The sequence below is a fragment of the Anabrus simplex genome, chromosome 7, assembly GCF_040414725.1.
Source record: "Anabrus simplex isolate iqAnaSimp1 chromosome 7, ASM4041472v1, whole genome shotgun sequence".
In the NCBI taxonomy this organism is placed as follows: domain Eukaryota; kingdom Metazoa; phylum Arthropoda; class Insecta; order Orthoptera; family Tettigoniidae; genus Anabrus; species Anabrus simplex.
In genome coordinates this window covers 60,604,479-60,748,657 of record NC_090271.1, presented here as the reverse complement: position 1 = coordinate 60,748,657, position 144,179 = coordinate 60,604,479, and the positions used below count along the sequence as shown (strand labels likewise).

At 40.5% G+C, this 144,179-nt stretch overlaps 2 protein-coding genes across 2 annotated transcripts in view; both read right to left on the bottom strand.

The window, feature by feature from the left end:
• Positions 1 to 28,118: 28,118 nt before the first annotated feature.
• LOC136876907 (facilitated trehalose transporter Tret1) lies at positions 28,119 to 103,782 on the bottom strand. The gene is made up of 6 exons (XM_067150661.2): positions 103,712 to 103,782; positions 73,469 to 73,827; positions 57,405 to 57,671; positions 45,611 to 45,919; positions 34,064 to 34,175; positions 28,119 to 30,792 (listed from the first exon to the last, which is right to left on the bottom strand). The coding sequence occupies exons 1-6, from the start codon at positions 103,758 to 103,760 to the stop codon at positions 30,524 to 30,526; spliced, it is 1,365 nt and encodes a 454-aa protein (XP_067006762.2). The 5' UTR covers positions 103,761 to 103,782; the 3' UTR covers positions 28,119 to 30,523.
• Positions 103,783 to 137,361: 33,579 nt separating this feature from the next.
• The window catches only part of LOC136877693 (facilitated trehalose transporter Tret1), a 57,062-nt gene continuing 50,244 nt past the window's right edge, over positions 137,362 to 144,179 (bottom strand). Inside the window, exon 6 of the mRNA XM_067151905.2 lies at positions 137,362 to 140,630. Coding sequence (XP_067008006.2) covers positions 140,362 to 140,630 — 269 coding nt within the window. The 3' untranslated portion in view covers positions 137,362 to 140,361. The remainder of the gene's footprint in view (positions 140,631 to 144,179) is intronic.

Here is a 144,179-nt window from a genome sequence, read left to right as displayed (position 1 = left end):
TCCCTGCCAGAAAATAAACCTACTGGTCCAGATTGCCTCAGCTCCTTCTTCCTCAACGATATCCCTACAAATCTTGCACATCCTATTACTGTTATATTTAACCGTTGCTTCTTAGCTGGCTACTTTTCTGACTCGTAGAAATCGCTAACATCATTCCTGTGCTTAGAAGTGGAAAGAGGGATGATATAAGAAACTACCGCCCGATTTTTATATTCCCCACCCTGTCACTCATCTGTGAAAAGATCGTCCACCAGTGTCTCCTTTCTTTAACCATTCCTTATATATCACCCCAACAGCATGTTTTTTTCTTGGCAGCTTCTGCCTAACTAATAAAACTGTTCTTCTTCATCGCGTTCGGTGTCGGTTCTCAGCTGGACATATGCTATATTGATATTGCCAAGGCTTTCGTTACTGTAGACTATGCACTTCTTTCCTATTCACTTTCAAGACGCTTCAACATCCATGGTTGCTTCCTAACTCTCCCACAGAGCATCCTAAGGACCAGAACTCAGCGCGTGGTTCTTGACCGATTCAGTTCGACTCCTATTATGGTACATTTTGGTGTCCCACAGGGAAGAGTCCCTGGTTCAATTACTGTACTTTTGTCCTATTTATTGACGATCTCTTTGATACTATTTCGTCATATTTTGTGAAATACTATTTACAGATGTTTCTAAAGTATTCAAACAAATCGATTCTTTAGCAGACGTAACCTCCTTACAGGGTGGGGCTTAATTCCATCTGTGAATGGTGCTCTACATGGCGTCTTAAGTCTAATCCTCCCAAGTGTACATCTTTCTCGATCACGCTTCGCAAATCCCCCATTCCTAGTAAATACTCCCTCCCGAGCTAGCCGTTCTCAACACAATAAAAACGACTTAGGAGTGCTGTTTGACAGTAAATAGTTATTTGTGCTTCAAATACAAAAGACCACCTCTCACGCGATGTCAATCCTCGATTTGCTGTATAGATTACCTGACATCACCGATATCCATGCCCTCAGAGCCTACTATGCATCTTGCATCCTACCGATTATTCAATTCACGTCTCTCATTTGGCCTACCTCTTCACCTACTATTCATAGCCACATTGAATGCGTACTGTCATTCTTCTGTGCCATTTTTCAGAGAAATTTGAACAGCAATCGGATACTAGAAATCTTAAACCTTCACCCGACTTCAGGTGACATAATTTCCTACATAACGCAGTTAACGATTTATTTCGTTACATATGTGTCATATCAGTATTTATAATACTGTGCCTTACTGTAAGATTTTTAGTTCTGTTGTCAACCTTTAAATTTTCTCATTATTCGTATTTGCCATTATTTTTATTGCTGGTCCCGCGGTGTAGGGATAGCGTGGCTGCCTCTCACTCAGGGGCCCCGGGTTCGATTCCCGGTCAGGTCAGGGATCTTTACCTGCATCTGAGGGCTGTTTCGATGTCCATTCAGCCTACGTGCTTACAATTGAGGAGCTATCTAACGGTGAGATAGCGGCCCTGGTCTAGAAAACCAAGAATAACGGCCGAGAGGATCCGTCGTGCTGACCACACGGCACTTCGTAATCTGTAAGACTTTGGGTTTGTTAATTGTTGTTTCCCTACATTTACTATCTTAGTTTTCAATTTCCGCTACTCCATTTTAAATATTTCACTGCGGAACTGTGTAATTCGGCATGTCGCTGTTTCGGTTTCCCAAATAAATAAATAAATAAATAAATAAATAAATAAATAAATAAATAAATAAATAAATAAATAAATAAATAAATAAATAAATAAATAAATAAATAAATAAATAAATAAATAAATAAATAAATAATCAACGATTATTTTCAAGACTAAGATGATGACAGTAAGGAAGTTGACATCTTTTGCAATGGCTAATTTTTCTATGAAACAGATGACGTCCATTGAAGACATATTCCGCTACACTCATTTTAAAATAAAAATCTAATTGAATCGGTTATTTGAAAAAGCACACATGTATACTACTACTAGTTTTTAGAAAAGTGGAAAAACTGCCTACAGCTTCTATTGTTTGTAATTTGTGTCTGGTTTTTATACCAATTATCAGATCTTTTGCAAAAAATCCGATCATTTTTGAAAAAAGTTGGTATAAAAAGGAGTAATATGGTAACTGAAAATTACTGGACATGTGTGATTTCTCAAATAAATAAGCTCTAGCTAGCAAAGGCATAACAAAATGAGGTTGTTTAATGCTTACCAACATTTAAGCACACTACGTATCACACTTTAATTATGTAATTAAGTTTCATCTTTAAATTTCACTTCATACAACAACATTAGAGTAAAAATTCAGAATATTTTCCAACATTTTCCCTCTTAACAGTATCACTTATTACAGACATCCTCTTAGTTAACTGTAACGCCAAGAGAATATCTAGTCATGCCCGTTATTCAAGTTCTTCAGATGTGTCCTGCCTATTAAGAGTAGGCCAGGAGAAAATGTTCAAGGTCCCAGTAAAACCCTTATAATGAGATGGACATGAATGCTTTCTCTCTGAAAGATGGGAATATAATTTTAACATATAAGCATTAAACCTATATTTTCCGAAAATGGATATATTTGGTTTCTCAAATAACCGTTTCAATTGTGAGTTTTTATTTATTATATTATATTAAGGTGACCAGACACTGCCAGAAATCCTATATGCTGGAGGTTTCGTGTATCTTAACTGTGTTTACAAGTATCTGGAAAACCTCAAATAAGTCCAACATTTCTTGTTTAGTCTTCTGAGATCGAAATTTGAGTCCGGTTAATTCCTTTAATCGAGGTTTCTTTACTATAATTATAGTAGTAATATAGCAATCACTGTGTCGCATTTCGATTATATTTCTAATAAGTTACAGAATACATCGCGAAAAATGATGTAATCGGAAACACTACACTGCCCTCCGTCGAATTTACACTTTAAGGTATTCATTTACGTTTCATTAAAAAATTCATAATTTTAAACCAAAACCTTCAAAATTTTGTTAGTAGTTAACAGGAAGGTAAATGAAGACCGTTATGCTATAAGATTGCCCAATTTATAATTTAAGGGCTGTCCAAGAATTTTTTGTTAACAAAAATGGCACTTTTTTGAGACTACCTAGCAACTAGAAGAATGCATTTATTTTAATAATAATTCTTTCGCCAAACTATTATCATTAGTGTTTTTGATGTCCCCTACTAAATTTATTAGTTTATCACGATTACACAAAAATTATAACTAATTCTTTCAAAAATGCAAAATTTCAAAAGTAATTTTTCATTTCTTCGTACTCAGTTTTTGAACGGGGATATATTTTTTTCAGTTCTAGTACAAGACATTCGTAAATTAATTATCTTAAATTTGAGACCTTTTTGGGGTATATATCTGAATTAGAACTGGACTTATTGTTGTTTGAACCTGAAAAGAAAACATAATTTTTAGTTTTGAGTAAGTTTGAAGTTTTGTATTATGATTAGACCTCTTTCTTTTTACCTGAAAGTATTAGAATTCTCTCGCTGCATAGATGGGACCTTTCTCTTCAAGTTTCTTGTCCTCTTTTAGCTTTCTTCTTCATCTTCTGGGGAGAAATGTTGCAGTGCCAGGAATATTAAAGAAGCTCACCTCCAATTTAAATCTTCTAGATATTTTAACATGGTATGGTTGCCCTTATCCTTAAGACATCAAGTTTATAAGGTCTGACACTGTTGTTACCCGGTTCAATTTCCGTTGACGGCAGAAATGTTCATTATCAGAAAGCTGGCCAGCAGAGTAGGAGAGGTTATGGTATGCAATTTCTGATCACTAGATTGCGTGCCAAAAGTCTGCGCTCAATTCCAAACCTCTTTGTAGTGTTCATATAGAGTGAGGGTGTACAATATGACATACTGATGGTGTTTTGTCCGTCCGATGGATACGTTAAGCCTTGAGCAGGTCCCTTGCCTCTATTCGACAGTTCTGGATTAGCTCCACCACTTTATGAATTGTATTTACTTTATCCTCTCCCTTTTCCTCCGGAACTCCATATATAAATAAGCATTTCTTTCTTCGAACTTGACTACAGGACTTACTTCTATTTTCAGCTTCGATACTTCCTCTTCCAAATTTCTTATTTTCTCTCTTAGATACACAATTGTCTGTTTTTTCCTGTAACCATATTTTTTTTTGCTAGGGGCTTTACGTCGCTCCGACACAGATAGGTCTTATGGTGACGATGGGATAGGAAAGGTCTAGGAGTTGGAAGGAAGCGGCCGTGGCCTTAATTAAGGTACAGCCCCAGCATTTGCCTGGTGTGAAAATGGGAAACCACGGAAAACCATCTTCAGGGCTGTCGATAGTGGGATTCGAACCTACTATCTCCCGGATGCAAGCTCACAGCCGCGCGCCTCAACGCGCACGGCCAACTCGCCCGGTTTTCTTCATATTATCGAACTCCTTCGTTTGCTCCTGAATCATATTTTTAATTTGCTCAAACGGGCAGACTTCTTCTACCACCTCTTTTACTACCTTTCTAATTACTTCCACGCCTTCCCAAATCATGCTTCCACTGGAGGTCGGCCCGGGGTTTACTTCCACTCCACCGATAACTTGTAATGCATAATCACCATTGCCACTAACATCATCTCCCCCTTCCTTCCCAATTCCATTTTACTTCCACCATTTTTTGCTTCTTCTTTCTCCTTTCTCTCCTGCCATCTTCCAGTCGCTACCCGATATTGTTCCACCCCAATCATCTTCCTCGCCACTCTTCACTCCCCTCCTACACTCCCCTCTCGCACTACCGGTACACACAACACAGCACGACCGTTCTCGTCGCTTGCTCAGTCTAGACTCTTATTCGACAGTATTAGGCTGTATGCCGATACCAGGTTTCAACTCCTGGCACACTCCAGGCACTAAAAACAATACACTAAATAAATTAAAGTACAATAAAAAGACACATTAAATCAGTGTTGTGAGTTAAGAGAATTGAGCGTGGTGGATTCGACGTACGTAATACCACGGAGAATAAAAGTGGATGAAATTCATTCTCTTAGTCATCTTCGAAGTAGGTTGCTTTTTCCTTGTCCTAGCCCTAATTAAATATAAGTGCACACAACAAAGTTTCCAATAGACCGAACATGCACGGTGACCCATCTAGGAGTGGATAGGTGGTAGAAGTATAACGGTAACATATGGATCAAGTTTCTTGGCATTATCAAAGTCGTGGTTTCATGTGAGGAAGCAAAGTAAAGGCTATTTCGAGAGACGTCAGTAGTTTCATACGGTTTGCCTCTGTTACGCACTATAAACACTACAGACTACCGTGTCTAGTAATCAGTAACGGCGCCTGAAAGCAAACAGGGTAAGCTGAGCTTTCCCAAAAGTGTTCTGATGAAATAATACCAAGTATGTTATTTGAATTTAGCATATCTAGATCAAAACCGCATTAGCATGAACTCGCTTAAGACGACCACCCGGTTAGCATGAGCAAATATTCGTTCCCGGCAGGGATACATTATTTCTTATCCACTTCGGTTGGCCCGAATTACGAAATGGTTTTTGACATAATTATGTCTTATGGCTAGGGGTCATAGAACATTTGTTTAACGTGACGCGACAAAATGTGGATCGGAAGTGTAACCATAGCAACCGTGCAGGCTATGTCCTATGACTGTCGGTCATCTGAAATTAGTAGCCATTGATGGATGGCCATGACCGGGAGATATATTTATAATCATTTGATATTCGTAAAGGGAAAAGTGTTTTCTTTGTTGGTCCCTTGAGCTATTTCTGTCGTTTAAGGCGAATCCTGTTCGTGACAAGTAAAACTTCACTACATTCCTCGGAAAGCAAGCATGCCAGGGTAATGCAGGCAACAACGAAACACCTACCTCCATTGCCAGCGAAGAAACATCCGGGTATGTTCGGTGATGTTGTTCCCACTGGCTAAAAAATACTGTACTCCAGCGCGCGATCAAGCACAAAGGGACTCAAAGATATTGTTCATATCTCAGCAGTGCTGTTCTAAATAGTAAGTCAGCTCAATTTCGCCAATCGCAAATGACACTACCTAAATACAGTTTTGCGCGTGCGTGAGAAGTTTTCATTCCCCGCCCGAAGGGTGGGGCGGGCCCCCTAGAGAGTTACGCTCTCTCTCGGGCCAAGAGAGGCGAAGATAACTGAGTGATGCGATAAATGAAGAAGGTGGTTAAGCAATTTGACAGGTTGAATGAGGGGGAATATGGGGTCTCTTGACTGCAGTGATAGGAAGAAGGGAGGGTTTACTGGGGAGTGAAGTTTTAGAGCAGTGTACCAGGATGCAAATGGAGGGTTAGGAGGTGCAGCGACGTTGTGATGTTGAGGATGGTCGATGTGAAGGATCGTAGGATTTCAAGCATCGATGGTGGGTAGGGGATGTAACTAGGTGGGGGGAGGGGCGGACTGACGAATTGGCGAGGTTGAAAAGAAGTGGCTGGCCGGGTGCGCCGGTGAGAATTGTTGTTGGGATGGCGAACAAGTTGGGTTGGGGAGATGGAAGGCTCCACTTTATGGCGATGGTTGTAAATGTAAACTCCGTTGCTAATTAGGTGTTCGGCATCTTCGGCGCTCGGGACGTGTATACGCACCATATACGAGTAGGTTGGGCCGGATGCGTTGTTAATTCGGAAGACGCGACGAACTGGGACGCCTTCAGCTTGGAGGTGACGGAGAATGGAGCGTTCTGAGAGGGCAGGATCCACACCGCGGACCACACAGCTGGACATGGTGTGAAGAGTTGAAAAAGGCTGTGTCAGTGATGGTGGTGCGGAGGCTGCTGGTTCATCGGCAGGTGGAGATGACGAAGGCGGTGCTGCGTTTGTAGACCCTGATCATTCAGCTGGTAGGTATTGATGAGGGGGTTGTTCAGGAATGGGGGAGAGATGGAGGGAAGAGCTCATGAGTAAGGAAGGATGGTGGGTGATAACAGTTGTGATTAGAACATAGGAAGAAAGATGGGTGGATGTTGTGGTGGCCGTTGTAACGGCGGTGGTGGTGGTGGCGGTGGCGCTGATGGGGGAGGGAAGAAAGGGAACAATAATGGTTGTTGGGATGGCTGTGGTGGTGGTGTGGTTGCTGCGTCATCAACATACGGAAGAATTGGTTTCACGCGGTGGTGCTGGCGGTTGAGGTAGACTTCGTTGGCGAGAATGCGTTGAAGGTGGCCTGGCCTGTAGAGTTGAACAAAGACACGACGTGTGGGAACGTTGTCTTGCAGTATTCTGGAGACGCTGTCAGTTGCGATGCCTTTCCGTTGGAGTTGTGTTAGGATGACGTGGTCTTGGAGAGAAGGATCAACGTCAAGGATCACACAGCTATCCATGGTGTTGGGGAGGCTAATTTTCAACGAGGTGTCAGCCTATGTGCTTTGCTGAGTCGGCGAGGTAGCAGAAGTAGAGATATTTAGCCACCCGGCCGAGAAAAAAACCAAGAAGAGTTTTGCAGAGAATAATTCAGTCTGTCTTGGACATGTCGATGAAAGACCAATGCAGTTTTTAATCCTCGCGTATTTCTGTAGCGAGCGTTCATTTTTAGTTAAGTATCGTATTGCGTACTAATAATTTTGTTACTGTTAATACTACATAGTGCCGGCCCCGTGGTGTAGGGGTAGCGTGCCTGCCTCTTACCCGGAGGCCCCGGGTTCGATTCTCGGCCAGGTCAGAGATTTTTACCTGGACCTGAGGGCTGGCTCGAGGTCCCCTCAGCCTACGTGATTAAAACTGAGGAGCAATCTTGACGGTGAGATAGCGGCCCCGGTCTAGGAAGCCAAGAATAACGGATTGAGAGGATTCGTCGTGCTGACCACACGACACCTTGTAATCTGCAGGCCTTTGGGGTGAGCAGCGGTCGCTTGGCAGGCCAAGGCCCTTCAAGGGCTGTAGTGCCGTGGGGTTTGGTTTGGTTTTAATACTACATGGAAGAGTAAAACAATGCAATGCTGTCTCTGTAATTTTTTGGTTTCTCATAGTGAGGCACCTTGGGATGATAACACGAATTTACATTTAATGATTTCAATATTATCCATAACAGTAAACTATCAGTCCCTTTTAACACGAACTATTTTTCGTTTCCTTCGTACTCGTGTTAACGAGGTTTTACTGTACTAGTGAAATGTCTGAGCAGTGTCTCTGTATAAAGCGAACCTCTACTGAATAGCAAACAGTGTTTAAAAAGAATAAGCGGCAGAGTAAGCAGATAGTACTTACTCTTCTCTTTTCTCACAATGAGGGCGAGTGGCGAACGGGTCACTTCGCCAAGAAAATAGGTGTGGTTGCATCTTTTTAATCGCTTAATTCTTCCTGAGCCTTATGTGACTCACGCGCCTTTACATACTTTCATTGCTGGCCTCTGACGGTAACTTGCCAGGTTCGATCCTTAGTTGGGCATAACGAATCAATAATAATAATAATAATAATAATAATAATAATAATAATAATAATAATAATAATAATAATAATGTTATTGGTTTTTACCTCCCACTACATACTTTTACGGTTTTTCGGAGACGCCGACATGCCGGAATTTAGTCCCGCATGAGTTCTTTGCAGTGCCAGTAAATCTACCGACACCAGGCTGACGTATTTCTAGGAATGCGTACTTTCGTGGCTAAACAATCGCACGATTATAAATCGGAAGTGCGCTCTTATCCTAAGGGTAGCTTTCCCTAGTACTACAACCTGTGACAATAAAGTTCGGTGAATATATATTTGCTATTTGCTTTACGTCGCACAGACACAGATAGGTCTTATGGCGACGATGGGATAGGAAAGGCCTAGGAATTGGAAGGAAGTGGCCGTGGCCTTAATTATGATACAGCCCCGGCATTTGCCTGGTGTGAAAACGGAAAACCCCGGAAAACCATCTTCAGGGCTGCCGACAGTGGGGCTCGAACCCACTATCTCCCGATTACTGGATACTGGCCGCACTTAAGCGACTGCAGCTATCGAGTTCGGTAGTTCGGTAAATAGTCCTGTACTATCAACATAGATGAACAATGCTCGACAGTGATCTTACTGTCCTTCGAAATAGTCCCCTCCCATAACTATGCACTGCTTAGATCGGCGATACATGTCCTGGAAACTTTGCAAGAAGGCTTCCTTTGGGATGGTGTTCAAAAGCCTCGTCCTGCTTCATTGCATGTCAGGAAAATCTTCAAATCTCTTTCCTTTCAAAGCGAGTTCGAGTCGTGGGAATAGGAAAAGTCTGGAGGATTGAGATCTGGCGAGTATGGGGGATTTTCAAGTTGCACCAATCCCTTTTTTGCCATGAATTTTTTGACGATATTGGCTTTGTGTGGCCGAGCGTTGTCACATGGATTCACGGTTAATCTGCAGTTCATCCGCTATCATGCTCACAGTTAATCGCTGATCGTTCATGATTAATGTCCTCACCTTCTCAATGTTTTCGTCGCTGACGGCGGTCGCCGGTCTTCCGCTACGAGGGTTGTCAGAAACACTTTCCCGGCCTCCTCGAAAACGGGTGAACCACTCGTACGCACACTTCAAGGACAGTGCTTGATCTTCATAAACACGTACCAGCATCGCATGCGTTTCTTTCGGTGTCTTGCCAAGCTTAAAACAAAACTGTACATTGATCTTTTGGTCGTTCATGTTCCTGTTCGCAGTTCAGAACCAACGCAATAAACACGCACTGCGTCAAACAGGTCTTACACGGCACACACACGATGCTCAACTGAACAATGTTGGGAGCAGGTGGTCAAAATTTGCTGCTACGCAGGTGCAGCGTTGCGTGTCGACAAATGTTGCCGGATCGACCGTTCTGACTTCATTCACCAAACTTTATTGTCACAGGTAATATATTCGTAGTTCTCTAGAGTGAAGAATAGTGCGTTTTATGGCTATAGCATAAACGATGTTAACATGATGTTAGGTTGTTGTATCCTCAGTCTGCGATGTTTAGCCACAAAAAAAGAAACCAAATATATTACTATATCCGAGTTGTCTATATATATTTACACAAGTAGAAAATACGTAACCGTAGGTAATCTGACTGGGCAGCATTCGCGGATATGTTGCGCCTGCGGCCGTTGACCTTGTGGTTAGAATTAACTTTGCACCCCATTTCACGGAATGTGAGCATTACGACCGTACCGAACTACCTACTCGGTGATTAGTCCATCCCCTCTTCCAGTTTTATTCTTTAACCTGTTAACCAAATCATTAAAAACGTTCTACATTCATTTTCAGTGTTGGAAAGTAGGAAGTGCAGAGTTATGGAAATCATCGAAATCATAATTATTCTTATTCTTGATTGGTCACGTCCCAACTAAGGAGCGCGATTGAACTTATTAGCTCGATTTTGGTCTTTCTTCTTCTCTTCCCAATATCTCTTCATCCTCTCGCTGTGTTCCTTTTTACGTTGTTCAGTCCATATTGTATTTATTATATTATATTATTTATTGGAGAACATTACAGGCTTTCGACCCAAATACTTGTTCCCGTTAAAAAGAGGAAAAGTTTAAAAATATGAACTAAATCTACCATGTGGACGCAAAATAAAAATAAACTAAGTCTATAATGTGGACGCTCACATGGGTGGATAACCGGGCCACAAGCAAACGCCACCCTTAAAACATAAAAATAAACTAAATCTACTACAGTATGTGGAAGCTCACATGGGCTAGAAACCTATCCACATGTGAGCGCCACCCTTACTGACCGGCCATGCCATCCTCCCCCCCCCCCGCCCTGGGTGAGAAAAAAGTAGTCGACCTGTCTGGAACGACACGTCCGGCCCTCTACACAGTTGACAAAGCTATATCCTCACCATTCCGTTTGATTACTGGCCACCCGCGTGCTGGTATCCAGCACCCCAGGTGCCCGGTCTCCCTCTCTCCCTCTCGACCACCATCTATTCACCTTTGTCAACAACCTTTGGGATAGGCTCGCCCTATCCCTCCCTCTTGTGTCATTCCCTCCATCCCCCTTCCCAAAAATAAAAAATAAGAAAATAAATAAAAAATAAAAATATTATACTCTATTTAGTCGGGTGGGCTTTACAGAAAATGTGTGGTTGTGAATTAAGGTTCTGAATTTTATTCTATATTGAATGGTTTATTCATTTATGTCAGTTTCATTTAGGTCTTCGCTGATTTCTTTTAGCCAGTTATTGTGATTTTTCATTAATAAGCCTAAGATTAAAATTTTCTTTGTGAGCCTATTATTATCCATTCTATATAAACGACCATAAAATTGTAATCACCGTTTCCTGATTGTATTTGTGATTTTTTTTGTAAGTTGATAGATTTCATGTGATTTCTTTTTCATCCAATTTCCATTTTTCATTTTGGTCCTAAGATTTTCCTCAGGATTTTTCTTTCCTGTTTTCCGACCATCTTTATCAGAGATTTGCCACCAATTATAACCGTTTTAGATGCACAAAGTGCTTCTGTTTTAACTACCGTGTTATCATGTCGTAATTTTTGCCTTTCTTGATATACCGGGGTAGTTCTTTTATTGTATCTGTTCCAAGTAATTTTGTATTATTATTATTATTATTATTATTATTATTATTATTATTATTATTATTATTATTATTATTATTTCGTGAAATGGAGCCTCCATGGCTCAGGCGGCAGCGTGCCGGTCTCTCACGGCTGGATACCGTGGTTCAAATCCCGGTCACTCCATGTGAGTTTTGTGCTAGACAAAGCGGAGGCGGGACAGGTTTTTCTCCGAGTACTCCGGTTTTTCCTGTCATCTTTCATTCCAACAACACTCTCCATTAAAATTGCTTTTCATCTGTCAGCTATTTATCATTGCCCCAGAGGAGTGTGACAGGCTTCGGCAGCCGGCACATTTCCTATCCTCGCCGCTAGATGGGGGTTTCATCCATTCCATCCATGACCCGGTCACTGACTGGATAACGTGTTGTAGGTTTTCATTATTTCGTGAAATGTTTTTTTTTTCCGCTCAATTTATCCAAAGAAAATTCCCACGCTTCGCCACTGCTAATAACAAAATTAATCTCATAATCACCATCATGATTTCGGTGGAGAATTGCGAAAGCGATACGCGAGCCCGTGTTACGAGTAGTCTGTCTGAATGAAGTGAGCAGTTGTCAGTGACCAGTGAACTCCTTATCTCACCGTGTCACTGCCAGGGTCACTGATATCGCACTATCTCCTTTTTTTAACGACTTGATGGAGACGACCGGCGCCCCAGATATTCTCACGAATCCGGAGACCGTGTCTGACATTTGTAGTTAAAAGACCTACGTTTGGAATAAAATACTCCTCACTTAAGAGTTATATTTTACAGTGTCATAGTAATATTAAGACTTCCTTTTCTTTTTTTGGTATCTGCTTTACGTCGCACCGACACAGACAGGTCTTATGGCGACGATGGGATAGGAAAGGCCTACGAGTGGGAAGGAAGCGGCCGTGGCCTCAATTAAGGTACAGCCCCAGCATTTGTCTGGTGTGAAAATGGGAAACCACGGAAAACCATCTTCAGGGCTGCCGACAGTGGGGCTCGAACCCACTATCTCCCGATTACTGGATACTGGCCGCACTTAAGCGACTGCAGCTATCGAGCTCGGTAAGACTTCCTAACGCTTCCTAGTGGTTACAGTGCACTATATCTCAGTAGCGGCGATTGGGAGTTAGAAATGTGTGGAGGGAGAGCACAAAATTTATAGACAGCGAAAGTACCCAGGTTTAAAGGCTATAGTATAGGAGGGGAAGTGGGAGGAAATAAAAATGGAAAAATATAGCTACGAGGTGGTAATTTTTTTAATGCTCTCTGAGCGAATTTCGAACTTTCACCAAAGGTACAATCATTAAAAATATATAATTAAATTAAAGTTCGGCGCGATTATACAATTAAAATGTAATTTAGAATTTGACTACACATTACATAGAACTGCACAGACACATTTACTGAGTGAGACTGCCAGACTGACGAATGCGCGCGGCAAGAGGGTGAATCATACCAGTGTCCATGACCTTGGCAAAAAATACACCCCTGTTACCCTTCGTTGCACGTACTACACGCTACTGCGCTGTATGAATCGGCTAGCAGCAACGAACGACATTTTATGAGCTTTTCCGGTAAGTATTTGTCTTAATAATTAACACTCCGGTGTTCACGCGAAGAAAAGCTACGTCAGTGGTCCCGCGGATCACCATTGTGATCCGTACTTTCTTTGTGATATAAGGCTACTCTATGCTGTTTGTTCAATGAAGATGATTATGCATTGTGAAGGGAACTTTATTTTCTGTACAATATAATTATGAATGCATTTATAACAAATACCTGAAAAATTACCAGACATTGTGATTTGTCTCACTCCCTCCACAATGTTTTTGAGGTACGTCACTGTCTCGTTCATTCAGCCATAGATTTATATTCTCAGAGGCATCCATTTTGTACTTATACTCCAATAATTAATATAAACTCATAAAACGGAGTAGATATATGCACATCAGCACCCTTAAGTAATAAGGGATCACTTAAAATATGTATTCACTTATATGAGTTTACATTTCATAGATTGCACTTGAAGATCACACTCATTGATACATAAAGTATTCACTGGAGATGTGGCAATGCTGTATCTTATGCCCATGCTTCGTGGATCGTGTAGTTATGGCTACCGAATAGCGGAATGATCAATTCGTTTTGTTTATCAAAGGACATCGAGCGACCGCGCGCGACATTTTTGAGGTTAAAAGATCGTCTATATTTTATTTCGTTATCAGAATGGATAACAAAACAGCGAGCTGTGACGACACCTGCAAGAACTTTTGTCGAACTACAGTACATGCACATAATATAGAACAAGCAGACCGACGCAGTTTATTATCAGAATATGGTCCGCCTCGTTAGCTGAATGGTCAGCGTACTGGTCTTCGGTTCAGAGGGTCCCGGGTTCGATTCCAGGCCGGGTCGGGGATTTTAACCTTCATTGGTTAATTCCAATGGCCCGGGGGCTGGGTGTTTGTGCTGTCCCCAACATCCCTGCAACTCACACACCACACATAACACTATCCTCCACCACAATAACACGCATTTACCTACACATGGCAGATGCCGCCCACCCTCATCGGAGGGTCTGCCTTACAAGGGCTGCACTCGGCTAGAAATATCCACACGAAATTAAATTATCAGAATATGATTGACGTGTGAAAAACTTGTTGTGGACAATGCAAACTACGAAAATGCCCAGAGTCTAATTTTCTTCTTAATATAATATGTTTATGGTTATCCAGCTACTCGAACCTATACAAATATTCATCCAAATGTAAAATATCTAACCTTACCCTACAACGCTTTTAATGATTTGACAAATATATCTGTAGCCGTTACGTTGTAATAGGCCTAATTACTTCCCCAATAAAATGAAAATAGTATGGTATTTGATGTGCGATACCATAATTTCAGAAACTTCTGATATAATTCGGCAAATGATTGGTTGACTAACCTGATATATTTAGCACAAATCAACCTTAAAATAAATGGTGGTAGTGCAACATGTTCATTTTTCTTAAAATTCAGTACCGGTATAGTTCTTTACTATTCCATAGGCCTACAGTCTTTATAACTTATCAACTTGTAACACGTTTCCAATTAATTAAGCGAAATACCGGTAATGATGTTGGTGTTGAGTTATTTGCTCAAGTTCCTGCTGCTAATTCTTGGGTTACCAGAAGAGATGGTTTAACTTGTTCGGAATGGAGGGAGATGTTGAAGATGACCGCGATGGTTGCACCAGTACGTACTCTGCCGGGACGTTCTACCAGCACAGTCCACAGCAGACACTGCAGTGAGTATGAAACCTTACCACATGTGCTGGGGAGTTGCCCTCAAGGAGAACTGCTTAGGATCAAACGCCATAACATGATCAGAAAGCTGATTGCTAATGCTCTTCGTCTCAAAAATCTAGAAGTGTACGAAGAAGTCCACTGCCTCGCCGAAGGAGGCAGCACTCGCAGGATTGATATTTTAGCGATTGACAGACGGAGGAACGAAGCAGAAATTATTGATCCTACGGTACGCTTTGAATCTTCAGCCTCTCAGCCGACTGACGTAGACAATGAGAAAAAGGATATCTATAATCCAACCATTCCTTTCTTTCTTGAGTCGTATAACCTTAATAAAATTACGGTGACTGGACTTTTCTTTGGCGCGAGGGGAACAATTCCCAAATCTTTCGTCACATGGCGACAAAAATATAAACTAGCGAGAAGCCTACAAGATGAGATAGTCGTCTCACTCATCAAATACTCCGTTTCGATTCTTCGTCACCATTTATATGGAGTTCATGCCATTTAACATGGTTAATTGTAACCTATCATTTTTTAAAACATTAATCTTTTTATCTTCCCTCAAAATTGTTATTGTGTATTATTCTGTGTCTTATGGCAAATCTAGGGTGTCCTGGATAAGACTAAATAAATAAATAAATAAATAATAATGATAATAATCTGAAATTAAGAGGTGGCATAAAATCTCAAAACAATATCTTCATTAATGGTGAGACAGTGAGTCCTCTAGAGGTTATGTTCACTCTCTCAATCAAAGGAATAAGAATATTCATAACTCTCACTTTACTAAAACGAAACCTTCTTTAAATTGTTGGTCACATTACATTTCGACAGGATTTTCCATCTCCACTGTGTGCACGGAAAGCATTCTGTGAATGAAATGCAACATATTCAAGCAAAATCATTATCCTCCATCTTGCTGCAACATAAGGGAGTCACTTAAGTGCGTGTGGGAGGTCCACTTATAGCAATAAGAGGGACACTTAAGTAGGTAATATGAAATGAAACCTGGCTTATAAGGGGCGCTTATGTAAAAGTGCTGTCTATGAATTCAGTCCTTAGACACCGTAATGAAACAAACAAATTCAAAATAAGTCACGCTATTGGTAGCACGGATCACAGTTGTGATCCACAAGAATAAATTGCTTTATAACGCAACAACTGAGTTATCAGAGAGGGGATGGGGCGCGAGGAAGGTACACAGATGCTCAAGGTCAACAGTCATGCAAAAAAAAAAAAAAAAAAAAAAAAAAAAAAAAAAAAAAAAAAAACATGAGCGAAAATACTAAACGGCTGGATCACTATTGTGATCCGCGCGACCACTGGAGTGTTAACCCGCGAGTGGTCGCTAGCCGAAATGTAACGTGAGTGGTCGCGCGTGAGACTTTCTCTCACATTAGAATAAATATGACATTTTTCACATTTTTGTGGGGCATAAGGCTGAAATTTACTACTGAAATGAAACGCAAGTTATACCTTAGGCCTATATATTTTAGATAAATGAAATGAAATGGCGTATGTCTTTTAGTGGCAGGAGTGTCCGAGGACAAGTTCGGCTCGCCAGATGCAGGTCTTTCGATTTGACTCCCGTAGGTGACCTGCGCGTCGTGATGAGGATGAAATGATGATGAAGACGACACATACACCCAGCCCCCGCGCCAGCGAAATTAACCAATTATGGTTAAAATTCCCAACCCTGAACGGAATCGAACCTGGGACCCCTGTGACCAAAGGCCAGCACGCTAACGATTTAGCCACGGAGCAGGACATATTTTAGATAAAAAATGATTAGCCGTTTATTAAAACAACAAATCTTATAAATAAAGTTGTAGGGGGTCCGCTGTCTGTAATTTCGTTTGTTTTGCCAATTTTTCAGATATTTATCCGTTTTAGGTCAACTCAAGACCGAATCGGTGGTTTTTACTTTTCGTGTCTGTTTGTCTGTTTGTTTGTTTGTTCCATCATCACGGCAAAAAGGCTGGATGGATATCAACCAAACTTCATATTTGGAGTATATTCACCCCGAGGAAGGTTTCTATATACATTTCATTTTAAAATCTTTGATTATACGGGGGGTTTGTAGGAAAACCAGAACGGTTGTCCTCCATTTTCTCTTATACTATTGATTTCCTGCAAACTCCGTGGACCGTATGTGAAACGTCTCTTCATTATAAACAACTTTCGTTATGTTCATAATTTACCTTACTATTCAAATGACGGAGAAATTTACTATTTTCTGCGGGTATCATGGTCTCCGTGTGTGACCGACAGACTGACAACGAACCTACAGGTTACCATGGCAACGTCTCTGCTTGCTAGCATGGAAGTAACGTATTGCCATTTTCCTCATCATACCTTTAAATTCATGGTTGTTCCTTGGGTAGAAGGCAAGAGAGGGCGTCAATCGGCCATTCTGCGGGATATTGGCGGAATATCGTTGGAGATTATAACCGTCCTCGAATAGCTTAAGTAATAACACCATTAGTCATCTTATCTGTTGACCTAAGAATGCCTGCGCCTAAATTTCTCCTGTGTTACCTCTTTCTTATATCCATAACGCACACCAGCATAATTTATTGAGGGGCATTTGATTTTCCAATACATTCACTTGGTATTTACATATTTGTCGTCATCCGGCTGTCCTCAGTTTAAATCCATTTTCTATTAGTTTCAACTTTCTTTACTGAATTATTTTCTTCCTTAATTACACCGTATGTATGCGAGTGCTAATCCCGAAAGCTTGACACTCTTTCCTTTGAGAAAATATTCTAAGCTATGCAAATGTATAACTGTCGGCCCCGGAAAATATCGAAATATGGATGCAATTTTAACGACGGTGCAGACCTTCGTTTCGGGATAATTGGTGGCTAATCTGTAAGTCTTATCACAAATCAGAAAGCACAATCGCCTTTCATTTTGGAGAGATCTACAACCTTGGTCCTATGACTTTTTATCGTATTTCTATACGTTAAATAGAGCTGTATTTCTCGATTTCAAGTTAATTTTGTACTTTCACACGTATATGTTAACGTTAATTTGGCACACTTATAGGAGGGATAGAATCATGACATTCGGCACGCACATTGGCATGACCAGTGGCAATGTGATAGCCAAATTTTATGATTCAGTCTGTCACATGAGTATCACAAATATAAAGTAGTATGCGAAAACTGCACAAAATTTCACACCCAATGATTCTAACTCAATCTAACCCATAAATATAGGAGATACGAGAAGATGTCATGGGACCAACCATGTAGAACACTGAAAGAGGCGTCTGATGGTGAGGTCCGTTTGCAGATATGTCGCACAGTTTAAAAGCAGTAACTCTCGAAATAAAGGTCTGCACTTCTAGAGTGTGTCTGTACATTGACTATTTTGGCGACATTTCTGTACAGTTATCCGTTTCAGGTGTAATAATGACCATCTGCATATTTTTAGCTTTGGTGTCTTTTTTTCTGTTTGTCTGTTTGTCTATAACTTGGAAACTACTGGATATATTTCCACCAAAATTCATATTTAAAACCCACCTGTCCTTGGGTAGGTTTCAGGGCAAATATTGTTTCTAAATCCATGAAATGACTGGGGGGTTTATACGAAACCGAAACCGTGATTTTGCACTCCCACATAATGTACACAACCAAACTTAATAGAAATATACCTGCCTTAATGGAAATTAATTTTTAAACCTTTTTTCTCATGTGCATCATTTCGGTGAGAGGATTTATAAGGGAGATATAATTAACCGAACTTAACTTAAGAACGGGCGCGTGTTGAGCGTATTTCTTACAACTTGAAAACTATTGAAGATATTTGAACCAAACTTTATATTTAGCATCCACCTTTCCAAAGGTGGATTTTAAAGGTCAATAACATTTCCTGTTCCTGGAATGGGATGGCGGTTTATATGGAACCGAAATGGTGAATTTACTCTTCCACAATATATACAGTACATGACCAACCTGACTGGAAATCGAACAAATTTGTTGGAAATCCATTTCTAAAATTTTTTATGTGTATTTTTTTCACAGAAAGGTGAATGGTCGGTTTTTCAGGGTAAGTCCAGCAGACATAGACCAAAAGGTCTTGTACGTGGAGCAGATTCCTTATCTATCTATATAAGTAAATTCCTAACGACTGTGTGCCTGTACATTGGCTATTTTGGCGAAATGTTCGCACAGCTACACGTTGAAGGGGTAATAATGACCATCTGCATATTTTTTGGTTTAGTTTCTTGAAAGTCCTAATTTTTACACTCCTCACCGAAAACCCCAATTGCGGCATAATCTGCCAGTCGAAGAAGGATATTGACATTTGGCAAAATTATATGTTTTATCCTGTAACGGACAGAACATTTCCAAGAGCTTTAAATTTTACACTTTTTCCCCCGAAGAATATCGAAATATGCAGGCAATTTTAATGATGGTGCAGATCTTCGCGAAGTCCTCTCACATAAGGGAAGGCACAATCTCCGTTCAATTTGGAATGATCTACAACCTTGCCCTTACGACTTTTTGTTGTATCTGTATCCCTTTTACGTTTGATTTTTGTCTATTTCTCGATGTTAAGTAAATTTTGACTTTTCACATGCATAATTCATACTTTCAATCTTATAAGAAAGATAGAATCATCAAACCCTACACGAAAATTGGCCCATCCAATTGCCATATGTGAGCCAAATGCTATGTTTGTAGCTGTCAAATAATTATCTGAAAAGTAATGCATTGTGAGATAATCTTACAAAAATTATACCCTATTCAACGATTCTAACTCATTCTGACCCATGAATAGATCAGATATCATACGACCAGCCATTTATGCCGCTAAATCTGACGTCTTATGGTACAATCCTTTGTCGATATGACGTACCGTTTTGCAGCAGTCAATCTGTAAATGAAGGTCTGCAATATTTTAAGCATGCATATACTTTCGTATGTCGATCTATATACATTCACTGATGTCGTCTTGTAGCGATCGAGAAAGGGTGTGTATGCTATTGTAATCAGTACTCCCCACACCGACTTTGACTGGAAGTTGGAATGGGGTACTTCTCCAACACCTATGTAACTGGCATTATTAAGGGAGGCCTACCATTGTAGTGAATAATTCACTTCTCGATTTGACTTGCAGAAGACAAGGGAGCATGCATTGTTGTTTAAAAGTCCCCTACCCGATTGTGTTTGGCTGTAGGCAAGGGTACCCGCCCTTATAAAGAAATGTATCCATCTAAAATATGACTGGTATTAGGCATAGTGGCCTGCTATTTTGATGGAAACTCCCCAACTTGGTGTGACTGGTAGTAAGCTGGCTGGCTGTAGGAAAACGGGCCTGTCATTTTAATTATAACTGCACAACTCAATTTCGATTGGTAGTAGGGAAGTTGCCAAATATTCTAATGAAAACTGTAATCTGTCTGGAAGTAGGAAAGGGGGCCTGCCATTGTAACGAAAACTCCCAAATAGATTGTGACCGCGCAGTAGGCGATGGAGCCTGCAATTATAATGAAAACTTCCCAACTCGATTGTGAATGGCAGTAGGCAAGTGTGCCTGCCGTTATCATCACAAATTTGTAACAAGCACTTTACATTGGAAACACCGTATTGGGAACCTCCCTATGCTGTTTCTCGGATAACGCTAAGAGACATGCCATTTTTAAACAATCTTATTTACTGTATGTACAATATTTACTTCGATATTCGAATACAATGTAGAATACCGTAGCGAAGCACGGGTACATTTGCTAGTTACTACTTAAAATAACATATGCAATGTACATAAAAATAACTTCCGTCCTGAAGTTGTAAAAAAATAAAATCTCACACATGAATTATATCTAGTAATATTTACGTACAAAGCAAGTTTCTGAATATAATAACATTTTCAAAGACAAGAAGTGCTCATAATACAAATACTAACACGTACAACAGGAGTAAGTTTCCCGCTCCACTTCAACATAACACCAACGTCACTGGTCGTGCGATGAGAGAAACTCGCACGCAGCGCTCACGGACACATAGGAACCTTTGTTCTGAGTAGGGGAGGTGGCGCCTACCCTTTAAATGTGAATCGCTCTACTCACGACAGTTATAAAGTCAGCTAGAAGAGGGAACAGTCACCTCCCTTTCATCACTTTGAAGTAATATCACAATAAAAAATAATGTGAGAGAAAATCTCTCTACTCCATACTTTCTTTAATTATTATTATTATTATTATTATTATTATTATTATTATTATTATTATTATTATTATTATTATTATTATGCTTTTACGGCCGCATTGGACCACTGTAGTCTATTTCTGTCCGGTCTTTTATGATGTTTTATGTTTTTTCTTTCCTGTTCTTCCAGTATTTCTTCATTCTCTCTGATCTTCGTTGTCGTTCTTCTTCTGAAAATATCCTTTTAGTTGTTTCTCTTTAAACACATTTTGGTGTTTGTTTAGTCCTCATCCCGAAGGCTGGTTGGATCCTCAACAGTTCCGCTGTCGTAGATGGCCTAGGCATCACTGAAGAGGCGTACTAGGGAAATGAGGAGTGAGGTAGTTTCCCGTTGCTTTCCTCACCGAGCCAGAAGTTGCTATTACATATCAGTCTGCCAAGCCCACTGAAATGCATGTGGTTTCGCATTTTCACACCAGGCAAATGCTGGAGCTATACCTTAATTAAGGCTCCAGTGACTGTATATGTACAGTCCAGTCCAGCCGCCATGTTTTAGCCAAGTCCTCAATCAGCTGATAGATGATAGAGTGTGATATTATTATTTCAATAAAGAATAGACTAGTTCATTGTTTTAAAATGTTATTTATTTTGCTTATACTGTGTGTATACTGGCCTATCAGTATTTTTTTATATTCAGAGTCTGACTAGCTGACGTAAGACTTCAACATTTAGATTTATACATGGTATAGACCTACAAATCACAATTATTTAAGAGGTTAGAAAATCTGTGTTTGTAGCTAGGCCTCTGGTAACATTTATGTTAGAATATATGTGGCATAAAATAGTTTAGTTACTGTCTTGATTAATGTATGTGATGAGTGTAAAGTTATCCTAGATTTAAATTTAAAAATAATAACATTACCATATTACAGGTTCCATGGTTTTACATACCGGAATTTACAACGCAGTATACAAACTATACATGGAAGTGTACTTTTTTGTGTATGACTTATCAGTATATATATAATCTTAACACACACAGAAGATTAGAAAATAATATGATTCGTTAACCGATGGGTAGACAAAATTGTATTACCTAGCTCATTATTTATGTTAACATAATATACTGTACCATTCTACTCGTGGTATTAATATAAATAATAACGAAAACCTGTTACTCTTTGGGGTGAAAACAGGCAACTGCCATTGTCCCGGGGTAGTCGTGTATAGTGCTCTGTTAATGAAGGCTACGGTTTGATCCCCGCAATGAGCAATTAAATATTGGTATCACTATACAGTATAGTTTCAGGAAATACTAATTGTTGCTCGGTGAAAACAAGAAGTTATCTTCGTCCAGGAGTACTTATATTTAGGACTCGGTTATCGACTACCCGCAGTTCGATTCCCGTGATGTGCGCCTAATTCCGTGCTCCGGTTCGGTAGATACCCGCTGTATTTTTGAACATTCTATTTCCTACTATCGGTTTTGCTATTACGTTGTTATTACTGTTATCATTACCTTCTTCTTTTTCTACCGTTCTTCCAACATCTGTGGGGTTGTGGATGCGAACTACGTCACACATGTGAGTTTGGCTATGTTTAACGGCCGGATGCCCTTCCTGACACCAATCCTATATGGATGGATGTAATCACTATTTTGCGTGTTCTTGTGGTTTTTTTCAGTGTGGTGTGTTGTCTAAATATGAAGAAAGTGTTTGGACAAACACAAGCATCCATTCCCCAAGCCCGAGCTATTAAAATGCCCCACCCGGCCGGGAATCGAACCTGGGACCCTCTGGATCGAAAGCTGCGTCTACACTATGCGCAATTTCCTCGCGAAATAATTTCGCAAGGGAATTGCGCCTAGTGTAGACGCTTAATCATCTCGCAGTAATTGCGGAGTGAGGGCCCTCGGTACGTGTCGGAGGTCAGTCGGATTTCGTCCGCGCATCAAAGGGTTTCGCTCATCGAATTTCTCTCTGTGTAAACGTGGTCCTCGTAGTTGCGCGCAGGATGAATAAAGAAAAGTGCTTGCAGCTCATCGAGCTCTACCAAAAAAGAGATTTTATGTGGAATCCGAAAAACAAAAACTATTTCAATCGCAATAAAAGAGAAGATACGTGGATGGAAATTAGTTCTCAACTAAACTTTCCTATCTCTACAGTGAAAGCGAAGACCGAAGCGCTACTGGGATCATATCGAAGTGAAAGATCGAAAGAAAATAAGAGCAGAGTCACTAGATCAGGTAAGCCATTACTATTGGTTTATAATGCAAAAATGTGCCATTTCATTACTTTTTGAACCTACCGGTACCTATTTTGAAGAATTCTTGGGCCTTTGTGAAGGACTTCCACTAGCGGTCAGACAACACCACATTCAGAAGGCACAAGCCCCGAACATTTATATGGGCTATTGTGCTTGTGGCTAATTTTACTTGGTTTGTGATTTATTTTTCTTCCATTATTTTACATTTTTACCCATTTTTTGTAGTGATCCACAACAATTAAGAAATATATCAAACAATATTTTTTAAATGGGTTTGGTTTGGATACGAAATGTATTTATAAATTGAGTTAATATTGTGTGATTTTTAATTATTAGAAGTCCTATTTGACTGTTTTAAATACATATATAATACCGAGTCGATTTACTGTTTTAAATGCGATTAAATATTATCCTTACCTTCAATCAATGCATCACAAACTTCTGGGACGATTTTTGATATCGTGCACTTCGATATATTAAATAAATACTGCAAACTTGTGTACGAATCACCAGTTGCTATGAAACGCAGTGTGACAGCTAACCTTTCTCTCACAGTTACTGCTTCTCTGAATGTTGTGTCTTGTTTTTCAAGTTTTTGACTGCTCAGTGAAACGAGTTGTTCAAAATCTTGGGTACTCATACGGACAAAGTTCTTAATTGTATCATCAATGGGTTCCTGTACCATTTCTCTCATAAGGCTGTTTCCATATTGGCTTCTTCTTGTTTGCTCCACCATCGTCAAGGGCGCCGATTTTTCTTCTCCCCTTTCTTGATCAAAAATGACATTGATATGATGGAAAACGCGGCTGCAGCGGCTGGAGGGGCAAAACAAGTTTCCATGTTGGCTGCAAAACAAGAACAGAAGCGTTCAGGCTTGCCGAAGGCGGCTCGCCCCACTCGCGCTATTTTTCGCTCTGAATTGCGCTCTGTTTTGGGTAGTGCGAAATTTCACTCGAAGCGAGTAAGATTCACCCGAGCGACTTTCACGAGGGAGTTTCGCTAGTGTAAACGGAGCTGAAGGGCAGTACGCTGACCATTCAGCCACGGAGTCTAACTATTATTGTTATCATTATAATGTATGGGAAAACTCACCTCGATATTAGGCGACACTTATAGCCACGTCCTTTAAGAGGTGAACTACCATAAAAGTTTGAATTCAAGAATAAATCAATCGTGGTATCTCATACGGTAGCAGCCTCCGTGGCTCAGGCGGCAGCGCGCCGGACTCTCACCGCTCGGTTCCGTGGCTCAAATCCTTGTCACTCCATTGAGATTTTTGCTGGACAAAGCGGAGGTGGGACAGGGTACGCCGGTTTTCCCTGTCATATTTCATTCCAGCAAAACTCTGCAATGTCATTTCGTTTCATTTGTCATTCATTAACCATTGCCCCAGAGGAGTGCGACAGGCTTCGGCAGCCGGCATAATAATTCCTATCCTCGTCGCTAGATAGGGACTTCATTCTTTCCATGCCTGACCCGGTCGAACGACTGGAAACAAGGTGTGGATTTTCATTACATTTCATCTCATATGGTGAATATGAATATGAATGAGCCATACGGTAAATGACCGGGAGTGACCTTTCCTGTAACTTTTGTTATGTACAGGTTTTAGATAAAACATACATTTTCTGGGATATTTATAAATTTGTGAAAAATAATATCATCGTAAAAATCTCTGTTATTTTTCCTTACACGGTAAAATCGCATGAAACGTAAACAATCGGAAATTATATTCTAAACAACTTTCCTATGTACAGGTTTTCGATACGGAGAATATTAACAGAGAAATCTGACATTTACTGCGTTGGCCTCCACAAAATTACTAACCCATTTTGTTACTATTGTTACCATTATAATGCATGAGAAAACTCTATTCGCTGCTGGGAGCATCGTGTAACGCGCTACTTTCAGAGCTGAAAACAAGGAATTGTCCAATTTTATTTTAAAACCCTTTCCGGATCTTTTTCTGCATCCATAAGCACAACATCCTTGCGTAATTTTTTCAAAATTCAGACCTCAGAAGTACGTAAATTCATACACATTTCGAAACTAATAATACTCAGTAATCCATCGTCTTTAATAAAAGCATATTTTTGGTAGTACTAAAATTAAAACAGGTAGCGTGTACTTCGCTGAAATTTTCATAAAGGGTGGTCTTAGGTGTGCGGAATACATACGTTTAAATCAGCTGACGGAACATTTAGCTGAAAGATGCGGGCGCCAATCAGAGTGAAGCACTCGTTGGTCACTGTAATTACGGCCAGGGCAGCTTCCTTCCCACTCCTAGCCCTTTCCTATCCCATCGTCACCACAAGGCCTTATTGTCGTTGCGAAGTAAAGCAACTTGTAAAAAATTCTCTTGGATACCATGCCTACTGACATCGCCTTAGTCTTGGAAAGGCTACTTTTCATATCATACTCTCTGCACCTATTTTCAAGTTCCAGGTGTTAGACTGCAGGCTTTCCTCACAATCTGCCATTAAGACGATGATGTCCTTATAGGCCAAACTGCTTACTAAGTTTTCACCTAACTGAATTCCCCCCTGCCACTTTATACCTTTCAGTAGATGATGCATGTAAACTATGAACAACAAAGTAGAATATTACAGCCTTGTCCAACCACTGTAAGTACCTTGAACCTGAACAGACACTAAGAACACGACGAAGATCTAGTGCGGTGGATTTGGTCAAAACTAGCAACGACTGCCAGGAACTGGACCCGGGCCTCTTACAGATAACATACATACAAGAGACGCAAAGAAATAAAAATGTAACAGGAACAGGGGCAAGAACATAAATTTATTATGAAGAGAAAATCAAAAAAAGTTTGCATAGGCGTAGCAAAGGGGCCAAAATCAAATAGATTATATTAATCATACCTGGCCCATAATCAAAATACACAAGATTCACAGTTTATCGCACCTTCACACTCGCTTACCTTGATAAAAGACATGATGAAAAGTTAGTACAAGGGCTTGGCATCTACCATTATTAAACGAAGAACATAAATTTAGGTGGGTGCAAAGTATTTCTTTTATGCACATCAGGTCTAAACAACCATACGTTTGGGGAGTAAAAGCACCTTATCATATCATTCTCCCTTTCAATTTATAAGGTAAGACATAAAGCTCTCAACAATCCAAATCCATGTCCCCCGAGAATACAAGATCATTAAGAAAAAGAGCTTAAAACATAACAAGAGGGAAGGGTGCACCGAGGTCATAAAATAAAGCGAAGAGAAAAGAGAGAAGGGGAGGTTATCATGGTTTCACGCCAAACAACTAAGATAAAATGAAACGGCTTCCCGCAAAGAATAAAACATATTAAACTAGAAAATAGGTAAAGAAATCCAATGACGGCAATGTGAAAAGAAAAATAAATAAGTAAACTAGACACAAAAGGTATCACGGATCCAAAAGTCAGAGCCACCCACGCTCACACAGAGACCAATAGAGGTTAGGTCTCCGAATAAAGGGACGTATAAGAACTTCAATGCACAGCACATAACAAAATAAACAACCGCTCCCGGGCTCAGACAATACAAATCAGAAAATGGTCCATCATAAAGAAACGGAGTGTCTCCAACACCAAAACACACAGAAACAGGCCAATCGCGTTGTTAGCTTGTATTCATACCACGCCTTTGTAGTGGACATGAAATATACAGAACACGCGATAAAATAGTACAACCTGAGCTGAAGCGGTATGTTAATGAAGCGACATGAGTGAAAGGTCTCAGCCGGTACACAACAAACAATCTCATACACACACGCGCGAATCCGTGTCACCTTCTGTTCTCAAAACAAATGCGGATCGGCAAATGAAAATATCGAAAGAAGCGTGTAAAAGTAAACACAAATAAATTAGAAACACATGTAATGAGGGAAACCTTTCTAATCCAATCATGGTGAGCACAGAACGAAGCAATAATAAAACCAAGAGAATATCAAAGAAAAATAAATACCTCAATTACATAAGCAATTAACATTTTGAAAGGCCAAGATATATACAAAGACATCTTGAATCTGTTAAAATATCTTTTATATGCCACAAAGGCGACTTGGAAATCCAATCCTTCCATTTTCTCAAGTCAAAACTCCCCACATACCCAACCAGAAGATAACCCAACAAGACGGGGCAGAAAAGAAATGCTTTGACCTATGCTAACGTATGAGATGCCATATACCTTAATAAGGAGAGATTACGTAGTGGTAACAACACATGATAGGGAAGAGTAACAGTTCATAGATGCAAGAGTTCGCTAGGAACGTGAAGACTTCAGAACAGGCAAACGTACCATAAAATGATATGGTGCGGTTGAAACCAAGAAGTCATTCTACCACCAGTTCTCACTACAGCTCAGTTGTCAACATACAGTAAATACCTTTACATTTTCACCTTCATGGCCTGTACATAACTGATTGATACTGTTGTCGTCTTCAAACGTCCGCACATACGGTTCGAACACCGGTCAATATAAGTTAAATTTTCGAAACGTGAAAATCACTTACCTGTTGCTCGGATATCTTGAAGATGTTCTAAAGCTTATGGTTACAGATTCTCTACTCACATACAAATAGGAAATTCCTTTTTCTTAATCTTCATGTTAATTCTTTATAAATATGAAACAAGATCCTATGGAGTATAGATATGAACGTTACGGAAGAAAAATATTGCTTGGCTTCTTTCTGTTCCAACAATGACTTCAAGAGAACTTCATTGCCTTGTAATTCACTGGAAATGAAATTAATATTATTATCTTTATGAGTTTATGTATAAATAACTACTTGTTCTAAACAGATCTAAAATACAAGAGGAACACCAGTCTGCACCCTGCTATTCTTACCCATTTAAGTCCAACATTTCTTTCTGTTTTGTACTTAGTTGTTTCCCGATCATATTTATTTTATTGTCACATACTACAGAGCTCGCGCTCTAATTATAACAGGTGGTACAAAAATAATTGGATAAACTCTACAATAATCATCAAACAAACAAGGGAATGGTGCTGAATATACTGTAATTATACAATAACAAATAAAATGTTGACAAGAAGCAAAAATATTATATGTACTATAATATAAATATAAGCGTTGCATTTTAAGATACAAACTGTAAAGTAATGCATCAATACAATAAAATATTTTACAAATTAAGTTTACTCATGTAGTATTAAAATGTAAGCAATCAGAAGTAAAAATTTCTGTACATACCAGGTTATGAAAATCAATTTTACTTCCTCGAAGGACGAATGTGTTGAGTGTCTGGGACATTGTAATAATCTGAGAATTTTTATAAGCAGTTGTATTCAATCTTGGTAGAATGGTAGCCGAATTTGTGTATTTGACCTCTGGGCATTTTTTATTTTAAAGAAAGGAGTTCAGTATTATCAAACAAGGCGCTTATGGATTTATATAGAAAAGCTGTTGCAATATTTCTCTACTTTTACACAAATATTTACATACAGATTATATAAAGATTTAAATCCGTTAAGACGTATTCTATAAGAAACTATTTCATGATATAAAGAACGACTGATACTCTTTTTCAGTGAATACCTCTTAGTATAGTACATCATTTTGAATTCTCTCACTTTCATCAATAAGAGCTGACGTGATGGGAGTATTCAAGTAATAAAAGTTGGAGATAATGCATGCGTGGACCGTAATTCCTTCTTCACAACTGTTGCCAGTTGGAATTCTTGAGCTCTTTTGGAGATAAAGCCGTGCACTTATCATTGCTGGGAGAAACGTTGCAATAAATGACATTGTGTTGTATGATTTTGATAGGATTCAGCAGCCTTCGCCCTTCGTTTGTAAGTCCAGCATAATAGAGGCTTGTTTTAGTTGGTAAGGTATAAGTTGTGAGTACGAACTAGAGGTTAATTTTGAGTCTTGATTTGAAGAATCACAGCGACTCCCTTTTTCGAGATGTCTTTTAGTGCATATGGTGAAAATTTCGGGGAACCTTCAAGGAAGTACGAATATTTCGATTCGTGGACTCGTACTAATATTGCTACGACATTGTACTTTATTCTATTGTAAACACTATCTGATTTTCGTATTTTTGTTTCGGGTACTTTTATAATAAATTGTGTATATAAACCAGACCTAAACCCCATGGCGCTACAGCTCCGAAGAACCATGGCCTACCAAGCGACCGCTGCTCAGCCCGAAGGCCTGCGGTGTCTTGCGGTCAGCACGACGAATCCTCTCGGCCGTTATTCTTAGCGGGGCCGCTATCTCACCGTCAGATATTTCCTCAACGTAGGCTGAGTGGACCATGAACTAGTCCTGAGATCTAGGTAAAAATCCCTCGTCTGGCTAAGAATCGAACCCGGGGCCTCCAGGTAAGAGGCAGGCCTGATACCCCTACACCGCGGGGCCGGCAATGCGTGTATACAGCATACAGTAAATTAGGAACAACTGAATATTCTTCCTTTCATTTATTGATTTATTTCCTTCATTTCGGTCATGAATTTTACTTAAACATCTTTGAATGAAGGTTGGTGGTGTGCGTCAGCGTTTTCTACAAATGTATTTTCTCTCTTTTTTGGGGATACTCATTGTAATTTTAGTTTATTCGATTTCTGAGTTTTCGGCACATATTCTTTGGTTTTCATATATCCTATATTCTTTTTACGTGCTTCGTGAATCTATCTCTTCTTTTGCCGATGCTTTCCAATTTTCAAATGCTTGAGCCTCTTATCTTCTAATTAGGGTTAAGACATAACGGTTATCTGGATATAATTTCTCTTAAAACGATAATCAAAACTACCACCAACCCTTCCATATGTGGATCCTTAACGACACCTCATAAGCTATGTACATCATTTTCCAGTGCAGTATTGTTATTGTGAAAAAGTCACTGGTTCGATTCACTGGAAACTTCTAGTTGAGATGACTTCATTTGTAACATTATTCTATATTTTGCAGTTCTCGTTATGAAATTGTAGGCTACAATATTTGACAGCCCTTTTACGTCTTTAAGAACGAAAATCCATGTGTAACTATTAGAATACTGTAAGAACTAATCTCTCCCAAGACCATAGGGGTTGTAGCTTGGTGAGGAAAGCATCCTGTTCGAGTAAACACAAGAGAGACTTAAAAAGGTATATAGAGACTAGAAATAATTACCAATCTCTTCTTTCTTGGAGAAAGTATGGAAAACAGGTGGGTATCCACATGGAGTGTAGCTGCATCTCGTGTCAAGCCACTGAACTACGATTCGCCAATTCTTTGACCGGACGCTTGAGAACATGGGTCCATTTACATTTATCATTTCTGACTTTCAAAAGTCTCTCATCGGTTTAGGATATCCTGAATTTCTTGTAGACTCTTGCTTTTGGTCTCTGGCAACCAGAAGAATACGAAGAGCCCTGCCATGATACAGAATACACCGAACATCCAGAAAGTGTACGACATTCCAATAACATCCGCCAGGTTGGAGAAGAATTTAGTAATGACGAATGCAAGGAGCCAGCAGAAGGATGCTGTTAACGAGGTAGCGATTGCCTTGATGTTGGAGGGGAACAGTTCGCCCATCACGGCCCAAGGTAGTGCACCAAATCCTAGAACAGTTAGATTATCTTGTGTTGAAATGGTAGCACATAACAACAATGTGTGAGATACAATCAGAATGTAATCTTCACACTGGCAGAGAATAGGTATTTTGTCACTATACAGAGAGCTGCGATTTAATTGAGAACTAAGACACTGCGACAGTTGAAAAGTGTTAAGAAGAGGTCATTTCGAATTGAACATTTAACTTTCACACGCGCATTGTACTTGAAATCAGACTTACAGATTATTAGGCCGTGTCAGGTTCATTTGGTAGAATAGAATACTCCCATCCCCTGGTTCCGTATCAGATGAAACTGGGGAGAGCATTCATTTATTGCAATGCATTTTTGTACATGAATTTGGTTTTCTTGTCTATAATTAGTTTGTCTATTACTACACTATTTTAAAAATAATCATATTAATTAATAATAAACTAAATATACGACAATAATAATGATATTAATAATAGTAACAATTACAAAGTCCGACTCACTGGCTGAATGGTCAGCATTGAGGATTTCGGTTCAGAGGGTCCCGGGTTCGATTCCTGGCTGGGTCGGGATTTCAATCTCTTGTGATTAATTCTCCTGGCTTGGGACTGTGTGTTTGTGCTTGTCCTAACACTTTCATCTTCATATTCAGACAACGCACTACACTACCAACCACCACAGAAACGCGCAATAGTGATTACATCCCTCCATATAGGGTTAGCGTCAGGAAGGACATCCCACCGTAAAACAGGGCCAAATCCACATGCACGACATAGGTTGCATCTGCGATCCCACAGATGTGGGAAAAGTGGTAGAAGAAGCAGAGGAATAAGACGTAATAATAATAATAATAATAATAATAATAATAATAATAATAATAATAATAATAATAATAATAATAATAATAGTTACAAAACTGCAAGTGAAGTTCCAAAAGAGTTGACGAAAGTGGGAAATTACATAACGGAAAATTTCCGGTATAATAGGCAGCTCATTAAATGCTCATTAAGAACCCCTGCATGGTTTACAAAACAATTTTAATACGATGATAATATTAATAACAAGAACAATAATATTAAAAGGAGCACTAAGAACAAAACACCTAAAAGTAAACTGCAGCGTGTCATTGACCTAGACTGGGTGAGGAGCATTGCATGACGGAAGGTTAACGGACTGGCTAGCCAGTTGGACTCACGCCAACCACAGAGTACCAGTATTACAACAACCTGCATTCTATGCTAGAGTGGAGAGAAGTGAGGGCTTCATTAAGATAAGTTCCAAATTTCAAGTTTCTAACTATTTAAACAGAAATAAACACAATCGTTCATACATTTCTAAATAATCTGAGTATGATTTGACATAATCTGATGATGCCATTTCAAGAGCGACACATGTCATTCTGTTTTAATTAAGCTGTTTCTTTTCAGGTAATTTATATATTTATTAATTCAAAATTAGTTTCGGCGGACTGAATAACACTATGGTTATAAAATATTTCTACATTAAACATAATAATTAAGCCTAATAAATGTTTACACTCATTGTCCAAATGATCACATTGTTGTCCTAGATGTTAAACCTGTGAACAGTATACTTTGTGGGCCACTAAAGAAAGATTTGACGAAAAGACTTGCTAAGTGTTATATTTGCAGCATAGCGCTGTATGGCGCAGAGACTTGGACATTGCGAAAGGAAGATGAGAGAAGATTGGAGGCACTAGGGATGTGGGTATGGAGAAGAATAGAAGAAGTGAAATGAGAACGAAGTATGCTGCAAATCATTAGAAGGAGAAAGATGAACGGGATCGAACATTGTTTGAGGTGGGATTGTTTACTGAAAGAAGGAATAGGAGGAATGGTGGAAGGCAAACGAGAAAGAGGAAGGAAAAACAAATATCATGTGTTGGACGATATCAAAGGAAATAAATTTGCGGACATGAAAAACTTGGCGCATGACAGGCAAAAGTGGATGAGGTTCATCCCATGACAAGACCTGCAATAAGGCAGAATTCCTGGATGATAATGATGATTGAACAGTGTTCTAAGACAGCATGTATCCAAATTAGTGCTTACTTAATTTTCTCTTATTTTCGAGCACGCTCTTTGCAGTTGAGATGGCCGTAGTACCAGACCTACAGCTCTGATATCTGCCAAAGAAACAAGACCGAGGCCGCTGCAACTCAATCGGGAGAGCATCCGACACAAAATCGGAATTTTTCAGTTCGGTTCTTACCAGTGTTCGACTGCCTATTTTAGTTCAATACTTGAAACGTCTTCAGCATGTATTATATGTATTCGACACGGCCTAATAAAAATCAAAGTCCTTTTCGAGGAAGAAGTTTCCTTTTTTACAATACTTGGAATTGCACCAAAATCTAGGCCAAGCCAAAATTTTCTACAGTTAGGATCCAGTGTTCTGAAGGAGACCAGCTGCTTTGGAACCTGTGAACAGCTCATAAAAATACAAAAAGTGGTTAATTTCGCGTTGAAAGGAAGACAGTTACACCACCCCTTCCTAGAAACTAGGATGAAACTTAGAACAGTAAGATAACAGTGCAATTTCAAGAACATTATTATCACTTCTGCTAAAGGAGGATTATTCCTCCGTTGATCGAAGCGTGGAACAGAAACTGAAAATCACAGTGATTAAGTGTTTTGCTGTTATATCCCAAGGCAGGTTTCCCAGTTTACGTCAGAAATTCTTTCTACCATTCTTCTTCGACCACTATGCTGCTGTTTCTTGCTTCGATGCTCTCTTCTACAGAGTCCCTCCATCTCATTTGAGTATGTTGCCTAGCTCCATATCCAGAAATCGTTTGCTCAAAGCCTTTCTTTGGAATCGTCTCGTTCTGCATGCTCATCGATGTGTCCAGACCGCCTTTGTTGTCTCTTCTTCCTTGTAGTTTAAGAACACCTAATATGTTTCAGCCTCCTCAATACTTATTATATCTTGTTTGATGTTTCCATGTACACTCCTTAGACATTTTCCTGATAGAATACTGATCCTATATATTGTTATTTTCTTATTAAATCCCACAACGTGTCAGATGTGATGCGATAAATACGGAACCGCAGCTGAGTCTGGTATTGGAACCCTACCCCTCAATTTGATTCTTCATATTCCATATTCCAGTTTCAGTTTCTCTTTTGAAGTCTGCGGAATCGTTCATTTTCATGTCCTTCAGGACCTTTTATCTTATTAATCCAGAAACTCAACCTTCAGGCTTGCGACCACTATTAAGGCCTGGAAGAGTTAAATAAAAAAAGTAAACAATATATTTAGGACTTACCAAAAGAGAAGGCGATGACGTAGAGCATTAAGGAGAGAACGGGCAAGAAATCGATATCCTTGACCGAGGCCTTGTCCTGTTCGTACATGAAGAAGTAGGTCCCTAGGATGATCTGTTAATGAAGAAACACAGGACGAGGTATTTTTAGAACCACTCTTATCCTACAGATCGAGCATGACAGTGGATTGTTAACATTTAGACAGAGCAATAATAATAATAATAATAATAATAATAATAATAATAATAATAATAATAATAATAATAATAATAATAATAATAATAATAATAATGTAGGTTTAAGGTTGCCAAATACAAAAATTAAAAAACTGAGATTTAAATTTGAAATAAATGTATTCATGTGAAGAACTTCTTCTTTATCTCGTTACCCTCCAGGGTTCGTTTTTCCCTCGGACTCTGCGGGGGATCCCACCTCTACCGCCTCATGGGCAGTATACTGGAGCTTCAGACTCTGGATCAGGAGATACAACTGGGGAGGATGGCTAGTATCTCGCCTAGGCGGCCTCATCTACTATGTTGAACAGGGTCCTTGCGGGGAATGGGAGACTGGAAGGATAGACAAGGAAGAGGGAAGGAAGCGGCCGTGGCCTTAAGTTAACTACCATCCCGGCATTTACCTGGAGGTGAAGTGGGAAGCCACGGAAGAACACTTCCAGGATGGCTAAGGTGGGAATCGAACCCGCCTCTACTCAATTGACCTCCCGAGGCTGAGTGGACCCCGTTCCAGCCCTCGTACCACTTTTAAAATCATATGAAGATACACGAGTATAAATCATGAACCTGTCTGATATTTCTTTTCAACAAATAATTCAAATTTAAATACAGAATTATATTGAAAAAATACCACTTATATCATAGGTGGGCAGTGGGAGAGCCCAGCTCCTTGAGCTAACGCCATGAGCGCGGAAAGAGGCGAGAGCAGCTGACTTCTAATAGTTCGTGCTGAAAATACTAGATGGTGCAAGCATAGCCATACTGGCCGAGTATAATTATGTTTAAGCAATACACTCTTACAGTTCGTTCATCGTACATTGTTTATGCTGTTTTCCTAAACAGGCTTTTATATTGGCCTCCAGCATTTCCATGACTACAGATAGTAATCCAAGGAGTATTTAGTCATCATATGTCAAAATAATTAATTTCGTTTCCTGTACTAACCTAATGAAATTAATATACTTGAGTATTTACTTAGCACATGGCATTTGTATACACAAAATAACTTATTTTGTTTACTGACCATAATCTAATGCACTGAATAAAACGATACATTTGACACAATTAAACTGTTCAATGGTTAAATCTGTTTTGACACGCGTCCCTTCACTAGCTGTAGCTGAGAACCGTGCAAGCAGCTGCTAGGCCAGAGCCTCCCAGATTGCATGCACCAGTGTATTGCACGGCGCAAGGTGCAAAAGACGATTTGGCTAGGTCGACCAGAATGCATATCCCCACTCCTCGATTTTGAGCAATAGCGCTGTCTCTCTCTTTCCCTATGCTTGTCTGGCTCGCTCCGCCTGTTTCCTCCTCCATCACTTGCTCTGCACCGCCTCACTATCCGAGTATTGTTGAGCCGAGCTTAGCCGAGATCAGCCGAATCGCCGCGAGACAAAACGCTGGTCCGAACAGAGCCGAGTCGGACCGATGCACCTCTGCGCCTCGGTTTGCACGTGTGAGATTTTGGGCGTTTGAAACGTCCTGTGCTAAGCTGTACCGTCTGTCAGAGTGCATACTCGCTCCTGAGCCGGGGTGTTGTTCGTTGAGCCGAATTGTGCTCGTCTTTGACTTACAGTGTTGTAGAATTTGGTTACACCTGGAATCCGTACTATCCTCGGAATCCTGGGGACGGTTCTTGGCATTTTTGACAAAATCACTGTATGACATGTCGAAATTAACGACTACCAAAAGTTCAACTCTGATTACTTCAAGTTCAATTCTGTTAGAAATCATTGCAGCGCAGGGCGTCGTGGTATTTTCCGGATATGAATGCGTCAATGGAGGGGTCTGCCTCGAATGTAAGGTATGCCTATTGTTTTACGAGCCGTTCTGTTTAGGAATCAGCCGGAGAACCTCAGGATTTGACCATTTATGATTGACGTCACAGAGCACTTTGACGGTGGACCCTGTCTTAATATACAGGGTGAAGCGTAATTCGCGCACTCGGGCGTCGCAGCGCGACTCCTCACATGCCAGCAATAAAAAAATGTCTCTTACAAAATTTCGTCTTGCGAGTATATCCGGCAGAAAAACGACGTTGAAGAGTAGCAATCTGGCAACGCTGTAACCACATGTAGGGTAACTACCTCTGTCAGCAGATGTTAGTCGTACTGAACGGTTGGTGCAGTGGATAGAGTTTTGGGATAGCTTGCAGGAGGTCGAGTGGTCGATCCTGGGTTGAGGCGTATGTTTTTTATTTCGTAAATGTAGTCCAGGTGGTATGGTATCTGGCATCTTAATCGTCAACAGCGATTGCAGCGGGTCCTCTAGAAACCATTTGCACTTACATAATCATCATCATCATCATCTGTTTACCCTCCAGGTTCGGCTCTTCCCTCGGACTGAGCGAGGGATCCCACCTCTACCGCCTCAAGGGCAGTGTCCTGGAGCTTCAGACTCTTGGTCGGGGGATACAACTGGGGAGTATGACCAGTACCTCGCCCAGGCGGCCTCACCTGCTATAGTGAACAGGGGCCTAGTAGGGGGATGGGAAGATTGGAAGGGATAGGCAAGGATGAGGGAAGGAAGCGGCCGTGGCCTTAAGATAGGTACCATCCCGGCATTTGCCTGGAGGTGAAGTGGGAAACCACGGAAAACCACTTCGAGGATGGCTGAGGTGGGAATCGAACCCGCCTCTACTCAGTTGACCTCCCGAGGCTGAGTGGACCCCGTTCCAGCCCTCGTACCACTTTTCAAATTTCGTGGCAGAGCCGGGAATCGAACCCGGACCTCCGGGGGTGGCAGCTAATCACGCTAACCACTACACCACAGAGGCGGCTGCACTTACATAATACGATCCTAGAAATGGACGAACAATAGTTTTTATTGGTCAGCTTTGAAAGGCGCCCTTTCCACGTCGTGGGTGTGAATTTAATATGGACAATATTAGTGCTAATGTGCTACATCTGCGCGAGCATATTACATGTAGTATGGTGGCATCTCCGAAAACCTTAAAAAAGGTAGTTCGTGGGACGTGAAACAAATAACATTATTATTATACATTTAGTATGTAAATGACAAGGTAGACGTTGTGTTACTATACTGTGCTATCATCTTTAGCATATCGAAAGTGATATTGTTTGTGTAGTTATTCTGTCCTATGACTGGTCATTTGTTTCAGTTGCCTATTTCTTATTAGTCTAACCTGGTATTTGTTGTTTCAGCGTTACAAAGTGTTGTAAATGTAGGATACATGTAACCTCAGAAACGGTGTCTTACTGTATTACAGTAGGTAATGTCAGATGGAAATTAGCAAATAAAAATGCGCCTCAACCCAGCATCGAACCATCGATCTCCTGCATGCCAACCAAAAACTCTACCCACTGCACCAAGTGTACAGCACGGCCAGAACGCGCTGACAGCGGTAGTTACCCTACATATGCTTACAGTGTTGCCAGATTGCTACTCTTCAACGTCCGTTTTCTACCGAATATACTCGCAGGACGAAATTTTGTAAGAGACATTTTTTTATTGCTGGCATGTGAGGAGTCGCGCTGCGACGCCCGAGTGCGCGAATTACGCTTCACCCTGTATATAAAATTCATCTCATGTCTGCAAAGATGTTGTCATAACCGGGGATTCGGCATTCGGTCAAAGCTTGTAACCAGAAACCGGGCAATTGCCCTAAAACAGGAATATCTGATTCAGAGCCGGTCAGTGGACACCCTCGGCAGTGTTACGTGTATTGACATTTCCTTATCAGCGATGCTCTCCATTGATGGGATTAACAGTAAGAATCCAGTAAATTATGAAAAGGCCAAGAACAGGAAGAAGAAGATTCTTGTTACGGGAATAAACTGTCCTACATGGGATAGCTCTTTAAAGTTTCACTGCTGTAGAAACTCACTATCATCTTAGAACTGGACTGGCGACAGGACCCACCTTCATGCTCTGGGCACAGGCGTGTGGCAAAACGGGCGGGAAAGCCACCAGTGGCCATTTTTGACGACGCTAATTCAGGGAACAGTATTTTAGCTACCACGTATTTGTTCTCTCAAGGGTTGCCATCCCTCCTGCATGCCGAGTGTCGGTAAACGACAGCGTGGTCAACAGTCACATCGTTCCCGTACGCCCGAAGAACACCCATCAACTTTGATGAATGATATACAGCTTGAAAAACCGACTGAAAAATAACAATAAATCTTATCCCATTAGAGTAAGAGTTGAAAATACTCCCCCTCAACCTGTAGACAAGCGTTGTAGCATGTGATGATGTTCGGGCTCATTCTCTGCGATTCAGCCTCATAAATGTTCAAAATTTCGATGTGTATTTGCTTTTAAAAATCTCCATTAATTCAGAAGTCATGGAACGCACCGAACCGATCAATTACTGCTGTATAAGAAGCATTCATGCTTTACGCTCTACGGGAGCTTATCGCAGACTAGTTGAGACCATGACATCACTGCGAGAGCTATATATGGCAGACTGCTATCGCATCATCCACTCGTCCAGACTCGGCACAGGCAACTCGACTGAGGCTTGCTCTGTACTTCAAGGCCATTATGAGGATCTGAACTGAGATGTAATGTCTCGGCACTCCACACATTACAGATGGAGACTGGGCGGAGCGTGGTTTTTTCTGCTCCCTCGAAGAGAGTTCTGATGCAGAGCGATGCTCTTTTGTTGTTAGTTCACGGGAGTGCCGATAGGAGAGTCTTTAGGTGCTACCAACTGTTACAAAATTATTGCCGGGAAAAGACAGGTTAGTTTAACAATAGCTGTGTGTAGAGGCTATGAGTAGAAAATCAGTAATTTTACTCGTTTTGAGAATAATTTGAAGGATATTTTGAACCCTTACGGGCGGTACATGCCGCGGCCATAGAGAAAAACCTCTCGAAGAGACATTGGATTAGATGTGCGAAGATGAAATGAAATGTCGTATGGCTTTTGTTTTAGTGCCGGGATATCCCAGGACGGGTTCGGCTCGCCAGGTGCAAGTCTTTCTAATTGACTCCCGTAGGCGACCTGCGCGTCGTGGTGAGGATGAAATGATGGTGAAGACAACACATACATCCAGCCCCCGTGCCGTAAGAATTAACCAATTAAGGTTAAAATACCCGACCCGGAATCGAACCCGGGACCCTCTGAACCGAAGGCCAGTACGCTGACCGTTCAGCCAACGAGTCGGACTGTGCGAAGATAATTTATAGCCATTAAAAAGCGTTTACTTGTGTTTTCATTCTGCGCGGGTTGGCAACGGAAGCTGTGAATTTTGAATTCTGCGAATGCCCTCATGTCGGCCAATGGTACTGTTAGTAGCTGGTCGGCTAATGGACAATGGGGGGTGAGATATTTCATTAGGCTGTAAACGTACTTTGGGGCGAGTTCTGGAACCCTGGCAGTAATAATGAGCACATCTCTTTTCTACAAGCATTTTAAGGTGAACTTACGTGTTATATGTCGGAGTGTATTCACTATATTTCTACCTTAGTCTTATAAACATACAGAGTGGAACGAATCCTTTGATCAAAACTTGAGGTATGAATTCCTGACATAGAAGAATAAAGGAGACCGAACGAGTTGGACGTGCGGTAAGGATCGTGAGGTAGTGAGTTCGAACCCCACCGTCAGTAGCCCTGAAGATCATTCCCGTTGTTTCTCCGTTTTCACACCAAGCAAATGCTGGGACTGTACCTTAATTAATGCCACAGCAGACTGAAGAACCTAGCAGTTAAACACATAATAAAAAACAGAGCGAAGGCTCCTAACGACTCTTAGATGAATGAAATATGATTGCAGCCGATTGGCCAATTGGTACTGTACATTTGCATTTAGTACATTAATACAGGGAAATTCTTTATACAGCAGTTGGTGATATTAGTTTATTATATTTAGGACTCTTTACTGTACGCAGTCACTGTTTTGGTTATTTTCCTGCATACCTCTATGTGGTACCGCTCACACCTTTGACCACATAGCGTGCACTCGCAGTCTTCTTTTACTTCGTGGTAGTGCGCCGTCGCACAGAGTTTGTTACTACATATCGTAGCTCCTGGTTTGTGCCCGTCCATATCCTCTCCATCATGGCGTCAGTTGTGTAGAATTCTGGCCATATTTCTTCGCATTTCTTTCTTCTTTCTTCAAGAATCTGCATGTATTGGCGTATGGTTGGTAGTGAGTGTTTATATCTCAGGTCCTCGATGTAATACGTTTCCTTTGCTAGTACGTATGCCAGTCTTGACTGTGTGTTCACTGGGAAACATAAAGCTCTCTTCAGTTATCTTGCTTTGACTTTCTCCATGGTTCTTAGATCTGCTGATGATAGATTTTCCCAGATTATTTCAATCCCATATGGGACGACTCTTAGATGAGACATCCTGTATGTAACAAATGTAAGAAGTATCTCGGATATCATTCCAGCAATTAAGACGTGTTCGAGTTCACTACCTATACTGGAAACCGATAGTTCAGCAATTCACATATGTTTTTCTGGACTCATATTCGGCCTATTAGTACCGTATTTACGCGAATAATACCCGCATATTTTTTAAAAAAATTGAGGCACAAAATTGCGTGCGGGTTTTATTTGAGTCAATGTTGGCATTTTTTTTCAAGATCATCCTTCCTAAAGTTAGGGTGCGGGGATTATTTGGTGGCGGGGATTATTCGCGTAAATACGGTATATTTCTCTCACCATGAGGATTATATTCCTGAAGATTTGCTCAGGGGTTCGTTACAATTTATATGGCCATTTATAATCTCAGTCCATGCGGTCAAAGGAGTGGCTTTCAGACATCTACACTTCGTCTTCTGTCGAATACCCGGTCAGTGACTAATATAATCGGCTGCGGCCTCTTCCTTTCGCGTTCTAACCACAATTCCACTTAAATAGTCCACGCACGCCAGAACACATACCACATCCTGGCAAGTAATCAGGAAGAAGGTATTCGTACAAAGAACAACATACGTTATTCCGGCCCCCTCAAATAAAGCTACATCACTATTGAGGGAACATTCGTTGCAATATATCAATGCGAGAGAAAAAAGAATTTGGAATACTGATGATGATGATGATGATGATTCTTGTTGTTTAGAGGGGCCTAACATCTAGGTCATCGGCCGCTAATGGTACGAAATCAGACGAAATGGAATGACTAATTAAAAGTCCAAAATTCTCCATTGACCAGAATTCAAAACGTGAGGACGAAGAATGAATGCATGGATATGAATTTAAAACAATCAGTGGATCCGACCTGCAATGTCTCGCATTCATAGAAACTGACGTGAAATATTAGTATTACTGACCAAGGGACTGCCTCTATAGCATAATACTGAATCGATTATGCTTTTAGTCTAAAGGGGTCCAAAATCCAAGTCATTGGCCCCTCATAATTGTACTTATCGCCAAGAAAGTAGAACCATGGTATTTGTCAGGTTGCGGTACTGATCAAAGCGTAGACTCGCGGTATTCCACGTATCATGGTACTACTCACAGGTAATGAAGTACGCACATGTAATACAGACCTATGGTATTTCGCACATTGCAGCGCCATTTACAGGCAACACAAACCTATGGTGTTCATCACATAAGTGTACTAACCACAGGGACTCGCGCTTTCCCATGGTGTTCCTCATATAGTGCGTACTAATCATAGGCTAGCCAGAACCATGATGTCGCTAATCCCTTGGTGTCGCTCATATAGTGGGTACTAATCAGAGGTACTGTAAAAGCCAGCAACGCACTCTTTTGCTACTAATCACAAACCTATTTGGTACCTAACATAGTAGTACTACGCACAAGTAAAAGCGACCCATGGTGTTCCCCGCGTAGTGGTGCTAATCACAAGTAGTTTCATGGCTCTAATACAATCATCCCTTGGTCGTCCCTTTTAGTCGCCTCTTACGACAGGCAGGGGATACCATGGGTGTATTCTTCGTCTGCGTCCCCCATCCACAGGGGGTAATTTGGAATACTGAGATAGTAAACAGTCCTTACTGCGGTGGTTGTGCTTATTATTCCTTATATCAATGCAGGGGTAGAGCCCGGGAGCAGTTTTAGTTTTTGGGTCGGGGAGGGGGGGGGGACTTCGACCGTATGCAAATTTGGCAGGAGGATGGGCTTCAAGAGTGGCCGAGGTGGTAAAGGCGTGCTCGGTTCACCAGGCAAGACGTGGGTACGATTCCCCGTCAGGAGGTCAGAAAATTTAAGACACGAGATTTACACTTCCGGAGGTCCACATGACCTTGAGGTTCACTCAGCCTACACCAAACATGAGTACCAGGTTTATTCCTGGAGTCAAAGGCGGCTGAGCATAGAGCTAACACCTCTACCTCACCAAGTGTTGAGGTTACGGATAGCGGAGGCCTTTACCTTCCACACCTCCAAGGACCTTCATGGCCTGTACTGAGATAATTATTTTTGACATGGCGTTCGGGACAATCCCCAAACAAATAATTAGCCTTACACGTTGAAGTCGTTTGAAAGTGTTTCTATACACCTGGAAGTAAATCAATTAGGCATGAAAGCATCTTCATTACTATGGTGTGAAATATCGGCTCCTGTCTCGTAGACTCGACCCCACAGACCTACTGGGCTTACAACCGTGTAACGTGCCTTTGACTTCAGATGCAGAGATAACTTCCTTGCACCTGTGGTCAGGTACCGTTTATACGAGCTCGGACATCCTGGAGCGTACTATCATCTGCTGATAGATATCTGAACTCGCAGGACTTCGTAAGATGAATTCCGTAGAGCAGAATTGTGCCATCTGTCTGGGTGCCACATTCCAGTCATTCAGTCTTAGAGAGGTTAAGCCGCAGTCCGAATGCATCCAGATTTTGTCTTCTAGTTGACAAGCTATTCGACACTAAAATAATAATAATAATAATAATAATAATAATAATAATAATAATAATAATAATAATAATAATAATAATAATAATAATAATAATAATAAATCTGACCTGAGTCTCGCAGTTGGTTAGTCATTTTGTTCCCAGCCTTGACAGTCTTATGCTAGCTACGGTCCTTAGTATTTGAGGATGTTTAAAGGTGACAGTACCGTGTCGTTGTTTTGTAGCACATTTATTCATGTGAGAAAAAACTCAGCACACCATGTCTCTTAAAATCTACAGCAATTAAAGGGGCATTCAGAAAATAGCATTATTCTTATTGTAAATATTCATTTCATCATGAGGATTTTGTTCTTGCAAGTAACCTTTTAAAGGCATTATAAATGAAATGAAATGTCGTATGGCTTTCAGTGCCGGGATATCCCAGGAAGGGTTCGGCTCGCCAGGTGCAGGTCTTTCTATTTGACTCCCGTAGGCGACCTGCGCGTCGTGATGAGGATGAAATGATGATGAAGACAACACATACACCCAGGCCCCGTGCCATTGGAATTAACCAATTAAGGTTAAAATCCCCGACCCGGCCGTGAATAGAACCCGGGACCCTCTGAACCAAAGGCCAGTACGCTGAGCGTTCAGCGAACGAGTCGGACGGCATTATAAATGTTACGCTACAAACGTTTGCTGCATTGGTAGAAAACGTTACATAATCTGCAATACATTTTACATCTACTTAGCGGATACGAGGGTTGGAATTTCGATAGTGGCAAATACATAACTGCAACTGATACAAAAGTGATACGCGTTACCAAGTTTACCAAGTTTTGCTGTCCTTTAAAGTAGTCACCAGCATTATGTACAACCCGTTGCCAGCGATGTGGAGGTTGTAGAATACCTTTAGCAGCGCATGTTGTGTCGACAGTTCAAATGGAGTGGTTTACTGCCTGACGAATCTCTGGAACAGTTCTGAAGCTAATGCAATTGAATGTGCCAGAATTCGTAGAGCATGTAAGTGTCATCAAGGTCTTCAAGAGGCTTGCGGGGAATATGCATTGCCTTACAGAGCAGTGGCCTTCAACGAGGGACGCCAAAATGTGACAGATATGCATCAGCCAGGTCATCCTCGTGTCAGTGAGAAGAATAACATGATCTTGCCGCGATGCTGGGCACTGATCGACGCCATACGATTCGTGAGCTGGCCTGAGACACTGGACTGGCGCATACGACTGTGCTTCACATTCTGAAGGAACGCCAGGGCATGAGAACGCTGAAGGCTACTGTTCTGTAAGGCACTACAGTTTCCTCGCAGGTCTCTTGAAGACCTTCATGACACTGTCGTGCTGTACGATCTCTGGCACATTCAATTGCATTCGCTTCAGAACTGTCCCAGGGATTCGTCGGGAAGTAGATTGCTCCATTCGAACTATCGATACTACAGGCGCGCATGAAGGTACCCTATGACTTCCACATCCCTTGGAACGGGTGGTACACAATGCTGGTGATTAATTTGAAGTACAGTAAAACTTGGTAACGTGTAGAGGAGAATCGGGTAATATGGAATAGTCGGGCAATACGGAATACCACAATATCTTGCCTGTAAGGTACTCCTCTCAGGTGGAAACTCGTCGAATTACGGTAAATGTTCTCATGATGCTTTGTATTCAGTTTCGACATGCTCGTGAGTGAGGTTAGTGCGTGGAGCAACAATATTTGTTTTTCATATTTGAAAAGCTTTTGCAGGTAATTCTTTTAAAGCTTGTATTAATTACCAAAACTGAGTTTAGTCCTGGGAAATCCAATGTTATATATTGTACAAGAGTTGCTTATATTGCTACACCAGTGTAACTTCCTTGTTGTGTAATGTTTATGGCATGACGAATCCTTTAATTCAAACATGGTGTGTCGGGGTATATGGAATACTGTTTTAGTTTCAAAGTTAAATGACGTTTGAAATTAATTAAAATTAATTGCATTAATCCTGGTATATTATAACATGTAACTACCTATAGATCTCAGTTTCTGCATCTGTGACTTTTGTCACTGAATGAACAAGTGACTGTAAAAAGAAAACTCTGAATAATTAGTGTATACAGATTATCATTTAAGTTAACTACCAATTTTATTCTTTCGATTTTTAAAAATTTCTGTACGTCCACCTGTAAGAGCGTTCCTTAAATATAACTGAAGGAATTTATTGAAGTTGTATTTTAATTTACATATTATTTACCCTACTATTCCATATTAGCCGACTATTCCGTATTACCCACCAAGTGCAACTTTTTGAAAGAAATAATTTTGACGTGAAGACATTAACAATTTACAATTTAAAAATATAGAGAATCTTGGCTAATTATTTGAATTTTCAAACCATATTTATTTATATTTCATAACTGATTTTTCTAAGAAGTTATACTGCCAAAAGTAAATGGTATTCCATATTATACGACTCTCCTCTATCTCTTTTGTATCCGTTGTAATTATGTAGTTGCCACTATTAAAGTTACAACTTTCTTGTTTACACTTACCTGCCCTGCTGCCATTCCAATGGCTGAGATTAACAATATGGGCCGTCGTCCAAGTCGATCGATCAGGAGTGGCGTGGCTAATGCGGAAAGAAACATGACGACACCCACGATGATGGTGGATACGTCAGCCGACAGAGAGCTACCCGTCATCTCGAAGATGTTGGCGGTATAGAAGAGAACGGCGTTGACTCCGCTCAGCTGTTGACCGACCACTAGTCCAATGCCCAGTATGAGAGCCTTCTTTGTACCGCGTGTGGCCACCAGGTTTCGCAAAGATCCTGAGCTCCGTTGGCTTTCCTCGACGGCTTCCTGGGACAAGGATTGGTTTTACACAATGTCTACCTGCTAAATGAAGTATCGTCTGAAAGGGAAATGTTATGTGAGTTGATTATTTCGGAAACGACTAATGTGCCATTTTATAGCTATTGAAGAAAATGAAAGAAACTGGTTTATTCAATCCTCTTTGGCTTAAAAATCTGCAAAATCTATATTGTGAATTTAAGGTTTCGATATTAAACTGACTACTTGGTTAATCAAATTTCCGAGCATGTCTCTCAAGGAATCTACTTCAGTGCGAATTCGTAAGAACCATGTCTAGTTATGACGATTAGAAGGTATCAGTTCTAAGAATGGTGACAGCGAAATATTTTGTGCTAAGGGGTCAAGATGTGCACAAAGGAATGACAGCAAATACACTGCACGGGAGGTGGAATGCGTCCGATAAACTTATGGATATCATAAACGTTTAGGAAATGTTTATGACAGAACTTCAATTTGCACCAGCTGCAGCAAATAAACATTGAAGTGACATAGTGATCACAAAAGTACGCGCAGGCAAGATGAAACGTAAAATCCTCGGATTAGTATATTTCATTTGTTTACAATTGTCTTTACGTTGTCCCGATACAGACAGGTCTTATGGTGACGTCGAGAGAGGAGAGGTATAGGGGTGTGAAAGGAGCGACGTGGCCTTAATTACGGTACACATCGAGCAAGTTAGTCGTGCGGTTAGGGCCGCGCAGCTGTGAGCTTACATTCAGAAGATGGTGAGTTCGAACCCCACTGTCGGCAGCCCTGATGTTGGTTTTCTGTGGTTTTCCATTTTCACACCAGGCAAATGTTGGGGCTGTAGCCTACCTTCCTACTCATAGCCCTTTCCTATCCCATCGTCACCACAAGACCTATCTGTGTTGGTGCGACTTAAACATAATTGAAAATTCTATCCTACGCAAGCTGTGCCTGAGGCTGAAAGGCCAAACAACTTTACACGACTTAATACACCCAAAATCTATCCAAAATTCTATCCTACGCAAGCTGTGCCTGAGGCTGAAAGGCCAAACAACTTTACACGACTTAATACACCCAAAATCTATCCAAAATTCTATCTTACGCAAGCTGTGCCTGAGGCTGAAAGGCCAAACAACTTTACACGACTTAATACTCCCAAAATCGCATAATAAAATAAAGAAAAAATACGGTACAGCCTGGTGTAATAATGGAAACCACGGAAAATCATCGTCAGGGTTGCCGGCAGTGGAAGTCGAACCCACTATCTCCCGATTGCAAGCTGTTGGCTACGCGACCCAAGCCAAGCTGCCACTTGCTCGGTGATCTGTAAAGTTCTCGGAATGATCAGCTAGTTTTCGACTTTTATAGCCATATATTCAGTCTGTGGATTTCTTTTTCGTTCCTACAGGACACATTATCATATTATCTGCAGCTATGCCACGACAGGATAGGCATTTACGATAAACTACACAGTCTACTGATTCACATTCGATTGAATCCCATCAGTTTCCATCAGTTCTCATCACTACGGTATACCAATACAATTATTTTTATTATTAAAGATCGTCCTGAACACTTTGCAACCCTCAAGGATCTGGCGCGAACTTTTGCCCTCACTGTAGAGCGTCATATGCGATGCTCACGGTGGTGCAAGTTAAATGCTTGTTATGAACATTTTGTGAAGTGTACAAATACACTCCACTGAAAGTTGCTTTCTTTACCTCCTGCACATTGATTTCCTGCCATTCTTCCGTGCACATGGTGTGTCCTGTAGGAACGAAAAAGAAATCCACACACTGAATATATGGCTATAAAAGTCGAAAACTAGCTTATCATTCCGAGCAGCTAACATTTTATCATCATTGTAATAATTGCCGACGCCTTCGAATGTGCTAACTAGACACTGTTCTTGTGGCCCCGAATGCAAGTAGGTTCCTTGTAATTTCTATTTAATATTCACATATATCGTTTCAGCAATAAACAAGAATTTCAAAGATGTTCTTGGTTTCCTTCGTCAGATTTACCGGATCCTAAATGAAATGATACCTCTTATTTATTTATTTATTTATTTATTTATTTATTTATTTATTTATTTATTTTAGACTTTAGCAGTGAAGAAATTAGGGCTCATGGCCCTCTCTTAGATTTAACGACGTAATTTACAGATAATACACATATAAAATAAAGTACAATTTTATTATAAAATCAAGGATAACTAAGCCAAATGACAGATTCGGAGAACATACATTGAATAAAGAAAGCAATGCTCAACAAGTAAAATAAAATAAAATAAATACCAGCATAGAAGTGGAAAGAGAAGGAAAAATTCATAATGAAAACATGTAAAATCAAAATTGAAAAAGATAAGCCAATTCGAAAACTGAACCCAATATACAGGACGCCAGGAAATGTTCTCCGCAGCGTGTACGCGACGCTGTGCGAGGCTGCATTTGCAGTTAAGTTGGCAGCACGGCTGCTGCCGCTTGTATATATAAAAAACAGACAACAAACAGTAAACTTTGTACTCACTACAGCAATTCATAACAGATGCTGGAAGTGTTGTCCTTGTGTTCGAAGACAGTCTTCAGCACGTCTACACATATTGATGAAGACTTTCACTAAAGCTTCTTGCGTAATGGACTGCACGTAATTAATATTGACTTTCAGTTCATCAATCTTTTTTCGTCCGTTAATAGCGTAGGGTTGCCTGTTCCCGGTACATCGGAAAGTGAGCCGGTCACACGAAATTTATTTATCAAATCCCGAACGGTATCCCGGTTTGGACATTTTGAATTAGGAAACCGTGCCTGAAATTTTAGTTTTACATTTTCCGTAAACCGATCGTCTTCGTGTAACACGTATTTCACCAAAAAAAGCTCCCTCTTCAGTAGTAAACATTACCCCTTGTATCCTGTTGCACTATTCCAATAATCTATCAGAACGCTCGCTTAACGCAATACACACTGACGATATCGACAGCCCACAGCTCACATGTGCGACCTTCCCTACCCGTCGGCGAGTGAGCGTGACAGATACACCGTGTTGCCAACTAAACTGCTGATGCTTCCTTACGCAGCAGCATGTCGACACTGCGGCCTGGCGCCCGTTACAATAAAGCAACGGAGAAACAAGGATGGCAATAAACAGTGACTTATCTACATGAGCAAAAAGCTAAAAATTATGTAACTTTTTTGCGATAAGAATAAAACTAATAATAAACTAATATTAATTATAAGAAACAACAGTGGTCTTTAGTGGTAGCCTACAGTAAAGACTGAACATACGTCACCAGTCACACGGAAGAATCAACGGTATTCAGCAGGTAACGTCTGTATGCAGTTTTAAATTTTGATGTTGACTTAGAGTTTCTAATAGAAGCATGAAGTGGATTCCAAAGTTGTTATCAAGCCACAATGAATTTATGGGCATATTTAATTATTAGGTTCCAGTGGTGGCTCGTTAGAAAAGTTAATACGTGTGCACAAATGAAATTTGGTTAAGCGACTTACCATCTGAAAATGAAGACCTACAACCTATTTTCCAGTCAATGACCGGGTCATGGGTAGAATGAATAAAGCCCCCATCTTGCGGTGACGATAGAAATTGTGCTGGCTGCCGAAGCCTGTCGCGCTCTTCTGAGGCAATGATTAATGACTGACAGATGAAATGAAATGATAGTGGAGAGTGTTATTGGAATGAAAGATGACAGCGAAAACCGTAGTACCCGGAGAGAAACCTGTCCCGCTTCCGCTTTGTCCAGTACAAATCTCACATGGAGTGACCGGGATTTGAACAACGGAACCCAGCGATGAGAGGCCGATGCGCTGCCGTCTGAGCCACAGAGGCTTCGGCTTACCATCACATGGCAAGTAATATTTTTTTCGCTTGTTAATGATAACGACGTTTTATTGTATGGCGTGTTATTTTTCATTGTTATTCAACAAAACTCGAGTCATATGCAAGTACGGCATTGACAATGTGGCGAGAATATATCGTCTCAGAATAACCCCACAGAACTCCTTAAGATTGACAAGATCTTCCGTCTTTCTTGTAATGGTTATTACTCTGCCTTTAGGATAGGATTTTTGTAGATTTTGTAAATTTTAAAGTTCTTCAGTTGAATATCCCACAGTAGTTTCCACAACCCCTTATTCACTCATCACTCCTTAAGCATCATTTTCTCGGAACCCTCTCTTCATCAGAACCACTTTCCATTTTTATTAGGTTCGAATATGAAACTACGACTGTAAAGAGTAAGACGGAGGGGAAACATAACCAAAGGAAAATAAGGGCAGGCAACCATGTCAAACATAATTTACCTGTATGACAGAAACGACGCATGTGCTATCACATAATTATATTCTTTATGAACTAACAGTAAACTTTGAGGCCCTGAACTACTATCTGCGTCCCAAGAGAAGTCACGGCAGCTTGTAGCTACGGCACGAGTAACAGATACTACACTAAGCTACAAACATTAGGCCCTTGGAGGGGTGGAAGGTAAAGGCTTCCAGTATCCTTAACCTCGGCACTTGATGGAGTAGAGTGGTTAGCTCTACGCCCGGCCACACTTGCTCCCAGGAATTAAACTAGTACTCATTTTTGGCGTAGGCTGAGTGAACGTCAGGACCATATGCACCTCCAGGAGTGGAAATCTCGTTTTCTTAAATGCTTCGACTTCCTGACGGGGAATAGTACCCATGTCCTTCCGTGTGAACTGAGCACGCCTTTACCGCCTCGGCCAGGCAGCCCCTTAATTATGCAGTACTTACAGTAAATATGTAACTAAAGCGCAATTTCATTACCAATTTGAAACTTCACAGCAACACTTTAGTTCACAATAATCACCGAGAACGGAACCGATGTTTATTGTCAGGCCTTTAGACTTGAGATGACGCATGCGCAGTAGCCATGCTTACCCTCCGCACCCCCTTACCCCGCATGCACGCGACTTCTTATCAGATGATCACAGTAAATGATAGGCGAATGTATTCCGTATACGAATTTATCTCAAAACCGTCATTTTTGAAATAACCGATTGATTTACAATTGTTTATGGACATAGTTGATTTATAACTGTAGGTTCTTCAGTCTGCAGAAACTACTTTTGAATCAATAAATGTATACCAGGTGTATGCATAAGTTTTTCAGGTTTCACTAAGAGACGGCACCAGCGAACAGTACGCAGTGTATGTATTTGACACATACGTCAGTTTGTTCGTCTGACATTAACCTACCAACACACGCAGGTTGAGTTCGCCAAACACTAGCGTGTGTGTTGTATCGTTCAGTGATCACGTCGACGTTCGTGTCTGGAAAAGAACATTTGCGGCACGCGTTGCTTTTCTTATTTAATCAAAAGAAAAAAGGCTGTGGAAAGTCATCGTTTGCTGGTAGAAACATATGGTGAACACGCTCCATCGATTACAACATAAGAGACATGGTTTCGACAATTTAAACGTGGTGATTTAAATGTGAAAGACAGTGCGCACTGTGGTAGTCCACAAAAGTGCGAAGACGAGCAATTGCAGGCGAAGCCCTGCGAAACCGTTAATGCACAACTGTATCACCAACATATGATTAATTTAAATCACGCATTGATCGAAAGATGACCGAAATGGGCTAGAAGACATGGCAAAGCGATTTTTTTTACACGACAATGCACCGTCTCACACAGAAAAACCCGTGAAAGACACCTGGAAATCGCTTGATTGAGACATTCTTCCGCACCCGCCGTACTGCCCCGACCTGGCGCCATCTATCACCTCGCATCAAAGGGGCACGCGCTCGCAGAGCAGTACTTCAGCAATTTTGAGCAGGTTGGTAAGTAGCTCGACGAATGGTTTGCCGCAAAAGACAAGCAGTTTTTCTGGCATGGTATTCATAACTTACATGAAAAATGGGCAAAGTGTGTAAAAGCCGATGGCTAATATTTTGAATGAACAAAAAATGAATTTCCCTTGGAAATTATACCTGTTTTCTTTACCACAAAACCAGCAAAATCTTATGCATACACCTGATAAACTAGCTGAAAAATGGCGTATGGTAACAGAATTGAGGGGTGTCTGTTCAAAAGCTGCTATTTCAACCTCAAAATATAAATTAGTATTTCTTCCATATGTGTTGCAGTAGTTGATTATTATAGAATGTCATGAACAATTCAGACAAAAAAAAAAAAGATGTAACTCCTTTAAATTTGTACCATACCCTATCATGGTACGTTCAATGTGCCCTTTATTATATGTTATATGTTCCTCCCGCAAATTTCTTATGATGAAAATAGCGCCTTTTGAAGAGACACGCCTCCGTTATACGTAGACAGGTCAATAAGTATCTGCAGTTTTGCTCTAATTGTCTTTAGATTGGCTCTATGGTCTTGTGTGTTCACCCTCACCAGCCGCTCGATGGCACCATTGTCTACGTCAGTGGTAGATTTCAGCGTTATCAGATCAGTACAGCTTGCGCTGTTACGACGTAAAGATGGCCGCTCCACTCTTTGTTTGCACCAAGGAAGAACAGCGTACCGTAATCCATTTTTTGTGGCCTGAAGATGTACCAGGAGTGGAAATTCATAGAAGACTTTCAGCACAACAAGGGGACAATGTTTTGCCACAGCGAAGTGTTAACCAGTGGACTGGACAGTTCAAAAGGGGTCGCATGAGCTTGAAGGATGAGGAAAGATCCGGGCGTCCATCTGCAGCCGTAACTGATGCCAACATTGAACAAGTGTGTGATATAATCCTGAATAACAGACGAGTGACTGTTGATGACATGGCAAACCATGTGCACATTAGCCATCTGTTCTTCCTTGGTACAAACAGAGGGTGGCGCCGCCATCTTTACGTCACAACAGTGCAAGCTGTACTCATCTGATAACGCTGAAACCTGGCATTGATGTAGACACCGGTGCCGTCTAGTGGCTGGTGAGCACACAACGGCATGGAGCCATCCTAAACACAATTACAGCAAAACTTCAGATACTTATTGACTTGCTCTCGTACCTAAAAAAAGAAACAACTTAATTAAAATAGAATAACCTAATTCAGTTTAAATCCTTAAAAACTTGAAATTTGTAACTTAAATAAGTGATAACTTCTCTCCCCTAGCATATATTCTATGCTGAAATGATAACGAAACATTTTAATTCACTTGATTCTTTTTCAGGAATTTATAAATTTATTACTCGAAGTTAATTTTGACAGACTGAAGATCCTAACAGTTGTAAATGAGTCGAAACTGGAAAGATATGGCTTCAGATTAAAAAACAACTATACAGTATTTGACTATCATGTTTCAGTGGCGGCTCTTTAGAAAGGTTATTAAGTGTGCACGAATATATTTTTTAACAATTTTTTTACGTCGCACCGACACAGATAACGGCGACGATGGGATAGCAAAGGGCTACTAGTGAGAAGGAAGCGGCCGTGGCCTTAATTAAGGTACAGTCCCACCATTTGTCTGGTGTGAAAATAGAAATCGATGGAAAAACTACCTTCAGGGCTGCCGACAGTGGAGTTGAAACCCACTATCTCCCGGATGCAAGCTCACAGCTGTGCTCCTCTACCCGCACGGTCAACTCGCTCGGTCAAATAAAATTTGGTTAAGTGACTTACCATATGACATGTAATAATTTTATCGCTTGTTAATGATATTGACCTTTAATTGTACGATGTGTTATATTTGCATTTTTTTTAAACCAAATATATTTCTAAGGAAGGGTTTTAATCTGTTTCAGTGTAGAAAAGCATCTCCCAGAACCATCTGTTTTCATCAGGCTAGTGTCAACGACTCTGAGGATTTCCCATACCACACAAGTCTGGCTCCATGGATGTGTGGTTAGCGTCTGAGTTTTCAGTCTTCGGGGATCCAAATTGGATTCCTCGAAGGATCGAGTGATTTTAACTTTAAACGGTTAATTCCGTTGACTTCGACACTGGGTGTTTGAACTATCCACAACATTCCTGCAGCTCATATGCCAAATAACACTATCCTCCACTACAAATACGCACATTTTCCCCTACACGGATTAAGCCACCCACCCTCGTCGGACGGTCTGCGTTACAAGAGATGCACCAGGCTATCAACAGCCACACGAAAGTTTTATACGACAGAAAAAGCGTACCCCTGTCTAACTCGTTTTCGAACAGAAGTTGTATCATGCATACAGACCTGCAATCTCTCTGAAAAATTCCCGCAATATAGTAGATTGATTTACCTCCTAAGCTGCGCCCTTTTTGAGAGAGACGTAAAGTTCTCTCAATTTCCTCGTTAACGATTGGTGACGCAAGCGTTAATCAGTACCACCTCACCGACAGTAAACACATTTATGACTGTCTATACTCACCTCTTTTGTAACCAATAGCAGATGGCTCTCGACCAATAGCAAGTTTTCTTTATCAATCACAGTCCAGGTGGAGTACTCCAAAATCGTGCCGGTCCTGAAACCCGCTCATTTGTCAGCTCTCCAGTGTTTCACAGCTGCACACAGTTCTGTCCAGTCTCGCTGCTCGCTCTTAGTGGCTGAGTAGTTGACAACGCTGTGTCTCGAGTTGGGGAAATCCCGACGCTCCGCGCACAAGGAATGTAAACACAGCCGGCCAGCTAGGCTTCAAAAGCGTGCCGGTCGTTAGCGAGGATATTCCAAGAACTATACATATGACAGTCACTGTTCTCAAATGTATTTCAGGAGAGGACATTGATAAAATTAAGTAAACGCTGACATTCATCGACCTTGATGTTAATAAATGGGTATAAAGGGTGTGAACAGTTATATATAGTACCGGGAGTGTCCAAGGACGTGTTCGACTTGCCTGGTGCAAGTATTCGTACTTGACACCCATTAGCGACCAGGCCTGAAATTATGATCATGCTAACGAGGTAGGAAGAGACTAAAACCGGTCGGGACACATAGCATACCCCTGTCGTATAACAACAGCGGTTTGCTCATGACTTAACGTCCCCATCCGACGGATGTATCACGTGAAGAGCGTTATATGCTCTCACTCCATATGAATACAGCGGAGTGGTTTGGAATTGTATCCATGTTCTTGGCACGCAATCTAGTGATTATAAATTGTATACTAAAGCCTCTCCTACCCTGCCGGTAAACATTCTGATGGTGAACATTATCCCACCAACGGGATTCAAACCGGTAAACCACAGCATCAGACTATGGTAAAAATCTCTGCTGACGCATTCAGTGTTACCCATCGAAACTGAATTAATCTAGCCGTAGGAACCGTAAAGTCAATTCCACCACAATGCACCACAATCATAAAGGTGAAATTTATAGGCAAACTCTCCGCATAGCACCCATCCACCAAGCGAGTTGCCTGCTGTGAGCTTCCATGCAGAAGATCCTGGGTTCGAACCCCACCATCGGCAGTCCTAAAAAAGTTTTGCCATGGTTTCCCATTTCACATCATACACCGAGGCCAAAATTTTCTATGAGTTAATGAGATATTAAGCCGCTAGCAAAACTAAAATAAAAATATTTTTCTGGCCATAAGACGCACTTTTTGTTACAAAAATACTGTCTAAAAGAAGGCTGCGTCTTATGGTCCGAAGGTCCATCATACTGAGTACAAGTGATTTGCTACACCAATGCTCAAAATATTCCTTACAATACTATCAGCGTTTTACCCCTTTTATTACTGCAGTTAAGGAACAGCGGCTGTGTTATAGCTGCATTTGTCTGACAGGAATCTGAGTTACCAGGAAATTCCTAACAAGACGGCTCGCAACTCCTTCCTCGCCTGCCTCTTTATCGTACCAGGTAAACACAAACTGTTTGTTCGCAGAACGAATCCGTGATAGTTCGATTTATCGTCCATACGCGCATGCACGTTTGGCAACTAGTTTGAAAGGTGGCGAGCTAATTTCCACTACGAACGGAAATACCAAAGAGCTGCGACCTTGACTACCGTTATAGGTAACCTTCAAGGAGGGGTAGAAAGAAAAACTTTCACTTTGTAATCAGTAGCTAGTTCCCCTAGTGGCAAGTTTCAGTAGTGATAATTTGCCGTATAATGTCAGTTGTACAGAATAAGTTTCTTTACGACTTAGCATTCAGATTAAAAGTTATGGAATACGCAAAATTACATGGTAATAGGGCAGCAGGAAGACAATACCTACTTGTGATTTGCAAGAGTGACAGTATGGCGCTACCTACTGGTAACAGGGCAACAGGAATACAATACCTACTTGTGATTTGTAACAGTGACAGTATGGCGCTACCTACTGGTAACAGGGCAGCAGGAAGACAATACCTACTTGTGATTTGTAACAGTGACAGTATGGCGCTACCTACTGGTAACAGGGCAGCAGGAAGACAATACCTACTTGTGATTTGTAACAGTGACAGTATGGCACTACCTACTGGTAACAGGGCAGCAGGAAGACAATACCTACTTGTGATTTGTAACAGTGACAGTATGGCGCTACCTACTGGTAACAGGGCAGCAGGAAGACAATACCTACTTGTGATTTGTAACAGTGACAGTATGGCGCTACCTACTGGTAACAGGGCAGCAGGAAGACAATACCTACTTGTGATTTGTAAGAGTGACAGTATGGCGCTACCTACTGGTAATAGGGCAGCAGGAAGACAATACCTACTTGTGATTTGTAAGAGTGACAGTATGATGGCGCTACCTACTGGTAACAGGGCAGCAGGAAGACAATACCTACTTGTGATTTGTAACAGTGACAGTATGGCGCTACCTACTGGCAATAGGGCAGCAGGAAGACAATACCTACTTGTGATTTGTAAGAGTGACAGTATGGCGCTAACTACAGGTAATTTGTGTTTGTACACAAATTACATTATTCCTGTAAAATTATATTTTCCTTAAATTATCATCAAAATATCAGGGTGCATCATCGTCCAAATAATACGGTAGATGATACCATTTCACAATGTCTGTAATTCAGTAACTGAGACCATATTATTATTATTATGGCACTGGATATGATGAATTTTGAATTATATTAAAAATAATGTTAATGGTAGAGACGATGGCGATTTTAGGGGGGTGTATAATAAGTTGAGTTATATTTCCATCACCTTGTACAATTTGTTTACCAAGTGGATTTAAGTTGTTAGTCTACTCCTTTAGAATTGCAGTCTAACGTCATTATTGACTATAAAGCCTGGTAGGGGAGAAAGTTCTCCTAAATAAATTTACAGTTTACTGCCAATAACCTCAGCCACCCTACCGCAACAATGACTTTGTCAACTAATTCTAAGGACATTATTATTATTATTATTATTATTATTATTATTATTATTATTATTATTATTCATTGAATGAACCATAATTAGTCAAGTTTATAAGTTTAGTGAAGGCTTCGATTAATTTTCTTAGCACAAGAAGCAACTGATACGGTATATTGCTAAAAGCACACCACACAACAAATCATGATAACGCTATGTAGACAGAGGTAGTCATATAAACAAAATATTTGTATCGTAAATAGTGATTCAGGAAGAGGATCCATTACTTACTTGTATTGTTAACACCTCCTTGTCAACGTCATGCGTTCCTCGAAGCCACCTGAGGGCAACTACTGCCTGCTCTTTGCGCCCTTTGGCAAGCAGGAAGTAGGGGGAGCCTGGCATGAAGAACATAGCAACTGCCCAGATGGCTGGGATGATGGCCGAAAGAACAACCAGTACCCAGTAGGGAACGAAAGGACCAATAGAGTACTCGTAGACATACGCAGCGGTGATAAACAGCTGCAGAAATGAACCGAGAGCTCCGCGGATGCTGTCCTGGAGAGAGAACATGAATATTTAAAGCGAGAACTACAACATAAATGGGGCGTAAAGCTTGAAACACTGTTGAAATATGGCCAGGAAAATTTCTCCGCAGCGACTACTTGCTGGAGACAGCGCTAGTAACAATGCCCCATTCATTAGTGAAGCCGGCATTGTCAATAATTCCAATACTAATGAAGATATTGCAACGAAATTTGATCAGGACTCACCTCATTTTGTAAGAAATGCGACATCATAACATATATACTTGGGGACAAAACATAACGGCCTCAGTTCCTGGAAGCTAGCAGTCCATCACTCCCTGCACCCTGCAGAGTTAACGAGTTCTAAGCGATTGTTTGGTGTGGAGAAGTTGTCAAACCGCTTTCTTACACATTCTTTTCATTCTTACCCATTCTTCGTGTCGAGTGCAGTAGACAAGTTGGCAACTCCGTCCACAGTAGACGTAGTAAGTCGCACAAGCCGCTATAGCTCATTCCACGTTAAGAGAACAGTATTGCTCTTACGGACCTATAAGGAGTAAACACACCCCCTCTAAGACAGCCATAATTCCTCGTGATTAAGAGATATTATACTGTACTTTGCAATGTATATTAAAGACAGATAAAATGATGAGGCATTTTTGCCCTGAGTTATTAAAATAACTGCATAGCATGTTCTTTTTCATAAATATATTTGTAGGGAGGAAGCACAATGGCAGGAACAGCCATCGCTTCGTTGCCTTACTTCACTTTCCTTCTTCTGCGTTGCTCTAGTACAAGCCTCGTGTAACCGCTCACTCTGAACCACCGGCAGCTTACTTCTGTAGTGAAGTCATCTACAGTTTTATTTGTTGCGTGTGTGTTATTAGGGTTTAAATCAGCGCGTACTTGCCTTGTGTTGAGTGAGAGTTGGTTGTATATTGTATAATATTTGTGTGTGTTCTATTATTTTCGTATTCTACATAAGTTGTTACTGAAGATTTTGGTGTTGTGGTGTGCAGTGACAAGTCATGGTATAACTTGCACTTATAACAAATGCCGTGTGTTTTATTTGTGCTTGTTCTTGTTATTTGGCCGTTCTTTTAAAGCGCGTTTTAATTTTACCCCTTTTATTTACGACAGCATTTAATTTTTACTATTGTTTTTGTGAGCAATACGACAGCACAATAGGCTTTTTATGTGCCGCAGTTCCGTACTAATCTAAATAAATAGCCTCTGCAAACCCCCTGCCACTTTAGATAATAAAAGTAACTTGCGACTTAGTTTCTTCCACTTTTTATCTTGAATGTAAATACTGAATTTCACAAGTTTATGTGCCGCCGTTTTCCCGTGATGGTGTTGAGCACAGCTGTTCTATATGGCAACCCTGTTGTCATAAGAGCAATAATGTTTTCTTAACATGGAATGAACTATGATAGACACAGGACTGCCGCTGGAGAGTAATGATGTGAGGCGAGCTCGTCATGTTTTGTCCTCAAGTATACCAGAAGTGGCCACCATTTGCGTCCAGACTGGACTGAACGCGGTGCGCCATGTTCTCAAATGTCCTTGCTAGTACGTCCGATGACACTGCCTTCGATATGTGTGTAGGATTTCCTGCCAGATCACCAATAACGCTCCCTTGGTTTCAAGTCTCGGCAAACCTTCACTATATGCAGATCAACATTAACACCAGTAGTACCACTTGTAGGGCAGATAGGCACTTTATGTACTGAACTGTTTTTTAGGACTTTAAACGTTCATTGTACGAAATTAGTTAGTTTGTAGTCCTGTGATGTTTCTGCCAAAACCTCTCAACCCTATGGTAAAAGCTTGAATTGCGTTGTAACCTGACAAACCCCGGTCAGATATTATTATTATTGTTATTATTATTATTATTATTATTATTTATTCATGTGTATATTTCAATTATGTGTGTATTTAGCCGTCGCGGCTTAGTAACTCTTTTTGGAACTCTCATTATTGTATATAATCTCGATATTTATTTGGGACTAGCGTGTTTAGTTCACTCAGTTTATCTCCTGGTTGTGTAGCTACGTGACGATTCTCCGAGTGGATGTTTACGTGTTGACAGAGCTGAGGTAGAGAAATTCCCGAAACTGGGCTATTTTAAGATGCTGTTGTGTTGGCTTGGGCTAGTGTTGTGTAAGCACGCGTCAGTAGTCGGAAGTTGCAGCTTGCAGTGTGCAGAGGTGATACTTGTGGTAATCAGAGAAGTGTTTGGTACGAGTTGAGGGAAGAGGTCCCATGGCATGTTGGGAGTTTTTGGAGATCTTCAGTTGACGGAACCAGGAAGAGTGATGCTGGAGTTGGACAATATTCTATGGTTGAGGTAACGTGTTGGGCCGTTCCAAAATACAGTATATCAACGCTATCAGCAAAAGGGAGTCCATTTTCGGAAAAGTCATGACTGCGTGTGTATAATATGCGTTTCGGGATAAACTGAGTTCCTATAGAGACTTCATAATATAGAGACATTATTTATTCATATTAATATTCTGTTTATTTTGCTATATATATGTTCAAGGGTGTATTACGACGAGCTATGCTCAGATTTTAAGATATATTCTGGTTTAATTGATTAAGTAAATTTGTGTGATATTAAGATATATTCTGTTTAATTTTATGGGTGGGGGAAGCACCAGATGGACTCCTTTTCCAATATTATTTTCCAGGTATCAGTGATTCAGATCTCCTTGTTACAAGGCAACGACCCTGGAAAATGAGTCTCAACAGCCGGCAAATTTTAAGAATTATTTATTTGTATATTTATGGCTCCCAAATTCCATTAGTCATTATCAGTTTATATTTATTTAATAGAAAGATTTCAGCGTTTCGGTATTCCGCCGGCGGATTGTACCCTCCACTGCATTAATATTCTTGTCGTGTATTCCTCACCCTTTCCTTTACAGGTTTATTTGCTTGTGTTTTTATTATGCGTGGGTTGGTGTCAGAATCTGTGAGTGTGAGTGAGGTAAGAAACGGGGTTATGGGCGCGATCTATTACTGAAGTTGGGTGACGGCAGCGCATTCTACCTTCCATTGTGGCTAAAAGCTGAATTAACATACGTCTACTCTAAAAGCTACTCAGCTACTCCACGTGTTGTTTGCATAATTTAAACGTCATCATAGTGTTATTTAGGGTGATTAGCAAGCAGTGTAGTTGTACTGTAGCGTCTTCGACAAGGCCCTAACGGTGGACGTGATCGGCGGATGTCGGCCTCCAAACTTTCCAGCAAATTACTGTTGCCATACCAGAGAGAACAACAAAGAAACATTCAAGTTATTCCATATCGCAACAATTAGGTGCTAGAACAGATTCTTAAAATACCGTATATCGCTCACATTTCTCTCTCACCGAAGATATTACTGTTCAAATTTATTTGGAGTATATTTGTTTTAGGAACTCGCTCTTGTAACATGACAAAACGTAAATTGGGTACTCAACAGAGTCATAATAGGTGTTCGAAGCGTTGCAGTTCTCGAAGACAAACTCATTATAGCAAACCTCTTTGCGTGATCCGGTTTTTCAACCACGATAATTCTACAGGGATACAATAAAATATTTTCCTATGATTTAATTTGCTAACCACTCAGAGGGATTTGGGACATCTGAGCAAATTTTCGCTTTGATTTTGTAAGACTCCGTAATGTTATACCCGAGATTTTATCACGTTTTCTTCCGTTACAATTGTAGGCCCGTTACAGCAAAACTTTTTACCTTGTGCTTCTCAACATTGGTACCATTAGTCACCACTTGTAGCGCAGATATCTATAGATCATTCCATGTTAAGAAAACAGTATTGCTCTTATGACAACACGGTTGCCATATCGAACGGCTCTGCTCAACAGCATCAGGGGAAAATCATGAAATATATCGGTGAAACTCAGTAGTTAAGTTCAAAATAAGAGAAGGAAGAAAGTATGTAGAAATGTTTTTAAAATCTAGGGTACAGGCGTTGTAGGGCATGGGAGGTGGAGGGCTTATTTCGGTTTTTACATCAATTACTTCTTCTTGCTTCCGAATTTGGTCAACTGTGGACCACGTGAAACTTAATACTTTCTGGCCAGTCTTCTTCTTTTCTCTTCCCAGAACTTCTTCATTCGTTCACTCCTTATTTTTCTCTGCTCCTCAGATATTACAAATTTGGGCCTGTTCTTCCGCTGCTCTTCATGGAATTTCTGATCATCTACTCGAGCGGTTGTCATCCATTCTGACGAGATGTCCGTAAAATTTCAGTCTTCGTTTTCACATTGTGTCCGTGATTTTTTCGGAATACTTGTAGAGATCCTCATTTCTCCTTTTCCTCCATGTCCCTTGCGTCGTTTTCTGAGATCCAAGAATTTTCCTCAGAATTTTTCTTCCCTTCTTCTCGATTTCTTTCAGTTCCCCGTTTTTTATTTAATATAAGGCATTCTGAACCGTACAGCCCCTCTGGTCTTACAACAACGTTGCAGTGTTTAATTATGGCTTTGTAGGATATTGCCCGTTTATTGTACCTGTTCTGTGTCAGTCTGTAGGCCAATCCCAATTTTCTAGCTCTTTCCTTGTTTGCCTCGTTGTCTAGTCCATTGAGTTCGATCAGTTCTCACAAATACTTAAACTTTTCTACTCTTCTAGTCTTTCTGCACTTCACTTCCATGCTTTTCTTTCCCTGATGTCGGCACTCCATGTACTGCGTCTTTTCGTAGTAGACTTTGAGATCAGTTTTTATTTCGCAATGTCATGAAGAAACTCCAGCATCCTTTGGGCATGCTCTCTGTTTTGATCTAAGAGAGCAAGATCATCAGCAAAAGCCAGACTTTTAATTTCCAAGTTTTTCCCATTGCGTCCAAGATGAATTCCCTGTATGCCTTCTACTTTCAGAGAGTTTTCCCAGGTTCTTATGACTTTCTCCAATACAATGTTAAATAGGATGGGTGATAATCCATCTCCTTGTCTGACTCCTGTCTTTATTTGGAATGAATTACAGATTTCTCCAGCGAATTTAATTTTTGAGATGGTGTCTGTCAGGGTAAACTACTACACATACGAAACCTCAGTATTGAACTTCAAGGCAAACTGGGAGAACACACACAACACATATTTATTACGGGCTCTGGATGGGGTATGTAGTCAATTGCATTTCATAAATTTTGCCAGGCAACGCCGGGTACTACTGTGCCGTCATATCGTCCCACAAAGAAGAAAAGTAACAATTAAATGCGCTTGTGAAAAAATTGTAGAAATGTGGCAAAAATAAAATGCGCTTAAGAAACAAAAGCTAAATAACAAAACCAAGCACAGATAAAAATCATAGCGAATTTCACTATCAGTACAAGTCATGGCTTGATGTATCGCTGCACACTATAGCATCAAAATCTTCAGTGACAACTGCTGTACAGTACCAGAATATTAGAACACACACATAGATGACTTCTCTTCAACAGTGATAAGCTGCCGACGATTTACAGCTTTGCATGTACCAGAGCAACTCAAAAGGAAAATGAAGGAAGGCAACAAAGAGATGGCTATTCCCCCCATTGTGCTTCTCCCTGCGGATGTATTTATTAAACAGAGAATGTTAAGTAGTTATTTTAATAACTCACGGGAGAAACATGCCTTATCCATTTTCCTTCTTTCATAATACAGTATAAAGCACATTATAATATTCCTTAAGCACGAGGAATTATGAATGCCTAAGAGGGGGTGTGTTCACTCCTTGTAAGTCCATAGGAGCAATACTGTTTAATTAACGTGGAATGAACTATAGGCGGAGTAGGATTGCCGTTCGTTTCTTTCTTACGAACGACGTGATAGCGCTGTTTGCAAGGCTTCTAACTGAGGAACTTAGGACAAGGCGATTGATGCGCTTCGTTACGTGCAATGAACTGGGGTCAACCAATGGGGGTCCGGGGCTGTTAGGCGTCTAGCATTCCGCAGCGTGATAGCAGAGCATTCTGCACTGGATAGTGGTAAAAAGCTGAATTAATTAAGCATGCCGGTTAGTGACAATGCCATTGGTCTGGATTGCTAACGTGCGACTAATAACGCAATAATAAAGTGCTCTGCGTAGGTTGCAGTGCATTTTTATAGATTGTTTCCTTCACAGGTTGTATTTACTTGTGTTTTTGTTCTGCGCGTGTTGGTAGCTGAATGTCTTTCTCTTGATTGTTGGGAATGACGAGGATTATGTTTCAGCCAATGGCAATGCTAGTAGCTGCTCAGGCAATGGAGAATGGTACGTGCTACATTTCATTAGGTTATGAATGTAAACGTACTTCTGGGGTTGGGCTGGTGGGTTTCTGGACATTGCAATGGACACATCTCTCCTCTAAAAGGAATTCCATGTAAAAACGTTAATAACTCTGCGTACTCTCTCACTTCTTGATACATTTCAAAACTAAATCGGTTACACGAAAGTTACGTTTCAAATCACCTAGAATTTGAAAAACTCGAAAGAAGTTCTAGTTACACACTGTCAGTAAACTGATTATCTTCGTGAAAAATGTGTACCCCAGAAACGCTCTTTATTCAACAGTGAATATTATTACCAGTAATCTGTCTCACTATTCAGTAACCTTTTTGGGACTATCCAACATTCACATAGTACCCCTTGCATTTGCCACTCAAGGCCATACCAATAATCCGGCCTGGTTGCTGCTGCCATCTTTATGCTGTGGAGAAAATTCCCTGGCACACTGCACTATTCTAAAAACTATGTTAACAGTAGCATTCAGAGACATAAATCAGCATAATTACGAGATAGAGAGGAAACAAATGTTAATACCCAGAGACTTGATGAGCTTATATCTAAAATATATCAAATCCAAAAGTATTAAAATTCAGATGATGACGCAAAACATGAGTTGGTAGGAAGCTCCATAATATGAAAAAAAAAGACGTAGTCAAAACCGCCGAAATCCACTTCAAATAGGGCATTGAAAGTAACGTTTGATAACAATGAGTACCAAATACCTGCAGGTGAACTGGCCAAAACATAATGTACTGTATCCATGGAGCCAATGAGGAGCTATTTCCAGAGCACGTGACCAGAAGCAAGAGAACACTTTGTTTAATTTACATTGTTGTGTTCGATGATTTCATTTAACTAATTTGTGCCTTCGCTGTGAATAACATAATTTTGATCATTGTATGTTTATATGCAGTCAATTTTCTCATGACTGCAGTGAAATTTATAACTTTCAGACTGAAGTATTTAGAGGTTCAGAGCCAAAAATTACGAAATCCATCCTATTTTTTTCTTGAATATTCTTTAAACTACAAAATTTTTAATAGATATACTTTGCATAATAATGAATTTATTATATCTGAACATAATAAAGTGATAAAAAGAATTTTCAGTTGAAATTTTTACACTGAGTGATTTTTCATATCTACTGAGAAATTTTACTTTTGGATTTATGGTAAGTTTTGTAAATAGGCCTCTCAACTGTCATAAAAATCATAATGAAAGAAATTCATTCTGACACCAAAGAGATTGACACTAATATTGTACGCAGTGTACACGGCAAAGCAGTGTAAGTACTTAGGTGTTAATATAAAGAAAGATATTCATTGGATAATCAGATAAATGGGATTGTAAATAGAGGGTACAGATATCTGCAGATGATTATGAGGGTATTTTGCGGTTGTAGTAAGGATTTAAAGGAGAGGGTGTATAAGTCTCTGGTAAGACCCCAACTAGAGTATGGTTCCAGTGTATGGAACCCTTACCAGGATTATTTTATTCCAGAACTGGAAACAGTCCAAAGAAAATCAGCTTGATTTGTTCTGGGTGATTTCCGGCAGAATAGTAGCCTAACGAAAATGTTTCAAAGTTTGGGCTGGGAAGACTTGGGAGCAAGGAGACGAGCTGCTCGACTAAGTGGTATGTTCCGAGTTGTAAGTACAGAGATGGTGTGGAATGACATAACTCTGAGTGGTGTTTCTAAAATAAGGAAAGATCACACTAAGAAGACAAAGTTGGAATTCAAGAGTATAAATCGGGATAAATAGACTATTCGTTTATAGGAAGAGGAGTTAGAAATTGGAATAATTTACCAACGAAGATGTTACAATAAATTTCTAAAATAAAAGACTAGATAAACAACAGATAGGGAAACTGCCACCTGGGCGACTGCCGTAAATGCAGATCAGTGGTGATTGATTGAACGACATTGAAATGTTATTTAATTATATTGGTACAGTATGTGTAGCTTTAAGTGCCACGTACTCTTCATAACGTTTCTGAAGATTCAAGCTCTTCAGTATTCAGGCTTTATCAATCGTGAAATTACCAGTGTTGCACCCCAGTGCAGCAGCGGGCTCTTCAGTTGGAATGCTGCACCTTTCCAAGACGCTGGCGCTAGTACGGCGTTAGACACCACTGCAAGCCTCCTATATGGGACACTGCAGTGACGGTGCACTAGGGGAGGCATGTGCCTCCACTTGTATAAATGCCTGCCTTTGGCCTATATCAAGAAGATATTGAAGATATTAAAGATTATTGAACATATTGATGAAACAAAGTTTCAGTGGCCGCCGGTGATCTTTCAGTTTGGGGGGGGGGGCGGCCACAACACCTTCTTACACATCTCTTTCTTTGCTACTGACCAGTACCACCGCACTCATTACAGTCTTCCGCGCGAAAACACTCTAATTAACTGCTGCCAACCCTCACAACAGGCCGGATGCAAGCCAGAGGTCCAATTTAAATCTAAATTATTAGTCTCAAATGTTGCATTTCAATATATATTTTTCTTCTTAAAATATAAACAATAGGGCAAGCACGGTCATAAACAATTATTTAATTTTATTAAATGCGACCATGGAGATTTGCAGGTGCACGCTCGTATAGGGATTTGTGACGACATCTTTACTGCTACACTGCTACGGACTCTGCCCAAGTGAAAGCCTCTTCCCACACTCTTCCTCCCCTAGAAACCGTCCATCAGCAAGCTTCCCCCCTTACATCTCCACCCCCTCACCCACACTATATCCTCGGACGGAAGCTCGAGAGTCCGTGCCTTATCAAAATATTATTTACCAGTGACCAGCGCGCTGAAAGTCTATCAGCTATCTTTGACATTGCCGAACAATCTTCCTCATTGATGAGAATTTACAGTTTTACAATGAAATGTAATTTTTTAAAAGCATTATTAGAGTTCAATATTTGACTTCATATGTCCAGAGAAAATAAAAGAACCTTTTCGTTCTCTAGGGAGGACACCATACGGGAGTCCTTAATGGGCGGAGGGTATTGCAAAGTTTGCTTTCAGGGCGCCAAATGACGTTATTTTCTCGTTTAGTTCGGGAATATTTGTAAGTTAGTCATGTGTCTTGAAAACTGATTCTTTCAACATGTCCCATACGTTTGCAGTTAACATTGTTCTGTTATTTGGCGCCTTGTTATTAAATCACTTCTCGTACTGGGCGACTTGGCCGTGCGGTTAGAGTGAGCTTCCATCCGGGATATAGTGACTTCGAACCCCACTGTCGGCAGCCCTGAAGATGGTTTTCCGTGATTTCCCATTTTCACACCAGACAAATTCTTGGGCTCTACCTTAATTAAGGCCACGGCCGCTTCCTTCCCATTCCTAGGCCTATCCTATCCCATCGTCACCGTAAGACCTATCTGTGTAGGTGCGACGTAAAGCAAATAGAAAAAAATGCTTTTTAATGTCTGCGTCTGTGGTGTAGTGGTTAGCGTTATTAGCTGCCACCCCCGGAGGCCCGGGTTCGATTCCCGGCTCTGCCACGAAATTTGAAAAGTGGTATGGGGACTGGAACGGGGTCCACTCAGCCTCGGGAGGTCACCTGAGTAGAGGTGGGTTCGATTCCCACCTCAGCCATCATCGAAGTGGGTTTCCGTGGTTTCCCACTTCTCCTCCAGGCTTGTGCCGGGATGGTATCTAACTTAAGGCCACAGCCACTTACTTCCCTCTTCCTTGTCTACCCCTTCCAATCTTCCCATCCCCCCACATGGCCCCTGTTCAGCATAGAAGGTGAGGCCACCTGGGAGGGGTATTTGTCCTCCTCCCCACCTGTATCCCCGACCCAATGTCTGACGCTCCAGAATACTGCCCTTGACGCGGTGGAGGTGGGATCCCTCGCTGAGTCCGAGGGAGAAACCAACCCTGGAGGGTAAACAGATTAAGAAGAAAGAAAGAAACAAGGAAAGCTCTTTAACATGAAGCAAACTCGGCCTATTCTGACGCTCCCCGGCCTGTTTCCAGTCATTTGACCTGGTCAGGAATGGAATGAATGAAGCCCCATCTAGCGGCGAGGATAGATATTGTGCCGGCTGCCGAAGCCTGGTGCAATCCTCTCGAAGCCTCACTTCGTATGATTGGAAATTATGTTCCAAGGAAAACACCTTTTCCTCTACTATGAGAACCGTAATTGCAGAAATCAACATGTGACTGAATTCACAACATGCAAAAAATTCGTCTTCTTCTTTCGAATAACCCCTTTGAAGGGTACGATGAATCAACTTTGGATGTTTTTCATTGTATTTGATTTCCTTTGCTTACAAATTTCCTTCATCCTTCGAGAGTGTCGTTGTTCTTCTTCTTCTTGAGTCCACTTTCTTCTTGTTGTCGGTATCTTCCTCTCCAATAAATCCTTCCTTTTGAGTTGCTTCTCAAAAAGTTTTCTGTTTTTTATTGTGTCTCTTCCTCAATTCATCAGTTACTTCTTCAGTTTTCAAATATAGCTCTCTGTTTGGCCTTAATCTGTATTCCGCATTATTATTTCTTTTAGTTCGTGGTATTTTTCTCAAAATGCTTCTATCAACTTTCTCTAGTTTTTTCAAGATCTCCACTTCTAGTTAGTTTAAGTGTCTCTTGCTGCACATAGACTTGTGGGCCTGACCACTGTTTGGTAGTGTCTTAATTTTATGTTCCAGGGTAAGGATTTTTGTTATATTTAACCTTTTGTCACATGAAACATCCTTTCCTCTTTTTGTACTCTGGTTTCTATGGCTGTCTTTTCTTTTGTGTTGTTCGTTATCCATTCTCTTAGATATTTAAAGTAATTCGTTTTACATATTGTGTTGTTATGAATTGTGATATGTTTGGTGGTGGTGGTGGTGGTGGTGGGGGGGGGCGTCCCTGATATTTGTCATGAACTTTGTTTTTTTCAAATGAAATTTGTAATCCTACTTTTGATGCTTGTTTTGCAATTCTCTGATTTGTTCTTGAGGATTTTCCAGTGAGTCCGTAATTAATGCCATGCCATTCTCAAAAGCTAGACAATATACAGTGATTTTATTTGGATTTTTTCCTAGTTGAATACCTTTAGTATCAGTTACTTTTCTCCATTCTCGAACTAATTTCTCTAATGCACAGTTTAAAAGTAGAGGTGACAAACAATCTCCCTGTCTTACACCTGACTTTATTTCGAAAGGTTTTGAGATGTTTTTATTTTTTTTTGCTAGGGGCTTTACGTCGCACCGACACAGATAGGTCTTATGGCGACGATGGGATAGGAAAGGCCTAGGAGTTGGAAGGAAGCGGCCGTGGCCTTAATTAAGGTACAGCCCCAGCATTTGCCTGGTGTGAAAATGGGAAACCACGGAAAACCATCTTCAGGGCTGCCGATAGTGGGATTCGAACCTACTATCTCCCGGATGCAAGCTCACAGCCGCGCGCCTCTACGCGCACGGCCAACTCGCCCGGTGTTTTGAGATCTAAATTTTAATCAATGAATATTCAAGATAAACTCAAATATTATAATTATTATACAATATATAATTTATTATATCTAATACATGTTTCATCCCCTAAGGGACATCATCAGCTAATAATAAATTAACATTAATGTATCAGAAATAAATATTATTAAAATTGGAAAGACACATTAAAATTTTATCTTGAATATTCATTGATTGATTATAGTCAATACGGGATTAGTACTCCTTGAAATGAAGCTGTTAAAGCTTATCACTTGTAATCTAAATTTTACTTTGATGTTATGTTTGTTAATGTTGCTTTAATTACTTCGGTTGATTTATTATCAAGTCCTAATTCCTTTATAATGTCAATATGCCAAACTACTATATATAAAGAAATAAATATTTCATTACTGAGGGAAACGTGGGCAGCAGGTGAGCAATACTTTCAGTGTCGCTTGGTTTTCAGCGAACCCCGTACCGGATGTATGTACGGATGTACAAGGTGAGCGGTGAAGGCAACGTGTGATTACACCGCGTGCGATGAATAGAGACACATATCGAGAAGCACTAGTTAGCATTGAGCACACGGAGCTGATGTAGTTTAGTCTCCTACGGCCAGTCGAACGCAGTGGATGTGTTGTGTTATAAATTGGAAAAAATGGCAACGAAGACGCATGAGCTGTTGGTGAGACTGTAGGGAACAGAAGCTATGAGTAGAAAATGCGTTTACGACTGGTTCATAGACTTTCGCGATAGCAAACTCTTGTTATTGATTTTCAGAAAATATGGACCTCTGTCACACGTGTCAATGAAATCTCCAGCAAATTCCTTCCGTGTTTCCTTCTACTTGTAAATCAATGTGCACGGCATGAATGCAGAACACATCTTCCGCTTACACAAACTGTTGTGAATGTTGGTGTTCACACTGTCCTTGCCAATGCCTAATTCCTCTGTTACCCTTCGCAGAAACCGTCGCCGATTTTGTGCCAGCATCTTCCGCACTTGCTCGCTGTTTTCTGCACTTCTGCTTGTTGATTGTCGACCCGGACGTGGCGCATTATCAAGAGTTTTGTGTCCATCCCAAAAGTGTTTGAATCAGTCGTTAACATAATTTCTTCTTACGGCTCTTCTGTTTCATACACTTGCACTGACATCGTATACATCTCCGTGGCCGTTTCTCCAAATTCGTGAATGAATTGAATCAAAACTGAATGAATACTGATCTGCATTTAGGGCAGTCGCCCAGGTGGCAAATTCCCTATCTGTTGCTTTCCTAGCCTTTTCCTAAATGATTTCAAAGAAATTGGAAATGTATTGAACGTCTCCCTTGGTAAGTTATTCCAATCTATACTCCCCTTCCTATAAATGAATATTTGCCCCAGTTTGTCCTCTTAAATTCCAACTTTATCTTCATATTGTGATCTTTCCTACTTTTATAGACGCCATTCAAACTTATTCGTCTACTAAAGTCATTCCACGCCATCTCTCCGCTGACAGCTCGGAACATACCACTTAGTCGAGCAGCTTTTCTTCTTTCTCTCAATTTTCCCAACCCAAACTTTGCAACATTTTTGTAACGCTACTCTTTTGTCGGAAATAATCACTCACACCTATACCAATATATTGATATGTGTGGTAATTCCGAGATATGGTCTCGGTAATTTTCTTTCTTTCTTTCTTTCTTTCTTAATCCGTTTACCGTCCAGGGTTGGTTTTCCCTCGAACTCAGCGAGGGATCCCACCTCGAATGCCTCAAGGGCAGTATCATGGAGCATGAGAAATGGAGTTGGGGATATAATTGGGCAAGAACTTGATGTTTATGCGTTGCTCCACTGCTCTAAGACGCGATCCTTCACATGCATCACGTTCGACTGGCCGCAGCAGACTAATCTGCTTCAGCTCCGCATGTTCAACACTACGCGGCGCTTCTCGAGATGCCTGTCTATTCACATGCGTATGTTCGCAGTGTTCTCGCATGTTGTCACTGGGATATTGGTCCTTTCACCGTAGCCCTACATTTAAGACACACTTTTTTTTAAAATACAGCAGAACCTCGATATCTCGAATCACCTCGGGAGCTAAATTTTATTTCGAGTTATCGAAATTTCGAGATAGAGATAATACCGTTTTTGAGCATGTAAGGTAGGTAAGGGTTATTCTGCCCGAAGGCAGGTCCGAACCTCCGCAGAGGTGTTCCTGAGCCGGAGTTTACGTGCGGCAGGGTGGCCAGTTCCTTTCCGCTCCTCCATTCCCTTACCCCCCACCAACAGCGCGGGGCAACCCATCCAACTCCTGACCACGCCCAATGTTGCTTAACTTCGGAGATCTCACGAGATCCGGTGTTTCAATACGGCTACGGTCGTTGGCTTTGAGCATGTATAACACATATAATTGAATCATATGTATCTACGGACTTATATTAAATACGTTATTTTTAACAATATTTAAAAATATACAAACTCTATTTTACGGCATCACTTTAATTATAACCCTTATGATAGTAACTGTCCGCCTCTGTGGTGTAGTGGTTAGCGTGATTAGCTGCCACCCCCGGAGGTCCGGGTTCGATTCCCGGCTCTGCCACGAAAATTTTAAAAGTGGTACGAGGGCTGGAACGGAGTCCACTCAGCCTTGGGAGGTCAACTGAGTAGAGGTGGGTTCGATTCCCACCTCAGCCATCCTCGAAGTGGTTTTCCGTGGTTTCCCACTTCTCCTCCAGGCGAATGCCGGTATAGTACCTAACTTAAGGCCACGGCCGCTTCCTTCCCTCTTCCTTGTCTATCCCTTCCAATCTTCCCATCCCTCCACAAGGCCCCTGTTCAGCATAGCAGGTGAGGCCGCCTGGGCGAGGTACTGGTCATTCTCTCCAGTTGTATCCCCCGACCAAGAGTCTGAACCTCCAGGATCCCTCGCTGAGTCCGAGGGAAAAGCCGAACCTGGAGGGTAAACAGATGATGATGATGATGATGATAGTAACTTTTTAGAGATAGGATACAGTACATCCAGCAGAAACATACCTCATTAACACGTTTGTAAAAAATCCGCTAGTCTCTTCTGTTTGTTACTATTAACCTTTCCTCCCTTCAAGTTGAAACTTCTTGTCAAAACAACGCAGCCGAGGTTCGTAAATGGAGCTTGTCATCCGGGACTTCGGGGGTTACTTTCGTACCTAACCGGTAATTAATTCACACCCGAGGAACAGCGAGGCTTAGCCGATTTTACGATCACTAGAAGTTTTATTTTTTCGTTTCCCGTCATATAAGCTCCGAACATCACTGTAAACCTTTCTTTACTAGTTAACTGTTCCTTACAAATCACAAATGCTGCATTGTACAGTTAATGTTGCAAAAATTTCGAGTTACAGAGTATTTTTTGCTTCAACGGAGGAAACGTTTGCTTCGGAGAAGTCGAGCAATTCGTGCAACCGAATTTCCAGTAATAGAGAAATAAATACACGTGAAGAATAGGATAAACGGCCGGGAAATTTAAATTACTTCAAAATACTGAAAATTCGAGAAATGAATGTTCTAGATATCAACGTTTGACTGTAATTTATTAACAACATTCTCCATTACAAAAAAGTAATATTACGTGCTTATTTGTACATGCTGACAGTACTAATTAATACCCTAAATACAACTACGACTAAAGACGTATGTCTCTTGCCAATATTAACTGCTTTCTTGTTGTTAGATGTCAAAATTAATATGTTTACAAATGTTGAAGTTTCCTGCAGGTGTTTGTCCACGAGTTCGTATTCCTCCACCGGCCAGTGGTCCTAGGGTTCTGTCATTTTGAACCTAAAGAAGTATTCACCAAATTTCCCGTGGCCTGTTCTTATGGCTCTCATATTATGGCTTAGGATTAGTTAAAGTCTGAATCTACTCCGTACATTAAGAAAATATGATTTCGTTATTCTTCCGTTTGTGGTATTGTCCCACTCGCTCTCCCACAATCATTGTATGTATGTACCGGAAGTATACAATAACATCCTAAATAGCCATTAGCAAGATGGCACGTACTTTATTTTTGTTGATGTGAAGCCTTATTGGTTCGGGATGAAGGAGATTGTTAAGGACATTGATAAGTGAACGAAGTAGCCAACGCAAGAATTGGCTCATTACAATCAAATGTAGCAGACTGAGAAAGTTACCTCGGCGATCTCACCAGAGTACATGGGTACCACGGTGAAGACTGCTCCGTTGCCAATCCCCTGGACCAGCCGTCCGGCGTACATCAGTTCTACAGACAGGCAGGCTTCGGCGAGTCCCTCCAGCAACCAGCCCAGCAGGAACGGCACAGCTAGTCCTAGCAGGGTCCACTTGCGCCCTATGCGGTCCGCAAGAATTCCTGCCGGGATGGGACCGAGTCCTGTACCGAGAGCCAGCAGTGATCCAACCCACGACAGCTGGTCCCCGGTCAAGGGCAAGAAGGCGTCAGGAGCTTCAAGTTTGGTCTGTGTGGGAGACATCCAGCCCATTGAGCTCCCCACCATGAGGGCCGCCATATTCCCTGTGAACAGCGTTGTCAGCATTTCTCAGCCACATTGTTGAAGTAATAGGGTCGCCACCTAAACAGTTGGTTCATATTCATTGTCCACAATAGCAGAGTATTTACAGGATTATCTACACTTTACTCAGAGTTCGTCGATGGTAATTTTCTTCCTTCCAATCCCAACCTTATGTTTCCAGACAACTTATTGCATACTTATTTCGCCACTATCTCTAACCACAAATCATTAACATATGTGGCACTGAGAAAACAAATGAGAAGTGCAAGGCGAAAACATGAAGCCAATTTAAGAAATCGAATATTCCCAAGCAAGCAACTTGAGCTGATAGAATCTGCAAAGCGCTCAAGAAAATATCAAAAGAGGACGTGGCATGGAGTGCAATGGAGTACTTAAAAATGCGTTTAGTGTAAAAGAAAAATATTTATATGTAAAGGAAGACCCAAGGTTTTAGAGACACCAAAGAGAGATCATTCGGTACTTCCTTTGACAAGACGGGCAACAGCCTCCCCTTAACAAGGTATCACCATCGTGCAAAGACTTCTTGTTTGTAGAGCTATACAGCGCTTTAGTGATTAACATTTACAGCATAATCTTAAAGCAAAAGCAAGGAAGTCGCTAGAATCCTCGATCTGGAATGATCTGGGATTACTTTCCAGGTTTTCCCGTGCCATCGGGAGGCCTCTAGTGACAGGACAGAGATATCAGATACGTGAATATTGAATACTTCGTTGTTATAATAATCAGTTAACAAAGGAAAACTTAGGTTTAAATATGGTTCATAATATTTCATAAATTATTGACGCAACGTCTTCGAAATCGTCTAAGTTACGATTACTGCTTGAACGGTGTATGAGTCATCCTTCAACCACGAGATTAAGTGGCGCTTTTCATGTACTGTGACTTTAAGTCCACCATTTTATACGCTTGACCTTGTCAGGTATTGACCTCGGCTGCTTGCACGTGCAGGCAACCAGCCAGAAACGAGTCAGAATAGCAAGGAAAGCCCTTCTCTGTCCTCTCACTGGAGGCCTCCCGCTAGCACGAGATTGACCTGGAAAGTAAACCTAGATAATTCAAAATCGAGGATTCTAGAGACTTCTTCTTTCGCGAAGTATCTCGACGAAGCAGCCTATTTAAGGTGGACCAAACGAGCTCAGTGTGTTCAGTCAAAGAGTCAGTTCAGTCTGAGGTCAGAGACGGATGAGTTGTATCAGTGTCGTGTGTGTGTGTGCTGACGGGAAGTGAGTCTATCATTCTGTTCTGTCTGTCGTCGAGAAGTTGTGTCTCCCCTGTCCAGTTGCTGTGAAGCTCGTGCAGTGTGAAAGGGTTCAGAGAGACCAGCAACGGAACGAGGACTATCGAGCTCGGTAGGTGCGGTCGCTTAAGTGCGGCCAGTATCCAGTATTCGTAAGATAGTGGGTTCGAACCCCACTGTCGGCAGCCTTGGAGATGGTTTATCGTTGTTTCCCATTTTCACACCAGGCAAATACTGGGGAGTACCTTAATTGAGGCCACGGTGGATTCCTTCCCATTCCTAGCCCTTTCCTGTCCCATAGTCGCCATATGATCTATCTGTGTCGATGCGACCTAAAGCAACTTGTAATAAAAGAAGTACTGTGAGTGTACGGCCAATGGACGAGTTCTAGTGGACAATGTGGCGGACAATATACGACGTATTGAATTCTGAGACTGTACTTTACGGAAGCCGTCCGCGAAACTATTAGTGACACTACGGCTTCCTAGTTCTGAATCGGTAGACCTCGGTTATCTTCGGGATTCGTATTGTCATTCTCTGACACAAAAATTATGAATTGATTATGCATCACCGTGAGACATCTGGCGGTATAATTGCAACAATTTAAATATTGTTATTATTTACACAGCAAAGTCAAAATATAGGTTAAGCTTGAAAATGAGTGAGGAAAATCAAAGGACGTACATCACAGGAACAACCTAGAGCTCCTGCATGGAAACGACGGTTTAGAAAATTCATATCGAACGATCATACTATCGTTGTAACTCCCTCGTTACTCCTCACCACCGTAAAACGAAGTGTCACTAAAAGTTTCGCGGATAGTAGCTGTATCAGCGTATGGCGAGTATAATTGTGGAACTGTATTAGTGTATAAGTAACAATTGCCGAACAGTATGTAATGTGTACTTTTAGCTACTGTGACTATTTATTTATTTATTTATTTATTTATTTATTTATTTATTTATTTATTTATTTATTTATTTATTTATTTATTTATTTATTTATTTATTTATTTATTTATTTATTTATTTGCTAGTGGTTTAACGTCGCAAAACATATCGAAGGTTTTCAGCGACGCAAGGATGGGAAAAGGCTAGGATTGGGGAGGTAGCGGCCGCGGCTTTAATTAAGGTACAGCCCCAGCATTTTCCCTGCAGTGATTGTGTTAGTTTGTAAGTGATATAATGAACAACAAGTGTGACTGATAACTTTGATGCTTTCACGATCCGTACTTATAGACATGATACTGTATATGCTTTTGGGCTTATGCCGTGTCAAGAAAATAAGGTGAAATTATTTACGTTTCGCAGAGAACTGTGCTCTGCGTCATCAGGGACACCGGCTATCAATTAAGTAATACCTGGTTGTCAGCCATTAAGAATTAATGTAGGTAGTTCCCTTCCCTGTCCCTTCACTATTGTTATTTCGTCTCGGTGTTTTCCAAATTCGTACGTTCTTCATCGCCAGATGTTTCATTGCAGGCTTGTGTCTATGTCATACACCTGTCAAAGTCATATGTTACGTACACATGTTATGTGAACCTCTTAAACTGATTGTGATGGTTCAGTCAGCTTCCGCTTCAAACGCTAGCGCTGTGCCACGTCCTGGGAGCCATCTGGTGGCGAATGAACGTACCATTTCCACTTCTATTATAACTAAATTCAAAGGGTCATTGTGTAAAAAGCCTTTCTTGTGGACAGTCGAGATTTCTTCTGATGACACAGAACACAGTTTTCTGTGAAATGTAAAGAATTTCACCTTAATTTCTTGGCACAGCATAAGCCCAAAAGCCTATACAGTACCATGCCTATAAGTGTGACTGAGTTAGGGGGAATAGGGAGAGCCCAAAGTGGTGTACTTGTAGTGTATAAGAATTAGCAGTAAGTAAATGCACTTTAGTCGTAGAAATGAATGCTATTACTTGTGTGTTTATCACCGCTGTCATGTTACAGTATATTTTCTGAGACCATATGGTTCTAACATTTCAATATATATGAGACGTAGATTTCGTAATTTGATAAAAGTAATAATTCCTCTGTACTGTACTAAGATTGCCTCTGTGGTGTAGTGGTTAGCGTGATTAGCTGCCACCCCCGGAGGCCCGAGTTCGATTCCCGGCTCTGCCACGAAATTTGAAAAGTGGTACGAGGGCTGGAACAGGGTTCACTTAGCCTCGGGAGGTCAACTGAGTAGAGGTGGGTTCGATTCCCACCTCAGCCATCCTGGAAGTGGTTTTCCGTGGTTTCCCACTTCTCCTCCAGGCGAATGCCGGGATGGTACCTAACTTAAGGCCACGGCCGCTTCCTTCCCTCTTCCTTGCCTATCCCTTCCAATCTTCCCATCCCTCCACAACGCCCCTGTTCAGCATAGCATGTGAGGCCGCCTGGGCGAGGTACTGGTCATACTCCCCAGTCATATCCCCCGACCAAGAGTCTGAAGCTCCAGGACACTGCCCTTGAGGCGGTAGAGGTGGGATCCCTCGCTAAGTCCGAGGGAAAAACCGAACCTGGAGGGTAAACAGATGATAATGATGACTGTACTAAGACATTATCTTAAAATCCCTAAAGTATAAAACTTATCGAAAAAAATGAGTGTCATTTACCCCGGAAAATCTTTATAAATCTTGACTAAATATTGACTGTACATGTGAGAAACAGTCTTCTCTCAAGTTGAAAAAAAAAAAAAAAACATTACTTTTAAAAGTGATTCCAAATACTGGTACGTGTCGACAGAACACAAATAAAATTCTGTGGCTTGGTTCTAAAAGGGCCAATGTCCAAAAAACCTGTGTTTGAGCTATGAGCATTTGAAGTTTTGCTTACAGTTTTCCAATTATTTTTTTCAACAACTAACTTTAAATAACTTTATACGTTCCTTGTGGAAGTCACCTTATTAAACGCTAATTTTTTCTATCGTATTCTTAAAAAATTGCTAGGTCCCTAATCCTTATTGGTAATTTAACATTATTGGCAAGGGCTTATTTAATTAAACGTTAACTGACCGAGCTCGATAGCTGCAGTCGCATAAGTGCGGCCAGTATCCAGTAATCGGGAGATAGTGAGTTCGAGCCCCACTGTCGGCAGCCCTAAAGATGGTTTTCAGTGGTTCCCTCTTTTCACACCAGGAAAATACTGGGGCTGTACCTTTTAAAAGAATCTAACACACTGTCTCTGATAAGAAATCGAATTCTTGGTGAATCTTTAAAAGGATTAGAATTCCTGTTCCAAACTCAATAAATCCTCTTATGTTTCTTTCCAGTAGTCTTTCTGAAACTGAATTACGTACCACACTCGTTGCCTACATTTCTGAGCTTACATGTATGACCATTAATATGTCTGACTGATAATTCAGATTAAAGGACATTAACTTCAGCATCATATCTGAAGGATATGATTTATGACTTGTCGAGGAATGATAGAAACGTAAGAGCACTGGAAAAATATTCTTTGACCTTCATGGTGGGGTTTAACGCTGGCTACTTTAACTGGTGTCCTGTTCTGCGAATTTACCGATACAATTGGGGTCTTTAAGAACAAGTGTTCATGTGGAGTGAGGTGATATGTTAAACCATGCGACACATTAGGAATATTTTCCCAGAACGTGTTGAAGTCAGTCCTTTAAAATTTTTGCAGGTTATGCATTGATATCTTCGCTTGAAATTGAAACGATTGGTTTCAGAAAAATTCATTTTTATTTGTGGTTTTTCTGAATGTCTTATTTGTAAATATGATTATATCAGGTTTTTGTCAAATAAAATCTCTAAAATCGCCTTAACTGCCCTCAAGAATTCCATCATCATCTTCAAGAATCATGCTTACGGACCTCAGATAAATGTTCGAAGTGCCTCGCTATAGTTATCACCTTTTTTTGCCTTTTCTAATGTAAGGCTGTGCTATCTCGTGTAGGGCTAATTCGTTCACCTGTTTCTATTGTTGTTATACAGATATTCATTGTCCTTGGGCAACCTGCAGCTGTTGCGTGAGGGCTGTACAGTAAATAATACTAACCTATTACCAGAAGATTATTTCAGGATACGCATGGCAACATTATAAAGTAAATTACTAAATTTTAAGTCCTTGTACTTTAAAAATACCAAAGAAAATGTTAAGTATTAGAAAAATGACCTCACCTTACAAGAAATGGCTATTAAAGTCACAGATTTAGTTCATGCCTGCATACGTATTGTTTAATGAAACACTAATTAAAAATACCTCCAGTCCAGATTTTTTCTTTTTTTTTTTTTTGCTAGTTGCTTTGCGTCGCACCGACACAGATAGGTCTTATGGCGACGATGGGATAGGGAAGGGCTAGGAGTGGGAAGGAAGCGGCCGTGGCCTTGATTAAGGTACAGCCCCAGCATTTGCCTGGTGTGAAAATAGGAAACCACGGAAAACCATTTTCAGGGCTGCCGACAGTGGGGTTCGAACTTACTATCTCCCGAATACTGGATACTGGCCGCACTTAAGCGACTGCAGCTATCGAGCTCGGTAGTCCAGATATTAATATAATATATACACCATTTAAAAGGAATACGTCCGCCTCTGTGGTGTAGTGGTTATTGTAATTAGCTGCCACACCCGGAGTCCCGGGATCAATTCTAGGCTCTTCTACGAAATTTGAAAAGTTGTCCGAGAACTGGAACGGGGTACACTCAGCCCAGGGAGATCAAATGAGGAGTGTAGGGTGTTGGATTCCCACCTCAGCGATTCTCGAAGTAGCTTTCTGTGGTTTTCCACGTTTTCTCCAGGCAAATGCCGGGGTGGTATCTAACTTAAGGGCAATGCGGCTTCTTTCCCTCTTTCTTGCCTATCCCTTCCAATCTCCTTTCCCCCATGAGGCCTCTGTTCCGCATAGGAGGTGAGGCCGCCTGGGTGAGGTAATGGTCCTCCATTCCAGTTGTATAGCCGACAGAATGTCTCACGCTCCAGGACACTGCCCTTGAGGTGGTGGAGGTTGGATCCCTCTCTGAGCCCGGAGGAAAAACCAGCCCTGGAGGATAAACGGATTAAATACATTAAATAAATAATTGTATGCCTCTGTAGTGCAGTGGTCAGTGTGATTAGCTGCCACCCCTGGAGTCTGAAGCTCCAGACCACTGCTCTTGAGGCGGTAGAGGTGGAATCCCTCGTTGAGTCCGAGAGAAAAACCGACCCTGGAGGATAAACAGATAAAGAAGAAGAAATTTAAAGGAATATGATTCGGATTCAAAACTCAAAATGAAAGAAAATTATTTTTTCTCGAATGTTTGTGTTCCGTACCTCCTTAAATTTTAAGCACACTGTCTCTGATTAGGAATCGAATTATTGATGAAGCCTTAGAAAAATCAAAATTGCACCTTCAGACTCAACAAATTATCATAGGTGTCGGGCTCCATGGCTAAATGGTTAGCGTGCTGGCATTTGGTCACTGGGGTCCCGGGTTCGATTCCCGGCAGGGTCGAGAATTTTAACCATCATTGGTTAATTCCGCTGGTACGGGGGCTGGGTGTATGTGTCGTCTTCATCATCATATCATCCTCATCACGACGCGCAGGTCGCCTACGGACGTCAAATCAAAAGACCTGCACCTGGCAAGCTGAAGTCCTTGGACACATCCCGGCACTAAAAGCCATACGCCATTTCATTCTCATCTTAGGTTTGTTCCTAGCCGAGCACATTTAAGTCTTGCTAATACTGGTTCACGTGTCTCGCTGGTTGCATATATATCTGAGCTTGAAAACTCGGCCCATATTATGTGTAACCATTAATCTGCCTGGCTGATAATTCAGATTAAAGGACATTAACTTCAACGCCATATCTCAAGGAAACAGAGGAAGATTTATGACTAGTCTAGGAGTGAGTGGGTATCGGAAGAGCAGTGAAAAGTGCCAAGATGAATGACTCTCTACTTCTTTGAAACATAATTCTTCCCACCAAGAAGGAAGATGAAGATGATCAAGTAGTCTATAGAAAATAGTAAAGAAGGATGAAGAAGTAGAAGCTGGGATGGTACCTAACTTAAGACCATGGCCATTTCCCATCCCCCTTCAGGGCCCCTGTTCAGCATAGCAGGTGAGACCGCCTGGGCGAGGTACTGGTCGTACTCCGCAGGTGTATCCTCCAACCCAAAGTCTCACCCTCCAAGATACTGCCCGTGAGGCGGTAGTGGTGGGATCCCTCGCTGATTCCGAGGGAATACCAACCCTGGAGAGTAAATGGACCAAGAGAGAAGGAAACAAACAAAGCAAGCAAGAAAGAAAAAGCAGAAGAGGATCTAGGCACATCTGTATAAATAATGACAGTTCCATGACTAAATAAATCCTCGTGATATCAACATGATTTCAAGGAAAAGAGAGACAAGGTTGACATATTCCCGCTATTTATTTACGGTATGATTTCACTGTGTGAATGTATTTGTAGAAGGAAAATGTTCTTATATTTTACACACTGGAGAAGAGTTTTTCTCTCCTGGTCTTTTTTACAATTATTTGAGGGTCGGCACTGATCCAAATTTTACGGTCAGATGCCCTTCCTGACTTCTGGAGGGATGCATTAACTATTGCGTACTTATAAGGTGGTTTGTAGTGTAATGTGTAAGATCACAAACATCCAGGCCGAGCCAGAGGATTTAACCTAACGCTGTTAAAATCCTCGACTCGTCCGCGAATCGAATCCGCGACCCGCTGGCCATTCTACTGACCAAACTACTCCCAGGAGAAGAATGTTACCTACTAATTAGGCTAATAATAAAGTTTTTATTTTTACATTCCACTAACTACCATTTTACTGTTTTCGGTGAGGCCGGGGTGTCAAAATGTTGTCTCGCACGAATTCCTGAACGTACCAGTAAATCTACCGACACGAGACTGACATATTTCAACACATTCAAACACCACCAGACTGAGCCAGGATTGAACCTGCGAAGATGGGGTCAGAAGGCCAGCGATCTTCCGTCCCTGTCACTCAGCCCGGCACCTTTTAATTATTTTAAGATTAAACTAAAGACAATGTATTTAAGTCTCACTTTTGACAATCTTGGTTTGTAACTTGATGTTCTATTCCACTTAATAAATACGTATATTTTATACGAATAGTACTAATTTCGACCGTATGACTCGGTCATCTTCAGTTATTCATTTATACAAGTTAAACTAAGAAAGACACAATCATTAAATAAAGTGGACTTTGTATACCCTGAGCTAAAATTATAAGTACATTGTAAAACACTTTAGGCCACATTAAAATTTTTGAATTTTCACTTGACGTTACTCTTCTGAGATAATGGGAATATACTAACTTAAAAACTTGATAGGAATGTTCCAATTGTGTAAAGGTTGCTTCATACAAAATAACACATGTTTCAAAAATAATCAAGAGGTTATGTTCAAACTACAGGCAAAACAACCTGGTATAGTTGGGGACAAATCATTACGACCTCGCCTCGCACCACTACTTTTCAGAGGCAGCTCGGCATCTATTGGCGACTTATAGGATTTACTACCTCTACTGCAGCCAGAGTTGCCAAATCGGCTACTGCACTCTACACGAAGAAAGGGTAAATACTACAGATAGTGAGGAAGAAAGTGGTTTGGCAGCCTCTCCAAAACAAACAAGGATCACTTATTCGTCAACTCAGCAGGGTGTTGGGTGTGATTGACTACTGGCTTTCAGCTCGCTTCTAGGAACTGAGGCCGTCATGTTTTGTCCCCAACTATAATGGTTGTTGAAATGCTCAAAAACAATAGTTTAAAATTGGAGCGTGAAGAAATAATTTCGTCTAGAATACACTAAGTCTTATGAGAGTAAGAGTGGCATGTATAGCACTGCCTGTTGATGATCCATAGTATGAATCTGATGTATATATGTAGTTCATAAAACAGCTAAGTAATCAAAATAATCAATCATCAAAGATGGAATATTTTGTAGGACATTCCGATGTTCTTAAAGTGAGTTTGCAACCGTCCCTAAGTGGGGATGTATTTTACTGTTTCGATTTTCGAATTATTTACACCTTCCTTTATGATCTGTCTTTACGATTTTTGTGGACGGTTAAATTCTTCTGAAATGAAAGTAAACGTCCTATTAAATTTCAGCATACTTTTAATTTACGATCGTAAAATTATGGATTGGCTATTAATGTATTTTCTATTTGGCTCCTTGGCCAAATAGAGTTTGGCTGAATGGACATTGGCCTCGGTTCAGAGGGCACCGGATTCGATTCCTGTTTGACAGGAATTTTAACCGCGTCTATTTAATCCTGGGTGATCATGTTAGCCTTAATGTACATCTTCAAGTAACTACAAACCACGACAGAAATCTGCAATAGTGAGTACGTCGCTGCACGTAGGTTTGGCGCCAGGAATTGTATCCGTCCGTAAAACAGGCCGTAACCAACAGAGTGTGATAGATGAGAGGCATCATTTTCCTCAAGGTAGCTGTGGGTTAAGTCCCGGCCAATGTATTCGGAATAATAATAATAATAATAATAATAATAATAATAATAATAATAATAATAATGATAATAATAATAATAATAATAATAATTGCATGGCCTCAGCTACCGTGTGCAGACATTTTAATTTCACGCCATTTGGCTGTCTGCTCGTCAATTTAGACGCTCCGTTTTACTCTAGGCCTACTGAATGTTATTTACTTTACGTCCTACTACGGTTTTCGGAGACGCCGAGGTGTCGGAATTTAGTCACGCAGGAGTTCTTTTACTGCCAGTAAATCTACTGACACGAAGCTAACGTATTCTCGCGCCTTTAAATACCACCGTAATGAGCCAGAATCGAACCTGCCAAGCTGGAGTCAGAAGGCCAGCGCCTCAACCGTCTGAGCCACTCAGACCGGCCTCTAGGCCCACTAGATGGCAGAGTAAACCGAATCTCTCTTGGACGTCTATGGCTGAGTTCCAATTAATTTTGTCGGGTAAACACCAAATGGGTCACCAGATATCTCTTACATGTCGACATCGTACGACATGGAGTGTCGAACGGACCTTTTTCCGCCCTTCATAAATCCGACTACCTGTACCGGTTTGAACCCACTATCTTGGGATCCGGAGGACGACAGAGTACTGCTGATCTACAGGGAGTGTAATAATAATAATAATAATAATAATAATAATATGGCCTCAGCTATCAAGTTGCAGACCTATGGAAATGGTGCCACCTACGCTGCTTGCCTATCAATTTCAACATTCCGATTGTACTGCTATGTAGAAACGAAAATTGGCTTCTACTGGATGGTCCAAATGCCCGAGTTTCTTTAATTTTGTCGGGTGAAAATAAATACGCCACCAGAGATCTTTAATTACCGTATGACATAGAGTGCCATGGAGTTAAAAGATGAACTACCGCGGCCTACCACAAAGGCGCACACATGAAATGCTGTCATTTGTGTACACTATTTTATTTACAAATTATATATACATATTCTACACACACGCACTAATAAACTTTCATCTTGAACACTTGACTACTATGCTCTTGAACAAAACACTGATACGTAGAATAATAAGAGGAAGACTGCCTCAAGAACATGTCAATCGCAACAAGAATTCACATATTCGATTAACGACTTGCACTTACAACTCAACTGCCTCTTTTTATACGCTGCCTGGCCAGGCTTCTAGAAGAATTTGACAAAACATGTTTTCTCGAAATATCGAGAGTCTCCAATAGCCTATTTACAATGTAAGGAATTTTCTACACAATTCCAGTAGCACATTGCGTTCTTCTGGATTTATTACAGTGTGTTACACAACATTGCATTGGATTATACATCATACATACAGGTAATAATAAATTATATACTACTGATAACATGTCCTTACATTAAATAAACTCATGTTAATATGTAGTACACACAGCAGATGCTTCATGACATAACACACAAATAACACGATCATGATTTATACCAAATAAAGTCCGGACATAACTACATAAATAATAATAATAATAATAATAATAATAATAATAATAATAATAATAATAATAATAATAATAATAATAGTAGATGTCACAAGTCAATAATAATAATAATAATAATAATAATAATAATAATAATAATAATAAAAATAATAATAATAATTCAAAGGACATTGTAGTCATGTTTGTAGATTTCAAAAAGGCTTTTGATTCTGTTGATAGAGAAACTATATATAAAATAATTCGAGAATTTGGCATAAAGTCTAAACTGGCAAATCTAATCCGTGAAACACTTACAGACACAGTCTCTAAAGTGAAATTTCTGGCAGAGATATCACAGCCTTTCAAAATAAAAACTGGTGTACGACAAGGCGACGGACTATCCCCAATTCTTTTTAATTGTGTCCTAGAGAAAATAGTGAGAATTTGGAACGAAAAACTTATTGAACTCAACATTTCACCGATAAGGTTAGGAAGAGGAAACAAAAGGATTGAAATAAATTGTCTTGCATTTGCAGATGACTTTACAATACTTTCTGAAAATGTGACATCTGCTGTAACCCAAGTAAATGTCTTGGAAAGAATCGCCAGCAGAACTGGCTTAAGAATTTCTGCAGAAAAAGCAAAATTTTTAACAAATATTTGGGATGCACCAAAATTTCTGAAAACAGATATTGGCCAAATAGAGAGGGTAAAAAAATTCTAATATCTAGGGGAAATAATCCAAGAAAATGGTTTAGAAAAATCTGCAGTAGAGGAGAGAGTACATAAAATGGAGAGAGCTTATGGTGTCACCAAAGATATCTACAATAAAAGATGCCTATCCAAAAATGCAAAAATAAGGCATTACAACACAGTAGTGAAGCCAGAATGCCTATATGCAAGCGAGTGTCTGGCATTAAACTATAATTTAGATAAGCTAGAAATATTAGAAAGGCGAATCATGAGGAAAATATTAGGCCCACAAAACACAGCAGAAGGTTGGAAATTACGAAGTAATGCTGAATTATATCAAAAAATAGAAAATATATCAGATGTAATGAGGAAAAGGAGACTTATGTTTTTTGGACATTTATATCGAATGCAAGATAGTAGATTAACCAGTAAGATTTTCAGATATTTGTGAAGTAAGAAATCAAGGACAAGCTGGGTCAATGAAGTAAGAAAGGATTTAGAAAAAACAATATAACAACAGAAGAAATAAATAATAGAGAAGGCTTTCGGGAAAAAGTATTGAAAATAGAAGGATTCCAAGGTAGGAAAGTAAAAAAGACTGGTTCAAAGTGGTCTGAAGACAGAAAGAAGAAACATAGTGAACAGATGAAAGCTTACTGGAAGAAAAGGATAGAACAAAGAAGAAGGAATTGAAATTGGCACGTGGTCCTTTGGTGGCCCATTCGAAATAATAATAATAATAATAATAATAATAATAATAATAATAATAATAATAATAATAATAATAATATTAATAATTTGCGTCAGGTTGAACCCACGAACTTGGGTTCGTGAGTCGGACACTCTCCCACAAAACCACCGAGGAAGCAATATAGAACTAATAGACGTAGTAGAATTCTAGATTTCACCATTTCCAGGCTGAGATCTATCCCACATCCTACAGAATTAATTAAGCATATTTTATAATTTGCTGCACGTCGCACAGACACAGATACGTCTTATGGCGGCGATGGAATAGGGAAGGGATACGGGTGGGAAGGAAGCGGTCGTGGTCTTCAATAAGATACAGCCCCACCATTTGTCTGGTGTGAAAAATGGGAATCACGAAAAGCCATCTTCGGGGCTGCAGGCAATGGGGTTCGAACCCGCTATCTCCCGAATGCAAGCTCACAGCTGCGCAACCCTAATAGCACGGCCAATTCACTCGACGAAATAAACTTTACTACATCAACTAGACAACGCCACTTTCAATATTGTCATGGGTATGCGTTTGGTCTGGGGAGTCTATCTGGAATTTGCGTGATCAGTTTCCCGACACTACTGTGACCATGGTAACCAGCGTTCTTCTACGTATACGACGTCAATAGCCTCATCTCGTCACTGTGATTAAGAGCTTGAGAAAATCTCATATCAAATGAATCCCATTCTACTACCCAGTCAAGAATTAAAATTTAAAAACTGGTGGGAAAACGAACTCAGGACCTTGAGTAAGAAACAGGCGTGCTACCTCTACACCACAGAGTTGGCTAATAATAATGAGGTCGTTAGATGCAGAGTGGGTCTCGGTCCATAAGTGGCCACGCCTGGTCCATGGTCCGACAGCTCTGCACTCTGACCGGCCAACCGAGCAGAGGAGGGGTGGCCACGACTCTACCTTGCCTCTACGCCTCTGCATTCGGGAGACGGGACAGGGCTAGAACTCACGGCTGGCCCCAACCATCGGCTGTCCTGAGGAATGAAATCATTTTAGTAGTAGCATGGTGAATATATCCGTCATGGTGGTAGTAGTAATAATAATTAGATTAGTATTATATTTAGGAGGTACCCATGTCCCGTTAACCAGCTGTGCAGGCAACACACACCTTTTGTCATCTGAGCTCTCTTGCCACTCCCAGTCGACAAGGGTTATCATTAACTACAAGCTTTCTCCGTAGAGAAATGCTTTAAAAATTTGCCATATAAACGCTCAAAGCCTCCTTGCGAAGGCGCGAATGGACGAAATTATAGCTCTATTTATGCCTCTCAGTTTCCACGCAATATTAATTACCAAATCTTGGTTAAAACCGCGCAATAGAAAGACTGCATCTGGTGGGTTATACATTGCTTAGATCCGACAGATTAAATAAGCCCTCCGGGGGTACCGACGCATATGTTATGACCAATCTACGCCCTAAAATAATCTGTAGGTCCCCAGGTCCGTACGAGCGAAAACCTAAAATGTCTTCTGGGTGTAGTATATAAGCCACCGATTGCAGGATTTTTATGTGTTCTAGAGACTCAAATACAAGATTTAGTCACTGATTACTCAAATATAATTATTATGGGCAATTTCAACATAAACCTTCTTGAACCTAACTCTCCTCGGACAACCCAGCTTTTAACTTCTTTTAAAGCTTGCAACTTAACGTTTCTCCCTCCCAATGACACAGATCACACTGACACATCACACACCTTAATTGATCTCATTGCCACAAACCAATCTGAATTAGTTCTTCATCACGGTCAAATTAGTGTCCCAGTTATTTCGCGGCATAATACTATATTTATGGCCTCTTCTATTAAAAGTCCCAAGTTCAAACCAAAAATAATTTTATATCGAGATCTACGAAGAATGGACAAGAATGTACTTCTACAAGACGCAGTTACACTGCCATGGTATGACATATTTAAACTTAAAGACATAAATGACAAGGTGGCGCGTTTCAATCAACATATGACTGAACTGAACATTAAACATGCCCCTGAAAAGACGGCTCCAGTTTCACGGTAGCCAGGTCTTGGCTCTCAGATGAGATTAGAGCACTTATGACTGAACGCGATGCTGCTTACAGAAGAGTTAGAAACCATTGCACTCCTGGCAATCTACTTAATTAGAAGACAGTGAGAAACGCTACGACCTAACAGATTAGAAACGCGAAATTACGACACGCTCACAGTTTAAATCAACCAAATGTTTCAACAGCTGTGTTGTGGAAATCCATGAAGAGCTTTGGCATTACTAAAGGAGGAGAGACGAAGAAATAACTATACCTTTGGAAAAACTGAAAGACTATTTTTCATCTAACTGCCCATTAAATATAGCCCTGAAACAGGAAGCTTTTGACGGGAATTATGCAAAGATTCGAGCTGATAGAGAAAACTTCTACTTCCGTCCAGCAACCCACTCACAAGTCAGGTTTGCTATAAATCGCATAACATCAATGGCGAAATGAAATTGTAGTATAGGAATAGGGATCATAAAAAAAATATTCTGGATGTGATATTACCAACACTAATTAATATATTTAACTCTTCCCTTGGAGACAGTACATTTCCCGAAACATGGAAAGCGGGAATTATACGTCCTCTAAAAAGAGTAGCTTCCCCTTCTGAACCATCTGACTATAGATCCATCTGCATACTTTGTGCTTTATCTAAAACGCTAGAGTTCATCGCTCATAGACAGATAACAGACTACATGACAACTTACTTGACCCACTACAATCTGGTTTTCGTCAAACACACAGAACTACAACGGCACTACTGAAGGTCACAGAAGACATTCGAGAAGCAACGGGCAACAAAGAAGTGACAGTTTTAATACTTCTAGAATTGAGCAAAACTTTTGACTCGGTTGACATTGACATTTTGCTCTCGGAATTGTATTCCCTCCATTTCTCGGACAGTGCCCTCCTCTGATTGCATTCCTACCTGCATGGCCGTCGGCAGTGTGTTACAGATAGCATAAACAAATTAACTTGGTGGTCCATGCAGTGTGGTGTGCCTCAAGGGTCGGTGTTAGGACCCCTTCTTTTTTCTGTTTACATTAATGATGTCTCCCAAAACCTAACTCACTGCGAATACCATATCTACGCTGATGATGTACAAATGCACCTCCATACATCTCCAGATCTAATAATTTCGGCCATAGACAAAATCGTTTTCTTCTTGGTCTTTGAGATGTGGTCTTACATTAAACACAGCAAAAACGCAAGCCATCATCCTTGGATAATCGAAACTACTCGCGAAGGTCAATCGACCAGAGATTCCATCTATAAGGTTACGTAATACTAACATACCATACACGTCATCAATAAAAGTCCTAGGCGTTACTTTCGATGATGACATGTCATAGAAAACGCATATTACGAACATCACCTATAAAACATTCTCTGCATTGCACATGCTGCTCGGGTATAAATACTTATTTCTTGAAAAACTAAAAAAAAATGGTGGTAGAAACTCTGGTTTTCCTTCATTTCGACTATTGTGACGTGATTTATAGAGACGCTGGGTGCAAGTTATTGAGCAGATTACAAAGTGGTCAAAAAGCATGTGTGAGATACGTCTGTAACCTACGGTACTATGACCATGTAACTCCTTCATATAACCACCTATCTTGGCCCCGACTAGAAATCCGTCACACTGTTCATACCCTATGCCATCTCCATAAAATCCTTCATTCTTCACAGCCATTTCACCTTGCTTCATATTTCAAATACCTATCTTCTTATCACAGTCTTAACACCAGACCTACTAATAATTCCATCCTTGCTTTTCCTACCCATAGATCTGCCATCTACGATAAATCATTCACGTAATTGCCTGCCGGGAGTGGAACCTCCTTCCCGAAAGTATCAGAGGGTTAAGCGCTATTCGCACTTTCAAGGAAGCACTGTGCAGACATTCTATGCACCAGTAAGGATCATCTGTGAACTTGATGCTGCTACTCACAACCATTCTATTGTCATGGATTTTCTGGTAGAAGATTAGTGCAAATTTTGATCTGGTCTGTTTATCAAATGTTATTAAATTGTATGTACTACATCTTTTTATATGTAGGATATTAGTTTTAAGAATTTATCCTTTTATTATATCTAATTTATTTCATCTTAATTTAATCTTATCACTCATCATTCTTGCATTACTATTAATTTAATTAGTATTAAATCTATTATTGTAAAGTAATACAATGTAATATAGGTGCATATGTCAGTGCCGGGTTAGATGTAAGAGGAGGCCTGAAGGCCAGGTAATATAAAACACAACCAACCAACCAACCAACCAACCAACCAACCAACCAACCAACCAACCAACCAACCAACCAACCAACCAACCAACCAACCAACCAACCAACCAACCAACCAACCAACCAACCAACCAACCAACCAACCAACCAACCAACCAACCAACCAACCAACCAACCAACCAACCAACCAACCAACCAACCAACCAACCAACCAACCAACCAACCAACCAACCAACCAACCAACCAACCAACCAACCAACCAACCAACCAACCAACCAACCAACCAACCAACCAACCAACCAACCAACCAACCAACCAACCAACCAACCAACCAACCAACCAACCAACCAACCAACCAACCAACCAACCAACCAACCAACCAACCAACCAACCAACCAACCAACCAACCAACCAACCAACCAACCAACCAACCAACCAACCAACCAACCAACCAACCAACCAACCAACCAACCAACCAACCAACCAACCAACCAACCAACCAACCAACCAACTAGAATGTCTCATTATTTCACAATTCATTAATCTTACCATTATCGAAACTCTTGCTCTTACCCTGTGGGTGGGGCGGTAGAATAACACACACGATATCCCCTGCTTGTAGTATAAAGCGACTAAAAGTGTTCCAGGTCTTTTAACTTAGGAGCATGGGTTGGCGACCACGGGGCCTTTACCATTACTCTGGCATTCCTTCCACTTACTTGCACCACGCTCCTCTCCTTCATCCATCATATTCGACCTCCCTTGGTCAACTCTTGGTATTTTCCGACTCCGACGGTATTAGAGCACTCGCACTCGAGGCCTAGGGAGTGTATAATATTCCTGCCCTTCGTGGCCCTTGCTTTTCTTTGGCCGATACATTCATTTTTCGAAATGTCGGATTCCTTCCATTTTTCCTCTGATTAGTGTTATATAGAGGATGGTTGCTTAGATGTACTTCCTCTTAAAACAATAATCACAACCACCACCACCATCGTAAAGTATGGTGTTTTGTCAATGTACATAGACCAATAGTTTGCCTTGCAATGTGAGAGTCCAACTCATTCAATCATTGGTGCTTCCCATTCTTGACTACTGTGACGTTATTCTTGTAGACGCAACGAAGGAGCAGGCTTTGACATTTCAGCGAGCGCTTAATTGTTGCCTTACATTGATTTACTGTCTGAGTAATGATACACTAATGTCACCCTATACTATCACACTATTTCATGGCTGAAACCTGATTAACAACGAAAGTATGACGTACTGATACAGATATACCGACTGCTAACTGAAGGCAGACCACTATACATTTCATCTCGGTGTCCGGACATTTCGTACCACGGATATTCCGTACCACTTGATTTTTGAGGACATTTCGTACCACCTAGGTCGTCATCTACCTGCGAACGGTTTTCCTGTAACCCCCAAATATTTTCGCCAGGACAATCCGAACCACTTGATGTAAATTGGAAATCCATTTCCACGCCAGCGGGGTTAATGAGCCTAACAGACACACTTTACAAATCCGAAACATTTTTTTACAACATTTGCTGAAGAAAACTTCTATATTATTTTAATACGTGCCCTTTAAACTATACTTATCACTTATGTTTACGTAGATATTACAAGCCACGTGGAAACAGGAAACTACTAATAATAATCGTATGGCCTCAGCTACCGTGTGCAGTCATTTCGATTTGACGCCATCTGGCTGTCTGCTCGTCAATTTCGACGTTCCGTTTTACTCTAGGTCCGCTAGATGGCAGACAGAGTAAACCGGGTCTCTCTTGGGCGTCTATGGCTGATATTTAATTAATTTTGTCGGGTAAATACCAAATGTATCACCAGAGATCTTTTACATGCCGACATCGTACGACATGGAGTGTCGAATGGACTTTTTTCCGCCCTTCAAAAATCCGACTTCCTCTGGCGGGTTTGAACCCGCTATTTTGGGATTCGGAGGCCGACACTCTACCACGGATCCACAGAAGCAGCTAGGAAACTACTGAAAGGTGGAAATAGGTAGGTCCCCGCGAATGACGAATACGAAATAGGAATGAACATGTGCGCAAATCAGGTCAGTTACGCCCGACGGAAGGTTAACACCAGTAGTGGTCACGCCGTGCGGAGCCTTCTGCGCCAGTAGTGGACAGTGGATATACAAACGAATACATTCATTAGGAAATCGTTTTTACCTCGCAATACTTCCCACTCGTTCAAGTGGTACGAAATGTCCGCGGTACCTTTCATCTCAGCTTAAGTATTTGTCTTCCTTTCACAGCAGTAATACCCGCTCAGATTCCTCCCTTTCCTCTCCTGTTCACCGATCCTCTATGACTAACATTAATTCTTTTGTTGTGACGGGTTCTAGACTTTGCAACTCCCTGCCTGTCAGTGTCAAAAATACCTCCTCATTACTTAAATTTAAGACTGCTTGCCGGGACTACCTGCTGAATGCAGCTGACTTATTTGTATGACTGGATGAGTGAATGACCGTTGAGAGAGAATAAGTGTAATGTATCGTTGTGTAGATTATTAGTATTATGTACTCTTGAGCTCCGCTCCCAGTGATGTACGCACTACAGTGCGTAAGTGCAAAAGAGGGACAAGAGCCCTAATTTCGTCACCACCAAAGGCATATTAAATATTTATAAACATAAATATTTAGTGCTACTGTATTATTTCACTTTTTGAGGAAATGTTTTTCTGATTTCTGCCGTTTTGAAAACGGTTCTCACTCCAAGTACAAAGTTAAATCTTTAATAATTTAATGTAATGCAATATACGCCTTCTGTAATTGGAGATTAAGCTCTGTTGAAGCTATAAATAAATAAATAAATAAATAAATAAATAAATAAATAAATAAATAAATAAATAAATAAATAAATAAATAAATAAATAAATAAATCATGTATTTATATATTCTGACGCCAACAAGTGTTTGCCAAAGGACACAGAATAGCTCTTAAGTTCTTTGAAAACATAATTGAATTGTTGGTCAATGTACTCGAGAATATGGCCATTTATTTATGCTGGGGCAGGAAATTAAATACTATGTTTTCCATACAAATGGTTCTGCATTATTGCCACTGACAGTTTAATAATCGTGGTAACAATTTTATCTTGAATATTTCTACGATTGCCGCCATGCAACAACATTTCTGGGGATGGGCTGTCTTGCACCCAGAAGCAATCCTCTTACTCGTATGTTACTGATGCTGTAGGCTCTCTGGAAGTAGGGTATTGTTGGTGCATATATATATTAGCAAGTTACCCGTGCTTCGCTACGGTATTGTACTGAAATTTATAATTGAATGCTTAACATATTATATATAATCCGCCGAAATTCGTGATCTGACTCGTTTTCTAATAGATTATGGCAAGTTTCCTCACATTTTTCAATCTTTCTTTCCAGCAGTCGATTTCGTACTTCCCGAGCTAAGTCCAGGTATTCCGTCCGGTCAGTTGGTCCCTAAATCTTTGCATATTTTCCTATAAGCATTTTAAATATGGATCAAATCCATGAGGAGATCCGGCGTGGTGTCTTCTTGGGTTCCTTGGCGGTATTGAACCCGCGGCCGAACTGCATTCGTAGTCACTATCCGGCCAGGACCCGTTTCCAGCGCAGTGCGCACATTTTGACGACGGTCCAGAACATTATTATTATTATTATTATTATTATTATTATTATTATTATTATTATTATTATTATTATTATTATTATTATTATTATTATTATGTTCTCGATCCCGCAACAAGATGCAAGACCGCTACTTGGCGGTAAATTACATCTGCTGCCATTGTCATTGCTGATAATGTGACCAGCACCATCGTCGCGCGTAGGCAAGTGCTCGGTATTTCTGGCGATACGAATGATATACTTCCGTGCATCATTGACCTTATTATAGAGGTGAACAATTGCACGGTCAATCTCATTCCTATCGTTTATTTCAAATGTGTTTAAATTTTTATTTATATGCCAGAGAATCTACTGTAATCTAACTTCAAGTTCTCCAAAGGAAAAGATAGCTCTTGAAAACGAAACCAAGAAAGATTAAAAATGATCGGTTTATGACCAGAATCAAGTAAATTATGAACAGTAAAATCAACTGGTCTCAACTCCTTTTTCATCCCACCGCAGTTAAGCGTGTTTCTTTATGTTTAAAGGAGATTCCAAATACTAATGTTCACGCCTGTTACCTTCAGTTTTGAGATATAAGTATCTCATAAAAATAATTTTTGGTCACTTCCTTTCACTCCCCCCTCCCTTAAGTGAATTTTCCGAAAAAATTACTTGTTTCCTTATTAGTAAAGGACCTTCTAAATACCAATGATCATGACTGTAACATTTTCAGTTTTTGAGATGTGTGTCCTCATAATAAAAGGAATTCAACTCCTTTTCACCCCCGCCCCTAAGATGATTTTCCGTCAAAAATGCGTTTTTCTTTGTTTTTAAAGAAGATCCGAATACCAATTTTCACCACCGTAACAACGTTAGATTTTAACAGATGCAAGTATCCTCATACAACTAATTCAATTAATTTTTCAATTCTTTCGCTAGCACCCCTTAATTGGATTTTCCGAAATCAAAGGTATTCGTGATTCTTTACTTTTGAAAAAGATTGCAATTACCGATTTTCACGTCTGCAACACTTGTCGCTTTTCGCTTTTCATACAAATAATTCAACTAATTTTTCAATTCTCCCACCCCCTCACTTATAGTGGATTTCCGAAAAGTAATTTTTATTTTTAAAAGAGATTCCAAGTAGGCTACCAGTTTTAACGTCTGTAACACCTTCAGTTTTTGAGATATCAGTATCTTAATAAAAAGAATTCAACCCCATTTTCAGTCATTTTTACCTTCCCACCGAAGTGGTTTTTCCAAGAACAAAAAATACATATTTCTTTATTTTAAATAGAGATTTAAAATACCATTTTTCACTTCTGTAATGTGTTAAGTTTTTGAGATATACTGTAAACATGCTTATTTTACAATTTAACCCCCTTTTTAGTTCCCCTTAAGTGGAGTTTCCGAAAACAAATCACGTATGTTTCTTTACTTCTACAGAAGATTCCAAACACCAATTTTTACGTCTGTAACATTTTACGTTTCTGAGATATACTGTAGATATAGTATTTCTAAAAATTCAACCCATTTGTCACTCCTGTTTAACCCGTATGAATTGGATTTTCCAAAAACAAAACAAAACGTGTTTGTTTTTTAAAGGAGATTCCAAACACTAATTTTCAGATCTGTAATATCTTCAGTTTCTGAGATATAAGTATTCTCATTAAAGGCATTCAACCTCTTTTTCACCCCATTTCACCCCTTCTAGTGGGATTTTCCGAAAACACAAAATACGTGTTTCTTTATTTTTAAAGGAGATTCTAAGTACCATTTTTTACATCTGTAAACTTTTAAAGTTTTGAGATATAGATACACTCATTTCAAAAATTCACCCCCCTTTTCATCCCCTTAGCGACGGAATATCCAAAAATCCTCTCTTAAGAGCACTTACATTGTAATATAAATGTATCCTCAAATGAAATGTAATGGCGTATGGCTTTTAGTGCTGGGAGTGTCCGGGGACATGTTCGGCTCACCAGGTGCAGGTCTTTCAATTTGACTCCCGTAGGCAACCTCCGCGTCATGATGAGGATAAAATGATGATGAAGGCAACACATACACCCTGTGCCAGAGAAATTAACCAATGATAGTTAAAATTCCGGAACCTGCCAGGAATCGAACCCGGGACTCTTGTGACAAGCACGATAACCATTTAGCCATGGAGCCGAACTGTATCCTCAAAATTTCATTTCTTTATGTCCAGTAGTTTTGGCTCGGCGATGATCAGTCAGTCAGTCAGTCAGTCAGTCAGTCAGTCAGTCAGTCAGTCAGTCAGGATATGTTCTTTTATATATATATAGACTAACAAGATACCCGTGCTTCGCTACAGTCTTGTAATGAAATTTACAACTGAATGCTTAACGTTTTATATATAATCCGCCGAAATTCGCGATCTAACTCGTTTTCTGAGATAATCCGCCAAAATTGGTGACCTGACTCGTTTTCTGAGAGATTACGGCAAAGTTCCTCCCATTTTTCAATATTTCTTTCCAGTAATCGATTTCGTACCTCCCGGGCTAGGTCCAGGTATTCCGCCCGGTCAGTTGGTCCCTAAATCTTTGCATCCTTTCCTATAAGCATTTTCCTATATAACGCTGTTAACGGTTTATTTCGTTCTCCTGAACCTGCATCCTTCTTTTCCATACATGTTCCAACTCGCAAAACCAGGATTAATACGCCCCTTCATATTCCGTATTCCCGCCTCTCTCTCGTTCAAAGAAGTTTATTTATCCGCATATCAACCCTCCTTAACTCTTTATCTTCAGACAGGAACTTGGACGTTTTTTCTTCGTATGCCTCCTTTAATCGATTCTTCCTTAACTTAACCTAGTTCATTTTCTTCATATTCCTTTTTTCTCTTCTCATTGCTGTCCTCTCTTTTGTACATAATATAATATTTATTTTTTACTGTGCTATACCATTACTTAAGTGTTATGTCTGTATTTATCTTACTGTGCCTAGCTATAAGTTCTTCTCTTCGTTTTACGTTCAACAATTTTTCTCGTTTCTTTAGCCTTTATTTTTTGTTTTTGTTATGTTGTGTCTCTAATTATGTTAGTTTTTAATTTTTTCCTCTATATTTATCGTTAGATGTTTTTTCGTCATTATTCTTCCACTTTTCTTTATGATTGCCTTGTGCTACTCTATTGTAAATATGTATTTCATTGCGGAACTCTGTAATTCGGCTTCTCGCTGTTTTGGTTTCCCAAATAAATAAATAAATAAATAAATAAATATGGATCAAATCCTTGAGGAGATCCGGCGTGGTGTCTTCTTGGGTGCCTTGGCGGTACTGAACCCGCGGCCGAACTGCATTCGTAGTCACTACCCGGCCAGGACCCGTTTCCAGCCGCACATTTTGACGACGGTCCAGAACATTATTATTATTATTATTATTATTATTATTATTATTATTATTATTATTATTATTATTATTATTATTATTATTATTATTATTATTATTATTATGTTCACGAACCCGCAGCAAGATGCAAGACCGCTACCTGGCGGTAAATTACATCTGCTGCCATTATCATTGCTGACAATGTGACCAGCACCATCGTCGCGCGTAAGCAAGTGCGTGAGATTTCTGGCGAGACGAATGATATACTTCCGTGCATTATCGACCTTATTATAGAGGTGAACAATTGCACGGTCAATATCATTCCTATCATTAATTTCAAATGTTTTTAAAATTTTTATTCATATGCCAGGAGAATCTACTGTAATCTAACTTTATGTTCTCCAAAGGAAAAGATGGTTCTTGAAGATTAAAAATGATCAGTTAATGATCAGAATAAGTACATTATGAACAGTAAAATCAATTGGTCTCAACTCCTTTTTCACCCTACCGCAGTTAAGTTGATTTACTCCCCCCACAAAAAAAAGAAGGCGTGTTTCCTTATGTTCAAAGGAGATTCCAAATACCAATGTTCACGTCTGTTACCTTCAGTTCTGAGATATAAGTATCCCCATAAAAAGAATTCACTTTTTTCACTTCCTTTCACACTCCCTCCCCCCTTAAGCGAATTTCTCGTTAAAAATACTTGTTTCTTTAATAGTAAATGATCTTGCAAATACCAGTTATCACGACTCTAACATCTTCAGTTTTGAGATATGTGTCCTCATAAAACGAATTTAACTCCTTTCCACCCCCGTCCCCCAAGATGATTTCCCCCCAAAACGCTTTTCTCTTTGTTTTTAAAGGAGATCCAAATACCAAATTTTCACGTCTGTAATATATTTAGTTTTTATTAGATGTAAGTATCCTCATACAATTAACTCAATTTTTCAATTCTTTTACCTCCCCCTCTCTTTCATTGGATTTTCCGAGAATACGTGTTTCCTTAGCATTAAAGTAGATTCCAAATACCAATGTTCACGTCTGAAAAATCTTTCGTTTTCGAGATAATAGTATCTTCATACAAATAATTCAACTAATTTTTCTATTTCCCTCCCCACTTTAGGTGGATTTCCGAAAACAAAAAGTACGTATTCCTTTATTTTGAAAGAAGATTCCAAATACCAAATTTCACGTCTGTAACATCTTTACCCTTTGAGATATCAGTATCCTAATTAAAATAATTCAACCTCATTCTCAGTAACTTTTACCCCTCCACCCACGTGGTTTTTCAGAAACAAAAAATACTTGTTCCTTTATTTTAATAGATATTTAAAAATACTATTTTTCACTTCAGTAACATGTTATTTTCTTGAGAAATACTGTAGAAATGCTCATTTTAAAATTCCACCCCTTTTTAGTTCCCCATAAGTGAAGTTCCCCCCCAAAAAAATCACCTAAGTTTCTTTATTTTTACAGTAGATTCCAAATACCAAGTTTTACGTCTGTAATATTTCACGTTTCTCAGATATACTGTAGATATAGTCTTTCTAAAAATTCACCCCAATTTGTCACTCCTGTTTTACACCCATGAATTGGATTTTTAAAAACCAAAATACATGGTTCTTTATTTTCAAAGGATATCTCAAATACCTAATTTCAGGTCTGTAATATCTTCTGTTTCTGTGATATAAGTATCCTCATTTAAGGCATTCAAACACTTTTTTTCACCCTTTTCACCCCTCCTATTGGGATTTTCCGAAAACAAAAAATATGTATTTCTTTATTGTTAAAGGTGATTCTAAATACCAATTTTTACATCTGTGAACTTTAAACGTTTTGAGACATAGATACACTCATTTTAAAATTTCACCCACTTTTCACCCCCCCATTAATTGGATTTTCCAAAAACAAAAAAATACCTGTTTCTTTATTTTTAAAGGAGATCCCAAACACCAATTTTCAGGTCTGTAATATCTTCAGTTTCTGAGATATAAGTATCCTCATCAAAGGCAATCAATCCATTTTTCACCCCTTTTCACCCCTCCTATTGGAATTTTCCGAAAACAAAATAATACGTGTTTCTTTATTTTTAAAGGAGATCCCAAATACCAATTTTCAGGTCTGTGATATCTTCAGTTTCTGAGATATAAGTATCCTCATTAAAGGCATTCAACCCCCTTTTCACCCTTTTTCACCTCCTCATTTTGGGATTATCCGAAAACAAAAAAAACATGTTTCCTTTTTTTAAAGAAGATTCTAAATACCAATTTTTACATCTTGAACTTTTGAAGTTTTGAGATATAGATACACTCATTTTAAAATTTAACCCCCCTTCCTTTCATCCCCTTAGCGACGGAATATTCAAAAATCCTCTCTTAGAGAGCACCTACATGTTAATATGAATGTATCTCCAAAATTTCATTTCTTTATGTACAGTAGTTTTGGCTCGGCGATGATGAATCCGTCAGTCAGGACAAGTTATCTATATATATAAAATAACTTGTCCTGACTGACTGACTGACTGACTGACTGATTCATCATCGCAGAGCCAAAACTACAGGACGTAAAGAAATGAAATTTTGGGGATATATTCATATTAAGATGTAGGTGCTCGCTAAGAGAGGAATTTTGGATATTCCTTCGCTAAGGGGGTGAAAAGAGGGGTGAAATTTTAAAATGAGTGTGTGTATATCTCGAAAGTTTAAAAGTTTACAGATATAAAAATTGGTATTTAGAATCTTCTTTAAAAATAAGGAAACACGTATTTTTTGTTTTCAGAAAATCACAATAGGAGGGGTGAAAAGGGGTGAAAATGGGGAAATGGGTTGAATGCCCTTAATCAGGATACCAGTACTTATATCTCAGAAACTGAAGATATTACAGACCTGAAAATTGGTACTTTTGATCTTTTTAAAAAATAAAGAAACACGTATTTTTTTGTTTTTGGAAAATCCAATTCATGGGAGGGTGAAAAGGGGGTGAATTTTTAAAATGAGTGAATCCATATCTCCAAACTTTTAAAGTTTGCAGATGTAAAAATTGGTATTTAGAATCTTCATTAAACATAAAGAAACAAGTATTTTTTTGTTTTCGGAAAATCGCAATAGGAGGGGTGAAAAGGGGTGAAAAAGGGGTTGTATGCCTTTGATGAGGCTACTTATATTTCAGAAACTGAAGATATTACAGACCTGAAAATTGGTGTTTGGGATCTCCTTTAAAAATAAAGAAACACGTATTTTTTTGTTTTGGGAAAATCCAGTTAATGGGGGGGGGGTGAAAAGGGGGTGATTTTTTAAAATGAGTGTATCTATATCTCAAAACTGTTACAGTTTATAGATGTAAAAATTGGTATTTAGAATCTCCTTTAAAAATAAAGAAACCCGTATTCTTTTGTTTTCGGAAAATCCCAATAGGAAGGGTGTAAAAGGGTGAATAATGGGTTGAATGCCTTTAATGAGGCTACTTATATTTCAGAACCTGAAGATATTACAGACCAGAAAATTGGTATTTGGGATCTACTTTAAATATAAAGAAACACGTATTTTTTCGTTTTTGGAAAATCCAAATATTGAGGGGTGAAAAGGGGGGTGAATTTTTTAAAATGAATGTGTCTACGTCTTAAAACTTTAAAATTTACAGATGTGAAAATTGGTAGTTAGAATCTCCTCTAAAAAGAAAGGAAAACGTATTTTTTTGTTTCCTGTAAATCCCAATAGGAGGGTTGTAAAAGGGTGAAAAATGGGTTGAATGCCTTTAATGAGGATACATATATCTCAGAAACGGAAGATATTACCGAACTAAAAATTTGTATATGGGATCTCCTTTAAAAATAAAGAAACACGTATTTTTTTAGTTTTTGGAAAATCCTATTAATGGCGGTTAAACTGAAGTGACAAATTGGGGTGAATTTTTTGAAAGATTATCTTGGAAACGTAAAATGTTACAGACGTAAAAAGTGGGTGTTTGGAATCTCCTGTAAATGTAAAGAAACATAGGTGATTTGTTTTTGGAAACTCCACTTAAGGGGAACCCAAAAGGGGTGAAATTTTAAAATGAGAATTTTTACAGCATATCTAAAAAAACTTAACAAGTTACAGAAGTGAAAAATGGTATTTTTATCTCTATTAAACCTAAAGAAACGTGTATTTTTAATTTTCGGAAATACCACTTGGGTGGAGAGGGGGTGAAAGTGACTGAACATGGTGTTGAATTCTTTTAATTAGGCTACTGATATCTTAAAAATGAAGATGTTACAGACGTGAAATTTGATATTTGCAATCTTCTTTAAAAGTAAAGAAACACGTATTCTCGGAAAATCCAATGAAGGGGGGGGGGAGGGGGTGAAAGAATTGAAAAATTAATTGACTTTAATTATATGAGAATGTATACATCTAATAAAAACTAAAGTTGTTACAGACGTGAAAATTCGTATTTGGATCTCCTTTAAAAACGAAGAAAAACGCTTTTTTGGGGGGAAACCATCTTGGGGGGGGGCGGGAGTGTAAAGGAGTTGAATTCCTTTCATGAGGACACATAAATCAAAAAGTGAAGAAGTTAGAGTCGTGATAATTGGTATTTAGAAGATCCTTCACTATTAAAGAAACAAGTATTTTTTGCGGGAAAATTCACTTAGGGGGGAGGGGTCAGTTTGAAAGGAAGTGACAAAAGTAAATTATATTGATGGGGATACTTATATCTCAAAACTGAAGGTAATAGACGTGAACATTGGTGTTTGGAATCTCCCTTAAACAGAAAGAAACACGCGTTCTTTTCATTTCGGGGGGGGGGGGGGGGGGCGGGGTTTGGCAGTAAAAACTAACGGCGGTGGGGTGTAAAAGGAGGTGAGACCAATTGATTTTACTGTTCTTAATGTACTTATAAGGATCCTCCGTTGCTCAGGCGGCAGCGCGCCGGCCTCTCACAGCTGGGTTCCGTGGTTCAAATCCCGGTCACTCCATGTGACATTCGTGCTGGACAAAACGGAGGCGGGACAGGTTTTTCTCCGGATACGCCGGTTTTCCATGTCATCATTCATCCCAGAAACACATAATAGTAATAATAATAATAATAATAATAATAACATGAATAATAATAATAATAATAATAATAATAATAATAATAATAATAATAATAATAATAATAATAATAATAATAATAATGTTCCGGACCGTCGTCAAATGTGCGGACCGCGCTGGAAACGGCTCCTGGACGGGTAATGACTAAGAATGCTGTCCGGCCGCGGGTTCAGTGCCGCCAAGGCACCCAATATGTCACCACGCCGGATCTCCTGAAGGATTTTATCCAGATTAAAAATGAGGAAAATACGATATGGCAAAGATTTACGGACCCAACTGTCCGGGAAGAATACCTGAGCCTAGCCCGGGAAGTACGAAATCGATTGCTGGAAAGGAAGATTGAAAAATGGGAGGAAACGTGGCGTAATCTAATAGAAAACGAGTCAGATCGGGAATATTGGTGGATTCTCGCTGAAAACGTGTCAGAACGCGAATTTCGGTGGATTATATATCTAAAACAATAAGCATTCAATTATAAATTTCAGTATAATACCGTAGCGAAGCACGGGTACCTTGCTAGTTTTATATATATAGATATCCTGTTTTTGTTTATCAACATCGTCTGGCTGGGAAACAGAGTATTCAATCCTTATCGTAGGATCAATGGTTTCTGCTTTGTTTTGTCTCCGATTGATGGCAATCATATCAATACGATGGTTACTTTCATCTTCTCCTACACAGTGGACGTCTTCATGAACCTCATGGCTTTTTTCTTTGAGACCGCTCGCAAATAAAGATATCGCGGTGTTTTGACGCTTAATGCGAAGTAACTCTCCCTGAGGGCCCTCTCGAGCACATGCGGTAGGGTTTCATACTCATTGCAGTGGCCTGTGCTCCTAGAACGTCCAGGTAGAGTGCGCACTGGGGTGACAATTGCCGTCACTTTTAGCACGCCTCTCCCCATTCCGAGGATGACAGCCCATTGCATTTCATCATGCATGAAAAATACATAAGTTACAGACGAATGGTAGAGTGGTTTAATTACTCACCTATTATACCAGCAAGGAATGTATTCCGCAATCCCACGGGAGCCGCCATTGTCTCAGAGGTGATCGGATCGTTTTACGAAATTCGAATGCTATATATAGGGTTAATTGATGGTTCTTGAAGTAGATAACCGTCAACTCAATGAAAGAATGGAAAAAATGCATATCTTATCAATTCATGCTCGTATCGCAGTCAGCATCACTCTGCTATCTTTCGGGATAATCTAATACAAAGATACAGAATTCTATTTCATAAGAGTGACCCAGAAGCAGCGTTTATCAAGCAGTAGGTCACGGCTATAGTTACCAGATAGTTCGAAATAAATAAAAGGAGTAGTTTAGGTTTACTTACGAAAATGAAAATCCACAGCCTGTTTGCAGTCATTCGACCGGGTAAGGAATGAAATGAATGAGCTCCGCATCTAGCGGCGAGGATAGGAATTGTGCCGTCTGCCGACGCCTGTCGCACTCCCCTGGGGCAATTTAATGAACGACAGATGAAATGAAATGATATTGGAGAGTGTTACTGGAGTGAAATATGACAGGGAAAGCCGGCGTACCCGGAGAAAAATCTGTCTCGCCTCCGCTTTGTCCAGCACAAAGCATATGGAGTGACCGGAATTTGTACCACGGAACCCAGCGGTGAGACGCCGGCGCGCTGCCGCCTGAGCCACGGAGGCTTGTTAGGTTTACTGATAGTCTTTTCAATTAAAAGAAGTTCGAACGAGTTGTAGCGGGGTCAGGGCTGTAACGTATGACGTAGGGTATATACCACATGGTACATACTGTGGTCTGCCTCTGTGGTGTAGTGGTTAGTGTGATTAGTTGCCACCCCCAGAGGCTCGGGTTCAATTCTCGGCTCTGCCACGAAATTTGAAAAGCGGTACGAGGGGTTGAATGGGGTCCACTCAGCCTCGGGAGGTCAACTGAGTAGAGGGGTGTTCAATTCCCTCCTCAGCCATCCTGGAAGTGGTTTTCCGTGGTTTCCTACTTCTCCTACAGGAAAATTCCGGGATGGTACCTAAACTTAAGGCCACGGTCTTGTCTTCCAATTTTTCCATCCCCCACCAAGGCCTCTGTTGAGCATAGCAGGTGAAGCCGCCTGGGCGAGCTACTGGTCATCCTCCCCAGTTATATCCCCGACCCAGAGTCTGAAACTCCAGGACACTGCCCTTGAGGTGGTAGGTGTGTGATCCCTCGCTTAGTCCGATGGAAAAACTGACCCTGGACGGTAAACAGATGATGATGAAGAAGAAGACATACTGTGTACTTGGGGGTGTGAGTTCAACCCTTGTCCCCGTTTTTCTACTGGGTCGGGTATGAAGTCACATGAATCATCGCAGCGAGTTTTTACGACCGGATGCCCTCCCTGACGTCAATCTCATCACAAGAGTTAATGCGATCAAATGATTGGCGTGATATATGATAGTAGGAAGGGTGGAGCGGGAGAGTGAAACCTGGCCGGAGTCTGCTCAAGGCTTAACGTCCCCATTCGGCCGACGAATCATCATCAACAGCGTCATATGATCTCACGCCATATGGACAGTGCGGAGAGGCTTGTAATCATACCCAGGCTGTTAGTACGTAAGCTAGTGATTGGAAATTGTACACCACACCAAACCCCATGCCATAACAGCCCCGAAGAGCCATAGCCTACCAAGCGACCGCTGCTCAACGGGAAGACCTGTAGATTATGAGGTGTCGTGTGGTCAGCACGACGAATTCTTTCGGCCCAGTAGTGGCACTAAGAAGCTCAAGCGCCCCCCCATCCGCAATAATTGAAAATGGGCCCCATATTTCCTGATAAGGAAAGTTACTACTTTATTTCTTAGTACAAGGTTGTATATTATTACAATGAACAGCAACGGAAATAATAGTAATAATAATAATAATAATAATAATAATAATAATAATAATAATAATAATGTTACACAATTTACTTTTCAAATTCGAAGGAATTAAAACAATACACTTAGGCCTATATGGTACGAACACACACACACACACACACACACACACACACACACACACACACACACACACACACACACACACACACACCACACACACACACAAGAAATGCATATTCCTATTATAGAAACCAAAACACCCTGACCATCACAATATTAAGAAATAATGCCGTTTCGAGGACCAAATAATTTACTATTATTTACAACTCAACCGTATATCGAAACTTCATTATTTAGAGTTTAGATAAGAAGGATGTCTTTGTTATCGCATACTCGCTGAGTACTGGGTTCTCAGGCCTGGCTAATTATTTCAAGGTAAGGTAGGGGTTATTCTGCCCGAAGGCAGGTCCGAACCTCCACAGAGGTGTTCCTGAGCCGGAGTTTACGTGCAGTAGGGTGGCCAGTTCCTTTCCGCTCCTCCATTCCCTTACCCCTCACCAACAGCGCGTGGCAACCCATCCAACTCCTGACCACGCCTAATGTTGCTTAACTTCGGAGATCTCACGGGATCCGGTGTTTCAACACGGCTACGGCCGTTGGCAATTATTTCAAAAGCCTTGTTGATTGTTCTGAGTGGAAGCAAGGGATGGTTATTATTGGAACAGGTTGGGAAACGCACTTTCTTTCAGAAATAATTACCGTGCTCCTATTGACGATGGAAGCTCTGCACTACGACGGCCATGTTTGGAATAACCCTCTGTAATACAAATGATACTCAGTTGTGTGCTGTAGCTTTATCAATATGTAAAATCACTCCTCAGCTACTGAATTAAGAAACAGTTATGGGCCCCTCACAAGCCACGACACCCCCCCCCCCCCCATCGGCCCCCGCGGGATCTGCGAGGTCCTTATCACCGCCACTGTCTCGCTCGTTATTCTTAGCTTCCTAGACTGTGGCCGCATCCTCACCGTAAGATAGCTCCTCAATTGTAATCACGTAGGCCGAGTGGACTTCGAACCAGCCCTCAGATCCAGCTAAAAATCCATGACCTGGCGGGGAATCGAACTCGGGGCCTCCTGGTAAGGGGCAGGCACCGCGGACCCGGCAGACATTGCATAGGACCAGGTTTAACGTCGCACTAACGCATCGAACGTTTTCGGCGACGTAAGGAAGGGAATAGTATAAGATTGGGAATGTAGCGTCCATGGCCTTAAATAGAGTAAAGTTCAGGCATTTGCCTGGTGTGAAAATGGGGAACCACTAAAAAAAATCTTCACGACTGAACGGTGGGATTTAAACCCACCATCTCCCAAATGCAAGCTCATAGTCACGCGGCCATAACAGCACTGCCAAGTCTCTCAGAACCACAACCTCTCCTTTCGTGCCGGCCAACATTCTGATGGTGAAATTATTTTCTACCAACAGGACTCGACTCGGTTAACCATGGTGTGAGACCACACAGACTTGATGCCTTAACCATCATGGCCACCAGGCGGGCTAAAAGTATATAGTTCTTATTATGTCTATATTTTTAATTCCTTAATACTAAACAAGCCCACCTCTGTAGTGTAGTGGTTAGTGTGATTAGCTGCCACCCCCGGAGGCCCGGGGTCGATTCCCGGCTCTGCCATGAAATTTGAAAAATGGTACGAGAGCTGGAACGCGGTCCGCTCAGCCTTCGCAGGTCAAATGAGTAGAGGTGGGTTCGATTCCCACCTCAGCCAACATGGAAGTGGTTTTCTGTGGGTTTCCACTTCTCCTCCAGGCAAATCCGGGATGGTACCTAACTTAAGGCCACGGCCGCTTCCTTCGCTCTTCCTTGTCTATCCCTTCCAATCTTCCCATCCCCCCACAAGGCTCCTGTTCACCATAGCAGGTGAGGCCGCCTGGACGAGGTACTGGTCTTCCTCCCCGTTTGTATCCCCCGGCCCAATGTCTCACACTCCGCGACACTGCCCTTGAGGCGGTAGATGTGTGATCCCTCGCTGAGTCCAAGGGAAAACCAACCCTACCAAGAAAATTCTTTATATGTGTGCTACTCATAGAAAGTTATGTACCGAGCTCGATAGCTGCAGTCGCTTAAGTGCGGTCAGTATCCAGTATTCGAGAGATAGTGGGTTCGAACCCCACTGTCGGCAGCCCTGAAGATGGTTTTCCGTGGTTTCCCATTTTCACACCAGGCAAATGCTGGGGCTGTACCTTAATTAAGACCACGAAGAAAGTTATGTAATGACTAATTCCAACCATCATTATATAGCATATAGGACTGTGGCCCAGGTAGCTTATTCCCTACCGGTTGTTAACCTAGTCTTCTCGTTAATGATTTCAAAGAAATTGGAAACTATTCCATTAGTGAATTCCTCTTCCTATGAATGGATATTTACCCCGATTAGTTCTTTGCATTTACCGTACCTTCCATCTTTATCTTCATAAAGTTAAACATTAGAATGAAATGCATTATCAATACATGGAAACATGTGGAACTAAACGATGTCACAGAGCTAGTTGCAAATAAAGGATCGTGGAGATACTTATACAATTCACAGAAGCCTGCAATTAGAAGGAAGATGTGTGTGTATGTACGTATATGGAAGCGTGCAAAAGAGAGTTAAGAACAACGCAGGGAACGAAAATAAATTTTTAAATGTAAATTAGATGAAGAGAACCTGCTATCTTCTATTACGGAGCGAGCGACTTGACCAATCTACTACGGTACGAGAATACTTTCCAAAACGCTGCCTTACATGACAGGTAATAACTGGCGAAAGAAAATGTAATCTCGGGATTTTAATCCCAATTAGGTATTGATCTTCAAGCTCATAGATTAAAATCACGAAAGCTTGACATAAATCGTTGACCATGACTCATAAGACACCCTTTATTAGGCTTATTGGTGTTAATTAGCAGATGCAAGCACAGGAAAATAAGACAATCGAAATGAACTTCATACATCTAACGATAGATAGGACCTCACTCGAAAGCGAGAAGTCGCTGAAAATCAGTCTAGCCAACCCCGTATGTCAGTGTCTAGCTCCGGGTAGCTACCTAGCGCTTGCGCGAAGGTGGTTGCACGCAAGTCAAAGTACTAGGTAGTTTAACTCCTGCGCAGCTGCCAACCACTTTACCAGCAGATGATCGAACCGGCGCTACGAAAGAAAGAAAGAATACTAGACCAATTTAGACCTCCTCGAGAAACAGTACCACCGTCTCAACCCGCTGCGTCCTTCGCGACGTTGCCACAACCATCGCAGAACAAGATATCCTCCACGAACTTCATGCAACAGGAGTCCCAGCACGGCGGGCGTTCCGCATACTGAACTCTTCTGGACCGACCACCTTAGTACTTCTCCATCTACCGACAGAAGACGCAGTCAATCGCCTCATCGCCAGTGGAGCGCGCATCTGTCGACGCCATCATCCAGTGGAACCCTCCCGCTCCCCTCCTCGATCTTTCCCCAGACATCCCTCTGTCGCTACACATCATCGCACTCGGCTAGCTCATCCTCCCTATCAACATCGTTACTACGTACGCCCGCCCCTTACCGCAACTCGTTCCTTCTTCTACCCATCTTCACATCCAGATCTCTATAGACTCCTTACAGCATCCCTCAGTCACATCGCCGCAGCCCTACAACTCTTCAACCCATCCTTCCACTTTGGCACTCCCGTCTAACACTCCACTCCCTCTCTACAACCACTTATTTTCGCATCTCCCTAGCCAAGAGGCCCCTCTATTCCTCCTAAATGACTTTACCACTTCGTTTCTCCCATATTCCTCCTTCACCACACCTTACTCTTTCTACGCATCTCCCGGCTCGAGAAAACGCGTAACGCTCTAGGGGGCCCACCCCGCCCTCCCGGCGGGGAATGAAAACTTCTCCAACAACATCTTCAAGACAAAGTACAATGAATCTGTGATATGAGAAGTAACATTCCTACATACAGGAAAATATCGACGTCAGTATTACGGGTGAAAATGTAAAATGTATCTGTACCATCTACAGTGGTGTGAGCTTCGAAAGGCAAATCATCAAGACTGAAATGCGTGTTCATGAAGCGTCGATGTAGAAGTTCTGCTTGGCATTGATATTGGAAACTCCCCCAAGCATGATGGGCACTTGTGTATCGACTATCATGTTTTCACTAATCTTCTTTGTAGCCTCAGAGTACGTCATCATTCCTCCTTATAGCAACACTTCCAAAGCGGAGGTGAACTGGGGATCTAGTAGCGCAGAAATCATCTCACGACGCTGTGTCGTCCTAGCAATGACATGCTCTCGATAGGCTTTTGACGTTCGGCATTTGTAATTTGGATTTTGGAATTTTGATACCCCACCCTATCTTGAATTTGAAAGCCATTTATTGTCCAAAAGTCGCAACATTTTTGGACAGAAAGACATTTTTCACACTTCTTCGCACCACATTTGATCAAATATTCATTTTTTTTTGCTGTATACTTACAGAGCTCTTCTTCTTTATCTGTTTACCCTCCCGGGTCGGTTCTTCCCTCGGACTCAGCGAGGGATCCCACCTCTACCGCCTCAAGGGCAGTGTCCTGAGTTTCAGACTCTGGATCGGCGGATACAACTGGGGAGAATGCCAGTACCTCGCCTAGGTGGCCTCACTCCTAAGTTAAACAGGAGCCTTGCGTGGGATGGGAGGATTGGAAGAGACAGACAAGGAAGAGGGAATGAAGCGGCCGTAGCCTTAAGTTAGGTACCATCCCTTTGTTTGCCTGTGGGAGAAGTAGAAAACCACGCAAAAACTTTTCCAGAATGGGTGAGGTGGAAATCAAACCCACCTCTACTCAGGTGACCTCTCCAAGCTGAGTGGACTCCGTTCCAGCCCTCGTACCACTTTTCAAATTTTCGTGGCAGAACCGGGAATCGAACCCGGGCCTGCGGGAGTGGCAGCTAATCACGCTAACCACTGCACCACAGAGGCGGAAATCTAGAAATAATTTTTATTTTAATACTTCTCTTTTTGGTAACGCTCAGTTGTTTAAGCACTGTTTCGAAACTGCTCGCGTGTTCCACGTCATAAGAATTAACCCATGAAAACAGTCTTTCACACTTCTTCAAATGATGATGTGATTGTGAGGATTTTCATTTCTTCTTTGAAATAGTACAACTTTAAAGCTGTTCAGACCATCGAAACAACACATATAGCACCGTAGCATACATGCAAAGGGAAGAAACGAACTAATGAATAAGCTTGGAGAGGTCAACTGAGTAGAGGTGGGTTCGATTCCCACCTGAGCCATCCTGCAAGTGGTTTTCGGTGGTTTACCACTTCTCCTCCAGGCAAATCGGGATGGTACCTAACTGAAGGCCACGGCCGCTTCCTTCTCTCCCCTCTTCTTTGTCTATCCCTTCCAATCCTCCCATTCCCCCCCCCCCCCACAAGACCCCTCTTCACAATAGCAGGGGAGTCCGCTTGGGTGACTTACTTGTCCTCTTCCCCAGTTGTATCCCCCGATCCAAAGTCTCCCACTCCAGAATACACTCGCTGAGACCGAGGGGAAAACCAACCCTGGAGGGTAAAAGGATTAAGAAAGGAAGGTAACTTTTATTGTGAAATTTAAGCATAGTTTTAATTCTTTTATTACCCAAATAGTGTTTTTCCTGTGTGTGTACCTTAGACGACTAAGACTTTACTTTTTCAAGCCCTAAAATTCTCAGCTCCACTGACGAAAACGTAATCTTCATCGGTAAAAAAAAAAGAGGAAAATAGCAGCAAACAGTAACACTAGTATTAGGTGAAATATTGGATAAGACAAACGCTGACGAAGTGACGAAAACCTATCCATGGCTGATGAGACTGAGGTCACAAATAAACATCAGATACACTCATATTGGGCAAGGCAATGGTAAATACGATGCATCGATGGCCGATAAACATGTAGACTTTAACAAAAACTGTGATTTAATTATGTAACTGATATCATTTAAAATGTAGAGCAAGCGAGATAAGCGATAACTTCGTGTGTTGGCTAAGGTAATTTTGATTCGATTTCCAGTAAGTTAAAGTATGAACCTGTACAGAATGAGCCAGTGTTTCGGATTCCATGCAGAACTGTACGTCTAGTAGTTTGTCAGTTAAGATACTTGGTCACACACTTCTCTAAGATTCTTTTCTTTAATGCTTGGATCACGCTGAGTGGCTAAGACCGTTGAGGCGCTGTCTTTCTGAGCCCAACTTGGGAGGTTGGATCCTGGTTCAGTCCGCTGGTACCTGAAGGTGCTGAAATACGTCAGCCTCGTGTCGGTAGATTTACTGGCACGTAAAAGAACTCCCGCGCGACAAAGTTTCGGCACTTCAGCCTCTCCGAAACCCGATAAAGTACTTGGTGGGATATAGTACAAGGAGTTCTCATTTTATGAGATCTTGTTAAATAATTCAAAATTTTACCCTGAAAAGAGACGTTACTTAAGGAAAGCGTCTTCCTCTTCACTTTTATTAAATTCTACATACATTTTGTTCCAAATTAACAGTGAAGAGGGGTTTTCTCCTCTGGTTTGGAGAAAAAATTTGCCTCCAACTCAGTTAGATTTTTCCGCCACCAGTGTAAGTGAAATGAGATTTCCCGACTCATCGGGTACTCCTAGGAAAGAGATTAGTGAAAGGGCATAGATTTGTCCTCCTGGGACTCCCCGCTATTTGACCCCCCCGTCCGATGAAAAAAGACGAAGAGTGTTCACGGATCAAGGCTGTGCGGCTTGGCCATTCCAGCTCTGGAACCTTGGAATGTTAGATCGGCAGCGTAGTACTGTTCGTTAAAAGTGAGAAAATGTGTGGTTTTTCATTTGATCGAGTATTTCATATTGCTTTTAATCGCGCCATTCCTAATGGCGTCAATGTAATGACCTATGTTCATTTCACTTGGGAAAACCACTAAGGCAGTCTTTCTGAGAATATAAAAAAGCAGGTGGAGAGTGAGTGTCTGCCATTATAATGAAAACTCCCCATCCTGATTGTGACTGATAGTAGGCGAGCAACCGAGCTCGATAGCTGCAGTCGCTTAAGTGTGGCCAGTATCCAGTAATCGGGAGATAGTGGGTTCGAGCCCCACTGTCGGCAGCCCTGAAGATGGTTTTCCATGGTTTCCCATTTTCACACCAGGCAAATGCCGGGGCTGTACCTTAATTAAGGCCACGGCTGCTTCCTTCCACTTCCTGGGCCTTTCCTATCCCATCGTCGCCGTGAGACCTATCTGTGTCGGTGCGACGTAAAACAAATAGCAAAAAAAGTAGGCAAGCAGACCTACCATCATAATGAAAATTTCCTAACCCAGTTTTCATATGAGAAAAGACGTTTGGTGACTTCCCCGTCGCGTTTCTAGGGTAACGTTGCTATGCAATATAATACAATCTTGCTCACAACGTGTACACTACCTAACATAGAGTTCTGTATACAATGTAGAATTCCGTAGCGAAGCACGGGTACATCAGCTAGTAATAATAATAATAATAATAATAATAATAATAATAATAATAATAATAATAATAATAATATAAAGGTTATTTGCTTTACGTCACACTATGTTTTTAAACTTTTCGGAGACGCCGAGGTGCCGGAATTTAGTCCCGCAGGATTTCTTTTTCGTGCCAGTAAATATACCGACACGAGGCTGACGTATTTGAGCACGTTCAAATACCACCGAACTGAGCCAGGATCAAACCTGCCAAGTTGGGGTCAGAAGGCAGCGCCTCAACCGTCTGAGTCACTCAGCTCGGCCCTGTTTTCTTCCAGATGTTTGAAAGTGACTGGAGTCAGCTTAAGGATGGTGCATTTGGGAGATAGTGGGTTCGAACCCCACTGTCGGCGGCGTTGGAACACTTGCACGGAGTGACACTTGCATGGAGGGGGCCCTTCACTCTGTCTAACAGTACTTGGTGAGTCAGAAGAAGGATGGTGATATTTGCACGCAGTCTCGATTTTCATACACTCCGGTGGAAATAGACACGTACAGTACTTTACGTAGCCTCGACTGAAGGTATGGCGTACGGCTTTTAGTGTCGGGAGTATTTGAGTACATGTTCGGCTTGCCAGGTTCAGGTCTTTTGATCTGCCGCCAGTAGACGATCTGCGCGTCGTGATGCGAATGAAATGATGATGAAGACGACACATATACCCAACCCCCGGGCCCGCGAAATTAACCAATGATGGTTAAAATTCCTGACCCTCCCGGGAATTAAACCTGGAACCCCTGTGACCAAAGGCCAGCACGCGAACCATTTAGCCATGGAGCCGGACTCTCCTGTATAAATTGTTGAAACCATACCCTCTGTTTCCCTCGCACGTTTTCTTTCTATTTACTACACTTTTCTCACTACACTCGCCGCTTCATTCGGAATGCAAACACGACTTGCCTCGCCTAAAACTATACTAATTATTATTATTATTCTTCCTTGACATTTACTTTTCTTGACATCTACGCACCGCCAAGAAGTCAGTTGAACTTCATTGATATAGTCCACAATGTAGGGCTACTTATGTCCGTTATAAATCAAAATGTAATTGGTCTTGGTGAACTCTATAGCTGCTGAACAATCGTCATCAGTTCAACACGCAACACCAGTTATCACCAGGTATCAAGTATAGATGTGAACTCTAAAGGCTTCTATCTCTCTCTATCTATCTATCTATCTATCTATCTATCTATCTATCTATCTATCTATCTATCTATCTATCTATCTATCTATCTTCTTTACTGTGTGGGCCTTCTCCTCCCGTGCTTCTGCATTCGAACCATCCTTGGTCCTCCGTGCAAGCGTCACGCTTTGACATACCTGTTCTTAGTAATATCCCGGATTAGTGTGATTAGCTGCCACCCTCTGAGGGTTCGATTCCCACCTCAGCCATCCTGGAAGTGGTTTTGCGTGGTTTCCCACTTCTCCGCCAGGCAAATGCCGGGATGGTACCTAACTTAAGGCCACTGCCGCTTCCAAACTCTTCCTTGTCTATCCCTTCCTATCCCCGACCCAGTGTCTTACGCTCCAGCACACTGCCCTTGAGGCGGTAGAGGTGGGATCCCTCGCTGAGTCCGAGGGAAAAGCCAACCCTGGAGGGTAAGCAGATTAAGAAAGAAAGAAGTAATATTCCGGAACGTTTGGCGTTCCGTGCAAATGTCATAACTTCCTGTCGGCAGGTCTGAAGATGGTTTCCCGTCTTTTCCTATTCTGACACCAGGAAAATGCTGGGACTGTACCATGATTAAGGCCACGGTCGCTTCCTTCACACTCATAGTCCTGTTCTATCCCATTGTCTCCATGAGACCTACAGTATCTGTGTCGGTGCGACGTAAAGCAAAGTGTAAAAACAAAGAAGTGCAATGAAAGAGTAGCGAGGACAGAGGAACAGTACAGAGATAAAGAAAAGTGAGGGGGTGGAGGTGGTAAGAAGGACATACTACAACGAAGCTGACGAAACGAGAGTAAAAAGAAGTAAGAATTACTAGAGTAAGCGGTGCTCACAGATTATGAAAGTACGACGCAGCCTGGAGTGAGCCATGTGTATAAAGCAAATTAAATACACAAGAATTGATAACCAATAGAGAGAACAACACTTGCAGTGCGGAACTATACTGGTTTATTTTTGCATTTAAACACTTTGGACCCAGTAAAACCTCGTAAAACCGATTTGAATTCGCCCGCGAACCGATCTGATTGGCTAATTTCAGCAGCTAATAAAACAACAACGCCATGAGATGTCGTATTAACGTTGAAAACATTTCTTAGCACACAAAGTACGAGTCCCCACACTACGAAAGACGTACAATTAAGCACTTTTCTCAATTGTGCCGAAAGTTGAGGGGCTAAAGGGGTCGGGAAGGTTTCAAATTGTGAGCCTTCGAAGCTACATCAAACTAAAAAAAAAAAAAAAATTCGTAAATCACTTTCGGCCTAAATGCAGTTATGGAAAAAACCTAAAATCGCTTGTTTCTTCATAATTTTATTTTTTATTCAAATCCTAGCCAAATTACCCTATTTACTTAATTATTTCTGTAATGTGTTCCTTGGTTCAATATCATCAGCTGTTTTTTGAGTTTTGAAAAATGTCCACAACGAATGTAGTTATAATGGCTTAAGTGAAACAATGCATTGATTCACATTAGCGCTCGTGGCGGTAGAAAAAGTAAACTGCTAATCTAATCGATCGGATAACCATGATTAAGAACAGGATTGCCATTTTTAGGAATAAACAAAGAAAATATTCTCATTTTTATTTACCAAAAATTCGTAGCTCATATCCCTAGGATGTTTTCAGTATTCACTTGGCTGGTGGATTTTATTTCAAATTTTTTATCTTAAATTTGGGGTACGGTATTCGTTTGGCAAGAACTCTCGATTTTTCCGCGCCCTTGGATTTCGTGTTGACGAGGTTTTTCTGTAATTCAGATTGTGTGAAGGCTGCTTTTTAAAACGGACGCGTTAACGATGGGTACAAACAGAAGTCAGTGAAATCGCCAACTCTCGGCCAATCAACGACTGGTACGTTCCGCTTTTACCAAAACAAATTCACGTGACTGCCTGTGGTGTCCACTTCTGGGCACTGACAATTATTGCAGATAAAGCTGTTGTTATCTCTGCTGCTGTTTGAATTTCAAGCAGGTACAATTCAAATGATAGCGTCACCGAGATACAAATCCATTCAGCTCTCGAATGAACACTGATCAGCGTCCTAACACGCGGAGTGTAGTACTTTACAATACATATCACAATGAACCAATCCACCTTGAGTACAATGGTTCGCGGGAGTGAAGTAGTTTACGTCACTCATGACCTTGAGCCATCTCTAGATCTAAGATATAAGATTACGACGCTACTGTATTGTGAAGTTGTAGTGATTAACGTTTTAAAGGGAAATGCAAGAAGACGGCCATCCCCTCTTAAATCTAACAGTACGACCAGGGAGCTCTTTACAAAAATTTAAGGTTACCTGCCGAGACTACCTGCTGACGACAGGTGACTGAATGGTTGAAGTATGAATGTGTGCGCGCCTGAGGATTAGTCATTATTAAGAGTTGTTAATATTAATTAGTTTTAGTATTAACTTAGTAATGTATTTAAATTTATTCTCAATTCTATTAATTTTTGTAGTTTTAACTATTTTAAATATCTCAGTATTTTATTTAAGATTTAGATTAGTATGTGGTTAAGTGGAAGAGAGGGCCTCGAGCCCTAACTTCGCCACTGTAAAAAAGGCATAAATAAATAAATAAATAAATAAATAAATAAATAAATAAATAAATAAATAAATAAATAAATAAATAAATAAATAAATAAATAAATAAATAAATTAAACCCTCATAAGAATTAAGGAATTGATAAGGATACCTATAATAAAAATAATCCTTCAAATAAAATTAAAATTAGACATTCCAATACCTCTTAGCTTGCATTCGGGGCTCGAACCCTACTGTTTGCAGCCCTGAACATGGTTTTACGTGGTTTCCCAATCTCACATCAGGCGAATGCTGGGGCTGTACCTCAATTAATGCCACTGCCGCTTCCTTCCCACTCCTAGCCTTTCCTGTCCCATCGTCGCATAAGACTTATCTGTGTCGGTGCGACGTAAACAATAATCTCATAAAAAGTCCAATGCAGTAAAAAAGCGAAGTTTTCTGTGCTACGGAATGCATGTTCACCATAAAATCAGAAGTAATGTAAAAGGTAAAGGAAAGGAAGATGCTGGGAAATATTTGAGGAAAACTGAAAACAGAAAACAAGGATAGTTTAGGTACAGGATGAAAGATAAATATAGAGAATGCCAGAGAGACGAAAGCGGAAACATATCTCTTAAATTCAAAACAACATCACGAAAGATACTAAATCATTCTGGAATTTTATTAAAAATAAGCGAACTCAAAAAGATCCACCCTTACAGAGTATGAAACTTAATAATATAACGCTAGATAATAGTCAATGTATCTCCAATGGTTTTGCAACTTTCTTTAAATCTGTTTACTCTTCTTCTCCACCTTCTTACGCTATTCCTGATACACCGCGATTACTGGTAAACGATTCCCTAGGAGTAGAATTTATAACCACAAGTGAATATAAAGCAGCTATTATGAAATTAAAGTCCAAAAAATCATGTGGCCTTGATGGGATACCTCCCTACATCCTAAAAGCATGTTCTGAAGTGTTACTCATTCCTCTTCTGAGACTGTATAATTTGATACTTAAGAAGCAGACATTTCCCAAAGCCTGGAAAATATCGAGAGTCTGTCCAATCTTTAAATCTGGGGACAATAAGATGATTGAGAATTATCGACCTGTCTGCATTTTATGCGCTCCGTGCAAAATCCTAGAACAAATTTTATATTGTCGTATTTTCGCTCATGTAAAGAGGGCTATAAGTGAATATCAGCATGGGTTTATGCCTGGTAGATCAACAATAAGCAATATAGTTAATTTTGCGCAGTATTCTTTTAATGTTCTACATAGGCAGGGAAATGTTGATGTAATTTACTTGGATTTTTCGAAAGCCTTTGACAAAATTGATCACGATATTTTATTGAAAAAGCTCTCTGAATTTGGAATGACTTCGCCAATGCTATCACTGATTTCATCTTACCTTAGAGACAGGCAACAGTATGTAGCATATCGCAATTGTAATTCAGACATTTTTTCTGTCTATTCTGGTGTTCCACAGGGTTCAAACCTGGGTCCGTTGCTGTTTAACGTTTATGTCAACGATCTCCCATCTAAGGTTAAGTTTTCAAACTGCCTTTTATATGCGGATGATGTAAAACTTTACAAAGAAATAAAATGTGATGGAGACATCGACAAACTTCAAAGCGATTTAAATCTATTATACGAATGGAGTATATAAAATAATTTACATTTCAATATAAAGAAATGTTGCTTCATGAAAATTACACACGGAAAATTCCCTAAAGAACACGTGTACTCTATCAACAACGAATTACTGACGCAGGTTAATTCAATTAATGATCTAGGAGTACGCATCACAAACAATTTGTCATTTAACTCACACATTTATGACACAATTAATGATGCCTACAAAAACTGGGCTTCTTAATCCGACACACCAGAGAGCTGAATAATATCCAAGCCCTCACATTTTTGTTCAACACACTTGAGAGGTCCAAACTTGAGTACGCGTCGGTAATTTGGTCTCCCATTTACAAATCTTATCAAAACCATGTGGAGAAAGTTCAAAAACGTTTCTTACGTTATCTTTACTTTAAAAAATATAACAGGTTTGTTCCTAGCGGCATAATTCACTATAAAGATCTCCTGAAAGAATTTAACTTCACTTCATTATTAAACAGACGTATAATAAATGATCAAAAATACCTCCATAGAGTTATCAATAATGTGGTAGATAACAGTTACTTTCTACAACAATTCTCGTTCAATACCCGGAAAGGAAGTTTAAGACACAGACATCTCTTGTTTCTTCCGATTTCTAAAACAGTATTTTATAGAAGCTCACCACTGTTCAGAATGTGCGCTACTTATAACGTCACAGTTCAAAAATTTCCTGATCTTGATCTAGACTTTGCTGTTAGATACAATTATTATGTAAAATTATTGAAGAAGGCACACAGTTGAAGTAATGGTCACACTATGCTGGGCACTTTGAGTTCAGTTCACTATTTCTGAAGGTTTACCCTATAGGTGTATATATGTACTATATTTATACTTATTTCTTGGTTAATTTGTGTTTCATTTTTGTGTTTTATTTTATTTAAATTCATATAATTTAATATAGATGAAGAAAATGTAGGGAAAACTGCAAACAAATTATCATTACTAATGTCTATTTGCACTTAAGATTTAATGTGCTGTTCATACCTATTGCTACAACTCATCTCTCACCAAACATATATTTCATGCGTTACTTTCTATGATTTTCTTTTTGTATGTCAGTTTCTTTAACTGGTGTCAGCCTAAGATTGGAGTTATTTCTTTTGTAGATATTAATTCCTAATTTATTTTATGTTTCTGTTTTTCTAATTTTTAATTCATTTTTAGATATTAAGTATTTTTGGTCATAAGTCCACTTCGAACCTGAAAAAGTCTACTTTTTAAATTAATTTTTAGATATTACAGTAAGTATGTTTAAACTTGAAAAAGTATTAATGTGCTGTAAATTCCGTTTGCTACTTTACTTGTTAATAATGTTGTATATTTTTATTTTTAGATATTAAGTTCTTTCTAACAATTTTTATTTTTAATAATTAATGCATAATGACTAAGCCACCTGTAATTGGAGAAACATCTCTATTGGTGGTATGAAATAAATAAATATCCTCCTCCATTCGCCTCACATGACCCCAACACCGAAGCCGGTTTATGCGTACAGCTTCATCCATCGAGTTCATTCCTAAATTAGCCTTTATCTCCTCATTCCGAGTTCCCTCCTGCCATTGTCCCCACCTGCTTGTACCAGCAATAATTCTTGCTACTTTCATGTCTGTTACTTCTAACTTATGAATAAGATATCCTGAGTCCACCCAGCTTTCGCTCCCATAAAGCAAAGTTGGTCTGAAAACAGACCGATGTAAAGATAGTTTCGTCTGGGAGCTGACTTCCTTCTTACAGAATACTGTTGATCGCAACTGCGAGCTCACTGCATTAGCTTTACTACACCTTGATTCAATCTCACTTACTATATTACCATCCTGGGAGAACACACAACCTAAATACTTGAAATTATCGACCTGTTCTAGATTTGTATCACCAATCTGACATTCAATTCTGTTGAATTTCTTACCTACTAACATCAATTTAGTCTTCGAGAGGCTAATTTTCATACCATACTCATTGCACCTATTTTCAAGTTCCAAGATGTTAGACTGCAGGATTTCCGCACAGTCTGCCATTAAGACCAAGTCGTCAGCATAGGTCAGACTGCTTACTACATTTCCACCTAACTGAATCCCTCCCTGCCATTTTATACCTTTCAGCATATGATCCATGTAAACTACAAACAGCAAAGGTGAAAGATTACAGCCTTGTCTAACTCCTGTAAGTACCCTGAACCAAGAACTCATTCTACCATCAATTCTCACTGAAGCCCAATTGTCAACATAAATGCCTTTGATTGATTTTAATAATCTACCTTTAATTCCATAGTCCCCCAGTATAGCGAACATCTTTTCCCTTGGTACCCTGTCATATGCTTTCTCTAGATCTGCGAAACATAAACACAACTGCCTATTCCTCTCGTAGCATTTTTCAATTACCTAGGGCATACTGAAAATCTGATCCTGACAGCCTCTCTGTGGTCTGAAACCACACTGGTTTTCATCCAACTTCCTCTCGACGACTGATCGCACCCTCCCTTCCAAGATGCCAGTGAATACTTTGCCTGGTATACTAATCAATGAGATACCTCGATAGTTGTTGCAATCCTTCCTGTTCCCTTGCTTATAGATAGGTGCAATTACTGCTTTTGTCCAATCTGAAGGTACCTTACCAACACTCCACGCTAATTTTACTACTCTATGAAGCCATTTCATCCCTGCCTTCCCACTATACTTCACCATTTCAGGTCTAATTTCATCTATTCCTGCTGCCTTATGGCAATGGAGTTTATTTACTATCCTTTCCACTTCCTCAAGCATAATTTCACCAACATCATTTTCCTGCTCCCCATGAGCTTGACTGTTTGCAACACCACCATGATGATTTCCTTTTACATTGAGAAGATGTTCAAAATATTCCCTCCACCTCTCCAGTGATTCCCTGGGATCTAGTATGAGTTCACCTGAATTACTCAAAACACTGTTCATTTCCTTTTTCCCTCCCTTCCTAATATTCTTTATTACTGTCCAGAAAGGTTTCCCTGCTGCTCGACCTAGCCTTTCCAGGTTATTACCAAAATCTTCCCATGACTTCTTTTTGGATTCAACAACTATTTGTTTCGCTCTGTTTCTTTCATCTACGTACAAATCCCTGTCTGCCTCAGCCCTTGTTTGGAGCCACTTCTGATAAGCCTTCTTTTTACGTTTACAGGCTGCTCTCACTTCATCATTCCACCAAGATGTTCGCCTTTTCCCATCTTTACACACAGTTGTTCCTAGGCATTCCCTTGCTGTTTCTACTACAGCATCCCTGTATGCCACCCATTCACTTTCTATATCCTGAACCTGCTTACTGTCTACTGTTCGAAACTTCTCACTAATCATATCCATGTACTTCTGTCTAATTTCCTCGTCCTGGAGATTTTCTACCCTTATTCGTTTGCAGACAGATTTCACTTTCTCTACCCTAGGCCTAGAGATACTTAGTTCACTACAGATCAGATAATGGTCTGTATCATCGAAAAATCCCCGAAAAACTCGTACATTCCTAAAAGATTTCCTGAATTCAAAGTCTGTTAAGATATAGTCTATTATGGATCTGGTACCCCTAGCCTCCCATGTGTAGCGGTGAATAGCCTTATGCTTGAAGAATGTATTCGTAACAGCTAAACCCATACTAGCACAGAAGTCCAGCAAACGCTTCCCATTCCCATTAGCTTCCATATCTTCCCCACATTTACCAATCACCCTTTCGTATCCTTCAGTTCTATTCCCAACTCTCGCATTGAAATCGCCCATTAGCACTATTCTATCCTTGCTGTTGACCCTGACCACGATGTCACTCAATGCTTCATGAAACTTGTCAACTTCATTCTCATCTGCACCCTCACATGGTGAATACACGGACACAATTCTTGTCCTAATTCCTCCCACTGACAAATCTACCCACATCATTCGCTCACTTACGTGCCTAACAGAAACTATGTTGCGTGCAATGGTATTCCTGATAAAGAGCCCTACCCCAGACTCTGCCCTTCCCTTTCTAACACCCGTCAAGTACACTTTATAATCCCCTATCTCTTCCTCCTTATCTCCCCTTACCCGGATATCACTTACTCCTAGCACATCCAGATGCATCCTCTTTGCTGACTCAGCAAGTTCTACCTTCTTTCTTCCATAAACCCCATTAATATTGATAGCTCCCCATCTAATTCCATTTCGTTCGCCAAGTTGTTTCCAAGGAGTCCCTCGCCTGTCAAATGGGAGTGGGACTCCATTACTCCCATAGGTCCGAGGCTTGCTTAAAGTGTTCTGAGCTCGGTAAATTCATGAAGCAGGATGCTGCCCTACTTGCACATAGTCCAAGTGAGGATCTCTCCTCTAACGGGTTATGGACCACCGGTGAATTGTGTAGTCCTAGCCGCCTGAGCACAAGGAGGGCCACGACTCAGAATATGTCCGAGATGCCCACTCCCATTCCATAGCAACTGGTATCCCGACTCTCTCAGGACCACTTACTAGGCCACTCAGCCGTTGCCCATGGTTTACGAACTAGGACGTGACTACAGTAACCCACAAACATGATTTGGTCAAGAAAGTGTCTCGTATGTTGCACCACTTTCGACGAAACTTGCCATACCTTCCTTTTTCGGTGAGAAAGATGTTGATCCAAACTATGGTATTTCATATTTTAGATTACAGCGCTGTAATTTACAGCGATATCTCAGAGAAAAATAATGCCAAACTCCAGGGAGTTCAGAATGCCTGTGTGCGTTTCGTCTTCATTATTTGTAAAGCCTGCCATGTGACATCTTACTACAAAGCCACAGAGTGGTTGAAACTCAGGGTTATACGACCATACTCAGCTGCTTGCTTACTGATGAAAATTTTGAAATCTAATGCTCCCTCATATTTGTCCAAGTCCTTTGTTCAGATGAGCCAAGTGCATGATCGGGACAACAAGTTTACAGCTAGATTCCACAGCATTGTACTGTAAAATGCAGTAAGTCGTTTATTGTCACTGCCTCTGCATTATAGCTAAAATGTCCTTAAACTCTGTGAAATACAGCAGAGTAGTGTCGAAGCTCTGAAAAAAAATGTCTTAAATAGCTACCGCTACCTTTCCACTTATTAAGACATGTAAGTGAATTTTCACCAAAATTATATAGTATGAAATATCATAATCTCCTAGATATCTTTTAGATGTTCTGTTTCATTCATAATTCATCCTCGGCATTAAAATGTATCTTAGGTTTCTCTTATATCTTCTCTTCCTTGTTAGTATAGTCATTAGTCTATGTATCTGAAATGGTAAAAGTAATATTGTAATCTCCTAGATGTTTAGTTTTTAATCTTCAGTAGAAAAATGTATCTTACGCTCTTTTATGTATTATTTTTATTAGGTTTTGTGTGTCAAATGATACATTTAAGCTGAAGCGGCAGTTCGGTACAGCCAAAGGGACCTCTGATCCTACTTGTAATTAACTTTAAATAATAAATATATTTCTACTATATGGCAGACCAATCGAATTTCTCTTGAGCGTCTGTAACTAAGTTATAATGAACTTTGTCGGGGGAACACCAAATGTGTCACCAGAGATCTTTTACATGCCGACATCGTACGACGTGGAATCTCGAATAGACTTTCTTCCACCCTTCAAAATCCGACTACCACTGCCGGGTTTGAACCCCTTATCTTGGGATCCGGAGGCCGACACACTACCACTGATCCACAGGGAGAATTTATGGCGACAAAGGTATAGGAAAGGGCTAGAGGTGGGAAGGAAGCGACCGTGGCCTTAATGAAAGTATACCTGGTGTGAAAATGGGAAACGACGGAAAACGATCTTCAGGGCTGCCGACAGTGGGGTTCGAACCCACTACCTCCCGAATGTAAGTTGATGGCTACTTGAACCAAACCGCTTAGCCACCTGCTTGGTTAAACATGTTTACAGGGGTATGGATGGTAATTAGTGGATTGGAGGGATCAGGAATGACATGGAAGAAATGGGGATAACTATTGTTCACGGATATCATTTTACCACTGTCCGACTCGTTGGCTGAATGGTCAGCGTACTGGCCTTCGGTTCAGAGGGTCCTGGTTTCGATTCCTGGCCGGGTTGGTGATTTTAAGCTTAATTGGTCTCCAACATCCCTGCAACTCACACACTACACATAACACTATTTTCCACCACAATAACACGCAGTTACCTACATATGGCAGATGCCGCCCACCCTCATCGGAGGGTCTGTATTACAAGGGTTGCACTCAGCTAGAAATAACCACACGAAAATAAATTTTAACATTGCGATATGCGGGAGAATAAATGTGAATAATTTTTGTTCATCATCTATCAACATAGAGTCACCTTTCTGCCCTGTAAAGAGTTAACTTACTTTCATTCCGATCAACGCCAGCTGTAATGTTATACATAAAGTTACTGGTTTTGCGTTCCAGTATCTAATTTTACCATTTTAGGAGACGTCAAGGTGCCGGAATTTTGCTCCGCAGAATTTCTTTTTTTTTTTTTTTTGCTATTGGTTTTACGTCGCACCGACACAGATAGGTCTTATAGCGACGATGGGACAGAAATGGCCTAGGAGTGGGAGGGAAGCGTCCGTGGATATAATTGAGGTACAGCCCCAACATTTGCTTGGTGTGAAAATGGGAAACCACGGAAAACCATCTTCAGGGCTGTTGACAGTGGGGTTCGAACCCACTATCTCCCGAATACTGGATACTGGCCTCACTTAAACGACTGCAGCTATCGAGCTCGGTCAGAATTTCTTTAACGTGCCGTAAATCTACCATCAGTTCGCCTCTTTGATGTAGTGATTAGTGTCATTAGCTGCCACCCCCGGAGGACCGGGTTGGATTCCCCGCTTTGCCACGAAATTTGAAACGTGGTACGAGGACTGAAGCGGGGTCCACTCAGCCTCTGGGGGTCAACTGAGTAGAGGGGGTTCGATTCCCACCTCCGTCATCCTCGAAGTGGTTTCCCGTGGTTTCCCTATTTCTCCTCCAGGCAAATGTCGGGGTGGTACCTAACTTAAGGCCACGGCCGCTTTCTTGCCTCTTCCTTGTCTATCCCTTCCAATCTTCTCATCCCCACACAAGACCCCTGTTCAGCATAGCTGGTGAGGCCACCTGGATGAGGTACTGGTCCTCCTTCCCAGTTTTATACCCCGGCATGGTCTCACGCTCCAGGACACTGCCCTTGAGGCGGTAGAGCCGGGATCCCTCGCTGAGTCCCACGGAAAATCCAACCCTGGAAGGGTAAACGGATTAAGAAAGAAATCTGCCGCATTTAGGCTGGCGTACTTCAGTACTTTCAAATACCTCCAGACTGAGTCAGGGTGGAACACGCTAACTTGACCTCCTCACTTTTTTTTTTCTTTGAGGAAAAGTACTGTCCTTAAAGTTCACCTCCTCGTGTTTTGAGGTCTTGATTCTGAACTGTATCAGTAAATTCCCAGTCAAAGTACAAATCGTTCCGTGATGAAGGTCAAAGAACATCTATCCTGTGCAATGATCGACTCACTTGTCATTGGACATGCTCTAGTAACAGTGATAGAGTTATAATCGCTGTACATTATTATTTAGGATTACAGAACATGTTACTACTACTCTACTATCTCTCTTCTTGGTCAGCGTTGTGATCTTCGGTTAGGTTTCGGGGTTCGATTCCCGGCCGGTACGAGTATTTGAATCTCATATTGGGTGAGGACTAGGACCTTGTACTGTCCCTGCAGCTCATACACCACACGCAAGAATAATAATGCTGTTATTACGTAGCACTAACTACTTTTACGGTTTTTTGAGACGCTGAGGTGCCGGAATTTTGTTCCGCAGGAGTTATTTAATGTGCCATTAAAACTGCCGCCACGAGGATAACGTGTTTGAGCACCTTCAGATACCACCGGACTGAGCCAGTTTCGAACCTGCTGAGTTGGGCTCAGAAGATCAGCGCTCTACCGTCCGAGCTAGTCAGTCCGACACACAGCACCACAATAACACGCAGTTTCCTATACGCGATATTTAACGCCCACTTTTATCGGAGAGTCTGTCTTACACGAACTGCACCGGGCTGGCAATAGCCACACAAAATTATACTACTAATAATAATGATATTCTCAACCAGAATGTTGGCCCGCAGGGTAAGAGGGGTTGTGCTACACAATTTCTAATCATTAGATTGTGTGTCGAAAGCATGGATTCACTTCCAAACCTCTCCGCAGTGTTCATCTGGAGTGACGGCGATTCATCTGCCCCAGACGCGCAGGTCTCCTACGAGCGTCAAATAGAAAGACCTGCTCCAGGCGAGCTGAACATGTTCTCTGACACTTCCGCCACAAAAACCCATATGGCAGATAGATCAATAATATTAAAAGGAAGAACAATAAACGTCCACCGATTTGGTGGAGTCGCGCGCGTGTGTGTGTGTGTGTGTGTGTGTGTGTGTGTGTGTGTGTGTGTGTGTGTGTGTGTGTGTGTGTGAACTGTGTCGCGCATGTGGACTTAACATTGATTTGTGGTCGGATGCCTTTCAAGCACCGAGCGAGTTGTCCGACTCGTTGGCTAAATGGTCGGCGTACTGGCCTTCGTTTCAGAGGGTCCCGGGTTCGATTCCCGGCCGGGACGGGGATTTTAACCCTCATTGGTTAATTCCAATGGCCCGGGGGCTGGGTGTTTTTGTGCTGTCCCCAACATCCCTGCAACTCACACAGCACGCATAACACTATACTCCACTACAATAACACGCAGTTACGTACACATGGCAGATGCCGCCCACCCTCATCGGAGGGTCTGCCTTACAAGGGCTGCACTCGGCTAGAAATAGCCATACGAAATTAATTAACCGAGCGAGTTGGTTATTTATTTATTTATTTATTTATTTATTTATTTATTTATTTATTTATTTATTTATTTATTTATTTATTTATTTATTTATTTATTTTTGACTTAAGCAGTGGCGAAGTTAGGGCTCGTGGCCCTCTCTTACACTGAACCATGCAAATTACAGGAAAATACACATACAGCAGAAATATTTTATTATAAAATCAAATATAACTCATTTAAATAACAGATTTGGAGAACATATATAATGAAGAAACAACGCAAAGCTCAACAAATAAAATTTTCAAAAATCCGGAACATAAAAGTAAAAAGAAAGAGAAACATCATAATGAAAAACAAGTAAAATGCGAAATGAAAAATATGTGCAATGCCAGACTCACGCAGGGGAATTGTGGCCAATCCACTATCCAGATTTGAGAGCCTCAGTCCCTGTTTTAGTCTCCGCCAACAACAGGCAGGGAATACAGTGGATGTTATTCTACCGTTCCGATCCACAGCGGTTTACGTGGAGGAAAATACTCACTATTGCATGTTTCTGTGGTGGCTGATGGTGAATCGGACTGCGTTTAATAGGGGCTTCGACTGTACGTCTCAATTTTGGTTTTCATTAATAACTTTATAACCGGGCTGAGTGGCTCAATCAATTAAGGCGCTGGCCTTCTGACCCCAACTTGGCAGGTTCCATACTGGCTCAGTCCGGTGGTATTTGAAGATGCTCAAATACGTCAGTCTCGTGCCGGCAGATTTACTGGCAGGTAACAGAACTCCTGTGGGACAGAATTCCGGCACCTCGGCGTCTCCGAAAACCGTAAAAATGTAGTTAGTGGAACGTAAAACAAATAACATTATTAATAATTCTGCACTTCATGTTGGGACAATTTCCAGGACACATTGCTACAATTTAGATCTCCCTACGTAGTAATACTAGTTAGGAATTTATTCATAGCTGTTGATTAGTAGTTACCCGACCGAGCAACTAGGCCGTGCGCGCAGCTGTGAGTTTGCATTCGGGAGATAGTCAGTTCGAACTCCACTGTCGCCAGCCCTGAAGATGGCTTTCCATGGTTTCCCATTTTCACACGAGGCAAAATCTAGGGCAGATTCCTTTTAACTCCTACCCCTTTCCCGCCCCATCGCTGCCATAATAACTGTCTGTGTCGGGGAAACATTAAGCCAATAAAAATGTAGTTTTCCGAATCCATGGCTGAGTGGTCAGCGTTGCGGCCTTCGGATTCGGATTGAAGGACGTACAACGTATGTCTCCGTAAAAGAAATCACGAATAAAATTATTATCTTCAATGTAGTAACGATCTGCATAGGGGACTTCTGCGTTAACGACTCTTTTAACGACTCCGCATTAAACAGAACTTCAAGGGATGACTTAATAGGGTGTTAGAAACTGCCTGCCTGTCTGTTCACAGAAATAACGGGACTTGATCTCAATTGGCCAAGTCTTTGTGTACGTAGGGGAAAATTAATATGACCTCCCATTCCTTTCAATAATATAAACGTGTTTGTCTGCACTCGCGCTTAAAAAAAAACAAGACACCGTGTTGGTTTTTAGCTTTTGTCAATCTCCTAGTTAAATTTTTAGTTCGGTGCAGGTGTCGTGATGTCAGAAAGTATAAAGGCATACTCTGTGAACGATAAATTGATCATAATCGATCGTGTGAAGAATGGCTTTTTTTTTGCTAGGGGCTTTACGTCGCACCGACACAGATAGGTCTTATGGCGACGATGGGATAGGAAAGGCCTAGGAGTTGGAAGGAAGCGGCCGTGGCCTTAATTAAGGTACAGCCCCAGCATTTGCTGGTGTGAAAATGGGAAACCACGGAAAACCATCTTCAGGGCTGCCGATAGTGGGATTCGAACCTACTATCTCCCGGATGCAAGCTCACAGCCGCGCGCCTCTACGCGCACGGCCAACTCGCCCGGTGTGAAGAATGGAAAGTCAAATATGTGTACATTAGTTACAAATTATGCCATCTTTTAGCCTACTATTTTCCCCCAATCTTCTGTCGCTCTGTAAGTCATTTGTCATTTCCCACAGTCGACAACTTCCTAACGCGACGTTAAGCATCTGCTGTAAGCCTACCACTTTTCAATTTATTATTATTATTATTACTATTATTATTATTATTAGAGCCTCCGTGGCTCAGACGGCGGCGCGTCGGCCTCTCATCGCTGGATAGCGTGGTTCAAATCCCGGTCACTCCATGTGAGGTTTGTGCTGGACAAAGCGGAGGCGGGACAGGTTTTACCTGTCATCTTTCATTCCAGCAACACTCTCCATTATCATTTCATAGCATTTATCACTCATTACTAAATCACCTTGGGAGTGGCGACCCCATTGTAATAACAGCCTATATGTGTTTCATTCATTTCATACCTGACCCGGTCAATTACTGGAAAACAGGTTGTAGGTTTTTTCATTATTATTATTATTATTATTATTATTATTATTATTATTATTATTATTATTTCTAGTGGACCCGTGGGCAACTGGGAAGTGTGAAAGGATCAAAAGTGCATTTTCCGTTTTTATTCTATTAAATTCTCCTAAGTTTTCTGAACAAAATGGTGTGGATTTTGATATTGTTTCGTGCATATTTTGTTCTTAAAAAATATTTAAAAGGACTGCGCGTCTCTGTAAGTTGAGTCATGCTACGCCCCTTTGCACTCTGATCTAAATTTCTCCTTCCCTGCGGTAATAAATTTTTCGAGTAAAATTTGTTGAATTTGTTTTGGCTAGTCTGCTGTAGTGTGGGTATGCCACGTCTTCTTTTGTTTTGTGTTGTGTGTTTGTATGGGTAAACAAGTTGTTCCATTGGAAGTTATAAAAGTTCTTTTTTCTTGCACGTTGGTTTCATCTTCACGCTATAAGTGGTGTTATAAAATAGTGATAATGCCTAGAGTCGGTAGTGTGTACAAAAAACGTAAATGCTAAGGAAATAAATACACTAAAGTAAACAGTCACGACCTCGTGTTCATTCTAACCTACAAGAACAAAGTAGTAAAAAGTGATAATGTAGGCCTAAATATTCCGAGATGTTCAAGTAGGAAAGTGACGTATTTGGGTGAAGAAGTTGTTGACAGTGATTCGGTAAATAGTACTGGTAAGGGTAATATTATTGTTATGTACAGTTATTAACAGAATTGTTGTAAATACTGTAAATGTGAAGACTCTTTGTTTATTACTGAAGATACTAGTGTTAGGAAAGGACTTTATTCTAAACTTGTCATTAGTTGTCAGAATTGTAACATAAATAAGTCAACTAATACTTCAGGAAAAACTGCATATAATATTTTAATATGCGTTGCAGAGGGAAAGGGCAGAAAACTGCAGAGATCCTTTGTGCAATGTTAGACTTACTCCCTCCACCTAAGAAATTTAGTAATTACTATGGGATTTTAAAGAAACATATTCATGAAGTGAGTAATGAAAGAATGAGAACTTCTGCAAAAGAATCCATCCAAGAAAAAAATTGTGACAGTGACATTACTGCGGGATTAGATGGGACATGGCAGCAGAGACGCCAAACCTCCTTTCATGCAGTAGTTGCTGTCACATCTACTGACACTGGTACGTCATTGGACTTTGAAATTCTCACAAAATACTGCAGGTTAAAACATAAAGGACCATAAATGTGTAAAGAACTATGAGGGCTCCAGTGGGGGCATGGAAGCAGCAGGTGCTAAATAATTCTTCCTTTGATCAGTTGATGAGGGAGGAGTGCGGTATGTGAATTACCTAGGAGATGGGGATTACGAAGGATATAAGTTAGTCAGTGAAGTGTTGCATGATAAAAAACAAATAGGTTGTGCTTGTAGATTAACTGATTCGGAAATAAACCTGATTCAGACTTACTATGGGTTAGCTATCAGGAGAAATACTCACAATTTGAAGGATATGAGGTCAGCTGTGTGGGCTATATTTTTACATCTACTGACTCATAGCTACAACATCTTTTGTGCCCAAAAGGTGAGGAGTCATACTTTAGCAGGTGGCACTAGTTATCAGAATAGACACTCACTTCCTAGTGCTATGATAGAAGCCATAAGACCTGTTTTTAAGATTTCAATAAAGAGAAACTGTTGAAAAAATGTCTTTGTGGACAGACACAACATTTTTAATAATTATGTGTGGGAACGCCTACCAACAAATGTTTTCATAGAATATAGTGCAATAGTTATTGGTATATGTGATTCTGTTATCACTTTCAATGAGGGTGCAATGGGGAGAATTAAAGTTTTGAAGGCAATGGGTATAGAACCAGGTCATAACACCTCAGTGTCGAACCGATCAAGGTGGAGTAAAATATGCTGAAAGAGCTGCTGAGTCCTCATCAAAGGAAGTCAGGATTGAAAGAAGAAGAAGAAGGTAGATGAATCAGATGAAGAAGATAATGATGACTGTTCTTCAGGGATGCACTGAAGTAAGTTGTGACACAAAGTTTTATGTTTTAATCACTTTTCTCAATACTACTGTACATTTTTGTAAACATAGGTAAATTTTTCAGGAACTGTTAGGCATAGAAAGATGTAATTTGGACCATACATTTTAAATATAACAATGAATGCTGAGAAGTAAAATTATGTACATAGGTTTAATAGATTTTATGATATTAATTTATTTATTTTTTAGGAATATGGCAATTTTTTGTGTAAAGTAATTATTTTCTTCACTGAAATTAATTTCAGTTAGGAATTTGAATTTACTTACCAAGGTCAACTAACACTGGTAGAATATCATGTAAAAATATAGGCTCCAAAATTTTAAAAACGCTCTCAGAAATTGAACCAAAAATGTCAAAGATTTTATGAATTTTCAGTAAGTTTATGACTCGTTTACTTAGAAATTTTTGATTTACAGTAATGAAAGTATGTATAATAAAAAAACAGGTGTACAACTCCCGTTAAGGCTCACCAGCGCAGAACAGCTGTTTAATGTTCATTTGTTTTTGGGGATGTAAATCAGTTAAACTAGTTCGTGGTACCAACTTTAATTAGTTTCTAGTATGACGTACCAACAACGAAACTTAGTTTCTAATACCACGTAGCACCAGGTACCAACTTGGGCACTGATTGCACGCGATTTTTAATTATTCTTTTCGTTGCTATGGTAATCAACAAGTTACTGTTGAAAATGGATGTCGATGTTTGCGCAAGTTATACCTAGCAGAGTCAACAATCTCTTTCTGGAAACTGCTAATCTCCATTAATGTCGATATAAATGTTCCTTTTTTTTTCTATATCCTTCTTTATGTGTGTGTATGAAATAATTTTTCAGCATTTCTTTTCCATGGACCACTGTGTACCGCTACCTCTGAACCATTTAAACATGTCATCATTTGTGTTTCTCACTGATATTGAATCATGAGTGCCAGTATTGCGCAATCTATGCTTTACAGTGTTCAGATCCGTAATTACAGCACGGCTAGTGACAAAGCGATTGGTCTGGATGGGTTAGGTCCGGCTAGTGACAAAATCATTGTTCTGTGAACAAGCAAACATTAGAAGCCGCGAGGCGGCTTCTAACCTCTATTTCTTATTAATATTCAATCATAAGTCGCGCGGCTTTAGGCCTCTATTTTCTGTTCATATTAAAGCATAAGTGACGCAATCTGTGCTTTCCAGTGTTCAGAATGTCCGACTCCTTGGCTGAATGGTCAGCGTACTGGCCTTAGGTTCAGAGGGTCCCGGATTCGATTCCATGCCGGGTCGGGAATTTTAACCTTTATTGGTTAATTCCAAAGTGCCGGGGGCTGGGTGTTTGTGCTGTCCCTAACATTCCTGCAACTCACACACCACACATAACACTATCCTCCACCACAATAACACGCAGTTACCTACACGCGGCAGATGCCGCCCACCCTCATCGGAGGGTCTGCCTTACAACGGCTGCACTCGGCTAGAAATAGCCACACGAAATTAATATAGTGTTCAGAATCGTAATAAATTTATCCTTACGCCTGTTTCAACATGTTCTTATTTCTCTTTGGTGTGTATGTATAATCATGGTTGGCGGTGGCACGAATGGACTGTGCCATTGCGTGAAGATTTGCCCTATGAAACGTCACTCCCATAATTCAAGACAACGAGATATTATTATTCTTATTTATATCATATTTTTATTCTTTCACATTGCCTCATTCTCTTAGATATTTTTATACCACGTAAGTTGGTCATAACTTCTCGGTGTCTTGAATTCTGGGAACGACATTTCATTAGCGAAATCTTCAATCAATGGCGGGAGTCCATTCGCCCACCGTCAGCCATGATTACTAAGTTATTTATCCTGGTGAGCCTAATGTGGAGTTATACCAAAATAGACTTTGATAAACTATTGAAAATATGAACAATATCTATTGGCAACTTAGTGTTTAAATAGATGAAATACCAAAATGCGCATCTCTCTGCTTGGAACAGTTCCCGGTTCCCTTAAGCTACTGTATGATGCGGGGTAAAGCATCTCCCCTGACAATTGCACTAAATAATGCTTGGGCTGTAAGCCTACCACTTTTAAATTATTATTATTATGATTATATTATTATTATTATTATTATTATTATTATTATTAGTAGTAGTAGTAGTAGTAGACCCATGCTGCTCTGCAGCATTCCTTATAAATAGGTTAGGTAACTCGTCGTGATATGCCTGTCGCGGGTCATGTTGTTTTGCGGTGGTGATAGTGGTGGTGATTATTGTTTTAAGAGGAAGTACAACTAGACAACCATCCTCTATATAACACTAATCAGAGAGAAAAATGGAAGGGGTCTGACACTTCGAAAAATGCAGGTATCGCCAAAAGGAAGACAAGGGTCACGAAGGGCATGAAAATGAAAGAATCCCTAGGCCTCCATACGTAATACCGTCGGGGTCTGAAAAGAACAAGAGTTGACCAACGGAGGTCGGATAGGATAGATGAAAGTGAGGAGCCTCGCATAAGTAAGTGGAAGCAATGCCAGGACTGAGCTGAGAGCCCCGTGGTCGCCAAGCCACGCTCAGAAGTTCAGAGCCCCTGAGACCCCTTTTAGTCGCCTCTTATGACAGGCAGGGGATACCGTGGGTTTTAATCTACCACCCCCACCAACAGGGGGGTATTGTTTTGCCTCCACTTTTCACTACATTTATGAACATTTAATACCGGTTATATAATAATTGATTCATTCGTTATGTAGCTTATAACACTTCTTTCCATACAATATTAAATGTGCATTTACTATTCGGGCGTATCTGGATCTTAACATTTTAAAACGATCTTACCGAGATAGTGCAACATACAATTGGTCGTGACTGAATACTGGTTCGGGTAAGTGGACACCCACTTTTTCAAGAGTTCATCCCTCAGTTTTGTTAATGTTTATGTAGAAGGCTAGTCGATTTAATACATTCCTATCTCTACGTACGTCGACGTTTTCTCTTAGCAGCAGGTGAATTATTAGGAACGTTCTGCCATCTGCTTAGTATATTTAGAAGCTGGGGAAGCTCAGAGAATCAAAGAGTATCTAGCAGTGAATAGTATTCTTCCATGGTCAGAGGAAGTGTATACTCTCTGGCTTGGGAGGTAGTAATCAAACATGCAAACATGCATGCAAACACATTAGTAAAGATGAAAATCACTTATCTGAATATTCATGAAAGTGTTACCCGCTTAGCAACCCGCTAAGTACAGAATGTACTGCGGGATAGGATAAGCCTTCGGCTGTAATTGTTGGAGTGGTTAATTAGTGATTTGATTTTAGGATTATTCAAAGTTCACTGAGCTTAGAGAACTATCAATGTCTCATGATTCATCAGCAGGTAATTCCGGAGAGAGTAAAAAGATAATGAAGCAAATCGGTCCAGTAGAACGGATTGGACAAAGCTGTTTTTAGTAAACGTTTTCTTCTTCTTATTATTATTATTATTCTTTTTCGTTTAGGCCTACGATGGACCACGTGGTTCTTAACTCTGATGACTTTTTTCTCCCTCTTAGCCCAGTATTCCTTCAATCTAGCGCTATGGATGTCTTTTCTTTCTCGAGTCCATTTCACTCCTACTCCTGGACGCTGTTAGTGATTGGAGAGAGTCAGATGTCTTGATTAACTTTCTGAACTTATCTCGGCTGTAAATATAAATGTGATCAACGTTTTAATATATAAATTATTATTATAATTATTATCCGTCTCATTGACTGAATGGTCAGCGTCAATGTCTTCAGTTTGAAGATACCCGACTGTGGGGACCAACCCCTCTCCGTCTCCCGAATACAGAGGTATAGAGCCACGGTAGAGCCGAGGCGAACCCTCTGTGACGTATCCACTCAGCCCACAGATGTTTGACAAAATTATAACGTGGCGGGTCACTTTAATATTAAAATAAATAAATGATATCTCATTGTTTCTCCATAAACAATATCCCGTGGGCGCCAGCCTTCAAGCTTATGGCTTTAAAACGAAAGTTGATAATTAATAATAATAATACGTAATGAGACTCAAAAAAATCCCAGGGGTAGGGTGACGGGACACAAATAATTAAGTACACTAACTTGGAATTTAAGGATCATTAATAATAATTTCAGAACATACAAATTAAAACAACTATTTATTAGGATGAAAAACGTGACGTAAGGGCGTATTAACAAAATCTGAACTTACGGAAGCAAAATAAAAATTGAATGAAAATAACTCTAAGAAAATAAACTGTTGCACGAAGACTTGCAGTAACTTATGCCATAAGCTCACCATATGTAGACTCTGTTGTCTAGAAGCTGATGATGGGTGGATCTCTCGTACCGGCTGCCTCATCTGTTGTTGGATTCCACTCCTACTTATGCTTTTCCTGCCTTTAACACTTCCTACTTTACTTCTTACATAAAGTCGTAATGAGTCCTACTTTTAAGTGCAAAACCACCATGGGTTATGTTCATGGAGAGAATACACCTGTATTCTTCCGTATTACGGAACAGTAGCGTAGCTAAATTCATAATAAAAGCTCTCCTCCCCTATACTAGTACTTCTCAAATGCGAAGTGAACTAAAAGTCTTCTCCGATGTGCAGACGTAGAATCGTAGTAAGAGTGTCTACAAAGAGTGAGAATCAGAATGTCCGAAGACGAGTAACAATCTGCTTACGAGTAAGAATAAGAATGCCCTCCCCAGCTCTTGTCTTCAAAGTATATCGGTTCACAAGTCTCCTTCCATCAGCCATATCACATGGTCCAGTAAGATTCGAGGTCTCATCCCTTCTCCTATGTATTGCTGTGAATCGATCACGTTGCTTCATTACGTTCATTCACATAGGCTGAACTTTCCCGCTTAATAAAGCGTCAGGTAGCGAAGTTCGAAAAGTAGGCGTTTATAATGTATCAACTGTCTCTTCATGAGGTAGAGAGGGTGAGGTCTCTCGTAACCTAGATGACGTACTTTTCCAGGAAATGGGCTGAAATTAGCCTGCTGACTCTGGTCACCTCACAACGGCTATTGGAAAATTTACTGCAAGTTATAAATATGAATGATGTTGAAATACTTTACCCAATAATTTGTTCGTTCAGAATACGTTATAGCCGCGATACAAAGAAATGAAATGATGATTGAAATGGATGATAATAACCCTATATATATATATATTAATTTAAACGTGACCTATCAGTGATTAAATATATACATCTTATCAATTAATTATATAGTTCAATAATTGAAAACGTGCAGTGATGTCAAAACATCACACCTCTTCTGCTTGGTTGGTCGGTCCGAGAACGGAGCTGTCGAACCAGCCGTAACCATTTGTGGGCCGAGACCCACTCTGCACCCGCCGACTTGAATTGTAAAAAAATGCACATGAACTAGAACTCTCTGGGAACATACTAACAACATCTAACATTAAAGCGAAAAAAGTAAATTATTAAGAATAAAATAAAGTGGGGAAATGAATTACCCATCGTCAGTGGCTGGCGTACTAAGACTATTATTGCCTACAATGGCAACACTCCACTAATCTCTCAGTTACGTAAGTCCTCTGTTTATGTTTCACTGTGACAAGCTCTCTAACTTCCTCTGTAGGGAATTTCCAAGGTGTAGGGGAGTGGAGGGGGGGGGGGGGGTTGAACTAAAATATCATATTTTACGTTTGTTGCATCATAACAACACTGCTTTTATTGTTCTATATAATATCGTCCGATACGGACGGAATACATCTTGCTCACTTAAAGTAAAGCAATACAAATTACAAAGTAATAAGTAGACAACTATGTAAACAATTATTTCGATTCAGATTTCCCGAAACAAGAAGCTGAAAACATATCGCTGGATGTGTAATATACACACACATATTTGGTACTGGGGAGACACAGAGAACATCATGTACATATCCCAACTTGTTCTATCTTGTCAATGTTGTAATTGACATTCCTGAAACCTTAGAAGTTAAAACTGAATATTTAAATACAATTTTGGCATTTTCACTGAAATGGAATTAAATTTAAGTGTACTAGAAATTATTTTTGAGGGAAATGTTATGATGTGAATACGTTTTGTTAATCGGGATGCCAGTTTGAAAGGTCGAGCGGGGCCAAAATAGAGACTTCAAAATGTTATAAATAATGTAAACTGCGCACAGTACAGTCCAGTTGCGTATACATATACGTAAAGCAAATCTTTGCGCTTTCTCCAATAGGAAAGTTTCTCGAAAATATTCAAGGTAACGACTAGGACTGGTCCATTTCTTGAGGACTTGGTTTCGGGCAGCTAGTCTACCATAAGAGTGAATAGTGAACACACGCGCTGACCAATTTAAGTGAAATAAGAGTCATTGCATGCAACAAGTTTAGGAAAGCAAAGGGAAACTACCTCACTCCTCTTTTCCCTAGCACTTCTCTTCAGTGATGCCTAGGCTATCTAGGACAGCTGTTGGCGGAACTGTGGAGGATCAAACCAGCCTTCGGCCTGAATACCAAGCATACAACATGCAACAAGTAGTGAAATATATCTGGTGGGGCCATAACTCCATTCGTACGGTAGTTCATACAGCAGGAATATTCATCCTGGAGAGCCCACAACCCGCTCTACAGCAGCGATAACTCAGTGTCTTAGCAATGGAATGGTTAGGAGTTAAGCCGGCAACTTGTCCGTCTACGCCGTTAAGCGGCTATTCATACCTTCCAGGTGTTCTAATTGGTGATACGAGCAAATTTCTATCCCCACAAGAATTAAGCTGTTACACTACAATAACTGTGAGGCGAAATTACAAAAATCATGTGCAATAATTTGAAAATGTCGTTGTATATCGCTCAATTTTTACAAGCGGAATTTCAAGAACCGATCACTAAGCTCGTGGAGGTGCCACTTGCTAGTGCTGGACAGAATAGATTCAACACATTGCGGGGGGGGGGGGGCAGGGAGATGTGAGCACGACGGTGCCAACTGGCTTCTGTATTCACATAACGAATTCGCGTTTTAGAGGAGAATTTGTGGCTGGGTCTCGACATAACCAGCCCCATTATTTTAACATTTGGTTCTCTTTCGTACATCAGATGCAAGATGTCATGGGCTCAAAGAGCACTGCCGCCAATATTAAGTTTAGGAAATCTGGGTTGACATGGTGCCTGGGTAAATTTCGATAATCAGGACAGTGAATGTTAATACTACAGTAATAATCAAAATTACTATAAAACTGAATCAACTGTACGTAAGTGATCGGGAAAACAACCTTCCAGGTATACAACGATGAAGTTCAAGTTCATGTTCTAAATGGAAATTAAACTGGCACGGACTGAAGTTGAGGTGAAAAATCATTATTCGCTGTGTGCAAACGATTTACGCTAAGGCTGATTTTAAATTTTCATAGCCATTTTACAAATATTTTCCGATTGTCACTTCCCATACATTTCATTTTCAGTAGAATAAGGAATATTATCTGAAGAATTCTTATATTATCAATAAAATGGAAATAGTTATGTTTTATTTAGACCTATAAGTTGGAGTGCAATAATCTGACAAATAATAATAATTGTACTGTCCATTATTGAATAACAAATTAAAGCAGTTTTGAGAAATTTACTGGCACGTACTGGCACGAACTCCTGTGGGACTAAATTCCGACAACTCGGCGTCTCCGAAAACCGTAAAAGTAGTCAGTGGGACGTAAAGCCAGTAACATTATTAATAGTTTTGGGAAGGCAAATTTGGTATATTAGATCAAGAATTTTTCATTAGATAGTAATGTGTACATTGTTATCATCATGTGCGGTATTATGTCAAAGATGTACCTTTTGCTGAATGACTGAGAAACTTATAAAGTTGGTAACAGTGAGAGATATTTCTTTGAGAATTTTAACCACGGTGTCTTGAAAATGAGGTTAGTTGTCTACGTGTTTAGATTTTTCATTACAATTGAGTCAGAGGTTCTGATGGTAGAAGCATTATATAAGAAGAGAAGCAATCTCTTATGTAGATCCACTTGTGCAACCTTCACTTATAGTACAGGTGATGGCTGTATCTATTATACCGTACTTACTCAGGAGTAGAATGGTGGCTAGCGCTCATTTTGCTGCATGGCGTAATCTCAGGATAGTATCTTTTCTCCTCATCGCCGACGCCATAGGTTTTAAAGTTCAACTTGAGGCAGTTCCACATGAAATTGTCTAGTGTTGTTAGTAACCATACAGATAAAAACAATCACACCCTGAAATGCCCTTCCTGGAACCTGTTTCTGCCTTAAAGTATCTGCATATGTCCTTTCACTGCTCCCCGAAATTCGTGATGACAGGGACGATCTTGTGGAAGAATTAGGGCAGCATGTGAGTGTCACAACTCAATGCTACCGAGGATGCAAGAAAAGCGTTGTGAGGCGTATAGTACTTTGTGCGGAACAAGAGAGTGGGTATTTTGTACATATTTCCTACATGATATGGTACTGGTCAGTGACGATATTGCGCTATTTATTTGCGTTTTACTTTCTACCACTACTTGAGGCTTTCTCCTTCAAAGTAGATCGACTCATGGGAAGTTGACTAAAAATTTACTTGTCCGAAACCCCTATTACTTTAGGCCACCCAACTAACAGGGTTGTATGTATGTGCAGCACGCTGTACACAGAAGGTCACCTATCCTAACATATAGATTTATTTATTCAACATCTCCTGGATCTCCAGTAAACTCTTTCCCTTGGTCTCTGGTAACAGGAAGAATACGAAGAGGCCAGCGATGATGCAGAATATCCCAAACATCCAGAAGGTATAAGACATGCCAATAGCGTCCGCCAGGTCAGAGAAGAATTTAGTGATGAAGAATGCGAGAATCCAGCAAAAGGACGCCGTCACAGAGGAAGCGTTCGCTTTTACATTTGAAGGAAACAGTTCCCCCATCACGGCCCAAGGGAGAGCACCAAAACCTGGAACAGTCAAGAAGAATCATCAGAAGCTGGCACATTCGAACAGCTCGTATGCGCAGAGCAGATAACAATCCTTTAAAGCCAGACAATGTCCGGGTTTGGGGTTTCACACACAATCAAAAATTCGTATCAGAATATATTTAATATTTCTGTAATTATTTAAAGAATTTTCTTGAAATTTGCCCCATATGCACATTATTCTTTTGCGTTTCTTACGGAATGAGGAAAATAATATACAACATATGCAAGTTGCTTTTCGTCGCATCGACACAGATAGGTCTTATGGAGACGATGGGACAGGGAAGGGCTGGGGGTGGGAAAAATCTGCAGTGGCCTTAATTGAGGTACAGCCCCAGCATTTGCCTGGTGTGAAAATGGGGAAAATAGGAAAACAATCTTAAGGGCTGCCGACAGTGGGGTTCGAACCCACTATCTCCCGAATGCTGGATACTGGCCGCACATAAGCGACTGCAGCTATCGAGCTCGGTAAAATAATTTTTGGGATGATAATAAAACAAATTCGTATTGTCTCAGATACCGTCACCAGTCATGCGTATCAATTTTGTCATTCCGCTTCACTCTAGAAGACTGCAGAATTAAGCGGGTCTGTGAAACAGGTTTATTAATTCTGTTGGTTACAAAACAAGAATGTTAGCAGAGATCGTTTACATGTCGGCATCATATGATAAGGAATTAATTTCGCCCTTCAAAAAACCTACTAAATCTTCCATTTTTGAACTCAAGATTCTGGTATCTGGATCCCTACACACTACCACTGATACACGGAGAGAGATTTTTTTTATGTTGCAATGGCTTTTCAACACTTTGATTCCATATTATTTTTTAAAAGGTACTCAGAAGTAAAGCAAAAATCGAACGTTTTTCATCCATCTAACAAAATGAGTAGATGACTGTAATCGTGTAACGTATGACAGTACAACAAAGAGAAACCTTGGCATGACTACGACTGGTATGACTAAACTTCTAAATTGGACGTAAAATACCAAAAATATATGTCAGAAAGTTTTTTCTTCGCTTCATCCATTGAAAAGAAACAAAACCGTCTTAGCACCAGTCATGTGACAAAGACTACTGCAGTTCAAACTTTAATTCTTCCTATCCTCGACTACTGTGACGTAATCCTTCTTGACGCAACTAAAGAACAAACGAGGATATTGCAGCGAGCTCTTAACTGTTGCCTCAGATTCATTTTTAACTTGAGCTATGACGTGCGTATAACTCCTCGCTAGAATAGAATAGAATAGAGTACTCCCATCCGCTAGTCCCGTATCTTCCGGAACTAAGGGAGATAGCACTCTTTCATTGCAATTCATTAAATTTTGATACTTGCATTACATTTTCCTTTTATACTTCTCCACGAGACTTGGTAGTCAAGAGACACATCCTGATCTTGACAATTTGACATTTCATTACGGTTAATATTCATGTTTATTATAGATTTTCTGGTCTTGATGATATTTTGAAATATTTGTAGTTTACATTGTGGCTTGTGTCGTTTTCTGCGTTTATAGTTGTTTTGTCGTATACTTACAGGTTAGTACACGTGTTGTTTGTTTACGTTCATCGAATGGTTGCTATGTTATTCTATATCACGACTATTTTGAAGATTAACTAAGACAATCTCCGTTTAAGACAATTTACAGTCTTTAGGCCCTTATGAGTAAGAATTGTATCATCTCGTGACCATATTGTTTGTGGCTAAACAGTCTAATCTGCTTACATACGATACCAACAATCTAGGTTAGGGGCTGCATTTGGACATTTTATTGGATATATTGAATTTATATAACAAATCTTACAATATAAGTAACTGGATGGAAGTACTGTGGTAGAACCTTTATGATATAGTATAGATTATTTTAATGATGTACATCTGATTTCACTCTGTTACATTACCAATGTACAACCTCCGTGATAACATTGTGGGGTACCTTCTATGACGGCTTCGTTGGTTGATTTCTGTACCACTGTCGTTGAGCATATGACGATATATAAGCGTTATTATTATTCTGACACTTTACATCAGCTGTTTACCTTTGTGTTAGCAGTGGAAAGAACCATCTGATTCGCTAATATCTATCATTCAAAAACAGCATTATTACAGATTAGCCAAACACTCCAGAGCATGGTCGATTCTCGAGAAGCATCAAGCACTTCAAGTGCTGTGCCTACGTTTATTGAATGCAAGATATGTCCCAGAAAGCTTACAAAGAGGGGCATTAACATACACATAGCAAGAGCTCACGAGCCACTACCTCAGGACTCATCATTGGTAGATAGTGAACAATTGCACGTTAATTTAGGAATTCCCCAGGCATCTCAAACTCTTCATACAAGTTTATCAGCTAGACACATTGCGAATTCTTCAAATCAGGCATTTGACGACATCAATTGTCAGTGTCCACACTGCTGATATCATTACTCCAGTTCACGTGGGGTCAAAATACACATCATCAGAGCTCATCCTGATATTCACCGTCAAGTTGTCAAATTTTAGTTTCTAGAAATCGACAGGGGGCTGATCCCTCTCAAAATATCGAAACAATCGTTCAAGAAAGTGACCATCATGCTAACACGGAAACTAAAGATGTCAACACATTACCGCATGAATTTAAGTAGAAAATGATGCAGTGGCGAAGTAGATTTTTAAACAATTTGACAGACGAGCAATTTGACCATGAGATTAACATTTGGTGTGAGTTCTTGGCCTCTGCGATTGATCTACTTCCTGGCCCCAAACATCCGTCACGAAAATACTACCCCTATACGAAAAATAAACAAATCACAGACAACCAAAGGAAATGAAAATGAAAATGAAATGAAATGTCGTATGGCTTTTAGTGCCGGGATATCCCAGGACGGGTTCGGCTCGCCAGGTGCAGGTCTTTCTATTTGACTCCCGCAGGCGACCTGCGCGTCGTGATGAGGATGAAATAATGATGAAGACAACACATACACCCAGCCCCCGTGCCATTGGAGTTAACCAATTAAGGTTAAAATCCCCGACCCAGCCGGGAATCGAACCCGGGACCCTCTGAACCGAAGGCCAGTACGCTGGCCGTTCAGCCAACGAGTCGGAAATATAAACAGACAACCAACCCTGAACGGGCAACAAAAGTGGACCGAATAAAACGCCGCGAAAAATACAAATATCAGCTTACCCAGCACCACTTTTACAATCAGCGCAGAAAGGCTATTAGATCTGTTTTAAATTCCAATGCTGAAAACTGTAAAATTCCTTCGGATGAAATATTTCATTATTTCTCTTAAATTCTTGGGCAACCTAATGACATGATTCGATCCGAATACCCATCTCATACAAGTGATATTGATAGGGAACAAATGTACATTTTATTTAATGACACTATAAGCCCAGATGAAATCAGCTTTGCCGTTAATCATATAGCCGTAGACACATCACCCGGTCCAGACCACGTCCTTGTAAGAGTTATCAAAGTATTGCAATGGACATAATATCTCACATTGCCACACGTATGTTGAAAACTGGGGTTGTACCTTCTATCTTCA

Coding starts and splice junctions, on each gene's coding strand:
- LOC136876907 (XM_067150661.2), bottom strand. CDS start 103,760: ATGGCGGCTCCCGTGGGATTGCGGAATACATTCCTTGCTGGTATAATA. Junction 73,828..103,711: donor ATTCCTTGCTGGTATAATAG/GTGAGTAATTAA, acceptor CGCTGTTCACAG/GGAATATGGCGGCCCTCATG. Junction 57,672..73,468: donor ACTCTGGTGAGATCGCCGAG/GTAACTTTCTCA, acceptor TTCTCTCTCCAG/GACAGCATCCGCGGAGCTCT.